At 37.3% G+C, this 144,179-nt stretch overlaps 1 protein-coding gene across 2 annotated transcripts; it reads left to right on the top strand.

Moving 5' to 3' along the window:
- The first annotated feature begins 4,900 nt into the window (after positions 1-4,900).
- WAC (WW domain containing adaptor with coiled-coil) lies at positions 4,901-119,120 on the top strand. Of its 2 annotated transcripts, XM_043966193.1 has the most exons (14): positions 4,901-5,308; positions 5,683-5,719; positions 7,463-7,658; positions 65,669-65,781; positions 69,238-69,353; positions 71,206-71,318; positions 78,290-78,598; positions 105,434-105,679; positions 106,422-106,544; positions 106,923-107,071; positions 109,745-109,863; positions 111,157-111,343; positions 112,845-112,972; positions 117,664-119,120. In XM_043966193.1, exons 1-14 carry the CDS (start codon positions 5,268-5,270, stop codon positions 117,731-117,733), a joined length of 1,947 nt encoding a protein of 648 aa, XP_043822128.1. In that variant the 5' UTR covers positions 4,901-5,267; the 3' UTR covers positions 117,734-119,120. The 2 variants fall into 2 exon arrangements, with proteins under 2 accessions (XP_043822128.1, XP_043822129.1); XM_043966194.1 differs by lacking the exon at positions 78,290-78,598.
- The last annotated feature ends 25,059 nt before the right edge of the window (positions 119,121-144,179 follow it).

Below are 144,179 nucleotides of genomic sequence, written 5' to 3' on the forward strand. Positions count from 1 at the left end.
ACATTTTAGGTACTCAGATAATTGACCAGAGCAAAAGAGGCAATAAGAGCAAAAGGAGGTGGTGGTAGATTGTTGAAACATGAAAGTATTGTGGTTTCAGAAAAAGGTATTTGATTTTTACTTGCAAAGTGATAGACTTAACAAAGCAGTGACATAACCAGAGCAGTGGCAGAGAGGAGCAAGTAGATATGAGAGATGCTGTAGAGGTGGAACCAGTAGGACTTGTTGAGTGCCTGAATATGAGAGGTGGGGGAAGAGTGAAGTCTAACACCAGGGTTTCAAAGATGGGACACAGGTGGTTCTACTGACAGAAATAGTGAAGTCAGAAAGTGGAGTAGGTTTATGTAGAAAGAGAATGATTGTAGACACGGTGAGTGGAGGTGTTGATTGGCTATTTAGATTGAGATGTCCAGTGGGTCTAGAGCTTCAGAACGTAGATCAGGCCTGGAAATGATGGATCTAAGAGTTAAAATGTAGTTGAAGCGATGGGAATGTAAGCCATTGATGAGAGGGCCAAAGACAAATTATTGGGAACACGCACCTTAACTAAGGAAAAAGGGCTAGTAAGTTAGAAAGTGGGGGGTCTCTGTAGCTAGAAGGATAGAAGAAACATCTGGTAAGCAAGCACTGAATCATGAGCAGGGGTCTATAAATGCAAGCAATAAAGGCAGCTCCAGAACTTCTTGAATTTTAAGTAGGGGAATACAACAGAAGGAAGGGCATGCAAGCAAGATAAAGCAAAGACCCATCTATCCCAGGGATCCCCATTAGAAAGAAGGTAAGTTCCTGCAGGGCAGAGATTATGCTTTTAATTTTTACCCCCTTTTAAAAAAGCCAAAACCTCTACTCCTAAGCACAGAGCAAGGTATACAGGTTGTGCACAGTGAAAGGATGCTTAACATTTCAAAAGTGGCAGGGAGATAAAGGATCTAGAGGATTGAAAAAAGGCTTTTGAATTAAGTGATTAATGACTTGCTTATAGGTGATTAGCAAGTCACCGGGAACCCTTGAGAAAGCAACTTTAGTGAGGTAGCTAGTAGGGTTAGAAACCAGATTACAATGAGCAGAGTGAGGAACTGGAGGCATCAACTTGGAGAAAACTTTTGCAAGAAGTTCAGTAGTAAAGGTGGAAAGATGGGATGGGATGGCAAAAAGAAAAGGAAAGGTGTTTTTTTAGTTTGTCTCTTTTTGCATTGCAGAGATCCAGGTATGTTTGTAGATAGACGAGAATGAATGAGAAGATAAAAACAATAGCAACACAGCAAAAATAACTGAATTCTGATCAATGCAATGACCAACCACAATTTCAGAGGACCATGATGAAGTATTCTATCCACTTTGTGACAGGTGGACTGAAGATGCAGATCAGGACATAGATTTTTGGACTTGGCTGATCTGGCAATTTGTTTTGCTTAACTATACATATTTGTTACAAGGTTTTATTTCTCCCCCTCCTCCATCATTGTAGCACTTGCAAAAAACCACACAAAACACCTCATGGGAGAAAAAAGAAAACCCACAGAGAAGGGCGGCTTTGAAAGTTGTGTGCCCAATTTATTATATACTTAAATAATGCAAGATGGACATAAAAGCAGTTTTGTGGACAATCTTTTTTTGTTCTAAATATGTATGTATATGGTCATTAGGTGTTAGGTCCAGACTTTAAAAAAAAAAAAAAGAGGAAGAAAAAATGAGAAGACGACTGATGGAAGCAAGATCCTAGAAGTAGCTAAAAGGAATGGAATCTACAATATAGCATGGGGGCAGCTAGGTGGCACAGTGGATAGAGCACCAGCCCTGGATTCAGAAGGACCTGAGTTCAAATCTGACCTCAGACATTTGGCACTTACTAGCTGTGTGACCCTGGGCAAGTCACTTAACCCAAATTGCCTCATCAAACAAACAAACAACCCCCCCCAAAACAAAATACAATATAGAGTGGATAGTGATACCTCTTCTGAGACCCAAGTAAAGAAAAAAAAAACATATGGAGGAATTTTGAAAAATACAAGAGGGAGGTTACCTTAGATGGACTCAATCTTTCCAGAACATTAGGCGAGTTAGGACCCCTACTGTAATGGAAGTGGGGAAAAGAAGGTAGACCTGGATGGCCTGATCCTAGCCAGATCCACACCAAGGTATCATCCATCTCTATTTTAGAGAAGTCTCCATCATTTGCCCTCAAATCCAGCACTCTTTCCACAACAGGATCTGAAGCTCTTCTGGAGGATTCGGTTTTTTGCAAGCCAAGAATGATTTGCTAAAAAGCAGCATCTTCCTGCTCCTCTTCCTCACAGGCTTCTGTCCTGAAGCTCTGCCTGCTAGATCCTTAATATCACCTAGACTTTGCAGCGGCCATGAACCCGAGCCACCTATACATGCTGGCTTACGATAGATAAGCGAATGAACTCAATCATCTCTAGGTAGTGGAGAGCACGCTGACCAGAGTCAGGAAGACTGGAGTTCAAATATGGCCTCAGACACTCACTAGCAGTGGGACCTTGGGCAAGTCACTTTAACCTGTTTGCCTCAGTTTCCTCATCTGTAAAACGAGGACAATAAGGATTGTTCCAAGGATGGGATGAGATAATATCTGAAAAGTGCTTTGAACAGTACCTAGCACATTGTAGGCAGTATATCAATGTTAGGGATTATTAGTGGTTAGCAGAGGGATTAGCACTTAAAGCTTTACCATTCCATTCCAAAAATTGACCTAAATAAAAGCCAAACATTTTCTTTTGGAGAAAAAGCCGCTGTTCTTTTTAAACTGAGAACATGTAAAATTATTCATGGCAATTATGAACATAGACAACAGGTTCTTATTTATGCAAGATAAGGATCTCTGGGAACAGAAATCCCATGAGCACTGTGCCGTGCAAATCACTGACATATATGCCTTACATATAACTCTTTGTGGTAGGTACAATGGTTATCGTCATTTTACAGGTGAGGAAAATGAGGTCCAGAGGTTACCAATCAGCTTTTCGTTTTTATTTTTCTATCTCCAGCACCTAGCTCAGTGCCTGACACATAGTAGTTGCCCAATAAATGTTGTTTGATTCTCTTGGCTTAGTCGGATTGGATGGATCAAGTAGAAAATGGGCTGAAATAGAGACTAGATACAATTAACTGGAGAATGATAACTTGTGAAAAGCTGAGATTTGCAACCTTCTAAACATGTCCTAATAACTGTCATTAGTAAACCTATGGAAGTCTTTTTTATTGGTACCTAGGCGGCTAAGGTGGCTCACTGGATGGTGCACCTAGTCTGGAGTTCAAATCCTGATCTTGGGCAAGTCATTTAATCTCCAACTGCCCCAGTTTCTCTACTGGGCAAGCAAACCTTAGGGCACTATATAAATCCTAGCTATTATTATTCCCTGGGTTTCTGCCAGGTCCCTATGCAAAACTGTAAAGCAAAATTTCTTTCCCCTTTTATTCTATTTCCTTTCCCAGTCTGTTCCAGTGACCCCCAAACCCTTCCACTCCAGACCTGCTTTACAGAATTAATTTTCAGATTTTTCCAAATCAGGGAAACAAAAAGGCACCCCCCCCAAAGGACAGAAAAACCCAGTTCTTCATCTCAAAAAAGCTCGCAGATTGATTGTGTAACACAATTCTAACATGCTGAACAACTCGCAAACACTACTCCAAATTGGATTTTATTTTTTCGCAAAATAGAAATCTGGAAAAATGGTGGTAAAGAAGGAAGACTAAAGAGCTGGAGAACAGTGGGGAGTATGACTCAGATAGTTCTTAGAAACATAAGGTAAAGGAGACTGTAGGAGGGGGCAGTAGCTTAGAGCCGAGGAGAACAAGCCACGAGGCACCGGTGGGAGAACCGGCGCAGGGCAACCAGGCCCAGCACATGCCTAGCTGCGGTTTACAAAACCCTTTCAATCCCGTACCACGAGCACCCGTCTCTGGGGCCTGAGTGTACGTGCCAGGGGCACCCCTCCTTCCCTGCACCCACATTTACCTGCCTAGGCTTCCCTTCACGCTACTTGGGGCACCCGGCGGCCACGCGCTTCTTCCGCCGCTGGAGGCCGAGGGCCCACGGGGCCCGGTCCCAGGGCGTGCTCGGGGGCAGGCCCGCTCCTGACCTCAAGTTTCTCATTTAAATCCTAGAGCTGGAGGCCGGGGAGGGGCTCTCTAGGGTTTGGGGGACGTGGAGGGGATTTCCTTTGCTCGTAAGAAATACCCTCCTGGCCCTCAGGGTGACCACGGTCCTCACCCCCTCCTCCCGGAAGCAGGCCCGCTCCGGCCCGCCCGCCCGCGCCGAGCCGAGGCACCCACCAGCCCCTCCTCCGAGAGCAGCCGCCTCCAGGGCGGGAAGCCGATGCCGACCTTCGGGGCGCAGCACTTTCCCAGCAGCTCGGGCTTCCTTCGGGCACACACCGAAGCCAGCCTGGGGCCTCGGGCGCGGCCCAAAGAGCCGAGCTGGGGGGGTGAGGAAAGGGAAGGAGGAGGAGAAAACAGAACGTACGCGTGGGGAGGGAGCGGCGGAAGCGGAAGGAGACGACGGGTCGCGAAGAGGCAAGCGAGGTTCCAGAGGAAGAGGAAGGCCGGAAAGAGCCGAAGTGTCCCGAAGCCGGCGTTCGGGAACGGGGGAGGGAGGGAGACGGAGGAAGCGCTAGGGGAGGAGGGGCTCAGCGGAAACTGCCGATGTTTTCCGAAGGCGGTGGCGTCCGAGTTGCCCGGATGTAGTTGGAGGAGCGGCAGCGGCGGCGGCGGCACCAACAGCGGCGGCAGCGGCGGCGGCGGCGGCGGGAGGAGGAGGAGGCAGCGGCGACGGCGACGGCGGGGGGAGGAGGTGGAGGAGGAGGAGGAGGAGGAGGTGGAGGAGGAGGAGGAGGAGGAGGAGGGGGCGGCGGAGGAGGAGCAGGAGGAGGAGAAGGCGGAGGAAGCCGTCGCTCTCCGCTGGGCCGAGCCGGTCGCGTCTTCTTTCTCCCCCCCCCTCCCCCCGGTTCGCCGCTGCCGCGGTGTAGTTGGCGCCGCTGCCCCCGCCGAGAGCGAGCGGGCGAGCGAGGGACGGACGGAGCGAGCGGGCTAGCGAGCGAGCGTGCGAGAGCGAGCGTGTGCGCGGTGCCGGGGGAGGGCCATGGCCCGAGAGCGCCGGCGCCAGTAACGGAGCGGCGCTGAGACCCGCTGAGGGAGTGCTGGCCGCCGCCGCCGCCGCTGCCCGTCCGCCTGCCCGCCCGCCCGCCTCCCGCCTCCCGCGGCCCCTCTCCCCCCCTCCCCGACACACACACACAGGCCGGGCATTGATGGTAATGTATGCGAGGAAACAGCAGAGACTCAGTGATGGGTAAATCCTCTCTCTCTCTCTATGTCTATGTCTCTGGCCGGGCTGGGGCCGGGGCCGGGCCGCGCCGGGGGCGGCGGGCGGGGGGGGGGGGATGTTCCTCCTTATCTAGCTCGGGCTGAGCCGCCATTTTTGTTGTTAACCCCGATCCGGGCCGGCCTGCCAGGAGGCGGCGGGGGCGGCCGCGGCCCGGGCCGGGCCGCCGGGGCCCATCGGCGCCGCCGCCCCGCGGCCGTGCGGGCGGTCCGGGCCCGTGGGCGGCTGGGCTCGGGGAACGGGCGGCGGAGGATCCGGGGGGTGGGGGTGGGGGCAGATTTTTTCCCCTCTCCTCCCTCTCCCGGGGTGCTAATGTCGCTGTCTGTCTTCCTGTTTTTCAGCTGTCACGACCGGAGGGGGGACTCGCAGCCCTACCAGGTACCAGCCGAGCCCTAGGGGAGGGGACAGCAGGGGAAGGCGGAGGGGGCCGGCGGGAGGAGGGAGGGAGGGACGGGCTGCTGCTACTCGAGCTTAGGCTTCAGCCGTCGGCGCAGGCCCTGTGGGGCAACGAACCCGAAAGCAGCCCCCCGGAACCCCACGAAAGCCGGGCTTTGATTCTTGTAACGACCGTCCCCGACCCCGGGGCGGGGGAGCGGGTGGTTGGGGGCGCCTCAGGAAGGGCCCAGGAGGCCGTTCCTGATAATTTCGCGAGGAGGAGTGACTTCGGAGGCCTCGGGAGTTAAAATATTTGGGGAGAGTGTAGTTGTCCGGAATGGCAGCCTGCTGAAATTTTTAAAAAGGCAGCAAGTTGATTCTCTTCCTTAGAATAACGTATCAAAACCCCGGTCCATAGGAACGACTTGATTTCATTGCCCGTTCAGAGTAGGAACCGGATTTGGAAACTTGGGATGTATGTTCTGATATATCTGGTGTTTTTAGGTGCCCTGGTTACTTTCCAGGGCAGCAGTTGACCCGTGTGTCATCAGAAATTATGTAGGAGAGGCCTATTGGTTCTTTTAAACTGATGACTTTTCAAAAACAATCAGAAATGGATGACAGCTGTCAAAGGACACTTTAGGGGTCTAAATGAGAGAGCAGATAGATCCCTCAGCTAGTAATTGTACGTCAAACCAAGTACTCTACAACCCCATCATCGGTAATAAGGCATAGTATTTGTTTTGAAGATGTCAAAGGACAGGTCATGATTCCCTTCATATAATTGTATATTATAATAGCCTGATAGGATCTGCTTAATTCTCTAAGGAGAATGTAAATCTTTGCTTCTGTTTTAAAGGCAGTACTTTTTCAAAGTTATCTGTTGCATTTTAATTTACCTTTAGAATTAAATATTTAGTAACATAGGATCCCAGAGTTAGAAAGGGACCTTAGGTCGTTTAGCTTTAAAAATAAGTATTTAGTAACATTAGGATCCCAGAGTTAGAAATTGACCTTAGGTCATTTAGTCTCCTTCCTTTTTGCATGTACAAAGGTGAAGTCCTGTGGTTAAAGGGCTTCTGTTAAATGAAGTCAATTAGTGTCTGTTTAGACAAATATGTATAATCTTAGGGCAGAAATGAATGACCTAGTTAGTACTCAGCTGTTGATTTCTTATACTTTAACTTTTCCTAAAAGTGGGTAATAGCAACTTAAATAGATGTCAAACTGTTCGGATAATTTGGGGAATGTAGACAAGAGGGAGTCACCATGGAACAGTTGAAAGAATGCTGGATGTGTATAATCAGAAGATTTGGGTTCATATCCCAGTTCTCTTTATTACCTGTGTGGCAGCAGCAGGTCTCTTAAACTCTCCTGAATTTTGTTTCCTCATTTGTAAAATAAAGTGGTGGGATTATATGACCTTTGAGTCCCTTCAGGCTCTAACACTGATATTATAAGGTCATTTTTCTCCCCACTTTATCCTTCCCAAAAAGATTTATTAAGAATTACTTCCCAAGATCTTTTCAAGCAACTACTCTAAAATATTCCATGGAGTGATTCTATATTATCATCTTGAATCATGGCTATTTATAGACACATTGAGTTCTTGAATCATGTTTGACTAAAACTCTGAGTTTTTGTTGATATAAAGTCATGGAACTTAATGAAATAGATTTCATCTTAGTTATAATTAAGGGGTCAAGTTAAAGGTCTACCTGCTTTTCTTTGTATGATATTTTACAGGCTCTTAAATATTCATCAAAGAGTCACCCCAGTAGTGGCGATCACCGACATGAAAAGATGCGAGACACCACAGATCCTTCACCACCAAATAAAATGTTGCGACGATCTGATAGTCCTGAAAACAAATATAGTGACAGCACAGGTCACAGTAAAGCAAAAAGCCTGCATACTCACAGAGTTAGAGAGAGGGATGGTGGTAAGTAGTTTTACTCACAAAAATTTTATGCCTATTGAAGTTTGTCCCATGTGGTCAATCAAAATCAATCTGTGAAATAGATAACAGTTTTTCCTGGTGAACCCTGCCAGTTTATCTCATCGGTGTTTTGTTTTGTTTTTGTCAGAATATTTTGATGCTTTAATTTACCTAGAAGCAAGTTGTACATTTAGAAATTGAAATCTCCTAGATTCCCCAAGAAGTATCATTACTTGGGACATGAGGAGAGGTTAAGGAATTGACTTTCTGGGTGTGTAGACAGAAAAGAGCTATGATTATTCTGAAGTCAGGAAAATATATAGAACCAATCTTTTCACCTTTTTAAAAGTCATAAAAATAATTTGAAGTAGATTATTCGGGTTTTAAAAATTTTGTTCATTTTATTTAAAAGCATTCAAATTCATATCTTTCTGAGGACTCTTAAATCCTCCGAGGCAGTTGAAAACCCAGAGTTTAGTTATCTGTGGCAAATGTAAAAGTTTAGTAATGCTAAAAACATTTCCCAGCCTTATTTTCCATTTTCCTCATGACCCTGGAGATATTTTCATGTTTTTCCACCTTATGATGTACAATTTTTATGTAGTAATATTTCATATTTTAAAGAATGGACACATTCCCTATACTTGCTTATTTGACCTGATTTAAATAATGTTGAACTTTTGATGCAGTATCTTATTTAACAACTTTGCATCAGAGATTCTGCTTAGTTTAGATGGTTCTGTGTATACGTTTGTTATTGTTACTCAGCTGAGTTATCATTAATTTCCAATCTTAATTTTCTTAACATTCAGTTTAAAGTGCTTAAAGTACTCGTTGAGTTAAGTACTAGTTTTTCCATGTGTTGTGGATAACTTGTATTGTTTAATAAAGATAGAAAAGATCATCATATAAGTTAACAAAAAATGATAGGGATAAGGACTAGATCTGTGATTTCATTGGTACCTGAAACTGTCTTTATTGTTGGGTACCTGAAACTATCAATGCAGATCCATACATCCACAATTTACAGTCTTAAGAGTGTTATGTAGGGCACTGGTAGGTGCTAGAGAGACAGTTGGTATACATCAGACCTGGGACTTGAACCTAGGTCTTCCTGGTTCTGGGACATGGTGCCAGACTACCTCACAGGATGCTCTAGAAAATGATTCCTTATAGTGGACATGGTATGGCATATTGCACCTTGATTTACTGTGTCTACCACTAAGTGTCTAATAATTTGTATTCTCCACTTCCTGGTGGACCTGTGATTGCATTAGTGGGGGTATACCCTCTACTTATACAAGTCGAAAACCTTTAATACTTTGCCATCTTAATTGGTTTTCCCTCCATGTTTTCCTCAGAAATCCCTCATAGCTGATCTTCTAGTAGACCAAAGACTTTGGTTTTTTTGTTGTTGGTTTTTTTTTTTTTTTTCAGTTTCCAGGGTGTACCAGTATATATTCAGGCTAATGACAACTGTCACCATCATAGGTTACTGGTCCATTCATTTTTCTGTTTGTGCATGACCTCTAAACAAACAAAAACTGGGTGGGGGTGGGGTGGGGTGAGGGAGGCAGTTTGCTTTAACATTACCTGACAGGGTAGAAATAATGCCTGCTCAGTTGATAGCAAAAGAAACAAGATTGGTTGTCTGTAGGCATATGTTGTGTTGAATAGAAAGATTTGAAATAGACGAATGATTTGTGTTATAATATATTCAAGAAAGAAATTGGGTAATCTGAAGTGTCTTGAGAGAAAGACATTTCCTTCTCTTCCTCTTATAGCACTTCATTTTGATATATATTGGGTGTTATAAGCCTTATCCTACTTTTGGATAGACTATATGAATAACGATTTTGGTTACTTGAAAAGTAGCTCTTTTTAAATATAGAAGGAATTGTGGTAAAACTACATAAGGAGGTTTTGGGGTTTTTTAAATGTAAAAATAGCATTTTCATAGGAATTAAAGTAAAAGTCTAATAGCATAATTTAAACTGACAGTATTTTCATTTTCTGGGTTCACTGTCTAAGCTCTCAGTCAATAAGTCAATTCTTTACAGCCTTTAGAATCTCATCTTCCAGAAAGTAGAGATTCTATTCCATTGGATATATAGTACTTAAAATGTAGTTGGTATTTGGAAAGAAAATGGGGTGCAGTACCTTTGTTCTGTTGATGGTAGGGTCTGTAGTTCATTTTGGTCTTAGTATTCAAGGAACAAAAAAGTAAGACCTTGCTTCTTCTAATTGTAATGTTTTCTGTCTGATCCATTCAAAAGCAACATAGTTACTTCATGTGTGTAAGCAAGCATTCCTATAGTATGAGGGAATTCCAAATTTGAAAGCTATAAAATTAAGGGGGGGGGGGGAAGAGTGCGAGCGCGAGTGTGCGTGTGCGCGCACGTGCGCACACAAAAGCACTTACATTTTTAATTCTCTTGATTTAGCTTTTAGAGCATTAAATAATTTCATCCCCTACCTGTTCTTATCACTTCCTTTAGTATGTAGGCCTTTCCTAAAGTCTCTGACCCTTGGGTGTTAAGGGTCCCTTAGATTAGTCCACCTTTAGTCTCTAGTGGAGCTCTACCTTTGGTCTTTAGAGAATATGTTTTGTTGCTGTTTGGGCCACAGGTAGTTGTTCTTTATTTGCTTCTGATTTAAATTCGGGTTTTGCAGTTATTTGTTTCACTATTTCAACAGGCACTGTTTCTGGGAATCCTATTTTTTCTCACCTACCTATAACTTTAGGTCCTTCCTCTGAGGCTGCTCCTACTTTGTATCAGGGCATCTTGAATTATCAGTAGTCAGTTCTCTTAGTGTTTCCTCTCTTTCTTTCTTTTCCTTTTTTTTTTTTTTAACCACTAAGACTGACCCCCCTCCCTCAAGCACCCTTTAGGTCTGCAAACATCTTTACCATATCTCCCTATATCATCTGTATCTAATATAGCTTATCTCTTTATAGAATTCTCCTTGAGGGGCTCATAATAACACTTTTGCCCAGGGAAGTACACATTGTATCCTTCTAACCATTTAAAGATACTTAAGAAAGGACATTTGCATTTTAACATAGAAAAGTACTGTCTGAGGATCATTTTCTAATTCTCTACTGTTTGGAAATGAGGGAAGTAGGAGGAGAGAAGGCATTTTAACACTGCAACTATCCCTTACATGTATCCATAACTAACTTCAGGTGCAGATTCTTTTTTTTTTTTAATTGCAGTTACTTTAAAAAATTGCCTTTAGTGCTAAAAACTAAAATTTTTGCAAATCTGAAAATGAGGCTTCATTATTTTCTGATGGTTGTTATTTTCATGATTATATTAAAATATAAGAACATAACAGATTCTAAATTGAATTATGGTAAAATTTTTTAACTCAAGTGATTTTTGAATTACCTGTACTCTTTCCTCTATCATGCATAATGGAAAGTTGATTGTTAATTCCATTGCTGCAATTAGTTTATTTTCCCCTGTAAGTCAAAAATAAAAAAATGAAAGATTGCCAAAATTGAAAAAAAATCTTACCCTATTTTTCTATTAATTTCTAGAAACTCAAAAACTACATTCACAACTCTTCATTGCACATTGGAGATACAAAGTAAATGAAACAGATAGGATTTTAGTTTCTTATCTGACCTTTACATTTCCAGATAGTGTAGAGAGATTATTACTCTGTGAAACCTGTGCTAGTTTTTAAAATCAGAATTTGTGTTTGGACCTGGCAGTGATGGATACTAAATAAACATATTAACCATAATTCTTTTAAGAGAGAATTTTCTGTAGTGCCCTAACTTTCCATGTAATCGTTGTAAAACTGCTGTAGAGGTCACATAAAATAGAAATACACCTCTAAGATACCATATTACATCCTTCAATGACATGGCTCTTGGGGTTGAATACAATTTTGACTTGCTGGGTGATGCTGTGCTAGTTGCTTAAATGGCAGAGGGTTTATTTCCTCAGCTGTACAATGAAGGACTTAGAGCAGAGAGGCTCTTTAAGATCCCTTCCATTTCTAACATCTATGCTTTACATGAACATTTATTTATTGTGTTTCATATACAATTTAAAGATACAGGCGACTTTTCACTCTTAGGATTTAGAAGAAACTACTGAGTATTTTATTGAGTTTTGAAGGAACCCTCTATAGTAGTGTATTTGTAAAACAGTCTTAGTGTAGAGCAAGATAAGAAACCATGTGAGGAAAGGGAAACTGCATTGTATCTGCTCTGTCACTTCAGGTCTGTAACCTTGGGCCAGTCACTTGCCCTTTCTGGTTCTCACACACTGTAACTGTAAAAAGGTGGCTTATTAGGTGACCTTTAAAGAACCTTTCTGGCACTAAATCTGTGATTCTATGAAATAAGGTCCATGCACATTTAGGGTTTTTTTTGTTTTTTGTTTGTTTGTTTTTTAGTGAGGCAATTGGGGTTAAGTGACTTGCCCAGGGTCACACAGCTAGTAAGTGTTAAGTGTCTGAGGCTGGAGTTGAACTCAGGTACTCCTGACCACATTTAGTTTTTGTTGTTGTTGTTTGTTTGTTTGTTTTTTTGCTGGGCAATGAGGGTTAAGTGACTTGTCCAGGGTCACACAGCTAGTAAGTGTCAAGTGTCTGAGTCTGGATTTGAACTCGGGTCCTCCTGAATCCAAGGCCAGTGCTTTATCCACTGCACCACCTAGCTGCCCCCCACATTTAGTTTTGTAAAATAACTTGTTATAATAAAACTTCTAACATAGATAACTAACTTTCGTTGGATGTGTTGCACCAAAGATCTTTTGAATTAGAAAGATTTAGGAGTTTGTTTTAGCCTGTTTTACCCACTGTTTAATAATTATAGCTTTTAATTGTGTTTTCCTAAACATCAGTTACCTAAATGAGAAGATCATCACCATGAATGGTACACATTAAATTTGGTGATTTCTAAGGTATTGATTTGTTACTTATGCATTAGTACTTTAAAGGTTCCAAGATATCTTTAGTGCAAGTTCTCTCTCATCAACGCATATTGCATACTCTCTGTGCTGTAGATTGAATGACTGGACAAGCATTTATTAAGCACTTACTATATACTAGAGGCAGCTAGATGGCTCAGCCACAGATACTTAGGAACTGTGTGACCCTGGCCAATTCACTTAACCTCTGTTTGCCTTAATCCACTAGAGAAGGAAATGGCAAACCACTCCAGTATCTTTGCCAAGAAAACCCCATGGAAAATAATGGCATGCCATGGAAGAGTTGAAGACATAACTGAACAGTATACAAAGCACCTTACAGAGCACTGGGGATACAAATAAAAAAGTGGAGACTGTGGCCATTCTCACAGAGTTCACAGTTAGTGGGGGAGAAAACACGCAGGACTTTTCAGTAGAAAGTAAGAAAGTCCCATGGTCTGTAGGGTATGTCAGCAGAACAAATGGTAAGTTACTTTCTCCACTGATGTTGAATTGTTGACAGCATCAAGGACTTTTGGGGCAAGAATATTCTTTTTAAGTCTTGCTACTAAGGAGGCAGGGACCAGAGCATTTGTAGAAGCAGTGTCGGGTCAGATTTCCACAAAGATTGCTTCCTTTGATGATGGCAGTCATCATTTGGTGTTAGGGTTGGCAAAGATGGTAGGACTTGTTCACAGAGGTTGCTCCTGATGATGGCTGCAGGGGCAAGGTGGTTGGTTGTTGGGAGGAGTTTGGTACTGCTATTTTCAGGGCTCTTGAGCCCAGGGTGTTGAGTAATTTCTGTCTAGAGTTGAATGGAGTCGGTGGATGAGCTTATGGTGAGGGGTTGATTTTCCTGGCACATGCTGCCTCCTTTCTCTTCCTTGGGGTGCCTTGCTGTTTCAGCTCGACTGGTTTGCCCATCCCATAGGCGGCAGTTGGTCAGCATTTGATGGGGGTGGCTGGCTTCCTTCCCCATTGAGACAATTTTTGCTGAATGATGGCTCTGGGAGCTGAGCTTAAAGCAGGGCCAGTGGTTTTGGGGCAGCTGCTATTCAGTTTATCAAGGTGGTACTTTATACATATATGTGGCCAAAATAATTGTCATCTGATGGTTAATCTTTTAGTAATGAGCTTACTTGAATTTATTTGACCACTGGCAGACTGTTCTCGTGTCTGTACTCAACATAGAAATTTAGTAAAATCTGCCAGAATTTATGTTCTAAAGATGTTTTCATGAGTGTTCATCATGATGAAGGATTGAAGTAGAACTTTGGATTTGTTAAATTCTGACATCTTTTAGTTTCATTAAATTTTGTAACATTTTATTGTATGTTTATAGGATAGGAGGGAACCATAAGAGGCTATGTAAGTAGTCTTCTTAACTTTAGGCATGGATATAATTCAGACTGTTTTAGAGAGGGAGATTTCATAATTCCTTTCATCTTTGTAAATAACTTTAAAACAATGACTTTTTAAAAAATGTCCTTGGTAGTGAAAATACTTTTGGGTGGCAGCTGGTGGTGCAGTGGATAGAGCACTGGCCCTGGATTCAGGAAGACCTGAGTTCAAATCCAGCCTCAGACACTTGACACTTACTAGCTGTGTGACCCTGGGCAAGTCACTTAACCCTCATTCCCCTGGGGTGAGGGGTGGGGGCAGTACTTTTCGAGAATGGGATTAAGGGTAAGGAAGAAACTATGGGAAAAAGTAGTGAGGAGGGCACACTTAAAAATGGATGTTTTGGTTTCATTAGACATGTTGAATTTTATATTTTAAATAAGCAGGTCTAAGAAGAATGGTTTTATGTTTTAGGACATGAGTCAAAATAAAATTGAGTTTTGTGAACAGTTGACAGAATGTATGTAAAATGTGTTGTAACCCCAAAGCACTCAATATTACTAGGTTAATAATAGAGACTATATGGTCTTCAGAGATACTTATAAGTAGTAATGGGTTGAAATATTACTTCTTTTCACCTTTGGGAACTGTTCAATATGACAATTTATTTTTCTTGGAATAGTTATTTTACTTAGTATTTTAAAGCCTTTAGAACTACTTCTGTGCCTTTCCTCAGGAGTGGACTAGAAAAAATTAATACAGAGAGGGGAAAGGAGGGAGGGAGGGAGAAAGGGAGAGAGAGGTTGGGAGGGAGGGAGGGATTGAGCTCAGTTATCAAAAGGGATTTTGTTTTTTGTTTGTGTACAAGTCTTCTTAACCCCATTTGGTATTTTCTTAGCAAAGATACTGGAGTGGTTTGCCATTTCCTTCTCCAGCTTATTTTTTACAGATGAGGATACTGAGGCAAATAGGGTTAGGTGACTTGCCCAGGGTCTCACACCTTGTAAGTGTTTGAGACCAGATTTGAACTCAGGAAGATGAATCTTCTTGACTCAAGAACTGGCACTCTATCCATCTATCAAAAGGGATTAACCTTTTAGTAATCATACTTCATCCTCTCCCTTTTTACTTCTTTAGCTTCCCATGTGTTTTTCTGTCCATTACTTGCCCATTTTTCCCTCATATTTGAGTTATGAAGCATGTTTGAATAGCCAAATCACCAAATTTAAATTAGAATGCCAGCTAAGTTGTATTGCATTGAATTTGTTGAAGTCAGTCTTAAAAGTTCAAATAAATGAAAAGGCGATAATATGGATATGATTTAAATAAGACTTTACAGGACAAGAAAATGCATGGCTATCTTGATAATAGGATTTTTAATTTATAGTGATTTATATGCTCTTAAGTAATTATATCTGTAATTTGTTACCTATTTGTGCTCATAATGATAAATGCTTATTTAATCAAATACTTAATAGTATTAATTATGTAGAATTTATGTCACCTTTCATAATTATTTTTCATAAGGCTATTGTGATAAGTATTATTTGATCTAGGGGCTGTTTGACTTTGTAAAGAGGAACTGAGTCACATAAAAGCTGAAGCTTAAGGTTTTATCGACATCAGTGGCAGTAGAGTGGATCAGGAGATCATTCTGTTGATGATTTCTGATCAAAACAGTTAGTGCAGTGTCTACACATCACTAAAATTGGGTATTCAGATTGTGTCCCTATATCGATGGACAGATTGTTTAACTGAAAGTTATGCTTGGAATAGTTATTAGAAACATTATGCTACTCTGTGTGGCTATTAACCTATTAGTATTCAGTAAGCTGAATAGGTTAATTGGAGAAAATTTCTGCTAATTGGTTCCTAGCACTGTGATTTGTGCACCTCCTCCCAGTGCTTGCTTTTGGCTTTAATGTAAGTCCATTGAACATAGACTTTTACTAACTACTTGATAATGTGTTGATGAAGAGGCACTTGGTCTATAGTAAATGAACCATAATTATTTTTAATTAGGCCCTTTATAAATACATGAATGAGTGAATATCTCTCTAGGTGTTCTGATAACTATGCAGTTTTATATGTATAACTATTAACTTAGTACTTTTAATCATCAATGAAGAATGCTTTTTTGTAGTTCCGTAAGCCATTTATTTAAAGATTCTTTTAAGCTATGAATGTTAAAGTTCATAGCAGCTTAATGAAGTAGATTAATATTATTTCTTTGTTTACTGAAAAATATAGAGGTCTTTGTAGAAATATGTCTAGTATCAGAACTGTATCTCATTGTAACAAATTAAGAAAAAAATTCCCTTTGAAAAGAAATTCATTCGCTTAGAATGTGTGGTATAAATTGGTTGGTTGGTTGTTTCCCTTGTTCTTGAAGAAGACCAAAATGACATCAGTATGTTAAGAGTCAAGTTACAGTGTGTCTGACTGGCTGATCAGACCAGTACGAGCTCAGAATGTTCCACCACAGGTCGAGCACAAATAATCCATGTGAACATTTGGGTTGGATTCTCCAAATTTGCACATCTCAAGTTTCTTTTGAGCTACTTCACTTCTGCTCTGCTCATAGAACACAGCACTTTCTCTGATGAGGGCATGCTATGCTGGGCGGTCCTGTGCCATGTCATGCAATCAATTCCAAAGTTCTTAAGAAAGACCTCATATGCTTTTTCTGACCACCATGTGAGCACTTGCTCTGTGTGAGTTCTCCATAAAATAGTCTTTTGGGCAAGTGTACATTTGGCATTCGAATTACCATTGGTATCAGTAGTATCAGTTACACTTGCACTTTGAGATGGATGAATGAGAATTTGGAGTGAATTAGTTTTAAATTGAGAAATTGCCTTGCTTATGGAGCCTGTTGAAAGTACTTTGTGCAATTTTGGTACCATTTAAATCTTGAGAGAAAATGGGATAGTTGCATAGAAAAAGAATGGGATAGTTTATATTAACAAAGGAGTTCATAAATGCAAATCTAAACTCAGAGTGAGAATACTTTTAGCTAAGGGCTTTATACTTTTCAAAGTGTTTTCACGTACATTATTGCCTTTATATCCCTATAAGAAATAAATAGGATAAGTAGAATTCTCATTTTACAAAAAAGGAAAATGACTGGCTCAAAGTCACATTTAGTGTACTGTGTAGTACTTCACATCCAGTTTTTTTTTTCCCCCTGGCCTTTCACCAAGTGTTTTTTCCAAAAATATGATTTGTATCTACCCAAAAAAAAATTGGACTGAAAGAAGAATGTTGGAAAATTGGCACAATAAAACTTGTCTTACCTAACCCAAAGGGTTGTGAGGAAAGCATTTTGCAAACCTTATGAATTCTATATAATCAGAGCTATGTTTGCTCTTTGCTTGTGCAGACATGTAAATGTATGCCTTCAGTTACTAGGGGTAGTATACCTAGCAGGTTGCTTTTTCATGCCTAGGGAGAGAATACCATTGAGTAGACTTCCACTTCTTGATGGAGTAACTTTTTTTCACTCGGATTCCAAATTCATTAAAACTTAAACTCTTTCTGACTTCCTACTTCATTATTCTACCAGAAACTACGCTCACCATAGTTACTGATGATCTCTTGATTGCCAGATCCAGTGCCCTTTTCTTAGTTCTCATCCTTGAGCTCTCTGGAGCCCTTACCACTGTTGAACTCCTTTCCTTCTTTGTAATACTTTGTTCTCCCTAGGTTTTGGGGACCATACTCTCCTAGTCCTCCTCTACCTACCTAACTGCTGCTTCTCAGTCTCTTTTGCTAGATCTTCATCCAGGTCACAACTCGGGGTATCCCACAGGACTCTGTCCTGAGCCCCTTTCTCTTCTTCCTCTATACTATGTGACTTGTTGATGTCATCAGCTCTTATGGATTCAATTTTCATCAGTGTGCTTTGATTCTACAATCTGCTCGTCTACCCCTAACTTCTTTGCTGAGCTCCAATCTTTTATCTCCAATTGTTTCTTAGCCATATGAAACTGGATGTCCTTTATAAAGAAATCTTAAACTCAACATGTCCAAAACAACTCATTCTCTCTCCCCTCCCAAACTTTCCCTATAACTATCTAGAGCACTACCCTCCTCCCAGGTTCCCAATATAGGCGTCATCCTAGATTCGTCATTCTCTCACCCCAATCTCTCATCCAATCCATTGCCAAGATCTATTGATTTTTCCTATGAAACATCTCTCAAATATGTGTCATTATGTCTTCTGATACTGCCTCCACCCTCTTGCAGATCCTCATCTCCTCATGCCAGTATTTATTGTAGTAGCCTGCTGGTTTGTTTGTCTGCCTGCCTGCTACAAGTCTTCTCTCCACTCCAATCCATCCCTCCACTAAGCTGACCACATTGCCCCACTCCCCCAATAAACTCCAGTGGCTCTCCATTGCCCTCCAGAATCAAATACAAAAATCTTCTGATATTCAAAACCCTTTTTCAGAATACCATCTCTCTCTTCCCCACCCCCCTGTCTTCTTACACTTTAAGCTCCACTCTCTTCCTCCATCGAATTTTGATCCAGTGACACTGGACTGGGCATTTCACTGGCTGTCTTCCCACATCAGGAAACTCCCTCCTGATACCCTATCTGCTTACTTCTTACAGGTCTCAGCTAAAATCCAGCTCCTACTAGAAACCTTTCCCAGTCCCTCCTTAATTCTTGTGCCTTCCCTCTATTGATTTATCCTGTATATAGCATGTTTGTACATAGTTGCATATTGTCTCCTCCTTTGGATTAAGAGTACCTTGAGGGCAGGAACTGGCTTTTGCTTTTTGTATCCTTAGCACTTAGCTCAGTGCCTGGCACATAGCAGGCATTTAATAATTGGACATGTTGCACCCAAAAATCTTTTGAATCAGAAAGATTAAGGAGTTTGTTTTAGCTCAGCAACTATTTATTTAATAATTATAGCTTAGAACTGTAATTGTTTTTCTAAACATTGGTTACCTCAGTATGAAAATCATCAGCTTGAATTGTTCATATTAAATTAGATGATTTTTTAAAAAGACTTAACAGTTTGTTACTCACGTGTTAGTACTTTAAATATTCTAAGATATCATTACTGCAGAATCTCCCTTCACTGATACATATTACAAATGCTCAATGCTGTAGAATGAACAAGAAAGCATTTATTAAACGTTTACTATGTGCAAAACATAATAAGAGCTGTCAAGCATTTTAAAATTCATAAATTAAAACATGACTTTGTACAACAAAGTTCTATGATGCAAGCATGCAGACTTTTGGAATATAGAAATTGATTAATTAAGAAATGTTGGGGCAGCTAGGTGGTGCAGTGGATAAAAGCACCGGCCTTGGATTCAGGACGACCTGAGTTCAAATCCAGCCTCAGACACTTGACACTTACTAGCTGTGTGACCCTGGACAAGTCACTTAACCCTCATTGCCCTGCAAAAAAAAAAAAAGAAAAGAAATGTTTATTAGGTATCTAATACATTCATGGCATTTGTGTGTTTATGGAGGGAAAGTGGGGATATGAAAAGTGTAAAGTATGCTACCTACTCTTAGGGTATTTATTTGGGAAGAGAAGTTATAATTTAATGATAGAAGAGTTAAATACCAGCACAAGACTAATAATATAGGAGACACTACAAATGTGAGTTTATAGAGGGAAGTAAAAGATCATTGGACTTGGAATATCCTGGAAAAGCTTCATGAAAGAGGAGGAAATAAAGCTAGGTTTTAAAGGGGGTAATGTGTGGATAAGCGGAAAGGATGAAGGAACTGAGAGAATTTGCCTTTTGTCAAGAATGTACTGTTTATATGTGTAGCTATAGATTGCACCTGTGATTTCACTAGTATAAAGAACTATCTACATCTGAATTCCTTTCGCTAATTGGCAACTTCTCTGTAGTTATCTGGGTCAGGGAGAGGTCATGGTAACACAGCTGATAAGTTTTGAAAGAGGCAGAATTTATTTATTTATTTATTTATTTATTTTTGGCGGGGGGCTATGGGGGTTAAGTGACTTGCCCAGGGTCACACAGCTAGTAAGTGTCAAGTGCCTGAGGCCAGATTTGAACTCAGGTACTCCTGAATCCAGGGCCGGTGCTTTATCCACTGTGCCACCTAGCTGCCCTGAAAGAGGCAGAATTTAAAGGAAGGTTTTCCTGACCTCTAGGGTTGCTCTCATTCCTGTATACCAGCTTGACTCTTTATAGTCATTTGATAATAATGAAAACTAACATTGACTATGGTCCGTGAAATAATAAAATCATCAGAAGAAAGTCTCTGGTATATTACTTTTTGAAGGATTTATGGAAAACTTAGACAAATCCTCCATGGACTTAGAGGATATGGGTGAATTGTATTTTGTCCTGGGAGCAGAGAGGTTATGGATCCCTTATAGTAAAGTATATGTTACTGATATGTTTGTTACCTCCTAGGTGTCACAGGGTTTTTGTGTGTTATTTCATTTGCTCTTTTTTGCACGTAGTAGGTATTTTAGCATGTTTATTAAGTAATAGCTAATATGTATCATATCTGGTAAAAGGACTATTTAGTGATAGTATATGAATTCTAAATTAAGACAATGGCAATCTTCAGTGTGAATGTAAAAAAATCAAGCAATATAATTTTGGTGATGCTGTGATCCTAGGTAAAACTGTTGAATAACCCTACATGATTTTTTTCTCCTCCCCTTAAGTGTGGTTTGTACTCTAGTTGTCCCTTTTGTACTATACCCAGACCTCTGTTAACCTTGAAATGGCTAATGTGACAAAAATTACAATCATCTTTTCAGTTTCCCTAACAAAATCAAATCTCCTCTCATTAAAGCAAATGTGTCACATATTAGGACAAAAACCTTCTTTGTAGTGAAGCCCTGAATTCTAAAAGCATTTGTTAGGTATGACGTATAGGGCAAATGTTCTTGGGAACGTGCTAAAATCATATGAAAGAGCTAATTTGGAGGATTTTAAGCTGTGATAGTATTCTATTTAAGTACATTATCAACTTGCCTCTATGAAAGCTTTCCATTGACCTTATTGTTTTAGAATTCTTTATTATTTTACATTACCTGATAGGTGGATTTATTTTAAAATTTTTTTGGGGGGGGTTAGGGAATACCAATTTTTCCTGACATAACAGAAGTCATACCTTTCTTCTCATGTCCTTTAAAACTGATTATAAGAGATAAAAGTATTAGATTTAACAGCTTCGTAGGACTGCTGTTTTAATTAATCTCTTTTATGGGCTGTACTCTACAAAAATTGGCATAGCCATGAAATTTCTGATTATAGAGAGATACTTGATATTGTCTTTGAAATACAGTTCACTGCTCATAGGAACCATCAGGTAAAGGGTTTGTTTTGTCATTTATTTTAAAATAAATTTCATTTCATTTCATCCCTGTAGCTGTACCTATATTTTCATTTGTTTGATAGCTTTCAGAAATAAAATAAACTTGCCTATATGGGAGGGATCCTATCATCTCTTAGGTGAACTTTTATCTCCCCACCCCAACCAATCACAATAAATATTTTGCCTAATATTCCCGATGAATATGGCTGTATAATAGTTTGTGGCTGGTAAAGGGGAATCCAGTGCTTTCCCTTCCCCTTTGCTTCTTGGCTAGGTTGAACTCGAAATAAAAACCTTTTTCATGAAGAGCAGAGGACCAAGGGCCAGTTCCCTCCAGCCTCTCCTGCCAAATTTTGCTTAGAAGTAATGGATTGGTCTGGTTAGAAATAGATAAAACCAGCTATTTTCTGATTTAAATTTTATTTTTTATTTTTTTTGAGGGGCAATGAGGGTTAAGTGACTTGCCTAGGTCACACAGCTAGTGGCAAGTGTCTGAGGCCAGATTTGAACTCAGGTCCTTCTGAATCCAGGGCCGGTGCTTTATCCAACGGCCCACCTAGCTGCCTCCATAAAACCATCTATTTTCCAGTGGACCTTGATTGGGAAGGATAAGGTAGGAACAAATCTAAGGATGAAAAAAATGCAGGGTCAGGAAGAAGAATAGAATTCAGGCCGAGGAAGATGAGTTATTTCTCTGGGTAGTAGAGACTTGGGACTGGAAGGGGTGGTAGGTCATTGTGTAGTAAGTGAGATAAGCCAACATCCCAGAAGGAATAAGGGATGGAAATGGGAATAATCATTGAGATTCAGAAAGAGGTATGCTAGGAGAAAACAATGTCCTAGTCTCTTTTTCCTGTCCATCACACACTTCCCCTATAGAACTAAAAAACAAGCCCAGAAGGGAGGGTTAAATATCGTTTGGATATTGATGTTAATGTTATTTGGTGTAAATGTTGTTTGATTCCTCAGTGATCAGTGCCATTAATGGCATTATTTAGTATATTAATAAACAGTCCAAAATGGACAACGTACTATTGAATCTCCAGGCATATACAAAAACACTAAGCTTTTTTGGATCATAAAATTCCAAGACTCCACAGGTAAATTGCATGGAGGTCTTTTGAGTGTGTAAAAAGAAGTCACAAATCAGCCTTCAAACTGAATAAGGATAAAGGAAAAATAATCCAGATCCAAAGTACAGATAGAAGATGATGTGCTTCCAGCTTCCAGGAAAAGGGACATTAGGGTTGTTGTAACTTGCCTGAAGACATGGTTCCATTTTGTTCCTGTTGTCATAAAGGATAGCAAAACATGTTGGCCATTCTTTTCAGGAGAAAGAGTATTTGCAAGCAAATCAGGAAGCATTTTTGTATCCTTTTAAGAAAGAACTACATATGTTCAGTTCTCATGAAGAATCTGAAGAAAAAATGTTACATAAGCTGAAAAATGTCCAGAGAAAGGGGTGGGTCAGAGCATCTCTAAAGTCCTTTTTAGCTCTAAATCTCTGAACCTATGAAAGGTATGTTACAAAAGTAAAGGGAAAGGAAGCAGCTATCATGAAGATAAAAGAATAAAATTAGGATGTTTAAGTCTGGAAATATGAAGGCTTTGGGGTTGTTGGGGTATTGTTGAAGGTCATACTGTTGAAAAACTTGGTTATTATAAACAAATATTTAGTCAAGTTATTTTTGGTAAACTTTTTAAAAAAATCATTGATAGGTACAAAAAGACCACGTTAGATCAACCCCAGTTAGATTGTAGAATACTAAGTGGTTTAAAAAATATTTTCAGCAGTTTGGCCTTTAATAAAGAGATGCTGCTTTTAAAGTCCAGTCTTATTAAAAAAAATTCTTAAATTAAAGGTGCTTTATTTGTTTTTCAGAGATTGTACTGTGCTCTGAATTTTAGCCATGTAATAATACTGGAAGACTATGGATATCAAAAAGATGGGCTTCTCAGGGAGAAGTTTGGGGTTATTAAAGGAGCTCTGCAGTTTCCCATAGGCAGTCCAACCTGCTTTTTTCCTGTATAATTCTAGTCCCAACTTGTACATTAGCAGTGTTTGTCTGAGGACAAATGTTATAGGTCATTTCTATAAACATCCATGTCATAGTCTGGACAACAGGTATCTTTATCCCTTGAATGGATGGTTAAGCTAAGCATGTCTTGTTCAAGAAGTCTGAGAGGCTTTGCGGCTATTCCAGGTTGTGACTGCAACCAATATAGTGTCATTGGAAAATAGAAGCATCTGAAAGGTCTCACTGTCTATAGAAAATCCCTTTTCAACCTTAGTATCATTCTGAAGGTAGTGGATGTGTATATTGTGATTACAAGGTAGATTGAATCATAAGAAATGTGGATCCATGAAGAACCAGAGAAAAGATTGTCATCAAAGAGATGTATGGTGGACTTGTTACATGAGTTCTACTGGTATCTCTGTGATATACCTCACTGTCTTGAGGTTAAGCTTCTGTGGTGAAATTATGGTAGAACATAGACAAGAATTGCATATGATAGACAGGCATAGATGGGCTGTGATCTACCTTTCTCATAGACTTTCTTCACTAAGCAAATGGTACTGATCTTTGCCAGCCATATACTTCATGTGCATTCTTATGTTTTTTTTTTCTTCTTCTTCTTTTTTTTTTTTAAGTGAGGCAATTGGGGTTAAGTGACTTGCCCAGGGTCACACAGCTGGTAAGTGTTAAGTGTCTGAGGCCGGATTTGAACTCAGGTACTCCTGGTTCCAGGGCCGGTGCTCTATCCACTGCACCACCTAGCTGCCCCCTATTCTTATGTTTTTTAACATATAGCACCTAACTTGCCATATGAAACATCTAAATACAGTGTTCAACAGTGGAAGTTATGAAAGTGATAATTTTCTGATTTAGCTTCAGAGATGAATTCTAATCATTCTGATTGTTGAATTTTATTACTTGATGGTTATATTATGAGTTAGCAATACTAAGAATAAATTTGGAATTCCCGTAGTGACTAGGCTAAAGTTCATGTTTGTGATATTAATGAAAAGGTAAACTAAGTAAGTGAACAGTACTCAATAATTCAAGGAAATTGTTTAAAATAATAGAGTAAATGGTATTCAAGGACCTTTAAACATTTTAGCACCATCATTTTTTTATTATTAATACTTTTTTTTTAGTGAGGCAATTGGGGTTAAGCGACTTGCCCAGGGTCACACAGCTAGTAAGTGTTAAGTGTCTGAGGCTGGATTTGAACTCAGGTCCTCCTGAATCCAGGGCCGGTGCTCTATCCACTGCGCCACTTAGCTGCCCCTGCACCATCATTTAATACATAAGCAGTAAGCTGATTAAAAATCTTTCTTAATATTCAATAAACATACCCTTGAGCACTCAGAGTAGCCTAATGTATTAGTCTTGTTCAGTTTCCTATGAGGCAGTTGTGGTACATACAATTGAGTGGCATTGGTTTATATATAAGTATACGGGATTTTTTTTTTGGTGGGGCAATGAGGGTTAAGTGACTTGCCCAAGGTCACACAGCTAGTACCTGTCAAGTGTCTGAGGTTGGATTTGAACTCAGGCCTTCCTGAATTCAGGGCCAGTGCTTTATCCACTGCACCACCTAGCTGCCCCTGTGGTACAATTGAAAGATCACATGTCTTGGAGTCAAGAAGCTCAAATCCCAACTCTTACACTTAACAGATCAGCAACCCTGGATAAATTATAATCTTTCAAGTCTCAGTTTCTTTGTAAAATGAGGGTAATATTTTTGCTGTAAGAAATGAGAGAAGCATTTAGTAAATGCTTACTATGTGCCAGATACCGTGGTAATTGCTGGGAATACAAATATGAAAGAGAGAGCTCCTGCCTCCAAGGACTTTACTTTCTCCTAAAGGAAGATAACACATTTAAGGAAGTGTGATGTCCAAGGGAGGGGTATTTTGGTTTGGAAAGTCACAGGGGTTGTGAGTTGGAACCATAGGGAAATTAATTTGTCAAGCCCATTCTGGTATCAGTGTCATTATTGATTTGATTACCTGCCCCAGTGTAATTAATTCATTCACCGGTCTGGGCAAAATGGGCCTCACTCCCCTCTAGTTAAAATTTATTTAGTGCCTACTATATACCAGCAGGGGATGAGAAGCTGGTACCACAAACATATCAAATGAAACAGATTTTCCTTGACCTTATGGAGCTTACAGTTCTATAGGGAGAGATGAGTGTCATGTGTGAGGGGGAAAAATGATATAAAATTGTATTGTTATTCATTCACACAATTAGAAAGCTCCTCTTGCTCTATGAAGGAAAGTATCATGATAACTTGTGGGGGAAACGTAATAATTTGATCCCTCTCCTTGTGGTGCTTAATTTACTGGGAAGTGTGTGTGTGTGTGCGTGTGTGTGTGTGTGTGCGTGTGTGTGTGTGTGTGTGTGTGTGTGTGTGTGTGTGTGCGCCGCTCGGTGGTTTGAAGTGAAACGGGATATATATAAATACACACCAGAATATAATTACTGTTCTTCAGAAGAGCATATATGAAGTACTATGTGAAGGAGGAGGAAAGAAAGTTTACTTTACAGAAGAATTAGGAAATGCCTCCTGGAAGAGGTGGCATAGGTATCGTATCCCTTTACGATAGTACCTGTGAGGCAATAGGAGGTTGACTTGAATTGGAAAGGTGTTCAATTCCTGCCTCAAACACATAAACTCATTTGTGTTAAACTGCTTAACCTGAGATCAATGGGATTTCCATTCTGGGAGTTTCTAAACTGAGAAATTTACATTTCTAGACCAAAAGTGCCACATATAAATATTTGAGAGGTAAAATTATTTGATTAAAAACTCTTAAGAATTTTAATAATTTCCTAGTGGTTTTTTATATTACATTTGATTTTATTCCAAAGGGTGTAATAGTGATAACTCAACTTGATATTAAAGCAGATTTATTTTCTTTTTCCAAAATCATGTAGTTTTATAAGTTTTAAATTCATCTAAACTTGATATCTCTGTAGGTTATTTTCTGAGTTATGCAATCTTATGCAACTTAGGCAGTTGCTAAATTTTCCACATTGAGAGACTTAGATTCAACAGCCTAAACTATACTCTAAAAATAATAATAAAAAGTTATTTGAAATAATTATAATTTTGTGTTTACTAAAGATCCTTACTTATGAAAGAAAGTTATAATCAATGCTGTGAGGTGGGTTAATTGAATAAGACTTTATCAAGCATATTACTGTGTAACAGTCACTGTTAGGCCCTTAATGGCTTAACGCTGTGCATAGATAATATTTTTTGATGTGTTGCTGTAACCCTTATTTTTTGTGCTCTTTTTTGAAATTGAGTTTGATTGGGGAGAGCTCTTATACATTGGGTGTTCTGCTAAAAATGTTGATTGTTTTTAGTCAAAATGTGTTTAAAGAAACAGCTATTAAATATGATTTTGATACTTGGGCATGGTTATGATGTTAAGGCTTTTTGGTGAATTTATGAATGACAGTTAAGTATCTGCTAAGAACAGTAGTAATCTATTTATCTTTTAAGGTTGTGGTTTGAGAAAATGGGCAAGAGAATTCTGAATGGATCACAAGTTTGACTTACTTTGGCCCCTGTTTCCATGTAGGAGTTTGGCAATTTCCCATAGGCAGTCCAACCTGCTATTCTCTTTCTGTATGATTAAACTATCTTGGTTTTTAAATTGACTTGGGTCTCAGGGTTTTTGTTTTTACTTTTTTTCACTTTTGAGTTGAATAATTTTTGGTTTTTAAGCCGGTACCTTATGTAATAGCCTAAGGAAATAAGTGCTTTTGCTTGGTAGGAATATTCTAAAATTTTGTAAAGCGACTAAACTCCCATCTTTGAAATCTACAGTGACTTTTAATGATCCCTTACATTACATTGGAAAGTAAAAGGGCTTTTATGAGCCTTTCTGTAGGCCTACTCTAATTTCTTATTATCTGACTTCAACTCAGTGCTTTATAGATAAGGAGAACTTCATAGTTTCCAGTGCTTTCTGCAACTAAGTTTTCACATGTGGCATTCTAGTTTGCTGTCTAACATCCAAGTTTGATTTCACCAGATTAATACTATGTTGTATTTGTCCTTTTCCTAAAAATAAATAGTAGAGGATGCTGTATTTTGTGTGTGTAGTTATCTCTTTGTATTTTAAAAATGTCCTGAAGATCTTAGTTTTATTTATGGAGTATATTCCCTGTGAATAGAAACCATATTTTCTATTTCCTTAAGGGTAGGCATGTTTTTAGCAGATCTAGAGGATGCATACTTTCATACTAAAATTCAGACCAGCTTAGTTTGTATTTGTTTTTGTTTTTGTTTTTTTCTTTTTTGTGGGCCAGTGGAGGTTAAGTGACTTGCCCATGGTCACACAGCTAGTAAGTGTTGTGTCTGAGATCAGCTTTGAACTTGGGTCCTCCTGAATCCAGGGCCAGTGCTTTATCCACTGGGCCACCTAGCTGCCCCCCAGAGCTGCTTAGTTTTTAAAGGTGAGAGCATTTTATTTGAGAACTGGAAAGGACTAAAGCAATAATCTTGTTCACAACTTGAATTTTATAGATGAGAAAACAGTCCTGAAAAGGTGAAATGACTTGCTAATAGATGATGGCTGCTTAGTGATATGTCTCAACACACTGGTGTTGGTTTGGTGGTGGCTTTACAGACTGGGACTATGTGTTTTTCATTGATTGCTTACATCAACGGTTCCCAAATTTTGATTGAGTCCATCAGTATAACTTTTTTTTTTTAGTGAGGCAATTGGGGTTAAGTGACTTGCCCAGGGTCACATAGCTAGTAAGTGTTAAGTGTCTGAGGCCAGATTTGAACTCAGGTCCTCCTGACTCCAGGGCCAGTGCTCTATCCACTGCACCATCTAGCTGCCCTTCAGTATAATATTTTTGTTTGTTTGTTTGTTTTTGGTTTTTTGCAGGGCAATGGGGGTTTTTCTTTTTTGTGGGCCAGTGGAGGTTAAGTGACTTGCCCATGGTCACACAGCTAGTAAGTGTTGTGTCTGAGATCAGCTTTGAACTTGGGTCCTCCTGAATCCAGGGCCAGTGCTTTATCCACTGGGCCACCTAGCTGCCCCCCAGAGCTGCTTAGTTTTTAAAGGTGAGAGCATTTTATTTGAGAACTGGAAAGGACTAAAGCAATAATCTTGTTCACAACTTGAATTTTATAGATGAGAAAACAGTCCTGAAAAGGTGAAATGACTTGCTAATAGATGATGGCTGCTTAGTGATATGTCTCAACACACTGGTGTTGGTTTGGTGGTGGCTTTACAGACTGGGACTATGTGTTTTTCATTGATTGCTTACATCAACGGTTCCCAAATTTTGATTGAGTCCATCAGTATAACTTTTTTTTTTTTTAGTGAGGCAATTGGGGTTAAGTGACTTGCCCAGGGTCACATAGCTAGTAAGTGTTAAGTGTCTGAGGTCAGATTTGAACTCAGGTCCTCCTGAATCCAGGGCCAGTGCTTTATCTACTGCGCCACCTAGCCGCCCCCAGTATAATATTTTTGAGCCCCCAATATGGTGTATTTATTAATTTATTATTTTATTTATTAATTTTTTTTTTAGTGAGGCAATTGGGTTTAAGTGACTTGCCTAGGGTCACACAGCTAGTAAGTGTTAAGTGTCTGAGGCCGGATTTGAACTCAGGTACTCCTGACTCCAGGGCCGGTGCTCTATCCACTGTGCCATCTAGCTGCCCCTTTATTAATTTATAAACTGTGTGTGTGTGCATGCGCACATATATGCTTATTGTTCCCAAGAGCTTAGTTTTAATCTTTAAAGCTTAAAACTGCACTAAGACTTTTGGGGCACCTCTATCCCAAGGTGCTACTGATGCAAATGTTTAATTTGATAGGGAAGCACTGATTTTTTTTTTTTTTTGAGTAAAGGGTATCGCATGGTCAGACATGCCCTTTAAGAAGATAACTGGCAGCCCCACTTTGGAGACGACTAGCCTAGTTAGTTGATTAATGGGAAAATGCTAACTTCTGTCTGAAACCTCAGTTCCTGAATAATCTATGAGCCCACCTCATAGTCTGTACTTGGGCATTTTGTGATGGGTCTTTGGTGCAGGGGAAGGGCTACTGGATTTGGAATCAGGCAGATTGACCAGGCAAGCTCTTCGCTCTAGGCAAATAAGATGATCTTTTAAGATCTTTTCTATCACCAAATCCTTTAAATCTAGGGAACGTCTCTAGTGGGATATTATAGGACTTGTCCTCTGGCAAATCTCTTCAACATTTTTATCAGTGCCCTTTGTGGTTAGAACAAGTCAGGTCCCTCTTCCCCAAAGAGGCCTTCAGATACTTGAAAACAGCTTTAATTTCTCCCCTTTGAGTCATCTCCAGGTGAAACATGGTTTGTTTCTTCAACTGACGATTCTCCTTTGAGATGATCTCCAGGCCTATCCCAGCCTCTCGATCTATATCCAGGCTGGATAACTAGAGTGTTAAAGGACAGAATTAGTACTCAGAAACTTTAATGGGCTACAGCTCAACAGGTGAAATTCTTAAGAGACAATGTAGACTTCATGTTTTTATAAAATAAATTTTTGTGATATCTTTTGTTTTTGTAACACATCAATTTCCCCATTTATCTCTGCATACCTCACTTTAAGAGACACATTGATAAGTTAAAAGAAGATGACCAGGATGGTCTGGGTATTGGAAGCAGTGATTTAGGACAATAATTGAAACTAAGGATGTTGAATCTGGACAAGTATTCTTAGGGAGCATATGATTGTGATTTTCAGATATTTTATGTTTATATGGAAAGAACCCCAGAGGGTCAGAGAAAGCTCTAGTGGGTAAAAGTTTTAAAAGTTTTTTGCTTAGCTCCAGAGTAGATGGAGAAGTTAGAGTAAAATGTATTTTGGCTTATAGTTTTTTTAAAAAGTAGTTTTTCCTAAATGGAAAGGACTATCTTAGAGGTATTGATTTCTTTCTCATGGCAAGTCTTTTAGGCAAAGCCTAGGTAACGTCATGTTCAGAATGATGTGCTTTGATCAAGACCCCTTTTGCTTAGTTTGAGTGCACAATAAATTTGTGAAACTTGGTTCTCAAGACCTTCTGGCTGTTTCCTAAAATCATGTCTATGGAAACATCTTAAAGGTGAAACTTTTTCACCATTGAGGGTATTTAAAATAATACACCACAGGTTCTGAAAGCATTTCTCAAGCGGTAGTAGTAAAAATGTTTTAGACTTTTGCAGCATTGTTAAAATAAGTTTTATGACTGCGAAGGTGTATATTTTGAAGGGTTCAACACTCATTTAGATGGATAAATTTTGGTATGTTTGTTAAAAAATAAAGTCATAATACATCATTGTCAAATCTTGTGTTTCCATTGTGTCAATATAACTTTTTTCTTCCTCAGAATGATTTTATCTATGCATATAATCTCCCAACTGGTTTCTTGTGTAGCTATCTGGATAGTATAGCATGATGTATTTTTCCCTTTCTATTAATGCACAATTAGATTAAAAACACTGTGTATCATATCAGGTTGTCCAAATGATACTTAGGACCTTTGCACTTGCTTGTTGATATGTTAGAATAAATAGAGTGTATCCTAATTCATTTCAAGTGTTAGGTCAATTCTTTGATATTGGTATTGATGCTTTGAAGAAAAGAAGCTTAGAAGGCTGTTTTTTGAGCATTCAGGTTCTTGGTTGCTTTCAGGGCTTATAGCATCAAGATGGAGTCATGTTCATATGTTAAATTCTAGAATTTCTATCATTACACTTTTGTGATGGCATACTGCAAGAGCAAAATTCATCCCTTTCTACTGGTGCAAAGGATGATACTCTAGAGACCCAGGACTACTTCCTCGTGATTGGTGGTTTTACAATTTGTGGTTTAGCATATTTACCGTCTCTTGTCCATACACAGCTTATAGCAACTAAGCTGTCTTCTTTATACTTTATAGTTAGTTGCTCGATGGAGGGCTTCTCTGTACAGTATAGTAAGTATAGATTTCTATATTTGCATACTGCCAGAATTTGCAGATTTTTCTGAAGCTGATCATTGTACAAAGAGTAAAATTGAAGAATACTTAATTGTACATTTAGACAAAGTTTTATAGATTAAAATAACAAATAAAGTTGACCTCTCCCTTTGGAAAAGAAATCAGCTTAGCATAAACTTTATTTCTTAACTACTTGTTGTTGGGCTGTCATTCTTTTGACAAATGCCTTTTTTACCTGTAAGATGGCGATAGGGGTGGAGATAAGGGTTAGACCAGTGAATAATGAACATTGCTCAGAATGTTCCCTTTTAACTTTGGTAGTATAAAGTAAAAAGAACTGTTGAATTTACTAAGTGTTTTGTGGTGATTTTTTTTTAATCAAAAGATTTAAATTTTTATGAATAAGAGAGCCATACACTAGAAATGCATACTAAACTCGTGTCCATGGTGATGTGCTGATTTGCTTGTATTAGTAGTGCTAGTCTCAGAAGAGTTGGTTCTGGTGAATTCTCTACCTAAAGAGCCATGTGGCCTGCTGCAGACTGCCTAACCTCTCTGCCTCTGTTCCTCCACTGTGAGGGAGAATGCGACTAACTTTTTATGCATTTTGACAAGTTAAATATCTTTATAAGTAGCTAGCCTTTTAATGGTAGTTTTTTAAACCCTTAATCTTATTGCGTTGCCCAAGGCAGCATGTAGAGAGCTGGCCCTAATTGGCAAGCACCTGAGTTTGAGCCCAGTCTTTGACATGTCCTGGCTGGGCAACCCTGGCAAGGTACTACGCCTCTCAGGACCTGAGAAAATTTCTGATTAGCATAGCAGGTGATATAAGTTGCATTGAAGGTGCTGACCTGTACTGGTGGAGGAAGTTTCTCATTGGAAGTTCCTTATTTTTCTGAAATCACAGCTGCTGAAAAAACCAGAAGACTGTGAGGGCCAAATTTAATATCTGGAGAGTTAATTGAGTGGCTCACCGTAATACTGGGGTCCTGGAAATAATGAGGGACCTCTAGTTCCAAAGCTCCCGCACCTCCATACTGCCTTTTTAGATATTTCTCCCAGGCCAATAAGAAAGGAGCCTTACACCCTGTTTTCCACAGATGGATCTGATTTTATTAATTGGGAATAAAATAAACAGCAAAGGTGAAATTAATAAAAATCAAAGCTAAGGGAATAGGGAAAAAGAAATACGGGTAATCCTCCTAGCTCTAACCTAAGTCTATACAATCCCCAACTTGCTTCCAGTTAAGCTAATTCAAAAGAAAGCTGGACTTTCATGTTAACTCACCACCTGAGGCATCTACTGCTGCTGCTTGAACCACCAGAAAAAGGGAAACTCTGGAAGAGACTCAGACTCCCCTCAGCAAGTGTTTAATCTTCCTCCCCCAAAATAAAGGGGAGGTCCTTCAAAAACTTCCTGTGGAGAGAGTTTTTCTACTTCTGACATCAGTAGTATATGTCACTTCAGGGCAGGCCAGCTATGGCCCCTCCCAATGAGTCAGCCAAATTCCAATAATCTTACCACAAGGCCAAAACTTTAAAAATTATGAAAACTTTCCTTAAAATGAAGGGAAGGGCAGGTAGGTGGCGCAGTGGATAGAATACTGGCCCTGGATTCAGGAGGACCTGAGTTCAAATCCGACCTCAGACACTTAACACTTACTAGCTGTGTGACCCTGGGCAAGTCACTTAACCCCAATTGCCCCACCAAAAAAAAAAAAATTTCTAAAATGAAGGGAAAAGAAATTACACAGTTTTCTATTTCACCCAAAGGCAGAAGGTTCCTTAATATGCTCATTTAAAACTTTTAAATAATTTATCACAGTTAATGTCTATTTTCAGCAGCATTTCTTAGATAAGAGAAAGTTTATAAAATCTGTGAAATATTATAAAATACTGTGAAATGTTAGTCACATTTTCATTTTAGATATATTAATATTTAACATTAACAATAGGAATAGCTAGTATTTTACAGTTTGCAAAGCACTTTACAAGTGCTTTCTCATTTTATCCTTATAATAGCTCTGGGAAGTAGGTGCTATTATTATCACCCTCATTTTACAGATGAAGAAACTGAGGTTAAGAGAGATTAAATGAATTTCCTAGGATCACAAAGCTATTAAGTACTTGATGTAGGGATTTGCATTCATATTAATAATAAGCCAGAACTAGTTTTTGACTTTTATTTTTTAGAGTACTCTAACAATGGTTAGATTATAATTTGTATCCCTTGCTGAGTCTTAACTATTTAGACAAAAGAAAAAATCTTGGCCTTTTTTTTTTTTTAATTAAAAATTTTTTGCTGGGCAGTGAGGGTAAGTGACGTGCCCAAGGTTATACAACTAGTAAGTGTCATGTGCCTGAGGCAGGATTTGAACTCAGGTCCTCCTCAGTCCAGGGCCAGTGTTTTATCCACTGTGCCACCTACTTGCCCCCATCCTTCTTAATATTTATTAAATTTAGGGACTTGTTTTCTATATCCTCAAATAGGTAATACTAAAAATGTAACATAACAGTTATACATGTGAAATTATGCAAAACAATTCTATATTAGCCAACAAACAAGAATAAAGAAATTAAAAATGTGCTTTATTCTGCACTCAGTTTATCACAGAGGTGGATAGCATTTTCCTTTGGTTCTTTGGAATTGTTTTGGGTCATCGTCTGGATCATAGTAGCTAAGGCCTTCGCAGTTGATCATCCTTACAGTATTGACGTTATTATGTACAGTGTTTTCCTGGTTCTGCTCCTTTGACTTTGCATCAGTTCATTTAAACCTTCCTGGGCTTTTTTTTTTTTAAATACCATTCTGCTTGTCCTTCCTTATGGCACAGTAGTTTTCCATCACAATTATATACTACATCTTGTTCATCTCTTCCCCAGTTGAAATACATCCCCTCTGTTTCCAATTCTCTGCCATCACAAAAAGAAATGCTCTAGATATTTTTCTACAAATAGGTCCTTTTCCCTTTTTTTGGATCTCTTTGGGATACAAACCTAGTAAGTGATATTGCTGGGTCAAAGGGTAGGCATAGTTTTATAGCTCTTTGGGTATAGTTCCTAATTGTTCTCCAGAATGGTGGTTGTTGTTGGTGGTTCATTCATTTCAGTTGCTTCCAACTCTTTGTGGTTTTTTTGGTAAAGATATTGGAGTGGTTTGGCATTTCCTTCTCCAGCTCATTTTACAGATGAGTCAGACAGTTAAGTAAGTTGACTTGAGACTAGACTTGAACTCAAAAAGATGTCTTCCTGACCCAAGGCCCACTGCTATACCAACTGTGCCATCTAGCTGACTCTTAGAATGGTTGGACTAGTTCACAGCTCCACTAAGTGCATTAGTGTCCCGTTTTCCCACAGCCCCATCAACATTTGTCATTTTACTTTTCTGTCATGTTAGTCAGTCTGGTAGGTGTGAGGTGGTATCTCAGAGTTGTTTTAATTTGCATTTCTGTAGTTAGTATTGATTTAGAGCTTTTTTTAATTGCTTTGGTTTCTTCTATTGCCTATTAATATCCTTTGACTGTTTATTAACTGGGGAACAGTTGTAATTTTTATACATTTGGCTCAATTCCCTATATATATGAAATGAGTCCTTTTTCAGAGAACTTGCTGTAAAAATTTTTTTCCAGTTCCTGCTTTCCTTCTAGTTTTTGCTACATTATTTTTGTTTGTGAATAAAACGATTTAATTTCACATAATCAGAATTCATTTTACTTCCTTCCTATGACCCTCTGTCTCGTTTGGTCATAAACTCTTTCCTTAGCCATGCATTTGAGAGGTACGTTTTTTCCATGCTCCCCTAATTTGCTTATATCACCCTTTGTTCCTAAATCATTTATCCAGTTTTTGACCATTGGTACATGGCGAGATGATGATCTGTGCCTAGTTTCCACTAGATTGCTTTCCGATTTTCTTAAGATTTTTTCAGATGGTCACTTCTTACCCTCAAAGTTTGGATCTTTGGGTTTATCAAACACTAGATCGCTGTGGTTATTTACTACTGTGTATTGTGTATATAATCCGCAACTCTATTTCTTAGCCTATATCAGATTGTTTTGATGCTGCTTGCTTTGATATATAGTTTGAAATATGGCCTCCTTTGCACACTTTCAATACTTATATCCTTTCAGGTGTTTCTGATATTCTGAGCAGGATGTAAACAACAAACAAGATCAGATATTAAGCAAAGATGTTCTATTTTCATTTAGCATCTTAAGTATATCTTGTGTAGAACCAACTGAAAAGTTTTTATTGTCGTTTGTGATATGAGGTTAGCTGGTTGTAGAAGACATATCAAATTGATATGTGATTGAAGACTGTGACTAGGGAAGCAACATAGGATGCCATAAAAATGGAGGATTCCAAAGGCCCAGGAGTCAAAACATAAATGTTATGATTATTAGGGTACCCGTTAAAACTGCCTGTTGCATTTCTCACTGCAAGTTTTCTACATTAAATTGCAACCTGGTTCCAGAATCTTGTGGCCCATGATCTGGGTTTTAATAGATATGGATTAATGATCAGCAGTCTTTGTCTTAGTGTCATGTGAAGCTTTTACAAGTAGTAGTTGAGATGGTTCTGTGGGTATGTTTCACCACAAAATAGCTACTTTATGGGAGAAGTGAATTTGTGCTGCAAAAACTTGGTGATGATTTATCTGATGAATCCTGGGTCTTTCAGTTGTCTACAATAAGCACTTCTCTGGTTGCTTGCTCATTTCCCAAACTTTTCATTGCATTGCCTTTTTTAGAAGGTAGCCTGGCTTTTGTCCCAAGCTTTCTCTTTTCCTAGGGCTACCTTGGGCTTATAGGGTAATCCCTTAGCAAAACAGAGGAAGCATATGGGAGTAAGGCTGAGCTAAAGTTCTGAAAGCAAGCAGTAAGATACTGACTCTAATATTGTAATACTTCAAAATGTGTTTTATTGATATTATAGTGGCTTCACCAATAAATTTCCTAGCTCTCAACTTATAAAGATAAGTACAGTTGAAAGAGCACTGAATTTTTAATTAGAAGATCTGGGTTCAAAACCTGCCTTTTCAACTTCCTAGCTGAAACTTAGACAAGTGATTTTTAACATCTCTGGACTTCAGTTTTATCTTTGAAATGGTTTTTTTTTTTTTTTTACTAGACTAGGATTACCTCTAAGATCTCTTTGAGGACGAAATCTGGAATTCTGTGCCTGGTTGACTATTTGGTATGGCCAAAGGTAGTACTTAGTAGACAGGATTCTAGTGATGAGCCTATCTACTTTCAGCTTCTTTAGTCTGTAGATGAAATTAAAATGTGGAAGACAGGAGAAGAATTTCTAGTCCTGGACAGGTCTTTACCTAGCTGGAAATGACCACAACATGCCCTTCAGATTTAACAGGGTTTATAGTGAACCTTTGGTGGTTTGGCTGTAGTTACTCCCATTTCTGTACTACGTGGTCTAGTGGCTATAAGCCACAAGGATGTGAACACACCAAGAAATTATTGCATGAGTTAGAAGTTGTGTTTTATTAGACTTTTTGGTTTGGAATTGGGAGCTGGAGAATGTTAACTCTTTCTGGCTCTTAAGTGGAGATACTTTAGGCCAGGGGTTCTTAATCTTTTTTTATGTCATAGATTATCTTTTATATTATTTGGAAGCCCTTCTCAGAATAGTGTCCTTAAATAGTTGAAGGAAATGCTCAATTTTAGTTACAAGTCAGTGAAAGTAAAGCTATAAATTAATCTACTCTCACCAACCCCATGAAGTCTATCCGTGGACCAAAGTTAATAACCTCTGCTTTAGGCTAATCTCACCTTGCCCCTTTCTTAAAACCACAGAATCAGATGGCATATGCAGTAAGTGATTTGGGGAGTGGGATGGGGTGGGGATGAAAAGGCCTATTTTTTTTCCTTCTGCCTTTGTTTTTTTCCTTTTCTTTTCTTTTCATTGTAAGGTTCTTATGAGAGTCATTGCGAACTACTTCAAATGATTATATGCTTTGTTGTATTAAATTGGTAGACTAGAGATGCTATTCAGCAATTGCTTTAATTTGTATCATCTTAGGTAAAGTGTAGAGTTGTAATGAATGGGTATTAAAAGGACTTTCTGAAGGACACTTACTGGGTTTCAGGTGGAAAATTAAAATTGATGATAGTGTGTGATGATGTCAGTAGTGTTTTGGGTTTATAATAACAAACTTAAGCTGTACCCCTTATTAAAACAATTTCAGTGCTCAGGAAAGATCAAAATGCAGCATAACTTAGTAGGGAAAGTTTGGGACTTGGAGTTTGAAAGATCTGTATAGTCAGATCCTGCCTTCATAGCTCTGTAACGTTGGGCAAGTACCGAACTTCCCTGATTCCCAGCCATTTCTCAAGACTGTGAGTTGTAGATAGTGTGATGTTTAAAATCTAATCTGGAACCTTGCTTCCCTTCCCTCCCCCCAGTCTTTCAGAAAATGAGAATAATGTAGTAACCACTTCACAGGATTGTTGTGGGACTCAAATAATGTATCTACTACCACATTTTACAAACTTAAAGCATTTCAATTATTATCACTGAGTCACTCTCTCCAACAGCACATACTGCAACCCAATCCTGCTCTGTAATCTTATACTAAGTCTTGTCCATTTCTTATTATAAATCTTTCACTGAGGTCAACTTCATATGTTGAGGCCTTACTCTATAATAGAGGTTCATAACCTAGGATCTCTGAATTTTTTTCTTAAATATTTCTGATAATGATTTCAACATAATTTGCCTCCTTTGTAATCCTCTGTGTTTTATTTTAGATACTTAAAACTTTTATTTTGAGAAGGTTTCCATAGTTTTCATTAGACTCTCAGCAGAGGGGTCCATAGCACAAACAATTTTTTAAAACTACCCTGTTCTAGAAGTCTTGAACATTGCGTGGATTTGATTGATGTACATGACTTGGACACCACCAAATTTATTCCCTTGCTCCCTCACTACACTTCCATTTCTGTTCATACTTTGATAGTTTTCACATAAGACTTCTATGTAGTCATTCATTGATCATATGCTTCAGCCTACTCATATAGTTCCACCACACATCTTTCCGTTCCATTTTGAGTAATATACAACTTTAATAATTCTTTAGAAACAGTTATTCTATGTGATTACAATTCACATAAGGATCCTGGGGAAAATTTTTTTCCCAAAAAATTATTGATATATTTTGTTTTTACCTTAATCTACATTTCCTAATATTTACCTATATTCCCAATAAGCTTTCATAGCTTAAAATTAATTACATTGACTTTTGGGATAGCCTATATACTACTACTTCTTTTTTATGGGGGGGGGGTGAGGAAATTGGGGGTTAAGTGACTTGCCCAGGGTCACACAGCTAGTAAGTGTAAAGTGTCTGAGGCTGTATTTGAACTCAGGTCCTCCTGAATCCAAGGCCAGTGCTCTATCAACTGCGCCACCTAGCTGTCCCTAGCCTATATACTTCTTTTCTCCTCTTAAAAAATCCACCCTTGACAGCAAAGAATAGTGGGACACAAAGGGTTTGGGAAAACTAACCAGCATTTTAACAATGTCCGACATAGTATGTATGCAATGTTACATTTCTGCAAAAAAGCAGCAGGGAGGTGCTGCCTTTAAATTTTTTCTCAGGGGCCAGGCTTTGTCATAATAATTTCCTGCCATTCCATTTTGGTTTTTTGAGGATTATTTTGGCTGTTTCTTTCATTTACACATTATATATTATTTCCTGATTCTCCTTTGGGAAAAGCAACCTAGTACAGTGGAAAAGGCATTGGCTCTCAAGTCTGGGGACTTGGGTTCAGATTCTATGTCTGCCACTTATCACCTATGGCAACTTAGGGGTGACTCACTCATTGGACTTATATTTCCTCATCTCTAAAATTAGAGGATTCGACTAAATGGCCTCTTAGTTCTTTCTCGCTCTGTGCTGCTGTGAGTCTGCACGTTGCCTCAGTTCAGGTAAACCATCTCATGCTTCTTGTCATGTTCATTGTTTTATTCATTGTAGTGATATTCTGTTAACGTTGATGTAAACAGTTTGCTTAGCCATTTCCCAGCTGACCATCATCTACCTTGTTTCCTGTGCTTTGCTACCTTGAAAAGTACTGGTCTATATAAAGCTTTACTTTTTGTCATTGACATTTTTATAGTACCTGCTAGCAGTGGAATCTTTGTGTCAGAGGGTATGGACTTTGCTTTCTTCACCTTATTCCAAATTGCTTTCCAGAATAGTTAGACCAGTTCACAGTTCCACCAGCAATGCAGTGTTACTGTCTTTCCATCTTTTCCTCTTTGCTGGATGGGGCAGCTAGGTGGTGAAGTACATAAAGCACCTCAAACACTTTACTAGCTGTGTGACCCATGCCTTAAAAGCATCCAGGGCCATCTCCAGTAGAACTGATGTAATATCTATCCACTGGACCCAGATGACTCTGGAGGAGAGAGTGAGGTAGTGCCTTGCACAGCCCTCCCTCACTTAAATCCAATTCAGTGCAAGTCATGACATCACCCTGATGTCATGGTCCTCTTTGAGAACAAAGGACAAGCAACAACATTTTGCTGGGTGTGAGATTAACCCTTTGAGTTGTTTTTGACTTGCTTTTAAGTGATTTAGTGCATTCTTCCATATAGTTGTTAGTAGGTTGAGGTTTTTCTTACTCTTTGACCAGTGCTTTTTGATCTTATATATTTTTCTAAGTTGCCTATATATTTTGGTTATCATGTATTTGCCAGTGATATTTAATATAAAAAAGAAAAGAAATAATTTACCCTATGTTTAGAGGGTTTTTTTTTTTAAATGAGAGAGAGAGTGAAAAGAGAGCCTGACTTGTGGGATAAACAAAGCTTATCAGAGAAACTTGCTGTAGTTTTTTTCCCCCTAGTTAACTATTTCCCTTCTAATTTTAAATAATTTTGTATTTTGTGCAGATCTTTTAAACTTAATGTAATCAAAATTGTCCCCTTATCTTATGTGATCTTCTCTGTCCTTTGGTCAAACATTCTTCCCCTATCTAAAGTTGTGAAAAGTGTCTTCTAATTTGTCTATGATGTGCCCTTTTATATCTAGGTCATGCATCCATTTGAGCTTATTTTTATATAAGGTGTAAGATGTTGGTGTGAATTTACTAGACTGTTATCTAATTTTCTTAGGAAATCCTTTTCTCCAGTAGTTGGGTTTTGGGTTTACCAAATATTATGTTGGTGTGTCTTTTGGCTTGTGGGTCCTATCCTATCCTGTTAGGCAACTTTTTTTCTTTTCCTTTTTCTAATCCAGCACCAAATTTTTTGTTGTTTTGTAGTATAATTTGAAATCTGGTACTGCTAGACCCCCATACTTCCCTTTTTATTTCATTATTTCCCATAAGAGTTTTTATGTCTATAGATGAATTTTGTAATCACTCTATCTAGTTTTATGCAATAACTCTTTGGAATTTTGATTGGTATCGTATTGAATAAATTAATTTAGTTAGTATTGTCATTTTTATTATATTGGCACAAACTGACCTTGAACAGTTAATATCTTCAGTTACTTAGATCTGCCTTTATTTCTCCCGTTTCATAATTCTTGCATGCGATTTTTAGGCGGACTCCAGAAATATCTTATGCATTCTATAATTAATTTGAATGGAATTTCTCTATCCCTACTCAGTTTTTTGTTAGTATACAGAAAAGCAGATGATTTGTGTTAGTTTATTTTATTTCTTGCTAACTGCAGGCTAGTTGTTTGTTTCAATTAAATTTAGTAGATCATATCTGTGAAAAGTAATTTTGTTTCCTTTATGTTTGTATTTAATCCTTCAATTTCTTTTAAAATTTAATAATGTTAATAATAATGGGCATCATTGTATTACCCTTGATCTTGGAACAGCCACTAATGTTTCTCCATTACAGATAATTTTAACAAGTTAAAATTTATATTAAGGAAAGGTCCATTTTTTCCACTTTTAAAATGTTTTGGGAGTTGTATATTGTCAAAAACATTTTTTGAAATGTTAGACTCCTTTGATTTTTAATTGTACTCTTATTAGTATGGTCAATTAAGTTTAGTTGTCATAGAAGAAAGTGTTCTATTTTTTGCACGCCATTTATCTAATGTTTTATTTTTTAAATGTTAGATATAATTAATTTGTAAAACTATCTGGTCTCAGTTTTTTCTTTTGAGAATTCATTTATAGCTTGTCTATTTTAATTTGAGTATGTTTTGTAACTATTCATGCCATTTTATATAAGTAAACGTTTTGTTGGCATATGATTGGGCAATATAATTTCCAAATATCCTATATTTCCTTTTCATTTATTGTTAAGTTTTTGTTTTCCTTTTTTATATTGGTAACTTGTTTTTTTCTCTCTCAAAAATTGACTTAGCTTGTGGTTGATTTAATTTTTGTTTCAAAAAATCTAGTTTTATTTATCAGTTCTATGGATTTTTCACTTTTGTTTTTGCTTTTAGTTTCAATAGTATTGATTTTTCAGGATCTTGTTTTGTTTTTGCTTGTCTGGTTTTGATTTATTGCTTATAGTTTTTAAATTGTAACCCAAAATTTATTCTGTTCTTTTATCTTTTGTTGATAAAACTTTAGCAACAAATTTTCCGCTAAGAACTACTTCGAATGGGGCGGCTAGGTGGCGCAGTGGATAGAGCACAGGCCCTGGAGTCAGGAGTACCTGAGTTCAAATGTGGCCTCAGACACTTAACACTTACTAGCTGTGTGACCCTGGGCAAGTCACTTAACCCCAATTGCCTCACTTAAAAAAAAAAAAAGAACTACTTCGCATGAACTCAGGGATAGTAATCATAATTTCAGACAAGGCAAAATGGTTGAGAGATTAACAAGGAAACTGTTATGATTAAAGGCACTGCAGACAATAAAATAACAGCAATACCTAATATAAATTTACTTACTGACATAGTGCCCAAGTACTTAAAAGTTAATCAAATTATAGGAAGAAATGGATGGAAAATTATAGATAAGGATCTTATTGTACTCCTGAGAACTTAGATCTAACAAAAAGATAACATGAAAAATATTAAGTACCTTAATAGAACTTTAGAAAAGTGAGATATGTTAGATATCTAGTAACTACATAATGGAAATAGGAAGTAACATGCATATTACTCAACTTCTTATAATACTTTATAAAAATTTACCCTGTGTTAAGGCATAAAAACTTCATAAAATCACAGAAAAGCAGAAATGTTAAACATATTCTTTACTTCATAGAACTATAGAAAAGCTAAGATATTAAACCCATCTTTTCCTGACCAGAATACAAAGAGCCTTTGAAGAATACATTAAAAATTAAATGGACACTTAACATAATTCTAAAGAATTGGTGCAAAAAAGAACAAATTATAGAAATGATAGATGATTTCAAAAAAAGAAAATGACAACAGTGAGACAATATACCAAAGCTTTTGGGATGCATTCAACATATTAATGATCTCATCTTTTTCCACCTTTACATTGTTTGCACAGTGTTAGTGTGTAATGTGTTTTTAATTTGGAAGATCTTGCTGAGTTCAAATAGAATTAAACTATCTCATACTGTGCAACAGTTGCTGATGCACAATCTGCAATTCTTATGGTGAACATTTTGCAAATATTTATTGATGCAGCATTTGAGGTGGCCATGTTTCCTATAACATGTGCTTTTTCTTGCCTTTTGATTACACAATAAAATGTATTCCTTTCTTTGCCCCTTCAAGGTGAGCTATTTTTAATTTATTTTTATCTACAGCTTCCTTGTCTTCTGGCTCTTTTTATCTCATCCATGTTGATAAAATTAAATTTTTGTAGAATTATGTGCACCAATTGTTGTAAGGAGTTCATCTTTAGAATACTGATACCTAAGTTAATGTTTATGGATGGAGTAAAAATAGTGTGATTCATAACACCAGTCCACCTACTTTTCTACTGCTTAGCCATGGTCTCTACAGAAATGGGAAGGACCTGCAAAGTACTTAGGACTGCTTTGTATATTCCTTTGTTCTTCATGTTGTTGATCATCCGTGGCCTGTTGATGCCAAATCTCTCTGTACTTGCAGAGCTGGTCCTCAGAATGGTAATTAAAATGTGCTTTCAGTACCTTTTTTGAAACTACCCTAGCATGGCAGGTCCAGCCAAAGCTCTGTTGGCATAACCTATGAGAACCCAGCTGTCACATACATACCACAACTAGGCAGCCCAGTCAGACTTTGTGTAGGGTCATAAAAATAGTAGCCACTTAAATGATCATTGGATTGAATAGAATTTGAAATCTTAACATTAATCTTGCCAAAAAAAGTTTAGGAAATTCTGTTTTGGAATTACCTTCAGTCAGTAATTGTTTTTATTTCTTTTAAGCATAGGACATATATTCCCTTAGGCCAACACCTTTCTCTTTTTTTCTCTGTCCAGTTTTGCTTTCCCTTTCTTTCCCCTGTTTTCCTATATCAGTCAGCAAGAATTTATTAAGCACCTATTTTATGCCAGGCACTATATGATGGTGATGCAAATACTAATAATTAAACAATCCTCTACTCTCAAGAAACATATTCTAAACAGAGCAGACTCTGGCTGTGTAAGTCAGAGGACTTCCTAGTTTGCTACAAATAAGGGTGTGACAAGAGATGCTTTTCAACATTTTAACTATGATTAAATCATCACCAATCAGTTATTTAACTATTGATTGCTTAATTATTTAATGTTTTATACATGCAGTATATTTAATGCCAGAAAATTTTGCTCTCATGTGGTGTGGAATTTTTTATGATAATTAAGTTGCATGTGTTCCATTGGAATCTCTCTTCATTGGACACAGGTTATAAAAGGAAGCCATTTTTTAACCTTGATGAAGCATGAATACTTTGCCAAGGCAAAGTCCACCTACTTTGGAGAGGGAGGACATAGAAGCAGGATCTAGAAGGACATTCATGGGAAAAAGCAAGTAGACCAGTTTGACTAGAGCATAGAGTATTTTTCAGGTGAGGGATGGAATAATTATGAAAATTAGAGCCGAATAGTGAAGGCCTTTAAAAATGACAGACAATAGAAGAGTTTCACTTTGGTCCTAGAGGCAATAGAGAGCTGCTGAAACTTTTTGAGCAGATGAATGACGTCAGGCCTGAGCTTTGGGAATATTTATTGGCAGCTGTGTGAAGCATTGATCAGAGAGGGGAAGAGACTTAAGGCAGATACCAGTTAGGAGGCTATTGGACTAGTAGTACAAGTGGCAGCTAAGGTGATTGAACTAGGCTTGTGGCTGTATGAATGGAGAGAAAAGATGGGCAATAATAAGTGCCTTGTGTTGAGTGGGTGGGGAACATTTGTGTAATCAACTTAGTCTTGAGCCATATGGTGAGGGTCTTTAAATTGCCAGAGGAGCTCATATTTAACCTAAAGGAAATGAGGAGCCATTGAAATTTATTTTTTGTGCAAAGAAGTAAGCATAGTTATACTTTCGGTTTCGGATTGTTGTTTTGGAAGCTGTGTGGAATATGGGTTGGAGAGACTAGATGATGAGCTATTAAAGAAGTTGTACTTGTCTGGGACAGAGGTAGTTAGGGGCTGAACTAGTCTTGGCTGTGTGAATTGAAATGAGGGCAGGTGTCAGAAGGTTAGTAGTTGGAATCTGTAAGTCTTGGCAACTGATTAGCTGTGCGTTTATCGATTTAATTTTAGATTGCAGGAAGAAAACTTGCCATTTTATTTAGCAATGTAAATATGTTAAAGGCTTAATTTCAACCTTTTCTCAACTATGACTTAAATAAAAGTGCTATTCCATAGATTAATTTTTGGAGTAGAGTGGAGGTAGATCCGATAACAACTGTATCCTTAAAGGGAATTAATACTTGTTAAGAGCATTTATTTCAAGTTAAATAATTTATAGTTAGCCTCTTGTAAGATAAGAAAACATTTTTTTCAATATTTCAGTTATTAGAGAAATGGGGTTTTTGAAAAGAAATATTTTCTAAAAGTAATTTGGCATTTGGATGTTTTTTAAAAATTGACAATATATGAAGTAGAGACATGGTTCAGTGGATAAATTACTGGGCTTGGAGTCAGGAAGAGCTGAGTTCAAATCCTCAGACACTTACCATCTGTGTTACCCTGGGTAAATAACAAATCTCTGCTTGCCTTAATCCACTGGAGAAGGAAATGGCAACCCACTCCAGTATCTTTGACAAGAAAACCCCAATGGACAGTATGGTTCATGGTGTCAGGAAGAGTTGGACAGTAGTGAACAACTAAATTCTATGAAGTAGATATGTTAATTCTTGCTTTCAAGTTCTATTAACGTAGTCAGTCACTTGTTTTTAATTTTTTTTTTAAGTGAGGCAATTGGGGTTAAGTGACTTGCCCAGGGTCACACAGCTAGTAAGTGTTAAGTGTCTGAGGCCGGATTTGAACTCAGGTCCTCCTGACTCCAGGGCTGGTGCTCTATCCACTGTGCCACCTAGCTGCCCCTGTCAGTCACTTGTTTTTAATACATAACTCTAGTTTATTATTATTATTATTTCTTTGTGGGGGAAAGTCTTTTAAACCGTAATATTCAGTTACCTAATGCATTTTTTAGCTTCATTTATTAGGTTAGCATACTCTATTTTAGACTTGAAAATAGGAAACAATTAGGGTTAGGATAAATGTGGATGGATAAGGAATTTGGATAACTTTATCCCTTTTATGTTTAGTATGTTGTCATTATGTCATGTTGTTGAAATCATATTGCTGATTAAGCCACCTCTATAGGGCTTAGGTAGTACCAAAAATAATTTAAGGGAAATAGTAGTCATAGCCTTTAAGAAAAGGAAGTTGTAAGCTGCTCAGTTAATTGAGGCATGTTTAGAGAAAGAGAATAATAAGGCTATGTAAAATGCTATGTTTACATATTATAGCCTCTTTACATATGTTTTTAAAATTTGTTGTCTTAAACCTGCTTGGTTAGATCCAAGAATTTCAGCATATTGAAAGTAAAAAAGACAGAGGAGAACAAGTAAATCTGATCTAAGTTAGCTATTACTAGATTTTAGCTACTGCCTCGTCTTTCCTCCACAGAGACATTTTGTAGTTTTATTTTTAAATTGCAACCCTTTGGAAGAAAAGATCAAAATTCTAAAACACTCAAAAATGCCAGTAATTTGTAACTGTTGGTTTTGATGTTGTTTATGTTTAATATTTTTTCAGTTAATATTTTTCAGAGGGACTATCAATTTATTTAGAATTGACAGCAACATGCTATCAGTAATACATATTCTGTTTTTAGCTTACTATTATGGGGAGAGCTCAATTGAAATTAATGTAGGAAAAAAGCAAAATTTTTATTGCTTTTCCCTTCTACATCACTCAATTGTGGTTTTCCTGTTGATTGACATATGGGGAGGGGACCAGAGAAAGGTATGTTGAAGGTTCCAGTAAGGTGGTTCTTTTTAGTTTTTCCTTAAAAAGTACCTATTCTTGTATTCTTATATTATTCAGGTACTACTCTCCTGCTTTGTTTGTTGTGGGTGTGTGAACTGGGATTCTTTTTTTTATTTGTTTGTTTTGCTTTTTTGGCGAGGCAACTGGGGTTAAGTGACTTGCCCAGGGTCACACAGCTAGTAAGTGTCAAGTGTCTGGAGCGGAATTTGAACTCAGGTCCTCCTGACTCCAGGGCCGGTGCTCTATCCACTGCGCCACCTAGCTGCCCCTGGGATTCTTAAAAGTTGTACAAAACTGGCAGGATCTAGACAGTTGAAAAACTTTTGAGTATAGGTCCAAGACAGGCTTTATTATCTATCCTAAGCTATAGCTTAATTAAGTTTAGAGAGACTAATCACCATAAGATTTGCTATTTTGTGATAATTTTTTTTTCAGATGTGACAAGTTAAGAACCTATTCTGCTAAACTGTAGAGGGGTGGCAGTCTGAACTGTGTTACCCTTTGAAATCATAGCTCCTTGAAACATGGAAGTAAATATTCATTATGGTGGTTGAATGTACTGTTTATTATAACTTCTGTTCTAAAACTGAAAAGTTTTCATATTTTGAAGTGAAGTATTTTGCAGATGAGCTACATTCAAATTAGTACCTTCTTGTATATTTCACTTGTATATTTCACTTCTTTGGCTAGATTGGGCTGAGACTATGAACACTTTTAAAAGAAAATTTCTCCTTAATAAATATTTTCATGGAACTTTAAACTAGAAATAGACTCAGGCACCCAAATAAATGCTTAGCAAATTAAATTATTTTAACATACAATTTGTGGCTTGGCTGTGATGCATTTTTAATATTAAAGCATTCCTTTGCAAACATTGGAAGAGTGATAATTCTGTTTAGTACTATTTGTTTATTACAAGAAACTACATTTAATTTTATTGAGAATTTATGAACAAGAGTGAAAATTAAGGTCTTTTTAAATGATTTTTAAACAGTTGTTTTTTGGGGGAAATTTGGAGCTTCTCATTTGACTAGATTGTAATTAGTCAATCAAAGTATACTGTAAGTTCAAAGGGTAAAAGTTAGACTTTATGATGATAATGATAGGTTTGTGTAATTTTTTTTATTTTAAATTTTATTTTTGTTACATTTTTTTTCGAGCTGACTCCCTCCTTCCCAACCCTGTACTAGAGAAGGCCACAATTTGACACACATACAAACATACGTGTGTGTGTATGTATATATGTAAAACCATACTATACATGTTTGTATTTATGAGTTCTTTCTTTGGTGATGGGTAGCATCTTCCTTCATAGGTCCTTTGTAGTTTGAATATTTATAATAGTGTGCAGAATAACTTGATCATTCACAGTTGTTTTTCAAACAATATTACTATTACTGTATACAGTGTTCTCTTGGTTCTGTTGATTTCACTCTTCATTATTTCATGCAAGTCTTTGCACGTTTTTCTAAAATCAGCCAGCTCATCATTTAACAGCACAGTAGTTTTCCATCACAATCATATACCTCAACTTGTTTAGCCATTTCCCAGTTAATGGGCTTCCCCTCAATTTCCAGTTCTTTGGCTACCCCAAAGAGTTGCTATAAGTTCTTTTACTTTTCCCCTAATCCGTTTCTTTTCAGAAACAACCTACTAATGTGGTATCACTGAGTTAAAGGGTGTACACAGTTTTGTAACTCTTTGGGCATAATTCCAGATTCCTCTCCAAAATGGTTGGATCAATTCACAGTTCCACTAACCGTGTATTAGCATTCTAATTTTTCCATATCCCCCCCCAACAGCTGTCTTTCCCCCTTCTATCATTTTACCCAATCTAATAGGTGTGTGATGATCTCAAAGTTGTTTTTTTAATTGTGCTAATCAATAATGATTTAGAGTATTTTTTTATATGACTACGTATTGTTTTGATTTCTCCATCAAAAAACCTGCCTGTTCATATTCTTTATCAATTTATCAATTGGGGAATAACTCATTCTTTATAAATTTGACAAAATTCTCTATTTGAGATATTTTTTGAATAAAGGTCTCATAAGTTCCCTCCCCACCCAATTTTCATGCTTTCTTTATTTAGAACAAGAGGAAATACTTGTTATTGCCAAAGGGTTTGGACTTATTTATTCCTCTATGGCATAAGCAGGTTGAGTTTATTTAATATGAATTTTCTCATGCCTAACGTTTGCCTTTCCTAGTTTGGTTTGCAGGTAAGCACAAAAGGAAATCTCTAGACTGGACAGGAGAGGCAATTGGCTTACCTCTGATATGAGTAAATGAATGAAAGTTAGAAGCTTGCCTGACACTGCTCCATAGCATGATTTCCCCACTACATATTTTATTATTTATCCTGTGATATTAATGTAGCATTGTCTTATAATACTTAAATATTTTGATTACTCTGTAGTTTCATCGTGTAGCACTCTCCATTGGTTCAGGTAACAAACCAGTGGGCCTTCATACATCTGTAATCCTTGTCCAAAGGAGCTACATAACATGCCAGAGTCATCCCTCTAGCTATTTGTGTAGCACTTGGGCTTTCCCATCTATTGTTTCTTATTTGTATTTGGGGGGGGGGGTGCGAAGGGCAGTGAGGGTTAAGTGACTTGCCCAGGGTCATACAGCTAGTAAGTGTCAAGTGTCTGAGGCCAGATTTCAATCATCTTTTGTTTCTTAATTTTGCTTTGTGATAGGTTCACTTCTTTTCCAGTCTTACTTTACTGGAGTATGGTTTCTTTGCCACTGGTTGTGTGTAATTTATCCTTGGTGATATGCTTGTCTTCCATGTGTCTTTCTTCCTTGATTTTTAGGTTACTTGAAATTTTAATTCTTTGTAGATTTGTCACGTTCCATGTTTCAGCTTTTTAGTATTATTGGGACAATATTGGTGTTAAAAAGTTGGCATTTTATGTCAGGAGCCTGTTATTCTGTAATGCAGGATATGTTGATTCAGTTGACATTCGTTTTATCCCCTAGAGATTTTTAAGCAAAGCTCTTTTGAATGGATCTAATTGAAGTAGCTCTATATTAATATGGGTCTTGGTACAGTCTGCACAGTGTCATCGGCAAACAGAGCATCTAGACATAATTTTTAGGGAATACTTGGACTCTGTATAGGACATACTTGAGGAAAAGAGTGAACACCTTTGGCAAGGATTGGTTCTCCCTGTTTTATAACTCCTTTGGTATTGGTAATTGGCAGATTATTGATAAGACTTGGAAGATTAGATATGCATCGTGAGAAAGGAGGTAGTGCCAGTCATGGAAAGAGAGGAGTGGAGGATGATTCTTACCTTGTGAATATAGGTACCTAGAAGGAATAATGCTGCTTTTGACAGTGCAGTCAGGAAGGAACTATGTGTTTCTGGTGAAAGATAATGATTTGTTTTAGACATAGTGAGTTTGAGATGCCTATAGGACATCTGGTTGTTTAATAGGCACTCAGGAGAGAGAGATTAGGGCTTGGGTATATAGATCTGCTGAAATCAGAAATAAGGATACAAAGAAAAAGCTGACATCTCACTGTGAAGAAAGCATTTTTCAGCAGCACATCACCATGAAATGACCACCTGGCCTTTTCTGATTGACTTGCTAGAAGAAAGTGTCCTCTCTGCCCTTAGCATTTTATTTCTTTCACATAATATACAACATTAAATTGAATTGTTATTGTGCTCTCAGTGTTTTTATATGTAATTTTCCTTTTGGGGAAAGTAAAGATGAATGGGAGGAGTGATAGGAGCCAAAAAAGATGAAAAGCAGAAAGAATAGGGGAGAGTGGGAAAAACAAGATTAGCTATTGCTAAAACAGTCATTAGTGAACAGGTGAGTGATGGACTCTGGTATGATAGTGGAGAAGAAAAGAACTAGCAGCAAGAAAAGAGGAGGTAGAATGGCTCTGTCGGTCTTAAGAGGCCACAATCCCCTTTTGTGATTATTTTGTGATGATTTGGAAGACCCATGTATCTAGAATAATTTATTTGCCAAAGAGGTCAGATGGGGACAAGGGAAAAGTACCTACATTAAGTGCCTACTGTGTACCAGGAATTAAGCTAGGTGCTTATGATATCATTTGGTCCTCACTACAACCTTGAGAGGTAGGGGCTAGTACTCTTCCCATTTTACTGGTTAAGTTACTTGCCTAAGGTCACACAGCTGTTCAATGTTGGAGGCTAAATTTGAACCCAGGTCATCTTGCTTCCAGGCCCAGCATCCTATCCACTGTACCACCTGGCTTTTTCAACTGTTAGTAGTTGCTGATGTTGATACTAAAATCCATTATTGTTGACAATGAATCAATGAATTTCAGGTGTGTACTTTTAGAGACGTTAGGTTGAATAAGGACCAGCTGGGTATGGCTATAAAGGCATCATGTTCATAAGATGAACCTAAAGCATCCTTAGTATTGTGCCCCCAAATGCCATAATTCCCTCCCGACCCCCTTCTATTATGGATCTATTATAGATTCACTTAAGCATTTTTTTTTTCATTTAAAGTTAGGAATTACTTTCAGAATAGCCTATTTAATAATAGCTGGCATTTATAGAAAAAGTTTGTATGCTGTGCTATATACAGTATGTCATTTGATTCTCATAATTCTATGAGGACATGCTGTTATTTATTCTCCCCATTATACAGAATAGGGAACTAAAGTTTAAAGTGGTGAAGTGATTTGCATAGAGAAGTAGGGCTTTTACTCCCTGGTCAGTGTCCTGGGATCTTGTGTTCTGAGAGGTACCACAGAGTGTGATGGATGTTGTGGAGGGGATAGATTTTCCTAGTGGCAAAATGGGATTTGGTTAGAACAGCACTTATAGTAGGGACAAGGTGAGGAGTTTGCACTGCAGTAGGGGGGGAGTAGAATGGGAGAGTGCTAGATTGTAATGGGTAAAGGGTAGATATGGTTAATATGTTGGTTACATTCCCACCCTCTTGATCACATGCCTTTTTGGGTCACACCATCTCTCTCTCTCTCTCTCTCTCTGCTTTTCCCCCCTCCCCTTTGGCTGCAGCTGAACTCACCTATTTTGGAGATTGCTGCTCAATATAATACTGTTTTTCAGGGTTTTGTACTTAATGGGTTTAATGGCTTTTTTGAGTTACTGAAAGAACCACTAGAAGTAATTCCATTTATTGGCTGGATTATTTAAGCAGGATTTATGGAAAAACAGGTTAAGAAAGAAAAGGAAGATTGTACTCTATAGTAGTGAAGAGAAGACTCAGATTAATGAAAATATATGCCTCAAAGTGTTTAAACTCCAATCTGTATGTTAACTGTTTTAGAAGTGAGGTGACTGAACTAAGATGGTATTGGTTTCACTTGAGTCATTGTTACAAAGCAACTTAATTTCCAACTGTTCTATCATATTTTTCCTTATATTCTCTGGTAAATTATACTTTAATGGTAATTTAAGTTGGGTTAGTTGACAGATTTCTTAAATTGCACAGTAATATTCACTGATTAGGATTTTTATGTTTTCTTGTATGTGTGATAATTTAGTTTTAACTTTCATTACTAAGTATAGGTTTTAAGATAATTAAACAAGAGTATAAGAAAACAAGAAAAATGAACATAAAAAGACTTTGACATGTCAACCAACTCGAACTTTATGTTGTCCTTGTTTTTGTGATCCTTTTTGACTTCTTTGTATGTATGTGTATAAAATCATGTCACTTGTTCCTGTCGATAATTATATGGTTGTACTTAGTTTGTGCATTTTTCTTTGGTTCCTCTTTTTTCCTCACTCTACATTATTACATGTAGGGCTTTCAATTTTCATTTGAATTTCTTATTACATAAATAATGTGTTTATACCCTGATTTGTTTGGCCATTTTCCAGTCTTTGAACTTTTTTTTTGTTTCTCTTTTTTGGGGATGGCAGTCTATTCCAAGTCTATTCCTTAGAATATTTATGCCCATACAGATGGGTCTCTTTTTTTTTTTTCTTGTCAATAACCTTGTAGAATTTTCCTATTTAGAGGGAACACTTGGATCAAAGATGGTAACTCTAATTATGTAATTCTGTTATGTTCTCTAAGACAATTTGGACCAATTCATAACATTGACAGCAATATAATAGCATTATTGTTTTACCACTCTTGTTCCATTCATGAGTTTTCATTGCTTTTTACTTTCTTGCTAATATGATAGGTATCAGATATTAGGAGTTGGTTTAATCTGCATTTCTCTGATTAATAGATTTTTCAATATGCCTTGGACCTCTTTGTCTGACTTGTTAATATTTTAAGTTTACCTTTTATTTAGTGTAAACTTTCCCCTGGGTTATCTAGTTCATTTTCTGCCTAGTTTTGAGTGTCTTCATGTAACATTTAGAAATAATTTTACTATGAAAGATAGCTTGTCAAATGCTATAATTATTTTTGGTGCAGAAATGCATTTACTTGGATGTATCTTCAATACTAATTATTATTTTTAGGGAACCTCATTAAGGAACTAAGGATTAACTGGAAATTAATACAATAACCTCTGTAATATAAAAGGAGTGTGCTGCTAAGGTTTACCATGCCCACTATACATAGATTGCCAGTTGTCTAAGAATTCAATTATAATCCTGAATACATCTTAGTATGTCCTTCATTATTGAGAGGGCAATTTGGAATTTTTTTGTGGGTCAAAAGCAGGAGTTTGAACATTGTCATTTTGCTTTATAAATCTGACAAATGTTCATCCTGTGTCTAAGATCTCTATTCTAGCTGTAGACTTTTGTGATTTGATACAAGTTAATTATATTGTTCCAACAAATAGAATGCTAGATAACAAGAAATATTATCTTGGAAAAGATAGCATAGGAAAGGCCAAAAGCTGGATATTAAAAGAAAGATGATGAGTCTATTTGTTTTAGTATCTCTACTTTTCAGTATTTATCACATTTTAAAAAGAAGTAATATAATCCATGACTTGTCATTACTGTGAGACTTTTTTTTTTTTTTTAGTGAGGCAATTGGGGTTAAATGACTTGCCCAGGGTCACACAGCTAGTAAGTGTTAAGTGTCTGAGGCCGGATTTGAACATAAGTACTCCTGACTCCAGGGCTGGTGCTCTATCCACTGCGCTACCTAGCTGCCCCACAGTGAGACTTTTAAAGGATCTTTGCAGAGAATACTTGAAAAATGATTTAATGATGAAACTGTAAAAGGGGTGCTCATTTCTTAAGGTTTAAAATTTTACTATTTGGAATCTAAAAATCACAGAATATTAAGTTCTTGCATTGTAAAATTATTAGGGAAAGTTAAATTGCATATTTTTAACTTACTTGTACAATTTCATTACAAAAATAAGTACAACTTTCTATAATACTTGTCAGAAATGGAAATGCTTGGTGAGAATAATTAAAAATTAGACAGTCATAAGTGTTGAATCATAAGATAAGTTATTGGTCTTAGCATTTTGTACATACTATATACTGCCAACTATCCATGATGAAACTTACCATTTTGCACGGCATGATATTTTTCTTATAGGAAACAATTGCATGCAGTATGAATTCAATTCAGATGTTCTACATTACATTCTTTGATTCCTTAATTCATGATTCTTGAGAAAAAATAATTTCTAATCTTAATAATACGCTACAGATTGTGTTGTGTGTGGCAAACCATTTAGTTTTGAGACACACCTATTAAATTGTAAAAGGAAGGGAGATGCACTAGACCCCTTACATCTCTAACATTCCATGATCTTTGATAAGATTTATTTACTATATTGTGTATTAAACTTAACATAGATTTTATCATCTTAAAATTCAGGAGAAACTCCTGGAAGTTTTATTAAGAGCTTTGAACAATGAATCTGGGGCTGTGATTTGTAAACACTATTTAGAATGAAGCATTCTTAGAATAATGGGCAATGTGATTCAATAGAGATAGAATGCTGAATTTGTAGTTTGAGGGTCTGAATTGCATTCTGCAAACTATGTCTGAGCTGTGCCTGAAACAGGCCAGTCCCCTGCTAATTTAGGTCATTAACAGTTTGCTTAGCTGTAGTATAGATAGGATACTCAAAAAAGATATAGCATTTTTAGGTGTCTGGTTAGCAGGGTAAGGTGTATTGATTCTCTGGTCCTTGAAATATCTGTTAAGTTTGAAGGGCCCAGATTCCATATGAGTGAGCCTTTTTATGCCTTTAGATGACCAAGAAGTCATGTCAGAATGGCCTGAGCTGATGCAACAAAGAGGTGGTTTGAGTCTTAACCCTGTGAGCCAGTCAAGTGTTAGAGAGCTTCCTTGCCTGTTAGGGTGTGGAGAAGTGGGGGACTCCCTCCCCGCTAGATTTTTTTAAAAAATCATATTTTCCTTTAATATTCTCCTTTCAAAAAATGTTTCTAGAAGAGTCAGAAATAAAATCATCTTTATAGAAGTCCACATCATTATTGATTTTTAATACATTATTTTAGGCAAGTCACAATTTTCTGGGCTGTAGGTTCCTCATGTATATGTATATATATATGTATACGTATGCATATATATTCACTTGTGTGTGCATGTGTTAGACTATATGAGTTTTTTCTTTTTTCCTTTTCTTGTAGTGAGGCAATTGGGGTTAAGTGACTTGCCCAGGGTCACACAGCTAGTAAGTGTTAAGTGTATGAGGCCGGATTTGAACTCAGGTACTCCTGACTCCAGGGCCGGTGCTCTATCCACAACTATACGAGCTTTAATGTCACTTCCCTACGTTAGCTATTCCAAACTTTCTCTTCCTAATCCTCTCCAGTCTCTTACTCTTGCTGCTTTAATGAAAAAAAAATTAAGGCTTTTTGATGTTACCTTTCCCCCTAGTCCTCATTTCAAAACCCTTGATCGTGTCTCACTCTTTCCTCCTTTCCTCACATTCCCTGACAAAAAGGTGGACCCTTCTCCTTGCTATGGACAACAACTCTACATGTGCATTTGATCCCATCCCTTCCTGCCTTCTCTAGGGGGGGTGTACTCTCAGTCATCCCATCTCTCTCAAATCTTCAACCTTTCTTTATCAACTGTTTCTTTCCCTGTTACCTTTAAACATGTCCAAATCTTCTCCGTCCTTAAAGAAACCTTCGCTACCTACTTTACGCTATTTAGTATATTTCCCATTTTCTCAGCCAGATGTCTTGAAAAAGTTGTTTACCCTCTGCTTCCACTTGCCTCTTCTCACTTTTTAACCCTTTGTCCTCTAGCTTTCAACATCAACTTCTCAACTGAAACCGTTTTCTCCAAAGTTTTTAGTCATCTTTTAATTGCCAAATCTGATTCTCTTAATTCAGTCCTAATTCCTATTGACCTCACTCTCTCTCCTCTAGGTTTTGGTGACACTTACTCTCCTCTGGTTCAACTCCTACTTGTTTGCTTCTTTTCAGTCTCCTTTACTGTCTCATCATCTGTACTGTGCTCTTTAACTGTGGGTGTTCTTCCCCTCCCCCCCCCAAATTTTTCTCCCTCTCCCCCCCCCTCTAGACAGCAGGTAATCTGATATAGGTTACATATACATACATACACACATATACACATACATACATACATATATACACATATACATATATATATATAAAATAACATTAAACATATTTCTACATTAGTCATGTTATAAGAGAAGAATCAGAGCAAAAAAGGAAAAACCACAAAAAAGAAAAACAATAGTACCAAAAACAAAAGAAATAGTATGGTTCAATCAGCATCCATATTCCACTAACTGTGGGTGTTCTCCAGAGTTCTTTCCTGGGTCCTCTTCTTCTTTGGTAACCTTATCAGTTTTGATTGGTTTAACTGTCCTCCCTGTGCAGATGACTCCTTTTTTTTCTCCTGAGTTTCAGTCTGGCACCACCAATTGCCTATTAGACATTTCATACTGTAGTCCCATCTTAGCATTAAACTTAGCAAAACTAAGATTGAACTCATAATTTCATTATTTTTTCCTCTAAACCCTCTTCTTTTCCAGTCTTCCCTATTTCTGTCTCAGGCACTACCATCTTTCCAGTGTTTCAGGTTTGTAATCTTGGCATTACTCTGAATTCTTTACTTACACCATATATCCATTCAGTTACCAAGTCTTGCCATCTTTACCTACACAGCATAACTTTATTCAACCTCTTTCTCTCTTCTCATATAGCTACCACCTTAATTCATACTTTATCACCTCTAATTATTGCAACAGCAACACTGGTCTCCCTGTCTTGTCTGTCTGATGTCTACTTTAAGTCCATCTTATATGCTGCTGCCAAATCAATTTTCCTTAATCTTAGACTTGATCATGTCATTCTACCATTCAACCAACTCTAGAGGCTTCCTATTACTTCTAGGATCAAATACCCACTCCTGCATTTAGCTTTCTTGCCTGATTGGATTCCTGCACTATGAGGTCCAGACACATTCCTCGGGAGTGGGGGAGTCTCTTTTGCAGCAGTACTCCCATCCTTTTCATAACTTTGCACTGTCATGCACTCCATTCTTATCTTTCTTATAGAGTCCCCTCTCTTCCTTTAAGATGCTGCTCAGGGGTCATCTTCATGAAGCTTTTCCTGATTCCCTCCTCTCCCCAACTGCTAGTGCTCTCCATCTTAAATCACCTTGTATTTAACTATTTTGTGTGTGCTTATTTTTATTTTTATTTTTTTTTAGTGAGGCAGTTGGGGTTAAGTGACTTGCCCAGGGTCACACAGCTAGTAAAGTGTTAAGTGTCTGAGGCCGGATTTGAACTCAGGTCCTTCTGAATCCAGGGCCGGTGCTCTATACACTGTGCCGCCTAGCTGCCCCATGTGTGCTTATTTTTATATTCATGTTATATATGTTATGCATTTGTCTACTCCATTAGAATATAAGCTCATTCATTGAGTGAGGATTTTTTCATTCTTTGTACTTGTATCCTCAGCTCCTAGCACATTGCTGGGACATAGTAGATAGATACTTCATACATCTTGATTTTAGATAGATTCTGTTTCTAAATATATGATCCTTTTATATTGATTTACGATATTTATGTGGGTAGCTGGGTGGCACAGTCAGACATGACTGAAACAATTGAACAACAAAGGTGATTTAAAGGTAGATAGCAACTGGGCTTGGAATCAGGAAAACTACTCTTTATGAGTTCAAAATCCTGCCTCTGACACTCCCTAGTTGTGACCTAGGTCTGGTCAAGTCATATAATAACTGTTTGCCTCAGTTCTTCATTTGTAAAAAGTGTTTGCCAAGAAAATCCCGAAAGGGGTCATGAAAAGTGAGACATGACTGAACAGGTGAAATTATGTTATGCAGTTTAGATGGAGAGTTTACAGTGCTTTTCCACTTGTGTGTGTCCATGCATGTGTATAAATATGTATTTTTGTGTGTATGTATGTATCTAGGACAGACACTGAAGAAGTCCAGTGATTTGGGCTCAGAATTAAACATTGGGAGGCAAGAATTGTCTTTACAGAGTGACTTTAATGACACATTAAACTTGCCACAGAAACTAATATATATCTATTTAATACCAGTATTCTATCGATGATACGTATGACTTTGAGTCATGTAACAGTAAATTCTCTGGAGAAATTAAATATTACAAGATTATAATGGTATGACTGTGAGTTTGTATAGAATGCAAGACATACCAAATAAGGAATTCTGAAGAAAAATAAAGAATTTCATTTAGGAGATATAATGGTATGAAAAAGATAGACTTCTGGGGCAGCTAGGTAGCTCAATGGATAAAGCACCGGCCCTGGATTCAGGAGGACCTGAGTTCAAATCTGGCCTCAGACACTTGACACTTACTAGCTGTGTGACCCTGGGCAAGTCACTTAACCCCCATTGCCCCGCAAAAAAAAAAAAATTTAAAGAAAAAGATAGACTTCTTAGAAGATAAAGGCAAATGCTAACTCTTGAATGAATTCTCATAGTGATTTTGTGTCAAGAGTATACACAGCATAGTGGGTGGACCTCTTGTGACAGATTTGTGGAGGAGGTGGACAACAGTAATTATTTTAGAAGTATTATTTTCAGCTTTAGAAAGCAAATTGTTTCCTTATATATATATATATTTTTTCTTTTTCCACATGTGACTATGTATTTAGGATAAGGGAAGCTGTGACTTGGTGAAAATAGTTTTACATTACATATCTCTGATAAGGGTCTAATATCCATAAACAAACAATTCTTGAAAAAAAAAGAATCACAGGTCATTACAATTATCTAAAAGATTGTTTCAAATCACTAATAATAAAAATGCAAATCAAAGCAACTGACGTTTTACTCATTCCCAGTGAACTGACAAAATGATCTAGCTATTCTGGGAAGCAATTTGGAGTTAGGCTAAGAAATAACATGTCCATACCCATAGTCCCAGAGATCTCTTTGAAAGACATGTACATATACAGGGCAATTCAAAGACTCATTTCATATACATTGAAGATGCATAACATCATTTTTTGTGGTAGCAAAGAAATGAGAAAAGAATGTCTAAACTAAATTGTGGCAAATTAATGTAATATTACTGTACTGTGTGAAACAATGGATATGAAGAATCTAGAGAAGCTTTAGGAGATTTAAGTTCATTCAGAGTGAAGCAATATATACAATGATAACTATAACGTAAATACAAAAACAACAAAAAAGGAAACTGCTGCTTTTATTTATAATGATCAGGCTTCTGCCTAAAGAAGAGATTGAGAATATGCCTCTCTCCCTTCTTTGCAGAGCTTGTACTATCAAACACAGTAACTGGATTGATTGATTAGTTTTTGAACGTTGTTTTTTTTTCCTATTTAACTTTTTTTGGTTAGAAAAGACTATTCATTGTGTTTGGGAGAGGGAGGATGTAGTTAGTAAAGTAAAAATCTGTAAGTAAAAATGAAAAGTTTCATAAAAAATATTTATGTATTCTTGTTTATTTTGATACTGTTCATTGTGTTGAGCCCTTAGTGTATTATTTAGGAGTTTAGAGTTCTGAACTGTTTGCTATGTTACCTATTCAGCCAGTGTTAGCTAAAGGTATTCATGAGAGATTTATTGTATAGTAGGATTTTTTTTTCTTGCATGTTTGTTAACACTTCCCCCCAAGTTATTTTTTCCTTTGTGAGGAAAAGAAAAAAAAATTTTTAAGGTCTTAAAGATATTTTGCCTTTTAACTCTTTTTGGAATGGAATAACAAGATTTCTTTTATTCTTTATTGTTGATGCCTTTTTATATTACTGATATATAAATCATTTCCAGTCATTTTTGAAATAGCCTCTATTCTACTCTAAGAATGACTATGTTTTTGCTTTATGATTGAGTTCAATCAGTAAGCACCTACTATATGCCAGGAACTATGCAAAGTGCAGGAGATACAAAGAAAAGCAGAAGACAGTCCAATACCTCCTGCTCTCATGGAGTTCAATCTAATGGGACAGATAACATGCAAACAACTATATTAAAAAGCTATATACAGGAACACAGTGAGGAAACATGACGATACATATAACACTGTGCTTCTAGTGGCCCCTGCCTTTTAAAAACATTGATCTTTTTTTAAAAATTAATTATTTCTTTTGAATTTAAATACCACAAAAAGATCATTTTGTAGCATACACAAAAGAAAATGTCTTCAATTAATGCAGCTTGCATTTCTTTTCAAAGTATATATTACATTCTACACGTTACTTTTGAAATTGTCCTGCTTGTCTATGCTTCCTTCTGAATGTCTGTGAATTTATTTTTTCTTATTAATTACTATTGTTAATCCCCCTTTCCTGCCTCAACATTCCCTCCACCCCCTGAGTAAAAGCTTTGGAATGTTGTATTATAAGGTTTCATCTCTTGCTAGTAGAAGCTGCCATACCTTGTATGATCTTGACTCTAATCCCTTGAAATGCTTCTTTCTGGAAACCTGCATGAATTTTTTCTTTGTGAAAGCTCTAGATTTTGCTTCTGGCATTCAAAGTACTTTTCTTTTTAGGGTTCCTTTCAGGAATTGTTTGGGGGGGGTCTTTATGGTTACCCTTTGGTTCTAATCAATCTGGGCAGTTTTCATTTATGATTTCTTTTCTTTTTTCCTTTTTTCTTTTTTGGCAGGGCAATGAGGGTTAAGTGACTTGCCCAGGGTCACACAGCTAGTTAAGTGTCAAGTGTCTGAGGCTGGATTTGAACTCAAGTCCTCCTGAATCCAAGGCCTGTGCTTTATCTACTGCACAACCTAGCTGCCCCTCATTTATAATTTCTTGAAAGAGCATCCAAGCTTTAAAAAAAATTGTTTTGAGGTAGTCCAGTGAATCTCTTTGTCTTGTTTTCCAGATAGTTGTTTTTCATATCAGCTTAGATTTTTTTCTATTTAAAAAATATTTTGATTCCAATATTTCTTTCTTTCTCATGTGATCACAAGCTATGTGACACAGTGGATAGAATGCCAGGCTTGGAATCAGACTCATTTTCCTTTGGCTTCAAATTTGGCCTCAGACACTAGCTTTATGACCCTGGGAAAGTCATTTAACCTCTCTCTGGCTTGATTTCCTCATTTGTAAAATGGGGTAGTAATAGTATCTACCTCCTTCAGTTGGTGTAAAGATCAAATGAGATAATATTTGTAAAGCTCATTTAAATATTTTGGTTCCAATATTTCTTTCTCATGTAATCACAGGGTAGCTATGTGACAGTGGATAGAATGCTAGTTATTATTATTTAGTCCTTCTAATTCTTTTTCATTTTATCTCTTACTTCATTCTTTCTAGGTATTCTTGTAGTCTTTACAGAAAATCCACTTTTTCCTTTGAGTTTTAGTTTGCTGTTACTCTTTTTTTTTTTTTTTTTTTGGTGGGGCAATGAGGGTTAAGTGACTTCAGTCACACAGCTAGTAAGTGTCAAGTGTCTGAGGCTGGACCTGAACTCAGGTCCTCCTGAATCCATGGCCAGTGTTTTATCCACTGTACCACCTAGCTGCCCCCTACTCTACTTTTTTAAAAACTATTTTTTGACATGAAATAATTTTTTATATTGGTCTATATTTTTTGGGATGTTTTCTTTTCTTCAGCTTTTATTTCCTGAAAACTGGGGCTTTGTGTCTAGGCCCAGTTCTTAACTCTGTTAAGCTTTTAGGTGGGATGGTTGACTCTGCTTGACCTTGCCCCAGTGGCCCCCCCCCTTTTGTGTAAAACAATATTTGAATGGTTTTTTGTACTAGTTATTAGTCATCTATAGTTTCCCACTGCTCTTAAAATTGATAGATGTCAAATATTATAGTAGGAGACTTTTTTATATGGATGGATTAGATGGCCTTTGAGGTTACTTCAAACTCCCCAAATTCCCTTATTACTGATAGTGTATCATATATAGTCAGCCTCTAAATAACTAAGAGTTGGAAATAATTGTTTTTCTTTCCTCATGTTGGTATTATTAAATTTGTAAATTTAAGGCTTTTTACTGATATTACAGAAGATAATCTTTGAAAAAATAGTATCTTAAACCCAGTATGTGTTACTGCTTGTAAAGTGTCTCAAATAAATCCCTGTTCTGAAATGCTAAGTCATAACATTCAACAGTTTCTGAATTGTACCTCTCAGCTACAATTGGTACAGAATGTCTTTCCTAAAACAAAATAAATGAGTAACTTCGAAAGCTACTGGGGTAAACAGAGTCCTAGTATAGTATGTTAATGTATTTGCATCTTATTTTTTTCTGGCTGTAGCCTTTAGCAATGATGTTTAAAATTTTCTTTAAGAAAAGTTCCTATCAAGGTCAGGAAAATAGAAACTACATTTACTAGGGAAATAACTTGTAAACTGTATTCAACAAATTTTGAAACACTTGGATAAAAGTGATTTTAACTGAATGCTAATGAAACTTAAACTATAATTGGTAGCAAAATTTGAATCAGTTTATCTTATGTATAATAATGTGGTTATTATATTGAACATACCGTATAAGTAGAAGCTCTTTAAATGGTGGTCAGATATTTTTTCGGATTAAGCTGACTTTGGTTTTATTCTTAGGAAGTTGTTTTTTTGAATAGTTATTTTTTAAAAACTTAAGCAGCTGGTGTTTTAGGTTGTTTATTAGTCCTCTACTGTGCCTTGTTTTTGTCTCTGGTTTCTTGAGTTTCCTTCTGAAAACACCCCTGTCCTTCTAAACATTCTCCTCCTAAAAGTATCAGCCTGAAGCCAGAGAAACATTCTGTTTCATTGATTTTAAATCTGTCAATAATCTTAAACTTAAAAGAATGAGCAAAATTTGAAACTACATATTAGCATTGCAGTCCAGATAAGCTGTACAATGTTTAATAAATGCTTGTTAAGTGATTGATATTTACTATTTAGTAATGGACTTTCTAAGGTGAATTTGATCTGATGAATTCATCATTTTTACTTCATAAGCATATATCAGGAATTGGACAGTTATTTTCTAATTCCCAGTCCCTAGCTGCTCTTGGGAACTGAGTGTATTCAGACTAGCCCACTTAGCCTATCATATCTCCTGACTGGTCCCTGTCAACAGAGCATACTTCAGCTTCACATCCCATCTAGCCATTTTACCTGGGCCATGTCAGTCACAACTGCTGGCTGTATTATCTTTCTCTATTAGAAGGTAAACTTGTGGGCAGGAGCTGTTTTTTTGTTTTTGTTTTTTTAATATTTGTATCCTATGCACAGTGCATAGCATGTAAGTGCTTAATAAATGCTTTTTAGTTGATTGATTGATTCATTGTTTACTTTTGCTCCCATTAATAGTCTTCAGTCTGTAAATATCTTTTTAAACCACTTACCAAAATCTGTAATTCGTTGCAGTATGTTAAAATAGATGGTTCATTGAGGATACCACCACCATCAAACTCTGCATTGTGTTATCTCTTACTCTTTCTTGAGGATACATTGTATACCTGTAGATAACAAGCATGAGTGCCATTGTTAAACCTGTATGCTAAATGTTGGTAAAACTAAGCAGTTTTTCTTTTTTGGATCCCAAACCCAAGTTTATATCTTAAGTTCTGATATTTTTCTTCCTACACCCCAGTGGGTAATCATGTGCATACCCTACTTTGGAGACAGATGGCTTAATGGAATTGAAATGAAATTTTTACTTCCCAAATATGAACTTGACGCCATACATTTTTCTTTTAGTCCTGTTATTTCTCCCTTCTTTTCATATACCTTTTAAAACCAGTGTATCAGTTTTTCATAGATGATTACTTTAACTGAATAAATTTTTATATTCATATTTCATCATTTCACACCCGATCATTTGGTTGCTATGTCTAGAATTCTATGATTTTTTTTTTTTTTTTACCTTACCCCTTGATAGTTTTTGAACTAAAGATGGGCACAGCCATGTGGTGGAAAGCACACAAGACTTGGAGACAAATTACCTTGGATTCAAATTCTGGCTCTCCTATTTGCCACCTTAGGCCAAGTTATTTTTCCTTCTTGGGTCCTCAGTTTCCTTATCTCAAAAATGAGATTACTGAAGTAGTAACCTCTAAATTTTTTTTAACTTAAGAAATAATATGACTCAGTATTTTTTTGGGGGGGGCATGGGGATTAAGTGACTTGCCCAGGGTCACACAGCTAGTAAGTGTAAAGTGTCTGAGGCTAGATTTGAACTCAGGTCCTCCTGAATCCAGGGCCAGTACTTTATCTACTGTACCACCTAGATGCCCCCATGACTCAGTATTTGATATTTTTTGAAAGACATTTGGAGCAGCAAGATAAGAGTGATCAGTGTGAACATAAGATTAGTAATTCCTAGAAGTATTTTCAGTTGTAGGAAATAAATAGTACCAAATTAGAGCCATAAGTAGTATGGCTTATTTGGTTTCTCTTTTGTACACTAGTCTTCCTTAAATTAAGTAGCAAGTAGCGAGTTGTTTAGAGAATGAACAAGGCAGGGGTAGCTAACTCAAGGCCCCCTTGTTTGGCTAAGTTCTGGTGAGTCTTGCTACTATGTAGGAAAGGTGGAGCCTATCATTAGCCTTCTGCCTTGTTAACTCCTGCTCTCTTCTAACAATAACAAGAAATGAAAAATCTTACCTATAATATTTCTTTTTAGAAATCTCTGTACTTATTTCTTAATAATTTGTTTAATCAATATATTTAAAATTGCATACAAGTATACAGCTCTAATGTAGTGTATGGTGTTTTGTGTCCTGTTATAAATTTCATAACTCTTAGACATTTGTGTGTATAGACAGTGTTTGGGAGGTGAGGGAAGAACAGATGCCTTACATGTATTCACATGGTTGTTCCATAAACTGATGATGTGCTGAATAGAAGATGCCCATAAAGTTGAGACACCACTATTTGCCAGTTTAGCATAGTTTTCTATATATAGCATGGTAGTATAAATTGGTACCAAAGCTTTAGCATGCTTTTCAGGTTTTTCAAAACAGGTTTCAGTAGGACATGTACCTCTACCCTAAGGGCGAATTTTTGTTTGGTGCTGTCCAGAAATTGCCAGGTATCCAACACCCTTTGCTAGGAATCCATAGATCACCTTATGCTTGGTTCCCTGGAGAAGGTGGTTCTAGGGACATAGTTGGAATGTCTTTGGACACACAGAGACATACATGCACACATACATACACTCTGTCTATCTAACCTTATCTAGGTTTGTTAGAGGTAGCTAGGTGGAACAGTGGATAGAGTGTTGAACTCAGTCAGAAAAACCTAAGTTTAAATCCTCCCTTAGATGCCTAGTTAGCTGTCTGATCTTTGGCAAATTACTTAACCTCTCTGAGCCTCAGTTTCTCCATCTGTAAAATGGGTAAAGTGTCACATTATGCCAAAGCACAATGCTAGCACAGCTACTTAGCTTTAAACTAGATTTCTAGTTAAAAGATGCTTGAAAATTATAGCTGAGATTTTCCCCACAAGTATAATGTATACTTTTGCGTGGTATATATGAGCCAAATACATATTCTTTGTGTATATCACATTTAAAATACTCTCACAAACTCAGTTTATGGGTTTTATTAGGAGCATTTCTATGCATTATTTATGGATAATAAGACTATAAATTTAATTTGCAGATCTTTGAGTCAAAATAAAATATAGAGACAAGTTTCTTATACTTCTTTCCAAATTCATTTTGAAAAATAATTTGTTTTTTAGGGACCAGTTACTCTCCACAAGAAAATTCACATAACCACAGTGCTCTTCATAGTTCAAATTCACATTCTTCTACTCCAAGCAATAATCCAAATCCAAGCAAAACTTCAGACGCAGTAAGTATTTATAGTGTTACCTAGTTAAAAAGTATTCTCTAGTTCTTGGCACTAGAAGAATGAAATCAAGATGACTAGCAAAAGACTTTTAAAAATGGCACTATATGAATTCTTTACTTTTAAAGTAAAGAATTTTTGTTAAATAATTTGTTCAAAATTTGAATTAGGTTTAGCCTAAATGTACCATAATTAGTTGCTGATTCCATTTTGTGAAAAACACATTCTACTGTTAATATTGAGGTGTTTTAGTGGGTGGGCATTGTTTTAATATTCAAGAAGCATTAAACTGAGAGCATATAACAAATTATTTTGATATGTCTTATTCCAACATTTTATCCCAAGAAGTATGCAACTTGAGTCCCACTTCCTTCCAGCTTCTCAGGATTTTGTAAAGCGTTCAGAACAATAAATTGGCTATTCATTGTAGTCATTTTTGAATGCCAAAAAGATTTTAAGGAATAATGGTATAAATCAGTTTTTACCTAAAAGTCTACAAAGGAGATAATCTTAAATCATAGTTTTTTTTGTACTTGCAAATCTTTCCATCTTCAAAACTTGGAAACAACAGATGCTATTTCCTTCTCTGTCTTGGAATTATGTTGAAAGGCATTTATATAGAAGCGAATTGTTCATTTCTATATGATTATTTTATTCCATTATCCCTACCAAAGACCAAACAGCAATTTTCCTAAGAAGATATACCCAGCTTCACAGAAATTATGACCTTTTTCTCTATTAAGTAAAAAAAGAAAAGGTGAGATTACAAAGAGAAGCCTTTTTATTATGTTTTTTGATGGTTGCAAAAGGTTCAAGGCAAGAGGGGAGAGAAGTTGTGAGACTATTCTTTTTGTGAAGTGGGCCAGGGACTTTGATAAAGCCTATTCAGAAGCAATAGGTGGTTGTTCTGTAAATAAATCTTAAGAAATATCTAAATCATGTCCAGCTTTATTCAGCAAATTTCATTAAACTTTAGTTAAAAAAAAAAAAGACGGCAAGATTTTTCAGAGAACAGAGTCCTGGAGTTAGAAATTAGTGGTAAAGCTAATTTATATCTAGAGTATTACTTCTTTTTTCCTTCAAATTGATTTGAGAGATGGCAGGCTATAGCAGAGAAGAATAGGGAATTTGCTTGTATATTATTAAAGGGTAGTATTTGCATTTATGATTTCTTTTTAAGTTGTAGATGTTCAACTTTAAGCTTTAGATTAAAGGGAATCCATAGTGCCTTTAAAAGATGAGGGGTCTGCGTATTAGAAGTTTATTTTATTTTATTTTTTAAGTTCAACCTAAAGATTTGTGGGTTCAAGGAACTAAGAGAAAAAAGCAGGGATAGATATTTGGCAGCTTCTCTAATTCTTTGCCTTTGCAAAGATAAAGTAATTTACAGAAGATTGTAGGAATAGCAGTTGTTGTCCCACTTGGATAAAGAAGTAAATTTTTTTCCTTCTTTTAGTCAGATGCAGAATAGGGGGTAGTGTGGAGGAAAAGACTTTGCTAAATAGGGCCTTTGAGGACATTGGGCATCAACTTATAACTTAAAAGAAAACTCTTTCTTATCATCTTTTCCCTAACCTAATCTGAGAGATGGGTAGGGTAACTAATTAACAATTAAAAAAAAATCTCCAAAAGACTGGGTCAGTTGTGTCTTTGGTCAAGGGAGGCACAGTGACTTAGTGGATCTACTAAGATAATCCTTAAGTCTCATGGAAAGTGGAAGATTTGAAATCAGAATCACCGGGCTCTCTAAATTCTAGCTTTGCTATTAATACCTGTGTGAATTAGGTGGGCTTCTTAATATTCTTTAACCTCCTTGGGCTTTAAATTGATCATTTGTAAAATAAAGAGATTAGTCTAAATAAAATTTGTGTTCCAAATCTTTCATCTTAAACAGTTACATTTTATGAGTATCTGATTCCAAATGAATTCCAATTTTTACCCCCAGTAGAAGTCAGACACTATGGCTCTACCAGAAGAGACATTTTGAATCAAATTCCCAGAGTCATTTCTTTCTTTTTTCTTTTTTTTGGTGAGGCAATTGGGGTTAAGTGACTTGTCTAGGGTCACACAGCTAGTAAGTGTTAAGTGTCTGAGGCCGGATTTGAACTCAGGTCCTCCTGACTCCAGGGCTGGTGCTCTATCCACTGTGCCACCTACCTGCCCCCCAGGGTCATTTCTTGAATTGTTTTATGCTCCTTAGTGTCTCTTGTAGGGGGAGATGACTTGGGACAGAATCAGATTTACAGGTTTACTTCATTCCAGAGCAACAGCAGCCCATGAGCACAATCTAACTTCAAGACCTTTTCCCTTTTTAGTTGGATATATTTTAGTGTAGTCTTTTCAGCTGAATTTACTATTATAAAGAAATGTTAAATCAAAACCTTGCATATAATATTTTAAAACTTTTGTTGTGCCATAATAAAATTAAAGAATCTGTTCTACCAATTTCTATGGCAGTTAATCTAGAATCAGAAATGAAATTAATCTTTTTAATAATTCTATCTTCATGGCACAATCTCATTTTTCAAGAAAATGTTTGTAGAGGGATTAGATAGTGAAATGTGAATGCAGTGTTTTTGATGTGATTGTTACAGTAATCAAAAACCATAGCTTATATAAAAACTGTTGCATAAAGAACATTTGTAATATTTTTGAATTCAGGAAAGTTGTATTTCACCACTTTTTTCTAATAGCCAGTGATTTGAGGTTATTCAGATTTCTCCCTTTGTTCTTTTATCCTCATTTCAAGACCTTAGTCTCTGAAGGTTGAGTTAACCTCCTCTGTCCAGACTCCACCCATGTGGGGGAAAAACATTGTGCTCTACTCAGGTTCGGGTGGGTATAAATTCTTTGAATGGATTGCCCAAAGCTGGGTGTACCTATTCTGTAAATGACAGAATTAAAGTTCAGGTCCAGCCTCTCGTTGTAATATTTATTCTCATTAATTGTTAATCAGTCAGAGTTGATAGTTTCCTTGGGAAACACCCCTCTTCCAATGGGCACATAAGCCTTGAGACTGCAGCCATGATTATTTTTGTCTAAAGAGATGGTCAAATGACCATCCTTTTATTAAAATGCTGGCATTATTAATAGAATGATTAAATTGGGGGCAGCTAGATGGCGCAGTGGACAAAGCACCAGCCCTGGATTTAGGAGGACCTGAGTTGAAATCCAGCCTCTGACCCTTGATACTTACTAGCTGTGTGACCCTGGTCCAGAAATTATGTCTCTCAAACCCTTTTAAACACCATAACCCTGTTTTTTTTGTGGGATTACCTAAGGCAATTATAAATATTTAATAAGCTTAACTTTTAATTCATGGTAGTCTTGTCCCATATATTCCTTATAACCATGTGTTATATTTCTATTTTTCATATAATTGATCTTGCTATTTAATATTAAGATGTTATATAATCTATCCTAACCTTTTAACCACATGGATTTTTTTTGTTTTTTTAGTCTTATGATTCTGCAGATGACTGGTCTGAACACATCAGTTCTTCTGGGAAAAAGTACTACTACAACTGTCGAACAGAAGTTTCACAGTGGGAAAAACCAAAAGAGTGGCTTGAAAGGTATTTCTTTTTAACTTAAAGGATGCACAGATTCCCGCCCATGTCCTTGCCGGTAGATTAAAATCTTATGTTTATGAATACTGTTGTCCTGGTAAATCTGTAATTCCTTAGGCAGACGGCACTTCAAGTAAACAAACATTCTGTCAGTGCAGATGAACATCTGCTTTGCAGCTTACATTTTTAGAAAGGCAGCCTTTGGTTGCATGTAGCCTTTGGAAGCTGTCTCCCAGCAAGGAAATCTGGGACATCCTGACAGTATCATCTTGGGCAGGTTATTTAATTTTTCAATACCGTATGTAACTTCTGATGTAAATTCTGTTGAATTTTTTGGTGGTTCCAATGGATAGTCCTTGGTCATAATTCTTTACAAAGTAAGACTTAATGAAAAGTCTCATAGAGCAGATGTACTTAAAGGCTTCTAGCCTGGAAGCCATTTATTTAATGAAAGGATTTGTTTTGGTACAACATTTGTGCTTTCTGCTATAATGTTATTTGTACTGGGGTCCGATTGAATTTCAAGGAGGAAGACTGAGTACTGTGTAGTGGCAAGACCAATGGAAAATAGTAAGAATTGAGAAAACTAGATCAGAATCCATAAATATAGGCATTGGCACATTTCTTTTCCTACGTGCCTTTATTGGCAACAATGTACCTAATAGGCATGGATACATTTGCTGCTTTAAATAAGCAAATCCTGCCTTTGTTTAAACGAGTCTATTACTACAATAAAAGTAGTTTGAATTTATAGAGAATTTTATTTTTTCTTTAAAATGTGTTTTAAATTAATTATTTTAGTCCCATTTCCCATCTTCCTGTGAATTTTATTTTTTGTTCTCGCCTTCATCCAATCCTAGGATAAAAAAACTTCTCTGTTTAGGTTCACTACAATTCTTTTATAGACATTTCTTGACAGGTATTCCCCTCACCTCCCACTCCACTGGTACAGATGTGAAAAAGAAAAAAATATGATTGTATTTTTTTCAAGGAATTGAAAGAAACATTACTCTCATTCCACGGTAATCTGTAGCATTCATTTTTCCTTCTTTGGGCTACCCTTCATACCCAGCTGGGATATAGCTGAATTGTCTCAGTTTTATTACCCCATTGCAGTGTGCTCTTGGGCAAAGCCATCTTAGTCATTTACTAAGCTTTTTGTATCTGTAAGGTTCCTTTCTGTTCACTTTTTGTTATAAAGCTTAATTGAAATTATTGCTATTGAAATTTTTTTTTTTTTAGTGAGGCAATTGGGGTTAAGTGACTTGCCCAGGGTCACACAGCTAGTAAGTGTTAAGTGTCTGAGGCCGAATTTGAACTCAGGTCCTCCTGAATTCAGGGCCGGTGCTTTATCCACTGCGCCACCTAGCCGCCCCGCTATTGAAATTTAACACCCTCAAATTCAGGATCAGATAGAAGGTGAAAAGGAAAACAGCACCAGTTAACCTAGTAAGATTTCTTATCATTTAATAGCTACGAAAGGCCAGTAATAAACATCTATCATCTAAGATGCAAATGTATGGGTGAACCTCATTAAAACTGGTTGAAATGGAAATGGACTGCTAATGAAAAAGAAGATAGGCTATAGTTTTATAGCAACCTAAAAGTAGAATTTTAGTCAGCTTTTTTTTTCCTGGTTTTTCCCCATCCCAGTTGAACTACAGTCAAATTCTTACCTCTTTATATTTTGTACTTTTCTGTAATAAGTCAGTTTAGACAAATGCCTACATGCCCATTGTTCTGTTTCAGGTCTGTCAAAAGTATTGGATTTATTTAGAATTCATCTGTGATGCATAGACTTCCATATCCTTTATTCAATTTTTACTGGGCATGTGCATGTATTTTTTTTTTCTTTCAGAGAGCAGAGACAAAAAGAAGCAAGTAAAATGGCAGTTAACAGCTTCCCAAAAGATAGGGATTACAGAAGAGAGGTGATGCAAACCACAGCTACCAGTGGGTTTGCAGGTGGAAGTAAGTATTCTTTTTGTTCAAGTGGCTCTAAATAGTTCTGCTTTGCTTATTTATATTGTGAATGCATGTATGTTTACATTTATGTATAAACAACTTACGTATGGTGCCTCTCTTCGTGTAGGGGTGTGTGTACACACATACACGCACACACATGCTCTCTGCTTATCACTGATAGATACCTGAGAGGATAGTGCACATGCACACACACTCCACTACATAACTGATTGCCATTCAAAAACAGAAGATGCTCATTTAAAAATGAATAATGCCATAGCATTCTAGCAATACTAGTTCCTATCTGACAAATCCTTAGAGATACTGGGAAGATCTAAGTGGATTTATGATGGAGCCTAGCAGATTATAGAGGAAAGACGTTTTTATACACGTGCTTCTCAACAGAACCTGGCCCCTAGAGTTGTTGATAATACTTGTTCTGGGAATTTCGTTTTCATGCTAATATAATGTTCTGGGAATTAAATTTCAACCAACAGTGATATTTAAATGCTGTCAGTATCACTTTAACCTTTACCTGTTTCATTAAAATCTTTTTTAAATTTTAGAAAATATGCCTGTTGGAATACTTTTGTTAGATATCATATTTGAGAATAGTGACCTGAGCAGCATTTCATGCTATCTTTGGGCCGGTTTAGTGTTGTATAAAAATTTTGTCAGAATTGGTCAATTCCTTCTAAACATTGCCATAAGTCATATGCAAAAAATGTTTAGTAATAGTTACAGTATAGACTTTTATTATCCATATAGGGGACAATTGAATCTTACTTATGGAAAAAGTACAGATTATTTTTATATCATTAACACTGTTCCACAATTCATTAATCCTTTAAGCTTGAAATGCCACCAAAGGGTTCAGTATTTCATTCAAGGGACATCTTTAATACTTGACCCAATAGAGAATCCACAGTAAGAACATGTGGTTTTTATCAAGTTGAGGGATCAAGGGTAAAGGAAGGCAGTTCTGGAATTTTTTGGGGGGGGGGGCGGGGCAGTGGGGTTAAGTGACTTGCCCAGGGTCACACAGCTAGTAAGCATCAAGTGTCTGAGGCCGGAACTGAACTCAGGTCTTCCTGAATCCAGGGTTGGTGCTTTATCCACTGCACCACCTAGCTGCCCCAATTCTGGAAATTATTAAACATTTACTCTTTTGGTTAATTTTTTTTTAAGAAAAGACAAAAGTATTTAAAGCATTGTATCAATGCTACAAAGTTAGTTTGCTCTTTTTGTTTTGTTTTTAATTGGTTAAAAAAAAAGAAAAGAAAATTGTAAGAGGATCAAAATAGTGTTACTTTTTTTATGGTGATTAGTTTCTTTGCCATAAAAATCTTTTGTAGAACTAAAATTAGTTTTAGCCTCCTGGTAGATTATTGTAAATTTGGGAGGTGAAAAATAAACAAGTAATAGCTTTAGTTTAGCCATATTTACAGAACACATTCACATATATTATACATTTTCCTACTTAGAAAAATCCCATGAGTTAATAAACCTAAAAGTATAGTAAAATGCATTTGTAGGTTTTTACATTCACAGTAGGACTCTGTTCAAGATTACTTATATTTTGAAAGTATGTTCATGCTGAAAGTCAAATTCATCTTTGAATATATCTGGTAGCAAGGTACTTAATAACTGAATTATAACAATTATTATTCATGATTTTTTGTTTTGTGATGAAGAATTTATTTAATATCCTGTGTGAGTCATGCTGCTATTTGACCATTCAATTTCAAAAGCTGGTAGAAATTTGAATTCCAGCTCTATGCATTTGGAAAGGACTTTTGAGATTGCTCAGTTCCCCTTCCCATCCTAGCCCCTCTTATTTTGCAGATGAGAAAACAGACTAGACTACATGGTGTTTTGTTGTATTGTTGTTTAACTTGTAAAGAATCACTTGTGAAGAAATAGGGGTGGCAAAATTCTGTTGCCTAGGTAAAAACTGTATAACTTTATATTAACACTGCTGATTTGAGTTTTTGGCATTAATAGAAACTAAGGTTTATTTTAAACAAAGTTTCTTCTTGTTAAACATTAGTAGGTGTGTTTTATAATTCCTATTTTTGAAAAATCCTTTGTGTTTTCCATCTGATCATTCTTGAACATGCTTGTTTTTTTCAGTGTATGGTAGGTGGGGTGATTTCTTATTAAATTAGAAGTATACCTGGAAAAATGAAAGACAAAAATGTTCTTCAGTTTAAGAGAAAGGAGTGCCCAATTTCTCCCTTAATTCCTTGTTTTGGGATTGTTGATAGTTTTAAAATAGTGAAACCTCATTTTTGTTTGGTTTTTTTGTTTTTAATTTTTTTACATATAAGGTATTTTATTTTTTCCGTTACATGTAAAGATAGTTCTCAACTTTTGTTTATATAAGCTTTACAATTTCAGATTTTTCTCCCTCCCTCCCCCCTCCCCTAGACAGCAGGTAATCTGATATAGGTTATATCTATATATCTATATACATATACATATATAGATATATATACACACATATATATACACATAATAACATTACTCCTATTTCTGCATTAATCCTGTTACAAGAGAAAAAATCAGAGCAGCGATGCAAAACCTCAAAATAGAAAAAAAAAACCAACAGCACCCAAAACAAAAGAAATAGTATGGTTCAATCAGCATCTATACTCCACAGTTCTTTTTTTTTTTTCCCTTGGATTTGGAGATCCTCTTCCATCACGAGTTCCCTGGAACTCTTCTGTACCATTGCGTTGGTGAGAAGAATATAGTCCATCACAGTAGGTCAACACTCAATGTTGATGATACTGTGTACAATGTTCTTCTGGTTCTGCTCATCTCACTCATCATCAGCTCATGTAAGACCCTCCAGGTTTCTCTGAACTCCTCCTGCTCATCATTTCTTACAGCACAATAGTATTCCATTGTATTCATATACCACAACTTGTCCAGCCATTCCCCAATTGATGGGCACCCCCTCAACTTCCAATTCCTTGCTACCACGTAAAGAGCAGCTATAAATATTTTTGTACATGTGGGTCCCTTTCCCCCTTCCATGATTTCTTTGGGCAAAAGACCTAAAAGTGGAATTGCTGGGTCAAAGGGTATGCACAGCTTTATCGCCCTTTGGGCATAATTCCAAATTGCTCTCCAGAATGGTTGGATCAGGTCACAGCTCCACCAACAATGGATTAGTGTTCCAATTTTCCCACAGCTTCTCCAACATTTATTATCTTCCTTTTTTGTCATTTTAGCCAATCTGATAGGTGTCAGGTGGTACCTCAGTTGTTTTAATTTGCATTTCTAATCATTAGAGATTTAGAGCATTTTTTCATATGGGAATAGATAGCTTTGGTTTCTTCGTCAGAGAACTGTCTGTTCATATCCTTTGACCATTTCTCAATTGGGGAATGACTTGGATTCTTATAAATTTGATTTAATTCCCTATATATTTTAGAGATGAGGCCTTTATCAGAAGTACTGGCCTCAAAAATTGTTTCCCAGCTTTCTGCCTCCCTTCTAATTTTGGATGCATCGCTTCTGGTGAAACCTTTTTTTTTTTTTTTTGGTGAGGCAATTGGGGTTAAGTGACTTGCCCAGGGTCACACAGCTAGTAAGTGTCAAGTGTCTGAGGCCGGATTTGAACTCAGGTACTCCTGAATCCAGGGCTGGTGCTTTAACCACTTCGCCATCTAGCTGCCCCGAAACCTCATTTTTAAAAAACTTAGACCTATGTAAAAGATCAAGGGTCTAGGGAGAAGAAGTCTGAGGTCACTTTGCCTTATGCCACAGTTTCCCAAGGTAACCTCTGATACTTTTGTACAATGTTAGTGCAGTAGGAGAGGAAAAAAACCCACTCCTTTTATCTTTTGCTTGCCCTTCATCTGCAAGTATCCCAGCCTGCATGAGCATAATCTTCAGCAGGAGGTCCCTGGTACCTCTTATATATCTCCATACTTGATACTTGAAATTTATGTGCCTCTAAGTATAGAATTATAGGGGTTTTGGCAGAAGGGATACTGGGCTTTCTCTACAACTTGGAGTCTTAGAGAATTTTTAGGAACATTTGAGAGCTTAGTTGATTTGCCCTGGGTCCTACAGCTGCTGTGTCAGAGTCTGTTCTTCCTTTCTTCAAGGACAAATACCATGCCATAGTATTTCTGTTTTTGTTGTTTTTTCCCTCGCATTATTTGGGAGTGAGTGGATGGGTTTCCATAGTATTTCTCTTACACAGAGAATTAGGATATGTTGGGGAGGGGGGTGGAGAGGAGAAATGAGGGTTAAGTGACTTGCCCAAGGTCACACAGCTAGTTAAGTGGGTCCTCCTGAATCCAGGGCAGGTACTTTATCCACTGCGCCACCTTAGCTGCCCAGAGAATTGGGAATTTTAAATCATGTGGGAAATGATAAATGTTTATAATGACATGCCTAATTGAATATCAGAAAAGAGTTTGTATGTGGTAAAAGTTCTGAAACATTTTTTATCATGTGTAATTTTTAGCCAGCAAATGATGTAGCTATAGTATCATTTTTTCCCCCATAAATTTCATTATATCTCATCTGATATGTTCGGTAGAAATCCATTTCTTTATAGGCTATTGAGTCTGTGTGGTGATCATTTTAGGGCTATGAGTGAAATTATGTGGATGAAGTTCACCTATTCACTGCCTAATTCTTGTTTTACCTACATATATTTTTGGAAGGAATATCATATCTTGCAATATCGTATATTGCAAGATTAGAATATGAAAATGTTAACTAGAACATATTTTTACTACTTTTGTATAATTAGTTTGACTGATAGAACTTCAAAGGAATTTTCTTTAGTGGACAGAAATGAATTTTATGTCCAGTTAAGCACAGAGATTGGCCTTAGGAGTTCTTGTTTGGTAGTACAGTAAAAGTTGCAAATCAAGTAGAAAATTGGACAGGGCATTGGGAAAAGTATCCTTGAAATACTGCTTCCCTACTTGCCCAGGCAGGAATTTTCATTTGGTAATCAATGACATTCCTAATGCATTTTACAGGATAGTTACATTTCAGTTTTTAGGATGACAACTACACAATTAAAAGCTAATTATTGCTCATCATTGGGTGGTTTATTCATTTTCTAACTAATAAAAGCCTATTTCTTCCTAGTCAAATATGATATAGTCTTTAAATATAGTCTTTTATCAGTTTACCCTCCTTTCAAATAGTAAATTTTCTTTGATCAGTTAATAGTGTCTGTTTAGTTGGAAGGGTTTTTTGTTGCTCTTGTTGTTGTTATACCAGTTGGTGACTTCATACAAAATTACATGATATTTATTAAAGTGCTTTGGCTGCCCCTTATCTTATGCACATGCTAAGAGGTTATGAGATTGCTGGTTGATGTTCAAGCCGGATGACAAGTGTTGTAAGACCAGAAGATGAATCTTTGTCCTATCATTGTTTGTGGTGGTTTTTGGACATTAGGAGAAGTTGGGGGTGGGTTGGGGTGGGGAGTGCAGAGTAGATAGGATACCATTTAATCTTAAGTCAAGAAAGTTTATTTTATCAAGGAGGATGGCGTTAAGCTAAGTAAGCAAGCTAACACTTAGCATTATAGATAAATGTAGAGAGGTACTTGAAGCATGCCATGTAAAAGGATACCTTTTGTATTTTTGTAAATGTGAATATTTTTATTTCCTGAAATTTACATTCTCGTCGGCACATAAGTGTTTAAGTATAAATTAAATTATATTTGTTATAGTGGTGGATCAAAGTGAAGTTGTGTTCATTTTTCAAACCTAGTTTGGTATGTACAAAAGTCTTATCCTGACTTGAATATTAAGGCATTTGTACTTTCAGTTTTTCCATATTAGCTTCAGAATTAGTGAAACAAACTTCAATTCAGGTTGTTTATGTTGGCATGAGTTTATATATATATATATATATATATATATATATATATATATATATATATATATATATATATATATATATATATATATATATATATATATATATATATATATATATATGCTATTTATCTGCATTGGTAGTAGTAAAATTTATATACAGATTAGTTTTATGTACCTTTTTTTTTTAATTGTAAGAAAGTATTTTTGAACCTAGTGGTATCAACTAGGCTGTGGGGGGGGGGGGGGGCAGTTGGGGTTAAGTGACTTGCCCAGGGTCACACAGCCAGTAAGTATCAAATGTCTGAGGCCGGATTTGAACTCAGGTACTCCTGAATCTAGGGCCGGTGCTCTATCCACTGTACCACCCAGCTGCCCCAACTAGGCTTTTTTTAAAGATTTTGATGCAGATTACTTTTAGGTAGTTTTATTGTGTTCAATGATTTACATTTAACTTTAAAAAAAAATTTATCTTAAGATTCTTGTAATTAGCTTGTTTTAATATAATGTTTATCAGATAGTCAGCTACTTAAATAGTTATCTAACCCTTAGTGTTGGCTAAAATGACATACAGTTGTATAGGACTAGAGAAGTAGAGCTATTAATACAAGTGGTATCACCTATATTCTTTTTTTGTATTGTATTCATTGGTTTGTTTTTTTAATCAGTGATTAGGGTCCAGCTATTTCAAGAAAGCCTTACATATGTTTATATTTTCTTTTAAAACTATTAGAATATTTTGATTTAAAAGGTGCTGTGCTTTTAAAATGTAGAGATAGATATAGTATAATTCATATATATTTTAATAATTTTTGTTGATCACATTTGTCAAAATTCTCAACATAGAAAACTTGTGACTTAAGGCAAACATTTTGACATTTGAGTATAAGTATGAGAGGGGTGTGTTTTATGGTTGAGAGTTACCATTTCCATTTATCTTGGAGAATTTGCATGATGATGATAGAATTTCAGAAGCTAACTAGGGTTGCAGTTTTATAAAAAGAGACTTACTTATTAGCATGTTGCTCAATTAGCCAATGTAAAAGACAGGTTTCTAACGTAATCTTTTTTTTTTCCCCTCATTCCAACATTCCTTTGCGAACTGAACAAAAGTGGAAGACAAGCATTCCAGTGATGCCAGTAGTATGCTCCCACAGAATATTTTGTCTCAAACAAGCAGACACAATGACAGAGACTACAGACTGCCAAGAGCAGAGACTCACAGTAGTTCTACGCCAGTACAGCACCCCATCAAACCAGTGGTTCATCCAACTGCTACCCCAAGCACTCTTCCTTCTAGTCCATTTCCTCTACAATCTGATCACCAGCCAAAGAAATCATTTGATGCTAATGGAGCATCTACTTTATCAAAACTGCCTACACCCACATCTTCCATCCCTGCACAGAAAACAGAAAGAAAAGGTATGCTTGGTATGACCTCTATTGTTAGATGTTGCACGTTGAAGTGGAATTTCTGGTATTAGTGTAAGATTTCCATTTGGTTTAATAATTTAAGAAAAAGAAAAATATTAAGTTCTCTAGAGTGACTTAGTAAACATTCAATTACAGCCTAAGCTGTATGCAATTTTTTAAAAAAACATTGATTTAATTGAACCATTAAAAAAACTTTAAAACTTAATTGATAATGGCTATTACTAATTTAAATGATCTGCTTTAAAAAAAGAATGAACATCCCTTCAGATATTTATAAATTTTCAATTATTTCTAGAATTGCATGAATGTTTCTCATTTCTTAAACTTTCTAGGAATCAGGAATCTTAATAGGTGACATTTATGGCACAATTTCTGAGTACTTTATAAATCACATTTACTTATTAACATATAAGCTTATTCACAATATGTAGGTTAGAAAACAGACATAATGATTTCTTTAACACTATGGTCCCCAAAGTCAATAAGGAGCACTATCTGGATTAAAGTATAAGACATAATAGTAAAGTAAATTAAACTGATAAAGCACACTTAGTCCACAGTCAAGTTGTGGGATAATAGTAACAGTAATAACAACAACAATAACAACAAATAGTATTTCTTCCCTTAAGAAGATAACAATGCTGTCAGGAAAGACATGGCACATATTGTGAATATGAGATTTGGTGTGTGGGGAGGGGGGAATCTCATCATTTCATAGTCAAAGCACATTACATGTAAAACTACTAAAGAATGGCTGTAAACCATTGTACAAAGAAATCTGAGGGTATACACCCAACATTAATACTGAGAGTAATTCTAAATAGAGTGGGACTATGGAATCATTTGTGGAGGGGAGGTAACTATGAGCTTCTGCTTATATATTCATTCCACCTTGACTTTTATATTTTGAATGTATAATTCAACATACAGCATTAATTCCATGTTTATTTTAGATTGCTTTATGAATTTTCTCACCATTTAAGGTGTGCCACATCACTAATTAATAACCCCATGATGAAATATATATAAAATGCAGTGGTATTGATTCTATAAAAATATGTTGTACCAAGTACTTTTTACCGACTAGCAATTATTTTTAGTGTTAATACATTCCTTAATTAAAGTTTTATGCCAGAATTTTCAAGGAAATTTCTAATTTATAGTGCATACACATACAGAGCTCTTTGGAGATGTCTATAAAACTAGATGTACCATTTCTTCCTCTTTTTAAAGTTTCTCTGACTATATTTCTTCCTTAGTTCCAAAATAGTTAATTATTTTTTATTATATTTGAGCTTTTCAAAAGTAAGCTTCATTGTGGCTTGGGGAAATAAACTTGTGATAAGATTTCCATGAGAAAAAGATAATTTTCATAGACAAATGTAGAATTGGTCATAAATCTGATAGTTTTAGTTGAGTTAATAAGCATTGTTTAATTTACTGAAACAAAAATTACTGTTAATTTTTTCATAGTGTAAAAATTTCTTAGATCATTCTCAACTGTATTCACTCACTTTAGAGCTACTGTCTATGCATAAAACATTGATAACATAACTTGCTCTTATCTACTTATTAAAATAGGACTGCCTCTCTGCTCACTGCCCCTCCCCAGCCTCAAAAACACACACACACACACACACACACACACACACACACACACACACACACACACCAACCAACCAAAAACCTCTTTGATATTTTCTTAGCATAGTGATGGCTTTCCCCAAAAGCACTTGAAGGAAGAAACATTTCCTTTCTTTAGGATATAATCTATACTTCAGCTTCATTCAGGATTACATTTATCTCTAGTCCAAATTAATTTAAAAAATTTTCTAAATTATAAAATTGATTTTTCCAGGGATATTTTATCAAAATAGGAATTGCTTTTTAAATGATTAGATTTTGTATTTGCCCACATCTGAAAGACAGTAGCATTCCTTGATTAGATGTCCTATATTCAAATTCAGTTAAGATATATTAAAGGCTTAAAATGTGTTAAGTACTGAAGATACAAAGCATAGATATGACACTAGAATCAAGGGTTTTAAGAAATTTAATAGGAAGTAAAGAGCAATGGATTTGACACTAAAATACCTGGATATAATTTCCTAGGAAATAATTGAGGTTAGTTCTAATGATGTTAAAATGCAGTAATGGGCAAGATGATTGTATCATTAATAGAAAGAATAGAAATAGAGGTAGATAAATGAATTCAATTTTTTAATCGTTATTTTAAGATGCATAAGAAACATTTGAGAGAGATACATTTGATAATTGAAGCCATGGATGTTAATAAAAGCAGAAAGAGAAATTTATAGAGAGGAGGGCCAAACATAGTGTCTTTGAGGAGGTTCAGAAAGATTGAATGTGAGTGCGAATCACAGAAATCAAGTTTTGAGGGTCTCACCATCCTTCCAGTGACCTTGGAGTTATGACACCCTCTTCCCTCTTCCTCTGTGTTAAACCAGTTGCCAAGTCTTGACATGCTTCACATGCCTCTTCTCCATTCAGATGACCACCAGCCTTATTCAGAACTTCATCACTTTTTACCAGGACTATTTCAGTAGCCTCCCAATTGGTTTTCCTGCTGTGCTATAGTGGATAAAATGGTCAACTTGGAGTCAGGAACATGGAGTCAAACTCCATGTCTGACACTTAATTGGCTTGGTGACCTTGGACATATTAATTTCACCTGCTGAGTCTTGTTTTCTCATTTGTAATAAGGGAGTGATATCTGTAGCATATGCCTCATAGGACTGTTGTGAGGATCAAATCATGTCATTCCAACCAAACATTTTGACATTCAGTAGTAATTACTTAATCTCTTCCTCCTTCAATCCATCCTTTACAAAGCCACCAAATTGATATTTCCAAATCACAGATCTTACCATGCTTCTTCAGCTCTAGAAGCTCTAGTGGCTCCCTTTTATTTTTGAGTCAAAATAACAAACCTGATATTTAAACCCTTTCACAGTCTTGCTACAGCTACCACACATTATCCTCCTTCATCCATTCTACATTCCAGCCAAATTGGCCTACCTACTGTTCTTATGTAGTATTTATGTAAGTATTCCATTTTGTTGGCACTCTGTCACCTAGGCTTAAAATGCATGATGTCCTCATCCTCTGTCTTGTATACTCCCTAGCTTTTTTCATTTATCAGCTTATGTGCCCCTTCCTATAGGAGGTTTCTAATTGTCCCATCTTCCCTCTACCTCTCATCTCCACTCATCCCCATTACTTTGTATTTCTATGTGTATAAGTAGTTTTCCCACCTTAGAAGGTAAACTCCTTGAAGGCATGAAAAGGTTTAATTCCCAGTACCTATCATTGTACCTAACTCATAGTAGACACTTAAATAAATGCTTCATGAATGTTGAATGAATGAATGAGTGAGTGAGTGAAGAAAAGAGATTATATCAAGAAGGAACGGAAGTAGTTTCAGATGCTGCGGCTAATCTGCTGTTCATCTGGATGAGGATTGAGGGGAAAGGGTCATTGTGTTTAACAATCCAGAAATGAGTAGATAGCAGTTTCTTTAGAATGGTGAAGATAGAGAGCAGATTGCAAGAGATTTAGTGGTGGTGAAGAAGTAGGGGCAGCAAGCATAACTTTTGTTTGGTGGTGAAGAAGAAAAGACAGTAGTTTGGGAAAGTGGGGTGAGTAATTGAGGTCAGCTATAATTTTAGAATTATTCAGAAGGTGCTAAATGAGAATAATCAGCAAGGAAATTAAGGATTTGGAAAAGGGGAAGAGTATATTCCAGGAATGGGAGAGAAGAAGTACATCCTCTTTTGTGAGGATTAGCAGGTGTCAGTTTGGCTGAAACAGAATGCTGGAATGAAGAAGTATGTGAAAAGACTAGAGAACTAGGAAGGTTCATGTTTGTGAAGAGCTTTAAATACCAGACAAAGGATTTTATTTTGGATCTCTGAGTAAATGAGGAGCCACTCGAATTAATTGAGGAACATATTCAGACCAGGGTTTTAGAAGGGAAAATAACCTTGGCAGTTGTATGGAAGGTGGATTGGAGTAGGGAAAGACTTCAGACATCACCACATGGAATGCAAATAAAATACTGTAGGGTTAGAAAATATCAACTAGTAGTTTTAATACATTTTTTACTTGGCTTTGCTGACAATTTTGTCCTTGAGATTGTAGAGGAATTGCTTGGGGAGGGGGGAGTGCTCTTCCAATAAAGACAGTTTTGTTGATTAGATCCAGTGATATTGTCTTTGAGAGAAACACTTTTATATATAGTTTGTTATAACTGTTTATGGTTATATCAAACATACTCTTATACCCTGTAGGAAAGAATTCAAAAAGCAATCTTTTTGACTCTGCCTCTAAAAAGAGAGGAGAGCTGCCTCAGAGCTAATTTTTATAATTCTTTAAGACGAATGGTTGGATGGTAGGTGAAGTGATGCCATAGAGAGATAATTGACCTTGACCTTGAAGGTGGGGAAACTAGTGGCCAAATCCTGGCTTAGAAATATTTTGGCATTCCTGAACTAGTCAAGTTACTTACCTGCTCAGTGCTCTAGCCAGTAGTGTCAAACTCTTAGAATACCACCGATTAATGTTATCTGTATTGCATTGTATTTTATTTATAATTATTTTTAAAAACATTTCCCATTTATCTTTTTTTTTTTTTTTTTGGTAAGGCAATGAGGGTTAAGTGACTTGCCCAAGGTCACACAGCTAGTAAGTGCCAAGTGTCTGAGGTCGGATTTGAACTCAGGTCCTCCTGAATCCGAGGCCAGTGCTTTATCCACTGCGCCACCTAGCTGCCCCTCTCAGTTATCTTTTACTCAGTTTGGGGCCACTGGGGATTTGACACAAGATCTAAGCAACTCTTAAGTTGAGGAGAGATTGCTTACCTCTGTTATGCCATTCCTTTATTCCCATGGCACTTTAAAAATTATTTCCTACAACACATTGAGATGGACAAGGCAGGAATTATTGGACTCATGTTATACATGGGGAAACTGAGGATAAGTGAATTGTTCAAGATCAGAAAACCAATAACATTTAGAGCCTGATTTAAATTCATAGCATCGTGGATTTAGAGATAAAAGGGACTACAGAGGCTGTCCTCCTTCATTTTACAGATATAGAAACTGAGGCCCAAAGAGGTTAAGTGATTTGTGGAAGGTCACCCAAGGCAGTAAATGTCAGAGGTGGGATTTGAACCAAAGTCCCCTGGATTCTTTCTGCTGTGCTATGCTGCTTCCCATTTTTTTCTTACTTCATATCCAGCACTCTTTCTACTTCTAAAAATCTTCCCCCAAACAAAATTTTGATGCTACGATTTCAAATGATTCCAATGAGAAATTAAACAGTGGCATGTAAAGAGAATAATTGGGAGCCTTCTGAGTTATAGTTGTTCTGTTTTTGCTTAAAGGAAATTGGGGGAAATTTTTTTGGTGAGGCAGTTGCGGTTAAGTGACTTGCCCAGGGTTACACAGCTAGTAAGTGTCAAGTGTGTGAGGCCAGATTTGAACTCAGGTCCTCCTGACTCCAGGACCTGTGTTCTCTCCACTGTGCCACCTAGCTGCCCCATTGGGGTGTTCTTTTTTGTTTGTTTTTGGTTTTGGTTTTTTTGTGGGGCAGTGAGGGTTAAGTGACTTGCCCAAGGTCATAAAGCTAGTGTCTAGTGTCTGAGGCTGGATTTGAACTCAGGTTGTCCTCAATCCAGGGCTAGTGCTTTATCCACTGCTGCCACCTACCTGCCCCCAGGTTGGTACTTTTAAAGATTTGATTGTTTTTTAAGTGAATCCGAGGATAAGAATCTTAAGGAAAGAATGAACAGCACAACAAAAATACTTTATAGGAAAGGATTTGCTTAGCATAGTACCTGGAACAAGAAATACTTAATACTTAATGATGATTGGACTACATGAAATATAATGTTCCTTCTGATGCTGATTCTAATTTTTCAGTCTGAGGAACTTTTACTTTTCAGATAATTTTGTCTGACTAATGGCACAACAGACTTAATCTTTTTGTGATGATGAACTGTTGTCTGTTTCTCTAGCTATATTTTGCATTTTTTATTTATCTTTTTTTAGTTGGTGGAAAGGATCTTAGAGTTCACCCATTATTAGTCCATAAATCATTCAGTTTATATGTATTTTCAAAGTACTTGTGTATTATGGTGATACAAAGACAAAACAAGGAAATCGTTGCTACTCAGCTTTCAGGCTAACAAAGCCATACATACACAATATCAAGCAAATATAGGACAGGTAGGACAGTCATGAAGGGGTTGGGGTGGAAGGGAATCTTTCTCATTTTACATATGTAGAAAATTAAGTTCAGAATGATTAAGTCTTCTGTGCAAGATTACATAATTAGTGGCAGAGACTACTAGAATCCACCTCTCCTGACTCATTGTTTCTACCATTCCATAATTCTGGAATGTGGGGGTAGGGGGATGATTAATTTGATTTTGAAATAAGATAGGTTTTATACTTCCTTACTAAGAATTTTTAGTGAGCTTTTCTACAGGTTTTAATCAAGGGTCCCCCGTCATACCAGCGTACTTGCTGTCCTTCATTTGTCACTTTTCATCTCCCATATTCATTCCTTTGTACTGGCTCTCCCCAGTGTATGGAATGTTCTTCTTCCCAAACTTTTCCTCTTTCTCTGTTTCTAGACTTGGCTCAACTCAGCTTTTGCAGACATCTTTCTTAGCAGCTCTACTTGACCCATGCCCTCTAAATTTACCATTCATTTATGTGGTGTGTACGTGTACACACACAGACAAACACACACAATTATATATTGTACCTATTTATTTACATGTTGTCTCCTCTGTTATTATGTTAATTTATTGAGTACAGGGACTATTTTTAGCTATTTTTCATATTCCTAACCATAGCCCAGGCCCTGGTGCATTGTCACCACCTTTTGTCACCAATAACTTTTTCCTTCCTGATCCACTATGGAATGAACTGATCTCACATCTTTTCTTCTACCTTTGATATTCAGTTCTATGATCCCTTCTCTTTTTTTTTTTCACCCACTTTGTGCCCCGATATATAGGAAACAAGTTAATAATACATTTTCGTTTGAACATGTATAAATTAGGGGCCATGTGTGTTCTGGTGTTGGTATATCTTTTTTTTTTTAAGTCCCAATATATTCCCATTTATAAGTAATCTTCCTAGGGGCAGCTAGATGGCGCAGTGGTTAAAGCACCGGCCCTGGATTCAGGAGTACCTGAGTTCAAATCCGGCCTCAGACACTTGACACTTAACTAGCTGTGTGACCGTGGGCAAGTCACTTAACCCCCATTGCCTAAAAAACAACAAAAAAAAAGTAATATTCCTATTGAGTAAAAATATCTAATTTTGTTTTTTAATTAAGTATTTTGATATTTCAGTGTATATATGGTCTCAGTAGTGTAGGAGGAGTGCCCTTAGTTGCTATAGTTCCCAACCTATTTATATTGATTTATTCTTTGTGATTCTTGTTCATTAAGGATTTACCTGGTACTCTCTTAAAGTCTTCTAATTCTTTTCAATAATTTGTGAATTTTGCAGCATTGAGTTTTGATTGTTTTATTGTTGAATGCTATAAAGTTATAATGACCCGTCTTAGCCCTAAAGAAGAGGCATCAGATGATGACCTCCCCCTTTGTAGAAATGGGATGATAATGGATATGGGATACTGTATATAATCGTAGACTCTTTCTGATTGTTTAGTTTTGAGGAATTTATTTCTTATTACCTTATACATTAAAAAGAATGGCTCCCTGGGAAGGGTTGCAAAGAAGAATTCAGTGGATACTAGTGAACACGTGGACTCCTTTTCCTTTCACAAAATAACTGATCCAACTGCTTTTCCATTTATGCATGTCCTCGGTAATCTTTTATGTTACATTGTTGTTAATATGCTGTAGCCTAATTAGACTCAGTATGTGTCTTTTGCTTATTAGAATTTTTATGCCGCTGAGGTCTTAATGTCCCCTGATTCTATTCAGTGTTAAAAAACAACAAAAATCCATTTTCATACCTGCTATGTAGAAGGCACTGTGCTAATTATTCACAGATACATAATCATTACTGAGAGATTATTAGCATCAAAAAATAAAGATAGACTTACATCATGAATAGCATTTTAGGGTCACTGAAAGTGCAGTTTGCTAATGAAATCCAGCCTGCTCATCACCTGTTCTATTCTGCATACAGCATGAGATCTATTTGTGGTACCTGTGTAAGATCTATGTACAATGGACTGCTCATCTAATAGTTTGATCAACTTGCATTTTTGTTATCTACTTATTTTCCAGTGTGGAACAGCAGAATCAGTCTGTTTTGGATGCTCATAAAGTAGGGCTTAAAATGACCCGCAAATCATGAAAGGATATCCAAATGTCATTATTATTGGGTGTCATATCAAGCTAAGTGAGTTCAACCAAATGTCATCAAATAGAAGCATTCAGTATCTTTAATCCATTCTGAATTTGTGCAAATAGCCAATGAAATTATCCCATAGACCAGCAGTCAGCAAACTGCAGCCTATTTTTGTACAACCCCAGCTAAGAATGTTTTTTACATTTTAAAATAAATTGTATTGTACTTAAAAACATGAAAGTTGTTATTATCTGGGGATACCATATGAGAAAAGGCCCTGAGCTATAGTTTGCCCACCCTGCTCTAGATGATGACATTCTGGTGATCCTCTCTCCTTGGCTAAGCTAGTTATAGAACATGCTAAAAACACGTCCACTCATCCATAGGCACTCTTCCTTTCACTTTATAAGTAATGTGGCCCAGTGGATAAGTTTTGGATTGCAATTTAAGAAACCTAAATATTATTCCTGATTTATACATTCTTTGACCTTGGACAAATCAGTCTTTCTGGAGCTATTTTGTCATTGTTTTACATGATGTCCAAGAACAATAAAAATTAACAAATTTAATTTCATTATTCTATTTGACCATTTAACATTTTTCTTTTTATCATTTCTATGTCTTCAGTGATTCCTTGTGGGTAGTATACATGTCTGATTCTTGAACTAAGGGTTCATTTGAGGCTCAAAAATGTACTTTATGTAACTTTAATGGTATCTAGTCTTGTAATAATTTTTATTAAATTTTTTTAAATTATGGAAGTTGAAATTTAGCCTGGAGCATAGGGATTGTTTCATTCTTTTTTCCCATGCCCAGCAAAGTACCTGACACGTGCTTGTTGATCAACAAATACAAACATTCCAGTATTCAAAAATTAAAAATGAGAATCACATATGAAAGTGAAATTGAGAAATTATATTTAAAAGTGCGTTAAATTTAACAAGTAATAAAATGTTCCATTTCCATCCTCTTCTGAACTTTGTTTTCTTCTATAGAATTTTGTTTTTATTGATGCTTTTTTCATTTGCATTTCTGTAATTTCCTAGTCCATCCCATAATTCCCCTGCACCACGTGCCGCCATGCGCCGAGCGCCCCCCCCCCCCCCCCCCCCCCAAACATTCTGACCTTCTGAGGAAGACCTGGGTCTGGATCATGCATTGGCACTAGCCTCAAGGGCAAGTCATTTGACTGTAATGTACTTCAAGCAAGATCTATCTACCAAGACACAAAGGTTGTAGTCTTGTCTTCCAAGTTCATAACACTGGACTTCTCCAAGATCTTTCTTGTATTTTTTTTTAAACCCCTTCTCTCTTTCCCCCATATAAGAATCCTTTATAGTGAAATTGTGAAACATAGGCACTGGCTTCTGGTTGGCTTGTTGTTTTTAATATTCCATTTTTATTGTGTAAACTTTAATTTATAGTTGTGGTTGTCAAAATTTCATCCTGTAGGGGCAGCTAGGTGGTGCAGTGGATAGAGCACTGGCCCTGGAGTCAGGAGTACCTAAGTTCAAATCCGGCCTCAGACACTTGACACTTAACTAGCTTTGTGACCCTGGGCAAGTCACTTAACCCCAATTGCCCCGAAAAAGAAACTTCACCCTGTAACTGACACTTTTCAACATAAAGGGAAGCCAGGTATTGCCACAGTATGACTGTTTGCATCATTGTTTAGTTCTCTTTTAGTGTCTCAACAAGTTTTACGTGTGGAGAGAAAAGCAAGGCTCTTAATAGGTCGAAGAGATTTTAAGCACCAAAAGGCTCTAAAATATCTGTAGAACTTAACTTTTTACTCCTTAGTGGGTCTTAACCCAGGTTTTAGAAAAATGGATTTACCTATTAAACACTTCTTGACTTTGTAGTTCTTCATAAAGATTGTTAGCTTTGATGGGTAGTTGAGTTAACAGTAGTTATTTTACTATGTTTTGGGTATTTGTAGCATCAGAATTTTTGTTGATAAAGTTTTAGAAGCTTTAGAATTGTTTTATGGCTGTTGTGTAAAACTGATCTTGAGAAATAGTTAATTGAATCATATTAGAAACTTTTTTAAAAAGAATTAGTTTTATTATTGGCTTCCTATGATGTACTAGTGTTTTAAAATAAGAAAATGCTCTTTCCCAACGCAGGTCAGTGGCTGGTGTAGTGAGTTTCTGAGAGTATTTACGAGGTTAAGTGACTCTTGCCAGTGTATCACTTTCAGTATGTGTCAGATTCCTTTGTCGAATCCAACCACTCTCTACTTTTTCCAGAGTGTCTCTCACTTTAAAGGATTATGATACTTTAAAATGTTTAATGCTCAGGGGGCAGCTAGGTGACGCAGTGGATAGAGCACCAGCCCTGGAGTCAGGAGGACCTGAGTTCAAATCTGGCCTCAGACACTTGACACTTAACTAGCTGTGTGACCCTGGGCAAGTCATGTAACCCCAAATGCCTCACGAAAAAAAAAGTTTAATGCTCATGGGACTGTCAGATCAATTAATTTATAATTGAAAAGTTAAATTATAATTTATATATTTTGTTTTTATATCACTTATGTTCATTCCTGACAAATGGGACAAATAATGAAAAAGTGAAAAAAAACCCACACCCCCAACATTTCAGCAAATTTACCAAACACACCAATCAGCAAGCATTTATTAAATGCCTTCTGTATATTAGAGAAAGACATGATGCTAGGTGTTAGGATACAAAAACAAAAAATAAATAATCATTGCATTCTTGGAGGCTTTTATTGGAGATAGCACTATATATGTCAAGAGTTTTTACCCTTTTTTGTGGCATTTACCCCTTTGACAATCTGGTAAACCCCTTCTCAGAATGTTTTTAAATACATAAAGTATATATGATTACAAAGGAAATTAATTACTTTGAAAAAGCTATCAAAATATTAAAATAAGTTCACAGACCCCATAAGAACCCCAGGTTTGTGCAGTATTATTTCTCTAAGGTGATCAAGCATCAAAATGCTTTCATTATTGTAGACCTGGGGATAGGAAACTTAAATTTTAAATAGCAGAAATACAATATAGAACTTAATTGCTTAAACTTCTATAGTTCTAGACCATTTCTGTAAAATACAGCTTAGTCATTTTGATACTAAATGTTTGAGATTGTTAATGGTGCAATTTTGATAAATTCTCATGTCTGAGAATCTAAAATAATTTTTGAGTGATTTTTTGGTAATATGCTCCCCCTAGTGGCAAAACTGAAACATTAGTTGATAGTTGAATAGTTTTATGGTAAGATAATTGGGAAGTAGAAACATCAGTTTTACCTAAAACTAATAAACCTCCAACATTATATTTCCTGAAAAATTCTTTTCATTTTTGTACGTATTGATTAAAGTATTAAAGGTCATTATTTCACTTGATTTTTGTAGCAACTATAAGATTGGGGTGTGGGTGTGTGTATTTAAATGAAAATTTTTATACTTTTTTCCAGTTACATGTAATAATTATTTTTAACATCTATTTTTTAAAGTTTTGAGTTCCAAATGCTCTCCTCCCCCTCCCTCCTCTTTGAGAAGGCAAGCAGTTTGATATAGATTTATATATGTGCAGTCATGCAAAACATATTTCCATATTAGCTGTGTTGCTAAAGAAAACACAGACAAGAAAAATAAAAGTTTTTAAAAGTATACTTCAATTTGTATTCAGACTCCTATCAGTTCTTTCTCTGGAAGTGAATAGCATTTTTCTTCATAAGTCCCTTGGACTTCTTTTGGATCATTATATTGCTGAGAATAGCTAAGTCATTCACAGCTGGATCATCATACAGTATTGCTGTTACTGTGTATAATGTTCTCCTGGTTCTGCTCACTTCACTTTGCATAAGTTCCTTTAAGTCTTACCCAGTATTTCTGAAACCATCCTGCTCGTCATTTCTTATGATTGTATATTTTAAGGAAATATTTATAGTCCCACTTTGATAGAATATCAAGGCTCATGAGCAAGCTTATCACATTGCTGGCTAAAGTCATGCAATTGCTTAGTGGTTGAGCCATGACTTATACTTTGGTCTTCTGACATCTAGTTCACTTTACTTCCATAATGCCATGGCCTCTGAAGATAAATAGTTCAGATTCTGCTTTTAGTTTTGGTTCTTTAAAAAAACTTTATACTAATGAAAGAAAATAATAGAGAAGCAGCATGATATAGTTAATGGCTTTAGAGTCATAGGCATGGAATCAGGAAGAACTAGGTTCAAATCCTTCCTCAGACACTTATTATACCTATGTGACTCTGGGCAGGTCACTTAATCTCTCTTGCCCTTTTTCAGATGAGATTAGTAGGTGGTCTAAAAGGTCCCTTCCATAAATTTATGATCCCCAAGAAGAAGAGGTTCAAACTAGAAAAGATAAAATAAATATATTTTCAGAAGGGATGAAGAGATGGTGAAAGAGCACTTGACCACTTAAAAATGAATTTTTAGGTTTCCCGACCCAGGGTAATCATCCTCTAGAAGACTAAGGAACAAATTCTTAGATATCTAATCATAAGCCACTGTTTGTATTTGAAAGAACATAAGAGAATGGGAGGGTTATGAGAAGATTAGAAACTTGTAAATGTTCAAAAGAGTGAACATTTTGGAGATAAGATCACAGATCTAGAACCAGAAGGAATCTTAAAGGTCATCTATTCCAACTCTCTGAAAAATAAGAGGAAACTGACATCCAGAAAATTAAGTGTCTGAGCCGAGATTTGAACCCAGGTCCTCCTATTTGAAAAGCGGTGTTCTTTTCACAGTTTCCCTCTGGTAGAATGAAGAAGTAGATTATTAGAATTGAGGAGATGCTCCTATGTATGTAGTAGTACTCAGGCAAGACGGTACAGGTATATTTGGATCACCTGAGCTCTGAGGAATGAGCAAGGGTAACTTAGACCAATGTATTATAATCGATGACATGCTGTCAATTCTTTACACATACCACGAATCTCCAGTGACCTTTGAGTGACACATAATTTTGATTCCTCAAAGATTGTGGTTTTCTATGATTTGTAGGAGCATAGTATATATCAAAATACACTGTATTTGGGGTAAACCTTCAGGTCATCAAACGTGCATCCTGCTTTCTTCTTCTTTTTCTTCTTTTATCCTAGTGCATGGTGCCCATCTGCAGTATCAATCTAGCCAGTTTTATGGGTTGTCAATGCACTTAAGTGCATCCGGATCTATATAGTAGATAGCCTTCTTCAACGTATTTTTTCCTGCTTGTTAGGCCAAACTCTTTTGAGTGATTGTGGATTTCTTTTAGGAGGCTCTGCAGTGTTCCAGGGCTTGCTGCAGTCAACGCACTATCATCCACAAACAGGAGCATCTACAAGACCACCATCTCTAAGGAATCCTTCTTCTGTTTGGACTCTGTGCTGGATGTCCTTCATGATGGTGGCAAACTTTGCCAACATACATATATCCTGCTTGCTGTTAATAGAGGAGTGTTAAACAAGGCGAGCATACATATCCTTCTTTTATTCCTTGCTTGACAGTAATCACCAATTGATTTTGAACCAGTTATCTCTATAGTTGTAATTATCTCTATAGCCAAGCCTTGTATCATCTTGATACATGGGAGATACTGTTTTGGCAAAGTGCTTTAAGGCTGCATTTTGACTGAAACAATGTTTTTTAATAGGCAGTATTAGGGTTTGGTATTCCTTGTACCTTTCAGTAAATTGTGTGACTGAAAAAGATATGGTGTATTACATAGTATCACTTCCAAAAGTTACTTGGTCCTCTCTAGTATTTTCCTTATGCATAGTTTGACCTGCGTGTAGATTATTTGCATTAATATTTTATTAAGATGAGAAAATTAGGAATATGGCTCAATAGTGCCTGATTTTCTGTCACTTTTTTTTGGTCATTTTATGCTCTCAGATTTTTCCATATCTTAGGTATGTTCCCTTCCTTCAGATTCTTTCAGAATGGATTCCTCAACACTCTCCCTTATGTTGTTCCCTCCTTCATAAATCTCTATGGTGGATACTTTCCTGGTCTGGCTGCACTTCCCGTCTTTGTTTTGTTTAGTGCTGTAGCTGTATCCTCGTGTAACACATAATGGACTAAAATATTGAGTCCAAGAAGTGTATATTCCCATCTGTGTGTGTGTGTGTGTGTGTGTGTGTGTATGTACACACAGAATAAATATAAAGGTCATACAAAGTAGTTGAACACTAGCAGTTGAGGGGAACAGGAAGCCTGTAATTCTTGAAGGTAATGAAGAGGAGTGTGAGTGTATTCCAAGCATGGAAGATGGCCACTGCAGAGACATGGAGAGGAGTAGTGGATGGTGTGGGTGTGAAACAGAAGAAAGGCTGGTTTGACTGGATCGCAGTGAGGGGGGGCGAGGGGAGGGGGAGAATACTATCCAGTGAGGCTGGAAGGGGTAGGTCAGGAAAATGTTCTTAAGGGCTTTGCAGTTAATTTAAACAAAAGAGTTTATCTTGGATTCTAGTGGTAATAGGGAGACATTTGAGTTGATTTAGTAAGAAAAATACCTGGTCCCATCTATCCTACAGGAAAATGGCTTTGATAGCAGTGTAGACAATGGATTGAAATGGAAGCGATGAAGAAGGGAGACCAATCAGGAGGCTGTTGTCAAATAACATGAGAGAGGTGATGAGTGTCTGAAAATTAAGGTTGTAGGTGTATGACTAGAGAGAAATGGTTAGATGTGGGTGATACTATGATGGTAGAAATGGCAGGTTTTGTCAGTTGATTTGGAAATACGGGGTGAAGGAAAGTGAGGAATTGAAGATGGTGTCAACAGTGACTATACCATGGGAAACTGCACGGATGGGGTGGTGCTTTTAAGAGAAATAGGGAGTTTGAAAGAGATCCTTTGGAGAGGAAAGATTATCAGTTTTGGACATAATGAATTTAATGTCTCTTAGACATCCAGTTTGAAATGCCTGATAGGTAATTAGTGATGTATCCAAATCTGAGGGGAGATACTTGAGCTGGATATATAGATCTATCCGTTATCCTCATGTTGGAACTGGAGAGAGAGAGAGAGAGAGAGTATAGAGAGGAAAAGAGTAGGAAACCTAGGACAGAGCCTTGGGGAATACTCACAGAAAACTTAGGAAATAATGAACCTTCAGGGAGTGTTTAGACAGGTAAACCAGGAGTGAGTACCATCCAAATTGCCCAGAACACGTGGTCATTGGTGTCACTTAGTTATGTGAAGGAAGAGAACTGAAAAAGGACCCTCCAATTTGGCAGCAGGTGACTTGGTAGAGAATTATTTGTAAAGCTGGAATAGAATAAAATCAACACCTGATGATTATGTGTGAGGTTCCATGGGGAGAAGGAAGAGTCATTGATGATCATGGGTTACTGGGGAAATGATAGTGTCCTCAGCAGAAATAGAGAAGCTTGGAAGTTTGGCTTGAAGGGGAAATATATGCCCAAGGCCACCTCCACATTAAGAAAAAACAGCTGAAGGGGGGCAGCTAGGTGGTGCAGTGGGTAAAGCACTGGCCTTGGATTCAGGAGGACCTGAGTTCAAATCCGGCCTCAGATACTTAACACTTACTAGCTATGTGACCCTGGGCAAGTCACTTAGCCCCAATTGCCTCACTAAAAAAAAAAAAGAAAACAAAGAAAGAAAAAGCAGCTGAAGATAACTTTGTTGCATACATGTGCACACATATACTCAAAAAGATGTGTGAGGCTCTCTCAATGCAGGTTGCAAGCCACCTATGCCCATCTGTCCAGTGTACCTCTTGTCCATGGCCTCACATAAATCTGTCATAGGGAAGTTGACCCAATATGTTTGGGACCAGTCATTAATTTTTCCTGCTAACATTCTCAACCCATCCCTTTTCCTTGCTGCTTGTTCAGCCCATTATCATTTCACCGGGGAAGCCAGGTGGGTGCAGTGGAAAGAAGGCCGGGCCTAGAGTTAGAAAGACCTGTGTTAAAATCTGGCCCCAGACATTCACTAGCTATGTGACCTTGGGCAAGTCACTTCACTTCCTATTTGCTTCAGTTTCTTTATCTCTAAATGGGGGTAATAATAGCACCTACCTCCCAGGGTTGTGAGGACCAAAAGAAAGAAAAATCATAAAGGGCTTAGCACAGTGGCTGGCACATAGTAAGAATGATATCAATATCAGGCATTATGGTATCATTGTTATCATTAGGAAGCTGAGCAGTGCAGTGGATAGAGGTTGGGCCTGGAGTCAGGAAGACCTGAGTTCAAATTTGTCTTTAGACTCTTTCTAACTGTGTAAACCAGAGTGAACCCTGTACCATCTGTGTGCTGCAGTCTCCTTATCTATAAGTGAGGAGAATAATAGCTCCTACCTCCCAGGGTGGTTGTGAGGATGGAATGATACAGTACAGAGCACATGCTTTATAGACTCTTTCTCTCCTCTTTCCCTCCTTTCCTCCTCTCTGACATTCTGTAGTTGTTAAATACTGTGGCAGGTTCTCCAAGAACCTGCTCTCTTCTGGCTTTGGATGATGCTCTTCCACCATCTTCCACCGTCCTTCTTTGTAAGATTTTGGCGTATTTATTTTCCAAACTATTATGTTCTGAACTATATTCTCTTGACCATCTCCCTTGCTTTGGCAAGTAGCTCATGAATTTGCTAAGTGAGGTACCCTTGCTTTCATTCATGGCTTCTTTTGTGGTGGGAGTTGATTTGCATTGGTTAAATGTCTGGATTTTCTTATCTCCTTTCAGTTGTCCATTGCCTGTTTTTCGTTACCCAGTGATGTTTTTGAATAGGTCAAGATTGAGGTGCATCAATTGCCTACCATTTTCCCCTTTTATGTTCTTTTTTTTTTTTTTTTTTTTTTTTTTGGTGAGGCAGTTGGGGTTAAGTGACTTGCCCAGGGTCACACGGCTAGTAAGTGTTAAGTGTTTGAGGCTGGATTTGAACTCGGGTCCTCCTGAATCCAGGGCCTATCCACTGCGCCACCTAGCTTCCCCTTATGTTTATTCTTTTAGCTTTCTACCAATTTAGATCTTTGCTCTAACAAATTGTCAAGTGCAGTTGTGCACTTAAGTTTATGCATGTATTTCTAGACCTCTGGTTTTCTTGATATAGGGAACTCCAGGTGAAGAAACTTCCTCTACCTGTGCAAATATTTTCTAACTTAGTTTAGTTGTCTGGGACACCCAGAGATTTTAAATAGAAAGATATTTATTGTTGAGGAGAGAGTTGAAACTTCTTCAAATCATCCCTGCAGCCCCCTGCTCTGTTGCCAAGTAGTTTTTATTCCATGGGGATTCCTCCCTTTCTTATTTTCTGCTTTGGGACATTGTTAGACAAAGTATACTCAGAGGTGAGAGTGAGAATGGATCCTGGGACTCTTCTTGTACCTAACAGTTCTTTCTGGTATTTGAAAAATGTGTGAATTTTGCAGGAAAAGGACATGCCCTCTTCTAACTCTGTCTTTCTGTGTATGTCTATTGTCTCTGCTGCTGCTGGTGGTGTGTGTGTGTGTGTACATGTGTGCGTGCAAGCGCACTGTGTTTTTGTATCTTCATAAGGCACTCAGGGCAGGGATTCAGGCAATTACTGGAAACATACTATTCGTTCAAAGCACTCAGCCTCCTTTACCTTGTAGATCCTACTGACACTTGGTGTGACACACATACACACAGCATATCTTGTGTGTGAGTGCAAAATGCACTGCTAACTGCTTCTGCTATTTTTTTTTTTTTTTGGCAGAGCAATGGGGGGTTAAGTGACTTGCCCAGGGTCTGCTGCTATTGAAGAGACCAACAAGGCTTAAATTATATCTGTGGTACTAGGAACTCTAATTATATGGTATCTTTGGCATTATGTAAATCATATTGGTCAGAATGATCATTAGTGTTTTGGGATCAATACAGATGTTGTTTTTAGCCCAATCTAGATATGAGTGGTCATCTTACTGTTATTTTGCTAGATAACTGAAAGCATTTATTTACAATTATCCTTACACTACCATACCATCATTTCACGATTGTTATAAGAATTTTGGCTGCCAGATGATCTTTTTTTTTTTTTTTTAACCGTAACTGCTTATGAATGCTCTCTGCTAATAGTTATGGTCTACATGGAGCATATACCCATATAAATGATGTTATGTATCTCTGAATGATTTTCCTTTTGCTTTCTCTTGTAATTATAGATATTATATTCCCAAGGCCCAAAATTCCATTATGATGTTCCTTGACATATACATAAAAAAGACTGGCTTATAACTATTAGACATCTAAATTTATAAAAGAAAATTAGAAGAAAGGCAGAAAACTTAGATTTTCACATTTGATTTAAATATTTGTAATAAATATTTCTTTAGGAAATGGTAATGAATAGTGAAGAAGCTTTTACTGAATGTATTAGTTGTTTCTGATTTTTTTTTAATCACATTTAGTATAATGTTAAAATTACTGGAGAGGTGACCATTACAGATGAGGATGAGTCAGTTAAATATCCTGATGTTTTGAAGAAAATAATCAAAGGTAGATAAACTAATCAGCAAATTTTTACTGTGGATGGAGCAAGCTTTTTCTAGAACTTCTGAGACAGAAAAAATTTAACCTAGATTTTAAATTGTATTAGGATCACGCATTACTTTTATTGTGTAGTAATGCAGAAGATTTTTCTTTTTTCTTTTCTGGGGCAATGAGGGTTAAGTGACTTGCCCAACGTCACACAGCCAGTAAGTATCAAGTGTCTGAGGCTAGATTTGAACTCAGGTCCTCCTGAATTCAGAGCTGGTGCTTTATCCCCTGCACCGCCTAGTTGCCCCCCAGAAAATTTTAAATTAAAACTGATTGGTCTTGAAATATTGCACATCTATCACTTCCAGTTCTTTGGTAGTCAGATAAGAAAGCATGGATGACTAAAATGGTTTTTGAAGACTGTTTTTTAAGTTTTTCAGCAGCCCAGCTGTTGAAAAATATTGCAAGGATAACAATATCATGTTTAAGGCATTACTGATTTTGGATAATGTCCTGGCAATTCATCCAGTTACACTGGATTTATTTTTTGAAAATCTGAGCATGTAAATTTTCAAAGATTTAAACAAAGAAAATGAATCCAGGTATGCTGCTAAAAATCTCAAACAGCATTAATATTTTTTCATATCCCTGTAAACTTATTTTCGGTATTCAGCCAGTTAAAATTTTTGTTTTCTATATCTACTCTTACTTTATAATAAACTTGAACTAGAATGATTTTCTTTACTTGCTACTATATTAAACATAATTGTAACTTCCAATAGTGTGAATTCAAATAATTTGACAATTTCACAAGATTAGTCATTTGCATTATACTATTATACTAACTACATACTAACCGTAGTAGTTGTGCTAGTAACTAAATGTTCATAATAAAAATTTACATCTTGGGGGCAGCTAGATGGTGCAGTGGTTAAAGCGCTGGCCCTGGATTCAGGAGTACCTGAGTTCAAATCCAGCCTCAGACACTTAACACTTACTAGCTGTGTGACCCTGGGCAAGTCACTTAACCCCCATTGCCGCCCCCCCTCCCCCCAATTTACATCTTACTATAGAAAAAGTATCTTAATGTTTATTTTAAAATGGAATGTCTTTGTAGTAATAATAAAATCACATTTATAGAGCATTCTAAGTTTCCCAAAGCATTATTTACTCTTGTTTACCCAGGTTCAAATATATATATTTTTTAAATGTCAAGAATCAAACCCAGGTCCTTTGCCTCCAGATATCTTGCTCTTTCCATTGTTGTGTGTTATATCTCCATGTTTAGCATTTTGTGGGAGCCATTAAAGACCTCCATCAGTTTTCCCTCATCCTTACTGCATGACCACCAGTTTACTCCTTTTCTCATTCTGTGTTTCCTAGATAATATCCTTTGTTTCAAGTCACTGTTGGTAATCTACTGCAGCCTGCTTATACTTATCATGTATCTTCTCTGTTGCCATTTCATCCCCTGAAGTTTTTTTTTTTCCCCAGAGATTGTGGTAGTAATGATAATGAATACTCATAGTTGACATGTTGACATTCATATATCCTTTTAAAGTTTATAAAATCCTTTCCACCTAGTAGCCATGTGAAGTAAATAAGTAATTATTCTTGTTTTTCACATGTGTAAAAGTGAGGCATATATGTTCCTTTATGACCCAGTGAACCACACAGAATGAGTAAATATTGGACTTGAAAATGCATACCTTTCTTTTTCTTCCATTTCACCTTCCCTCTCTTAATTTTTAGTCATTCTCAGATGAATATCGATGCTAAAAAAGACAGGGTTTTGTTTCAGCAAGCAGCTTTGGATAATTTAAAGATAGTCTGCAATTTCTCAAATAATATCCAACATACTTCTAGTCTTTTGCCTCTTCAAAAAATTCAAATGGGATGCCCATCCAATTACAATCTGTAATCTGGGCAATATGTATCCTTCATTGGCTTGTTTTTTCCTGTATGAATTGATAGATCCATCTCTTTTGAGTAATGGTGAATCTCTTTTTTAGAGGCCCTCTTGTGTTCAAGCATAGTACTATCAAACAGCATTCAGAGAATGCCATTTTCAGGGAGTCTCTTCCATTTGGATCCTGTATTAGATATTTTCCCTAACTGTGACAGACATGTAACATATATCTTTAAATTTTATGCCTTGTTTATTATTAATAATTAGAAGATGGTTTATCAGTAAAGAAATCTTAATACACATGCATGAAAAACAACTTGTAAGAAAGCCTTGATTTTTCTTTATCTGAGTTACATGCTTTTAAATAGAGATATTCCATTCTCAGCACAATTCAGGCAACTGTCACAAAAGACAATAGTCTGCTATAGGAAGGCATATGTGAAAGCCTTCCTTTGCTTTTCCCTTATATTCAAAAAAGGAAAGAAAGAAGGGATGGGGGGAATGGGGGAAGAAAGCATTTATTAAATACTTACTAGAAGGGACAGCTAGGTGGCACAGTGGATAAAGCACTGGCCCTGGATTCAGGAGTACCTGAGTTCAAATCCGGCCTCAGACACTTGACACTTACTAGCTATGTGACCCTGGGCAAGTCACTTAACCCTCATTGCCCTGACAAAACAAAAAAACAAATAAATACTTACTACATACTGTTGACATGCATAATGAATTCATAAAACATTCTTGATTATCCATAAAGTTTTCGTGAAAATAGGACCATAAATAAGTAATTATTGATTCCTTCTCATTGCCTCTTTAGGGTAATTATCTATGAATTTTCCCATCCTTTTGAAATTTTCCTATCCCTCTATTTTAAAAATCAATGCCGGGGCAGCTAGGTGGCACAGTGGATAGAGCACTGGCCCTGGATTCAGGAGGACCTGAGTTCAAATCTGGCCTCAGACACTTAACTCTTACTAGCTGTGTGACCCTGGGCAAGTCACTTAACCCCAATTGACTCACCAAAAAAAAAAAAATAATAATAATCAATGCCAAGAGTACCTTTTAAAACATTTTGTATCTAGCACCACCTGTGCCTACTGTTTATATTTGATATAATCTAACCATTCTTTCATATTTCACTTTTTGAGTGCCATTTAAAATTTTTCATATGGAACATTGTATAAGGAGATGCATCCATATATGATTGTTACTCTATCATTAGTGATGGACAAAAAAGATTATCACATACTTAACAGTTCTTTAGCTTTTCTTCTGATGGCTTTGATGTGTCTAAGTATGCCCCTCCTCTATCCAAAGAGCTATCTCTTATAGCAAATAAAAAAGAAAAAGAAAAGGTCATTTCAGGGAAACCAACCAGCACGTCAAACACATATGACAGTAATATACCGTTCCACTGTCATAGTCTCCTTCTTCTAAACGGAGTAAGATAGAGAGAAAGAGAGGGATCAGATATGATGTTCAAAAGAAATAGCTTATAAGTTGAATAGAAAATAGACTTTAAACCTGGTATTTCAGAAGCTTTAATTCCTCCAGCAAGGTTACGAAGAATATACACAGAACAAATGAGGAAGGGTCTAGCTCACAAATCAGAAAATGAAATTAACAATCAATAGGAATAGAAGAGAAATTATGAGGGCATAGCAAGGAGAAACTTCTTTTATAGTTGCAGTTAAATTGAAATGACTAAAAGCCAGAGGTAGAAGGAGAATCTTGTAAAATGCAAAAAAACCTGAACACCTGTATAATTGAGTGGGGAAATAGAAAGGGAAAGGGGACAAAAATAAAAGTACACATACACACAAAAAATGAACTTAGGAAAAAGTAGGTGAATGAGTTCAGCAGAAGAAGGTAGAGTGTATAGGAATCGACTGGTATCAAAATTCTTTAAGGAAGTAATCACAGAGACAAATTGCTGACTTAAAGAATAAGAGTATTTCAAAAATACTAAAAATATAAATGGAAGAAAACATCATCCTAAAAATAACTCTTAAATAGTTCATATTTGTATACAAGACCCATAAATAAAAAGTGAAGACCTACACAGAATGAAAAAGAGGTTAGAAAGCAAAATTTACTTTGTATTATGTAAATAAAAAAAAAAGCTGAAGTTGCATTTATGGAATCAAAGCAAAAATAAAAATCTGTGATATCAATAGAGATAAAAAGGAAAACTATATGATGTTTAAAGGAACCATAATGATCTAATAGCATTACTAATCATATGTACCAAATGACATTGCTTCTAAATTCATAAGGAGAAGTTAATTGGTTTGCAGTACACACAGAGGGAACCCAACCTGGCGCCCCCCCCCCCCCCCCCGCAACACACTAATAGTTGTTTTCCATTCTTTTTTTATTTTTATTTTTTTGTGGGGCAATGAGGGTTAAGTGACTTGCCCAGGGTCCCACAGCTAGTAAGTGTCAAGTGTCTGAGGCCGGATTTGAACTCAGGAACTCCTGAATCCAGGGCCGGTGCTTTATCCACTGCACCACCTAGCTGCCCCCCACAGCTATTCTTTATTCTGCCTGGATTTCTCTCTGTTTTCTGACTTGGTTAGAGCTCTTTCCAAACTTTTGGAAGACTTATTTTCCCCTCCATTACTTTAGTACTTTTTTTGAAGTAATAGTTTGAATATTTGATGTAATATTTCTTTTTCCTCTTGTTTTGCTTGTTCTCTAAATAAATAAGGGTATTGTCGCCTGCTGTGTTTCTCTTCCTTTCCGGGAGATCAAGTATTTCATATGGCTGGGCTGGTGTCTACATTCATTTAACCTCTTCCCCTTTTTTGTTTTTTCAAATCTGTTGAACCTTGAAAAATTCTGATAATCACAGTTATAGGGTCATAGATTTACAGAAGGAAGGCCTCCTTGGTTTATCTGTGGTAATAACCCTCATTTTACAGATGAGGAAACTGAGATTCAGTGACTTGCACAAGGGGAACACAGGTAGTATATTCAGTGCCCTAAATCCGTAATAATACCCATCACACTGCACTTTTTCCTTTTTTTTTTTTCCCCTCCAGATGGAAGGTATGGGTTTAAGTTGTTGTGATTGCCCTTTTTCATCTTAATGGATTTCCTAGTGGAGTTAATCTTTAGTTTGTCTTAAGGGTACCCAGGTAGAAATTTGGAAATGATTCCTATGTTGATAAATTTTTTTCTCCTTAATATTTTGTAATCAGGTTTGTTTCTTGCTATGTCTGTTATTCTTTGCCTCTTCAGCTGATGAAAATTGTCGTTCAATCATAAACACAAATTTTCCGCTATTTATAAACCCTTTACATTTTTTATTAATTAATCTCACTATATTTTCCGATATATCTTACCATTCTTTTCTGTGGAAGTCATTACAAGTGTTGATTTAGATAGATCAAAGAATCTCGTCGAGTTTACCCTTTCTCTCTGTCATCTACAACAGAAGTTAATCCTTGAATTCTAGTTATCTTTAAGGGCTAGATGTTTGCTTGTTTTATTGGTTGTAAAAGTGACATTTATTTAGGCATGGGTTGAGCTGAGTGATCACTAAAGTTTTTTGTTTTTTGCAGTTCTTATTCAGGTCTTTTTTTGCTTTTGCTCATATGCACTGATGGTGCATGCAATGACCATGGAGCGCATGAAATAGTTCTTGTTGCAACTGAGCACACAACTGATTTTACCAACTTTCTCATTTCACTCTGAGGCAAATTTATGGGACTTCCTTCAAAACTTTTAAAAATGATTTTTGGTTTCCTTTTAGTGAGGATATTGATAGTTTTATTGCATTGAGAAAAGTTTTATAATAAACAAAACAACTGATAGAACATCATCAAACACAGGCCTACATATCTCATTTCTCTTTTATATAAACATTTTTTATTAGGATGATGTACAAGCCACAGTATTAGTGAGTAGGCAATTATCATTATTGAATAGGCAATACTGCAATTGGTAGTCTACAGTATTATTGCAAAAGTGATAGAAACATGGAGAGAACAGAAAATCACAGTGCTTTTGTTGATTCTAAAAGGCCAGTGATAGAATTGGTAGAACGAAATGCTGGCTTAATGACGCTTTTCTAACAAGGGGTGGGGGTGTGTGTGTGTGTGTGTGTGTGTGTGTGTGTTGTTTTTTTTTTTTCCTCAAACTAGAGATCATTCAATATTCCTCAAAATATATAAGAACAGAGATTACTCTTTTCAACCTGTTGATTGAAGACACAGGGAGATAAATGCTTATCAAGAATGCTTGCCAGTGTAATGGAGATCTGCTGTAGAGTCCAAATTGAAGGGAGATTTCCAATAGATCTGCTACTGTTGTCAAAGAACATGTTGGTTGTATTAGGCCCTAGAACATTGCTGAGTTCCCTGTATGAGCCAAGTAAAAGTTTGCCCAAATAATCCACATAGTAAAAATAAAGTGTATGCTCATTATCTGAACAATAGAATACAGTTAGATGGACAATATAAGTATCTCATATATGGGAAATTGCTAGTCTTCTTTAATGACTCTAAATTTCTTTATGAACTGATGGCCCCTTCAATCCAATGACAGATTTCTGTAATGGGATTGTATGTCTGTTATACAAACTATACATTCTCTGAAGATTTAATCAGAATAGTAAAGACTCCCATGGTGGATGAGAGATGGCTTCAACAAATAACAGCTAGGTAACTTCAACGAAGGAGCAGCCAGGTGGTGCAGTGGATAGAGTATCAGGCCTGGAATCAGGAAGACTTACCTTTCTGAGTTCAAATTTTGCCTCAGACACCTACTGTGACTCCTCAGTTTTTTCATCCATAAAATGAGCTGGAGAAGGAAACGTCAATACACTCTAATATCTTTGCCAAGAAAACCGCAAATGGGGTCATGAAAAGTCTGAAGCAACTGAACAAAAACAAATTTCAAAGAAAAACTGGTTGTTATAAAAGTTTTGTGTATCATTGCGAAATAAAAGTTGTTTGTACAACTAAATCAGTAGAAAACTGTTGGAAGGTATCCCCCAAAGTAGGTAGGCAGACTTAGTGGGTAGAACTTGGGGAGTTAGAGTTTTATCACCTGGGGCAGGTGTGAACAATGTTGGATCAGCATTAGATGGAATGTCCACATCAGTGAAATCACAGATGTATTTGAGTATTCAAAATCAATTTCAGTGGTAGAGAACCTGAATAAGTGGCTCTTTTTAAATTTTAAGAATTAATTTAAATACAAATACCATTGCTTTCTTCATTAGGTTGCCAACAGTTTTCTTTTTCCTCAATGCACTCCCCTTCTCTTTTTTTTTTTTTTAAGCTGGGCCTCTAAGCTTTGCTTTTATTTTTTTATTTAATGTTTTTGTGTGGGGGGCAATGACGGTTAAGTGACTTGCCCAAGGTCACACAGCTAGTACACGTCAAGTGTCTGAGGCTGCACATGAACTCAGGTCCTCCTGAATCCAAGGCTGGTGCTTTTATGTACTGTACTACCTAGCTGCCCCCACTCCCCCTCTTTTTATTCTCTTTTAATGGAGCTAGAACCATTTGATTTTAGAATAGGAACCAACCATAGAAATTCCTTTCTCATTCTTTCTCTTCCTATTCTCCCTCTCCTTGGATACTTAATTCAAATCTCATTTAGTTTTCAGACTAAAATTTAAGAGCAGATTTATTTTCTAAGTGGATTCAAGGGATTTTTACCAGCCTTATTTTTTTGGGTTTTTTTTTTGTTAAAAGAATTGATAGATTAGGAATTTGAAGGCTCATGAATTTAAATGCATGACATTTTTAAAATATGGAAATGATGCATAAGATGACTATACCTTTTTTAGTTCCTGCAAATCAGATGTTAATAATTATGGAAAACCTTTAGTGTATTTAATGTCCTGTTAGCATGCATGCATACACACACACACACACACACACACACACATACACACACACACACACGATTTTTTTTCTCAAACTAGAGATCATTCAATATTCCTCGAAATATATAAGAACAGAGATTACCCTTTTCAACCTGTTGATTGAAGACACAGGGAGACAAATGCTTATTCAGTGCATGAAAAATGGCATAATAACTTTATATTTAAAGGAATTTTTTTTCCCTATCTCTTGTTCTCTCTCTGCATTCAGAATCTGTATCAGGAGATAAATCTGTATCCCATTCTTGCACAACTCCTTCCACGTCATCTGCCTCTGGGCTAAATCCCACTTCTGCACCTCCAACATCTGCTTCAACAGTCCCTGTTTCACCTGTTCCACAGTCACCAATACCTCCATTACTTCAGGACCCAAATCTTCTTCGACAGCTGCTTCCTGCTTTGCAAGCCACCTTGCAGCTTAATAATTCTAATGTGGACATATCTAAAATAAATGAAGGTAAGATTTTCAACAACATTTTATGCAAAAAAAAAAATTGCACAAAATAAAGTGATTCAGTTTAGGCAGTCTGATACAGTGCTCCGAATATGGCCCAACCAGAGCAAGGTGCCTAAAGCCCATCACTATTCAAGTCCTACATGCTACTACCTTGGGGTAATCTCTCATTATTAGCTTTTGTGGCTGCTTCATCGCATTGTTGATTTATCAAGCTTTCAGTCTACTAAAATCAATTTAAGTATCTTGTTTGCAAAGCTGATTTTTTTAAAAACCAAAGTTGAAAACTTAATTTTTATTTTATTAGGCTCAGTTCAGAATTTTAACATCTGTCTTGTCTCTTGGTTTTTCCATGCTGCTAGAAGTTAACCTTTCTAGCTTTGTATAATCTGTAAATTTGATAAGCATGACATCTTTTTGTTTTCTATATCTGTAGTTAAAATGTTAAAACTGCTTAGGGCCAAGTATAGATCTGTGGGAAACTCCCATCAGAGACCTATTCCAGTTTGACATTGGACCATTAATGGTTGTTTTTTGGGTCCAGGTTTTCATCTGGTTCGGAATCTAATTAACAGTGCTTCTATATCCAGTCCTCAACTTTGTCTTGTCCATCAAAATAGCAATTACCCAATTTTTGTGTATCTGTTGAAACCTGTTATTTCAGTGAAATGAATTTTATCAGTTATTTTGCGTACTCTTTTTGGTATCTTAGCTTTGGGAATAATAATGAGTTGGATGTTTTCAGTTCTTACAGCAGCTGTGACACAAGCTTCACTGCAATCTATACTCCATAAGATTCTTACTGCTGGACCATCTGCTTTCAATATAACTTCTTTGATTTCTCAAGCTGCACAGCTTTCTACACAAGGTATTTAAGGTCTTATCATTGGTAACGTTGCTTTCCTGGTTGTGTCCTAAAATTCATTATTATGTTGTGTGACATAGAAGTTTAAATTATGAATATGAAGTCGCTCTAACTTGTAACATGGCCTTCTAAAGTTGTATTTGGATAACTAGCCTCTTTGAGTATATTTATTAGCTAAAGTAATCTTTTGCTTTTCATTTACTTCTCTTTCCGTATTCCTCTTTATGTGCAATATGCATATATAAAGCTCCTGCTGATTTAAATCTTGTATAGGAAATGAATTGTTTTAGATGTGTCACTCACAATATAAATTTTAAAATATTAAATGAGTACATCGACTTTTTGTATGTGTTTATAGTAAATACTTTTCTTTTATTGCAGCTCAGCCATCTAATCAGTCTCCCATGTCTCTAACATCTGATGCCTCGTCCCCAAGGTCATACGTATCCCCAAGGATAAGCACGCCTCAGACTAACACAGTTCCTATTAAACCTTTGATAAATACACCTCCTGTATCGTCACAGCCAAAGGTATGCTGTTTAAAATATATGTTTATATGGTTGTGATTTATTTTCTGATTGGTGCCTTGGAGAAAAATAACATTATTTCTTAGAACTTAATTTATGCATTTTTAATTTCTGGGTTTAGGAAGATGGCCTCTATAAAATGAAATTTGGTAGAATAGTACCTTTGAGCCTGAGGGAAATGGCATCAAGTTCAAAGTGGTGTTGTTATTGTGGGCAGATGAGAAAACACTGGAAGGTCCCTAGAGCTCTACTGATCTTTTGGGACGATAACTGTAGAATCAGGAAGCAATGGATCTTCTGACTCTGTTGGGCTATATCATATTCCCATTACCTTCAGAATTCCTTTCCTCATAGAATTGTGTGGGGGGAACATGTAATTTCATGAGAGAAGGAATGTAAGAACAGACCTAGTGAACTTCAGAACTCAAAGGGTAGCCTAACACAGGAGAAGGGACACTGAATCGGTATGCAAGGAGTGGGATTACTTGTCTCAGGCTTTCCGTTGACGGTGTGATCTTGAGCACCTTAACTCTTTCTGGACCTCATTTTCCTTTTCTGTAAAATGAAAGGAGTTTGAACCAGTGAGCTTTAAACTCCCAGCTCTAAATCATGATCCTTCTGGTTCATTGGTCTCTTTGATTATTGAAGAGACTGAATTATAAAGTTTATGTGATTTTTGTGTCGTCATACAGCTAGATAGTGACAAAATCTTGATTAAAACCCAGGTGGTTTTTAATTGCTATTCATTTATTTTTCTGTGACGGTATGCATTTTGAAATGGTTATTTTTTTCCTCAGTGAACTTTCGTTTATAAATAAGTCCTAGTCACAGTCATTCTTGATTTGTTGACCAAGACATGTCATTATTGAAATTTTGTTGGTTTTGATAAGTTATAAAGCCTAAATGCATTTATGTCACTTACAGTTCTATCAGATTCTGAATCTGCCCCTGAATAGACTTGAAGCCTACTGGTCTGCCAGGAGGCAGCTAGGTGGTGCAGTGGATAAAGCACTGACCCTGGATTCAGGAGGACCTGAGTTCAAATTTGATCTCAGACGCTTGACACTTATTAGCTGTGAGACCCTGGGCAAATCACTTAACCCTCATTCTCCCCCCTCCCTCCCCCCCAAAAAAAGGAAGAAAAGGGGGGGAGAAAGAAAAATATTTACCAAAGAAGAGCACATTCAAGTTCTTGAAGTCACAAAGCTCAATTCTGTTAGGAAACCTTGACTTGAACTCATATAACAAAGTACAAAGGAGAAAAAAACAAGATTATCCAGATTAAAATTTTTCAAAGCCTGGGAATTCTGTAGGTTCCCCCCTCTCCCCCTTTAAACTCAGCAGTTAGTTTATCTATGAATCATCATTTTGAATAATTTAAGTTCCCTTATGCAACATCCACTGAAACTTTTTATCTGAAAAAGCATAATTTTGTTGGTTCTTGCGTCTCGAGGTTGTAAAAAAAATAAGCACTTGACCTAAAAGAGACGGTTGGTTTCATGTTTAAAAGAATTAATTTATAGGATCTTAGATTTAGAACTGAGAAGATCTCATTTTACAAATGTGGAAACTTGAGACCCAGAGAGATTAAATGTTTTGTACCAAGTAGTAAGTGGCAGGCCTGAGATTGAGTCCAGCTCTTTGAATACACAAAATACATTAAAGGAAATTTAGGATTAGGAGCAAGTATAGGTGGTCATGTGGAGTAATTATTTTTTTCCCCTGGGAAATTAATTAACCTCTCTGAGCCTCAATATCTTCAACTACAAAATTAAGTGTCTGGACTAGATTATCTCTAAATTGCCTTCCATTTCTTAGAATGTAGTTTTTCTTAGATGAAACATGTGCCTCTATATTACGTTATTTCATAGTTGGGTCCCACATACTTCTTAATGTTTTTCAGTGTTTATTATATTACAATTACTGGTATCTATGAAAACTGATTACTTTATTCCCTAGAATAATGCAGTTTCAGAGTTGAAAGTTATCTAAAAAAGCATTAATTCAGTACTTTTAAAAAAAAAATATAAACCGAAACCCAGAATGGTTGTTTTTGCCCCAAGATCATATAGCTTTTTAGTGGCAGAGCCAGAATTAAATTTCACTTCTCCTGTTACTGAATCCACTTTTATAACACATTCCTATAAAGTGTTTAAAAATGTACAAATAGGAGGCACTACACACAATGGAAGGACAATCACTGTGTATAATGAGATATTTATTATGTGATGTTTCCAAAAATCTTTAACACACATGAAGAACTGCGTTTACAAGGCTTGTATAAAATGATGGTAATTGTACACTTCGTGATGTTTAGATCATAGGATAAGACCAAATGAGGTATGATCAGAATTTTTTTTTAGTTTGCATAATGATAATGTTGTGGCCACATTCCTGCCTCTCCTCAAATCAGTCATAAACATTCTTGAGGATAAATGGAAAAGCAATGGCACAATGCTGTAAAATGGGGGTGACAGCAGCGCTCACATTCCAGGGTTGTTGTGAGAATCCAATGAGATGATCCTTGTACCGTGCTGAGCATCACACCCTGTAGCAGGACAATGTAGATGGCAGTGATTGTCACCACCATCACCCATTCTTAATTTTCTGTCCTTAACTGACATTTCTGTGGCCTGTCAAGCTGTGGTGTGCGCTAACCCTGTTTTTGAACTTTAGGTTAGTACTCCAGGTGTTAAGCAAGGACCAGTCTCACAGTCAGCCTCTCAGCAGCCAGTAACTGCTGACAAGCAACAAGGTCATGAACCAGCCTCCCCTAGGAGTCTTCAACGATCCAGGTATATATTTCCAATCTGTCCCACTGTCCTTCTGTATAAGAAATAATAAGTATTTTCTCTGCAGTGTATCATGTTACAGTATCTTATGAATATATCTAAAATATTTTAAGCTAATTAAATGTCATGACAGTTATAGATCACTTACATTTTTGTAATATGCTTTATAGTGCTTTGTAGCTTACAGAGTACTTTTGTGGCAAAAACCCTGTGAAGGTAAATAGCTTATTTCTATCATTTGAATTTTATAGTTGAGGAAAAAAGGAAGTTCTAAAGGATTTTTTACTGTGGTCACTAGGATAGCGAGTGGGAGAGCCACCTGGACTTGCACCAGATCTCAGCATCCTTCCCACTACCCATTGATTATAGAAATTATGTGAGTCTATTGCTGTGATTTATAAAATAGGTAGCATTTATTAACACCTACTATCTGTTAACACCTATACTGTATTAAGCCCTTGGATACTCTGTATGTGTACACGTGTTATGTACACAGATATGCACATATACATTTATACTTTTTAGGGGTAGAAACAGAAGGAAGGCACTAACATTAAGGCAGACTAGGAAGACTTTCTTCCCAAAGTCAGGACTTTAGTTGAAATTTGAAGAAAACCAGGCAAGTTAGGAGGTAGAAATGAGAGAGAGCCTTCCATGCATGGGGGAAAGCTAGAGAAAACACCTAGATCCAGAAGAGCTCTCCCAGGTTCATCTTCCTGAGTTCAAATGTGACCTCAGATGCATACTAATGATGTGACCCTGAGCAAGTCACTTAGCCCTTTTTGCCTCAGTTCCTCATCTGTAAAAGGAGCTGAAGAAGGAAATGGCAAACTACTCCAGCACCTTTGCCAAGACAAGCCCAAATGGAGTCAATAAGGGTCAGACATACAAGAAAATGACTAAACAACAAGAAAATATTCTGATTTTAACTTGATCTTGCCACTGTTGCACTACACTGTCATAGGAAGTCTGGATTTATGCCATATGAAAAATGTTCTACTGAAGGAATTCGAGGTCCAACCAAATTGAGATTTGGCTAAGGCACTTTTTTTTTTTTTTTTTGGGTGCAGATGCCGGGGATCGAACCCGGGGCCTCATACAAGCAAGGCACTATTTTTAAAGGAGACTGTAGAGGATATAGACATTTTTAAAAAGTAGCACAATGGTCTGAATCCACATTTTTGTCTAAAATGTTTTATGTGTAAATTACTTATTTTTCTTGGACCTGAAATATGATCTTTTTTTTATGTATTTTATTATGACACTTGACAGCCATTTATTCTTTCTATATTGCAGTAGTCAGAGAAGTCCATCTCCTGGTCCGAATCATACTTCTAGTAGTAATGCATCTAATGCAACAGCTGTACCACAGAATTCATCTACACGACCTACATGCTCGTTAACCCCTACCCTAGCAGCACACTTCAATGAAAGTCTTATAAAGCACGTTCAAGGGTGGCCTGCAGATCATGCAGAAAAGCAGGTATGTACATGTGTCAATAAAAACAAGGCTCTTTATAGAAACAGATGTCTAAGTATTGCTTCATGGCTGATATTTTTTTCAAGCTATATTTAATGTAATTGAAATCTATTTTTAAAAAATAATAGAGGCTCTGACCTGCATTGAGTACAGGTTTCTAAATTCATTGTTAGCTGGGGACAAAAATAAATCTATGTCGGTATTTTAAAGGAAGCTGTGTATTACTGAGAATCAGACAATCTAGGTCCTACTTGCTTACAGTCTAGTATTAGGTATATGACACATACAAATAACTTAATATGGGGTTACATAAGAACAATGATAGCCAAGTGCTTGAATTCAAAATAGGGGAAAATCGTTGCTGAGGTGGGAGTTTCAAGAAAGAGCTCATAAAAAAAAAAGTGATGGTATTTGAATTGTGCTACGAAGAATGGTGGAGCAGATAGAGATATTTCTAGCATCTGCGTGGCAGGAAAATATGGGTCATGTAAGGAGTACAGTGTCCAGTTGTACTAGAGACTAGTACAGTGGTCTGGAGTGTAAAATGTGTAGAAGGAAAGTAGTAGGGAATAAGATTAGAAAGATAGAGTGCCATTAGATTATTGAGGGCCGTGAATATTAAGCTAAGGAATTTGTTAAACCAAGTGCTTGTTAAATAAAAGAATGAACTTTCCTTGATCAAAAAATAAGGTTCTGTTTCAGGGTTTTGAGCAGAGGTTTGATAATATTTGTGTAATGAAGATTGGTCTCTTTAATTGGGGAGGTGGAAAGACCTGTTAGGAGGCTATTGAAATATTTGGATGGTTTAAAAACCCTCTCTGGGATTATGGGAGTGAAAATAAAAGTGGATGGTACAAATGTAAAAGTTCTTACAGAGTTGGAATCAACAGGATTTATGAATAATTAAGAGTCAAAAGGCAACTGATTTTATTTGTATTAAAATGTAGTAGTAGTTTTGAAAGGAGGAAGGAATCCTCAAAACAGGTTGAAGGAAATATGTATATGTATATCATAAGGGCTTATGAAGTTGTTGAATGTACCAAGATGCCATTTATCTCCTCCCCTTATCTCAGCCTCCCTGTGTTACTCTCTAGTTGCTTGATGATAGCTTTTATGTTTATAGTAAGCACCCTTGTCGTATGCCTCCCCTAACACCACTGAAGACAGCCTTTACTTTCTTTACTGTGCAAGTCTTTAATTTATATTTCCTTGAGTTGTAATCTTTCCTTCTTAAAATCTTATCTGTTATACTTTGCAGGGCAGGGAGAGTAGATAGAAATTTAAAAATGTCAGCTCCTTCCTTCACATACAAATGATTAACATTGAAATCTCTTAGTAAACTTTTACCTTCTCTTCTGATGTTGTTTTGTTTAGCCTAATCCTTTTTCGTCTTATTATTTTCTAGTCCCATGCTACACATTACTACTAACTCAGAAATCCCATAAATACTTTTCAATAAAAGAACATTTTCCTAATATTAAAAATAATTTTTGTGTACATTTAGGCATCAAGATTACGTGAAGAAGCTCATAACATGGGGAGTGTTCATATGTCTGAAATTTGTACTGAATTAAAAAACTTAAGATCTTTAGTCCGAGTATGTGAAATTCAAGCAACTTTGCGTGAGCAAAGGTAAGATTTTGCTTAGTATTTGTCTTTAAAAAAAAATACTGTACTTTGTTTTCAATTAAGTTGTTGGCCATAATCATAAATTACTAATTCTCCTAATTTCCATTGACATATTTTGACCATGTTCCAATTATTAAATAACCTTCCAATTGATAAGTTATCTTTATACGGCTTTTTAGTTATAAAATGGTGTGTGTGACTTGGGGCAAATAATAATTTTGTCATTTAGTGACAGCAGTGGTCATGAATGTGTACTTCTATTGATACTAGGTTGACTCAGAACATCTCTCATTGATCACCTGAAATCAGATTGAGCTGGTTTCTCCACCATTTGTTAGTTGTCTCAGTTGAGTGCTGAATTTCCTACAATACACATGTTTCATTGCTCTCTTGTTGTGTTTTTAATTCTGTGGTTTTTAAGAATGGATATTACTCCAAGGAAACATGCAAAAATTATAGCTCTTAAAGAGCACACTTCAATGACTGTTAGATATTGCAGCTGCTATTGATGTGGGGAAGTCAGTGATCATTCAAGTCTACAATGAAACAGAATCAGTTACATCAAAGCACAAAGGAAAGTGCCAAGAACTGACAACCTGTTGCTGAAAAACAATCTGATCAATTCTCAGAAAACAAGTAAAAATCTTCAGAGGAACATGGCAACTGGAAGGGCTGTTCTTGATACCTCTGCAGTGCAGCATATAAACTTCTTGAAGCTGGAAGAATGGCAAGAAGATCAGTTTTTTTTTAAAAATCACCTATTACTTATTGCAATGAAGGAAAAAACAAACCTTGTCACAGGCAAAACAGTATAAAGACTAGAGAGAGAACTGAAGGTTGGGAAAAGATTGGAAATGTTTAATGATGAAACTCACATTTTCATTCAAGCCTATGCCAGAACTCTGTCAGAAGACATCCAGACAAGTTTATAAGATCAGGGAATCTTTGTCAGACTATAAAATATCCACCCCAAAAAAAAGTTTGGGGGATTTTTTCTTTCCAGTGCTCCTGGAAGTCTTGCTACCATTGAGAGAATGAGGAAGTCTGATAGATATGTTCATATATTGAGAAGCAGAATTACAATAATAATTCCCAAATGGAGATGGAATATTGCAACGTGGCCTTTCATCATGCCAAGAGACGGAGATGAACATGCTTCAGTGGCCTGGGAACTTGCCTGATTTAAACCCATTGAAAACTTATGGGCTATATATATAATCAAGGCTAGACTTGGAAAAATGGACTGTTCATCAAAGGTATGCTTAATATCCAATGTGATAAAAGTGTCATTTCATGATGAAGAATTAAGGAGTATGTCAAAATCTTTTGAATCCAATGCCCACTCATATACATAATTGTGGCAAATTAGGACATTTTGCATATTATAGTTTTACATATAAAGATGTAAAAAGTTGTAAGGTGTATTGTATAAGCCAATAAATTTAATTACTTTACTCTGTCCCTGCTAATTTGTACATTATTGTACTGCTATGCCACTAAGACTATTGCCTTCTTTATATTTATGTAACAACACAAAATAAACATTTCATTAAGCATGTTGTCTGTCTTGCACAGCAACTTTATGAAATTTTTCAAGGTAAGTACACGTTTTCATTATTGGATGAGGGAACATGGATAATGCTAATTTCAAACTTCCTGCCTATTTTAGGGATGAGGAGAGCCCATGTAACACTTTACTCCATTTCATATATATATATATAATTTGGCTGCAGCTACTTTGTAGAGATTTGTTTCAGGTTGTTTGGAATAGAAAACTTTTGAAAGATTCTTTTCAAATGCAAGATCTAATAATTCTACAATTAAGATCACTATTCACACTGCTTTTGATTAAAACCTTGAAAATTTTAGCATCTTGTAATTTAGTGACATATATTCTTACCCTCTTCAAGTTCCCAAAGAATGTTAGGTAATGTCGTACAATAAAGTTTTGTTCATTTGAAAAAATGCTTATAGTAAAACAAAGGTAGACTTGACTTTTTTCATTTGCTGTGTTCATGTATTGCTTTAAGTCCATGAAACAGTCTGGACGAGTTCCATCTTCTAATGGAACACTGAGGAAGCATGTTGCAGAAACTCCTGTGCTATTTCTGTTAGAATAGGGAAGGAGGAGATTTCGTCCTAAGCACTAAAATACCTGGGTACACTTTTGGGCAGGGAGTTTGTCCATTCTGGTAGACTGTGAAATCAGTCTTAATTTACATTATTAGTTTTCATTTTCATTAAACAGGGATAGAAAGAATATGCCAGCTCCTAATTTGTAGTCATTACACTGTAAAACCTCAATTAACTAGAAATCTTTCATTGAAATAGTTATACTGTTTTCCAGATAGAACTAAATTTCTCTTAAGGTCATTTCATTTGATTCAGAAATTTTTTGAACATGTAGTATTTATCACATCATTTCAGGGCACTGAGGGTAATTTTCAAAGGAGTGTTACATGACCCCTTCTTTTATTAAGCTTTGTGGAGATAAGATATATCTATATATAGATATATACATACATACATACATATACATATACATATATATACATATATATATATATATGAAACAAATAACAGTACTGTCCAATGTATAAATGCCAAAATGAGTGTTTACAGATGATAAATGTCACAGGAACTAAAAGAAGGGAGAGGTCAGTATTCGCCAAAGTTCCAAGGTGGTGGGAATTGTTAAAGTACTGTTAGATCATAGGGACATTCAGTTTGTATATACTCACTCAGGGCAATGTCTTCTTGGTCAGTGCCATGGCTTCTCCTCTATGCAGAGTCCTCTCTATAGCATCCACTGCTGAACTGTTTCCAATAGCCAAGAGCACAGGGCTGTACGTCCTATAACACCCAGCCCATCTTTAAAAAGTTGCCAGCACTTGCACTGATCTGAGTGCACTTGCACTCCCAAGAAAAGGTGTTTGGAATCACAGTCACCTTCTAGTACTAGACACTGCTGAACCAGGTTGTCTTCCTTGGGAAAGTGGGCCCAGAGGGAAGGGGCAGAAGAGGATGTTGCTTTGTTTTGTCATTTTTGTTGACTAAATTCAGAACTTAAAGGTAATAATTTCCTTCCCTCTTCCTACCCATAGAACCATTTGTTGTAACAGAATAGTAAAAAGAGGGAAAGCTGGACAGCTGCTCTTTGTTTTTTGTTTTTGTTTCTGTCATCTTTGGAAAGAACGTCTCACAATTAAACCTGCCTGTTACACCTCTATTACCCACATCTCTTCCTTCTTCCAAATATGAGGGCATTGGATTACAGAGGAGTTTCCTCTTTTAGTTAGTTCTATATGAATAAGAAAATAAAGGCAACTCTAGGTAATTAAAAGTGTTGAAACACTCTTAGTGAAGACTGAAATGCCATTGAGCATAAATGTTTGCCTGTGGATTGCAGCCCAAGAAAAGACTTTTTGTGTCATGGATTCCTCTGGCAATCTGATAAAATTTATTGACCCTTTGCATAATTTTTAAATTATTGAAAGAAATGCTAAATTTCAGTTAGAGATTAGTGAAAATAAAGATAGAATTAGTTTTTCTCCTTAACAAGGAGAAAATCAAGGATTCCCTGAAATCTATATCCATGGGTCCAAGGTTAAGAATGTCTCGTTAGACTCAAACCTTTTAATAAAAAGGAATAGCCTTCTTTTGAGAGAAATTCAAACCTATTAAGGGATTTTCAGGGGTACATTTGACCACAGTAGATTTTTTTTTCCTCTCTTTAACACCACTTCTTAAAGCCTAAACATTGCGTAACATGGAACAGTAGCAGTCTTTGTTTGGGGCTCTCTCTATTACATAATGAATTTCCTTTTTGGGGGGGCGGGGCAATGAGGGATAAGTGACTTGCCCAGGGTCACACAGCTAGTAAGCATCAAACATCTGAGGCCAAATTGAACTCAGGTCCTCCTGAATCCAGAGCCTGTGCTTTATCCACTCTGCCACCTAGCTGCCCCCCATAATTGAATTTCCAAAGGAAGGATCCTTATTTACTGTAAGGAGCCCAATATTTTAAAAATTATTTAATTTATATCAATTATCTTATATTTAAGGTAGTTGAGGAGACTGATAATTTTTAGACTCAACAGAAAGAGTTGGGGAGAAAGGGAAAGAAAGACAGGTTCTAGTTAACAGTGAGTTGATGGACAGATGTGATTTATTAACAATAACCCATTCCTTGAGCACTCCAGTTTCATAGTTGCTTAAGTCATCTTATTTTACTGTTTCTGTAATAATTCTATATAATTATAATATGGTATATTGATTTATTCTAGATTTTATGTTTCTAAGGGGTTGAAGTTTAATTGCTGTATTATTACCCTCAAAGTATTCCCATTATATTCTTATTTTCTATGGTATTACATATTTGCATATTGAATATTTCTATTCATTTTAAAGAAAAGTGATAATCTTGGTACTAACTTGTCTTCAACACTGAAATATTGTATGGAGCAGCTATCAAATTGTCTTTATACTGTAAAGGACTTATCAGGCAGTTAATTACATAATTACATTTAAATTTTGTTACCTCGCTATACATTGATTGGCTGCCAGGTTTTGTCTGATGTTAGTGTATGGAGTGTGTATATTAACCGATAAACTTTATTTATAATTTAATAGATGTAGCTAATTTAGTTGCTATCATTTGGGAAATAAGTTTAATTGTTTATTTTATTTTTCAGGATACTATTTCTGAGACAACAAATTAAAGAACTTGAAAAGCTAAAGAATCAGAATTCCTTCATGGTGTGAAGATGTGAATAATTGCACATGGTTTTGAGTACAGGAACTGGTTGCCCAATCTTAACAATTTTGAGCTGCATATGAGTAGACTTTGGACCGTTAAGCTGGGCAATGGAAATGACAAGGGGATGGGGACATGAAAGTCAATTCAGGGGAAGCTACAAGATTGATTTGTAATACCCCTGAAATGTAGATTTCTTGTAGATGTATTCTTCACGTTGTAAATATGTTTTGTAGAGTGAAGCCATGGGAAGCCATGTGTATCAGAGCTTAGACATCCAAAACTAATCAATGCTGAGGTGGCTAAATACCTAGCCTTTTACATGTAAACCTGTCTGCAAAATTAGCTTTTTTTTTTTTTTTTAAATTTTGGGGGTTAATTTATCATTCAGAAATCTTGCATTTCCGAAAATTCAGTGCAGGCGCCAGGCGATCTGTGTCTAAGGCTGCAACAATTTGGAACAGTTTGGGCAGTGTACAAAATATCATGAAACAACTGTTTCCACACTTGCACCCAATCAAGAGCAGTGCTTCTCCATTTCTGTTTTTGCAGAGAACCGTTTTTCATTTTCTGTGTTCCATTTCCCCTCTGAAATCCTAGATCTGATTTTATCCATTTTTTAATGCTTCTAATTTTCTCTTTTCTTAAGGCACTGTTGCTATGGCACTTTTTCTATAATCTTTTCATTCCTGTGTACAGTAGCTTAAAATTGCAGTGATTGAGCATAACCCACTTGTTTGTATAAATTATTGAAATGTATTTCCATTTGCACCCTGTAAGAATGGACTTCTAGTACTGCTGGGCATGTGTGCTGAAAGTACATTGATTGCTCAAATATAAGGAAATAGCCCAATGAACATGGTTGTGGGAGGGGAAAGAGGAAAAAAAACCTAGTCAGATGTGAATTGTATCTGTTGTAATAAACATGTTAAAACAAAAACAAAAAATGGTTACTTTTCATTTCCTTCGGTCAGTGCATATTAGAATTTGACTACTTGGGGATTCTTTATCAGAACTATTCTTGTTGAACATTTGTACTTAATTGAAATAACCCCTAAAGAAATTTTGTTTAAAGCTTGTAAACAAAAAATTCTGTATAAAATATTTAATGAAATATGACATTCAACAAGAATGATCAAAACATCCCCAAGGGTTGTCATATGTTAAACCCTGGTTTACCTGTCTTGCTATTATGACATTTCATTTGGAAGGATGTTTGTGTTGTAGCTAACTGTTCAAGTCTGGTGCTGACTGCTGTTCTTAGCCATCACAAAACGCTAAATTTGTGTAATTGGAGCATCCCACTGTTATCTGGAAATGGTGGAAAGCTCAGCTTTGTATATTGTTTCCTAAAGTATATTAAAAATAAAAAAAGAAACTATTGCTACTACAAAATCAACTTGGCTTTTTTTTCTTTTGCTAAAATCTTCATTATTCTTCACGTGGCATTAGCATGACACTGCCAGATATGTATAAATCTCAATAGTTTTTGTATGCAGTAAAATCTTTTTAATTTCAAAATCTTGACTTGAAATACTTTTCTCCATAGAGAGATTTCTTCTGTTGGGGCATACACTCATGTGCTTTCACAACTGCCAGCACCAAGGGCTTATTTTAATATCTTAGACACTAATGTATTATACTTACATTATGGGATACTGACTTAGAGTACCAGAGTCACTTGTTCCTGATACATTAAGTTGTTTCTATATCAAGTGTCTCTGAGAGTTTTATGGTTCAGTCTTTTTTTTTTTTTTAATTTTAAAATGTAAGATACATTGGGTATTCACAAAAATGCAACAAAATCCTAGTGCAATTAAAAGAAATTCAGAATTTGTATTTAATCTCTAGAGAATTGTTTGCTATTTGAGCACAAAGTAGCATTTATGTTTTTCCCCCTTCTAAGATTATTCAGAATGTAACAGAAAAGGTAAATGTCACAAGAAATGTTCATACTTTTGAGACTGGTACTATATGCTAGACATGGAAATAGTTCATTCAAATGTAACTTTTAAGAGCTGTGTTTATCTAGACCTGTTACTTCTTACTACTTCAGCACTGTGCCTTTCCTAGGAAGAAGTAGGTAATTTATTTTGTGATGTAGTGGGCGAATGTTCATAGAAGTGTATGGTGATTTTTCTTGTGATTTAAGCTAAAATTGACTACAGTTTGCAAATGTGAAACATTTATTGATTTATGCCACTTTGTACCTCCCCATTAAAATATGTGTGTATCTATGTATACATACATATATATATATTTATGTTCATGCCTCTAAATGAAGTAACCACACCTTATAAAAAGCTAACCTAAAGTTTCATAAATGGTGTATTTATTGAAAAAATTAATTTCTAAGGTGGAATATTTTTCCAATTTATTTGATTTGTCCCATAATTTTTATAAATAATCTTAATACAGCTCTGAACCTTTGTTTAAAACATGGTGTCCAGCTGTTGACCTTTTTTGAAGCAACCTGGGAATATCTGAGTGCTATTAAAATAGACAAAGTATCCCATTTTATATTTAGTTCGTCTGTCTGTTGGCATGTGTAGCATCACCATCATTTTATTTCTTCTCTGGGTGGTTGAATAGTCCACAGTCTTGGATTTACACACTAGTGCCATTAGTGTCTCATTTTGGTGGGCACCATTATTGACAGTTCAAAATGAAAATTACCAAGTGTCCCTTGGGAACTTTTTTTTCTTTTAAATTAATAGAACTTGAATAATAAATACTTAAAGACTGAAAGCAGTGTTCTAGGTGATACTGGAACCAAGTGAATTTTGTGGAGATTTACTGTTTTAATTCTTTGAAGACCTTTCCATGGAAGGTTTCTTGAGAAATTTCTTCATCCTTTTTCTTTTAAGTGATGGAACATTTTGTTTTCTACATTACTCCATTTTTTTTTTTAAGATTCGAAACTCGCAGACTGTACTGGATTAATCTTTAGTAATAAATTCTGGAGTACATAATTTTTATGACTGCCCAAGAACTGAAAACTATATGTCAAGCTATAACTGTAGAGATTTTTTTTTTTTAACATTTTGCTGGAGGGTTGGGGGAGGGAGAGGGAGGCAGGGGAATTGAAATAGGGTGATTTTTTTTTTCTTGATTTTAAATCTAATATTTGTGCCCCAGAAATTTTTGTTACCAATGAAATTCAGCTGTTTTTGACATTTTGCCACTAAAGTTTAAAACTTCCTCCTTAAGAAGGAAGTGATTTGTGAAGAGTTAGAGCATTTAAAAAGGAAATCAGTTCTTGTTCTACTGCTAAGCCTAACCCTAATGTTGAAGGAACTATTTTCTAAGGGGAAGAAGTAATTCACTCTGCATACCACAACAATTGTAGTTTAGGACTTAAAACTATTGTTTTTAGATGTGGGGTTTGAAAATGCTGATTTATTTTCAATTACCTGTAAATATGGCTATATTCTTGTATCTGTAATGGAGTGTATAAAATTACACTAAAAAGTAATAAATATGTTTTGACTATGTTGTGCGATTATTTCAGTACACTTTGACTATGAAATAGTATTAAAATTTATATTTTTTCTTTTGTATTTGTCCTTTGCCATAGATAATTTCAGATTATTCAGTTATAGCTTGAGATGCCATATGGCAGTGTGGGTCAGAAAACAAAACAGGGCAGCTAGGTGGCGCAGTGGATAAAGCACAGGCCCTGGTTTCAGGAGGACCTGAGTTCAAATCTGGCCTCAGACACTTGACACTTACTAGCTGTGTGACCCTGGGCAAGTCACTTAACCCTCATTGCCCCGCCCCCCAAAAAATTTAAAAAAAAAAGACAAAAATAACTTACTAGCTTAGCTATAGTTTTAATTACATTTTTTGCTCCCAACTCAGAATTTCTTTAGTGCTGGAATAGTTTTTTCTATATACCTTCAAGCTATGGAACTACAACTAGAACATTTCACTTGGATTTATAAATAGCTACAATTCCACATTTCCCAGTGTATCTCCAATATGATATTTTTTGAAGCAACTTGATTTTTCTAATTTTTAAATTTAAACTGGGAATAGAGGAAAGAGCTACTGTCTAAGCAAAATGACATAACAATCTGCTTCCCCTAGGACTTTTCCATTTATAAACCCTGGGATAAATGCACAGTTCTTCAAAGTTAAGATAAAGAGACCTAAGTTTACCAGGGTTCAAACATTTGGAAATTTTTATATAAATGTGTTTTAGCTGGGAAATCTGCAGTCTCTCCTGTTTTCTTTTTATTAGACACTTTGGTGTCCTCTATCCTGAGTTAGCCATCTGCTAGATGGCTCAGTGGATAGATAGAGCACTGGCCTTAGGCGTCAAGAACACCTGAGTTCCATTCTCACCTCAGACACTTACTAGTTGTATGACCCTGGACAAGTCACTTAACCCTACTTGCCTTAAACATCTGGGCTCATCTCCAGTTGTCCTGATATGTATCTTGCCACTGGACCCAGGTGCCTCTGGAAGAGAATGAGGTTGGTGACTTTACACAGCTGTTCCTCACTTAAATCCAATTCACTGCAAGTCATGACATCACTTCCTGATGTCATGATCCTCTTTGAGAATGAAGGACCAACAACAACAAGATCCAAAGTTTTGTAGAAAATGTCTTTGATTCTTAATGATCACTCAAATAACTGACATTCTTTTAATAGGCCTAACATTACACGCTGTTTTGCTTTTTAAGGGCAAAGTTCCGACAGGATTCTGAAGACAGATTAAGTGAAAGGAACATTTGTTTTCCATAGAAGTTTATTCCTTTCTTAGAGAGAGGCACCATATTTGAAAATAGGAGATTAAACAATTGGGCTCCTTGGAGAAGTTATTTTTAAAACAATGCATGAGTTAAATTTGTTAAAAGGACTTGATAGAGTACCCCAAATTAAAGTATGAAAGAAACAAAGGTGCTTGTGAGCAAAGTAATTTAATGCTTGTTACTACATGGAAATGACATTATTCAAAGAACCATCAATTAGATTTCAGACATAGTATGAAAAAAATTACATGATCACAATGTATTTAGACTTTAAAAGGAATAAAACCGTACATATGTACACTTAATACTATCTGAATGGTCAGTTTGCATAAAATTGGACCAAGAGGTTTCCAATACTTGGATTTTATGAACTTTCTAAGCCCTTAAAAATAATAATACTCTAGGAAACACAGTCTTACAAAGGCACCAGGAAGCAGACTAGTTACTTTGCATGAATTGTCAAATTCAATTTCTGTTAAGATAGGAAACTTGAAAGCTGGATTTATTCAATGGCAAATATTCTAAGTAATTGGAAAAATCAAGTGACTTTCCTGGAGAAAGCGCATTAAAATTGCTTATTAAGGTCTACCTGTTTTGTGTGTGTTGGAAAATTGACTGCACTTTGGGGGAAGGAAGCTCAGGAATTAATGAACTAGAACTAGCTAAAATTAAACAATTGAATGAATTTGACCCCAGCTCTTGGGACTATCAACTATACACATTGACAGGTGTATCAATTTAACAGGGAAGATGCTTTTACCTTCATTAATTCTGGAACCTAATTTATTCAAATGGGCATTACAGATTTTGGCCTCCCATCTCATTAAAATAATCTAATTCTTTATCTGTTCATTGGCTTGGTCTGTGGTGCTGGGCAAACCACATAGTTGTTAAAGTATCTCTTAATGCTTGCTGTTGTATCAAACTATTTGTCATTGCATCTCCACCTCTGTCACCTGCACCCTGCCTATCCTATTTCCTCTCTAAATATATGACTGTAGTTGTAGTCATGTTCTCATCTGTTCTTGCAACCAGAAAGATTTAAACCAGTTTGTATCCTACAAATGTTGGAGAATAGTAGAGTCAAGATATTCTGGGGATTGGTTATTAGGGTATTGGAAGGTGAAGCCACAAAGTTATGACACAAATTTTGCTTGAGAAATTTGAGATCCATAAGGCACAGAGATTATAAGAAAAAATTGTAGCTCGATAACAAATGTAAATGTCAAAAAGAATAAGCTGAGGCCCAACAAGGTGAACTAGTGTAAGACAACTGCAAAAATCTATCAAATTATTCCTGTTTACTGAAAATAGAATAACCCCAATATTTCTGGAAAGAAAGTAAAGGATCAACAAATGATCCCTGTCCGATTCCCCAGGACTGTTGGACTTCATAACTGGGGGTGTGGGGATGAGAAACAAGAGACCGAAGGAAAGGACCTAGAGATTATTCCTTTCCCTGTCAACAGAATAGCTTTCTCTCCACCTCTGCTCACAAAGAAGTCTAGGAAAACAAAACCAAAGAAGTCAAGGAGTCACTGTGCTCCCTACTATTCCATGACAAAAGGAGAAAGGACGGAAGGAAAATCCCACTCCCCTTCCCAACCAGAGCAAAAAGCAAGACTAGAGTAGAACAAAGAGGCTGCTGTCCTTGACTTGAAGAGACTTTAGCTACACCCACCACTGCTATTCAAGTTAGGTCATTCCTTCTGAGTGGGATAAAACCAAAGCAAGTCCATCAGAAGTTGAGCAAGATCTTTGACCTTCTATATTACAAGCAAGTGGAAGGGGATCCTGCTTCATTAATAGTTTTTCATTCCAAAAATACTTTATTAATTAAAAAAAATTAAATTTAAAAAAAAAGTGTGGTGACATCAAAAGTAAGTCATGACAATTTAACCTATTTTTTTTTTTGGACAGGGTTACCAGACTGGTGGAACAGAAATGCTGTAGATATAATTTCTCTAGGTTTTGTCAAAGCATTTTACAATGCTTCTCAGTAATTGTGTAAAAGATGGAGCTATGGGAGCTAGACAATAATAAAAAAAATTTTAAAGTATTAAAAAAAAAAACAAAAAAATAGTTTCATTCCAAGTCCATATAATTCTTTGCTTTTGGATTAAGGGGATTCTGGTTTATTCAGAAAGCCACATCCTTAATCCATGAACAAACAACGATCTCACGTACTGGCTGAAGACAAGTGGGTTATTGATGCTTCTCGTTACCAACTGTCCCATTCAGACCTCTAGAAGGCATCAATTAACTATGATATTGTCAAGGATATTGAGTATGCCTGATAACACTGTTGCAGGGTTGATGATGCTGGTCAGCATGCCCACTATGTCATAACAACAAGCAAACATCTAACATACTAGCAGACAGTCTGCTCACATCAGTCCTATTTTCTTTTTCTTTTTTTTGTTGTTTTTTGGTTTTTGCGGGGCAGTGGGGGTTAAGTGACTTGCCCAGGGTCACACAGCTAGTAAGTGTCAAGTGTCTGAGGCCAAATTTGAACTCAGGTCCTCCTGAATCCAGGGCCAGTGCTTTATCCAATCCGCCACCCAGCTGCCCCATCAGTCCTATTTTCTAAAGTTATGTGGTCTAGGTCCCATTCTTTTTTGACCATTCAGCCTGTTTTACTCTCCATCTTGGATGTTTTTCAGTCTCTTCAGTACGTTCATCCTAACTTTCTTAAACGTGCTCACTCATCACCCTATGTTATTTTCAAAGCTAAACTTTTCAAATGGTCTGTACCCACTCACGGTTTTATTAACTAAGTTCCTCACAACTTTACTAAATTCTCAAAATCTGATTTCCATTTGCACCATTCCATAGAAATTGTGCTAGGATTGCCAAGGACTTACTCTTAATTTAAATACTTTTCTCAGTTCTGATTTTGTTATCCTCTCCACTACATTCAACATCATAAACTCTCAATGTGATCTTTGTTCCCCGACCCTCCTATAAACTATGAATTGTTGGACTATTAAAGTCTATCCCAGCCTGGACCCAACCTACCTCTCCTGCCTCCTTCCTTTACTCAAATAGTTTAGCCACCTGCCCTCTCTTTATCCTCCAAAGCCATTCCTTGAGAGTTTCCCATGACTGGAATGCATTCCTTTCTCACCTCTACCCCAACAGCCTCTCTCTTCAACTCTGGCTCAAGCACCATCTCAAACGAAGCCTTTTCTCTATCATTCCTTTTATTCATTTTGTATTTATTCTGTAAATCTCAAGATATGGCTATCCCTGAGAGAAGGGACTATTTAATTTTTATCTTTTTTTCTTTAGCAGCTAGCACAGTGCCTGGTACATGGGAATTTAATAAATGCTTATTGATTAATTGGCTGATTGATCCAATAGGCACATTACTAAGTACCTAGAGTTTAGGAACTCTCAAACATTCAGGGAAAGTTCATTCTCAGGAACTAGATTCCCTGGCCTGTGCTCAGAAAAGGAAATGGGAATTGGGGGTCCATGAAGCCTCCCCTCCCCTCAGATTTTGTCCTACCCTTCTCTGGAAAGCTAGTGTTACTTTTCCTTGAAAAGGATTGAAGAGGGGCATCCTCTTCATGGCTGTACCCTGGTCTGGAAGCCCAAGGGAGAATAAATTCTAGAAAGGAAAAGGGACAAATCATTTCAAGCTTACTATTCTAGATCAGTGGCTTCCAAAGGAAGGTGCTTAAACCCTTGTGGCACAGAAGAGAATCTAATGTAGCTGAAGAAAATAGTATAATTTCCATTTATGTTTTAAGCACAAAAATCAAAGTAATAAATTGTATTAATATGTAATGTGTAAATGGACACACTCTCCTTCAGTGCAGATGTCAGGCATGTGCTGGAGTAGCTCCAGCAGACTGGAGAGCTGATTGTCAAATTTCCAGTGTGAGCATTAATGCCTCAGAATTTGCAAATGCAACTAATCAGGGCTCGATGGTCTTGTTGATTTTCTAGACCAGGTCTTCTTAAACTTTTCCCACTGGCGACCCCTATTTGCTGGAGAAAATTTTCCACCACCCTGGGTACATAAGTATATAAAATAGGTATACATAACCGTTTACCGTTGCCAAATTTTTCATGACCCCACATTCAGTTACATGATGGGGTCACAACCCACAGTTTAAGAAGCTAGGATCTAGACTGAAGAAAGTGATAACTAAGCATGTTAATTAATGCAAATCAAACTTAGAAGTGTGTCCTGTGTACATCTCCCTACCCCCACTCAGAGCCTGTTGTTAGACATTTACCCACACACCACTGATTATGCGTCCCATTAGCCCTCCATACCCTCCCTGTGACTGAAAACAAAGAAACGCTGCTACAGTTCCTTGGTAACTTACTGTGGTATGGAGCATGCACAGACACTGGGATGGGTTTGCCTCCTTTCTCCCTCCTTCACTCTACCCACTATATAGAAGCAGTGGACAGAGCACTGAACCTGGAGTCAGGAAGATCTGAGTTCAAATCCAGCCTCAGATACTTACTTGCTGTGTGACCCTGAGCAAGTCACTTAAACTCTATTTGCCTCAGTTTCCTCATTTGTATAACAGGGATAATAATAATATGTACCCTATAGGATTGTGATGAGGACCACATGAAATAATAATTGTAAAGCACTTAGCACAGTGCCTGGCACATAGTAAATGATTATTAAATCCCAAGGTTGTCAATGGGGCATTTGGATACCATGTGTCTCATCCCTCAGGAAAAAAAATAGACACTTTAGTTACTTGTCTAGCATCATTTCAAATTGTTTTCCACAATGGGTAGAAACAATTCACAGTTCCACTAACAATGTATTAGCACGCCTGTAAAAAGCATAATTAGAGTGTGGGTCAAGTATGCAAGCACAATCAACTTGTGTCCTCTACACACCTCTTGAAGAACCTCCGACAAACTATTTCCATCTGTCATCATGTTTACCAATTTTCTATGTGTGAGGTAAAATGCCAGAATTGTTTGATTCGTGTTTCTCTAGTGATTTCAAGCCATCTATCATCCGGTCATTCATAGTTTACAACCCTTTTTTGGAGAACTGTTTCCCAGGAAATGGTTTGTGGTCTTACCTATTTATGTCAGTTCCCTACGTATCCTGTACATGAAACCCTCATTGAAGATAAGTAATGCAAAGAGTTTTCCTACTTGATAGCTTTGTTTCTATTTGCATTGCTAACTTTTCCTGTAAAAGCTTTTTAATTTCACATAATTTAAATTGTCTTGTGTGTGTGTGTGATCACTACTAACCTTTGTATAGTTATAGTTAAGCAATTTCTCCTTACCTGAGACTGTGAAAAGTACCTAATGATATTCTCTTCAATTTTTTTTTCTTAGCCCCTTTATTTATTTGTTTGTTTTTAAAAAACTATTACCCCTGAGTGTATATGTCCCAAATCTGGTAAATAACTAATAAGCACTTGCTAATGACTAAAGGTTCAATTGATTGTTTGCTTTCATCATAAGCTTAGTTCACCAATCAGAACCTAGATGGAGCTTGTTACTACCCTTAGCCGGAACCAATAAACCCATCAGAGGCCCCAGCCATCAGCCTGTTCCTGGTTCACTAGGACATCCCTTGCATGCCCTGCACTTGGAAATTTAAGCATCCCATGTTTGCTTGAGGGCAAGGCTAATTGATGGAAGTCTTGCTGGAACACCACCTCAGAGTGAAACATGATCTGTGACTGGGGAGAGAGGTAATTGTCCTGGACACCAGAATAAAATGCTTACTGTGACCTTTAGGAATCAGGTTAGTGCTTTGTTCCTAGAGGAGTTGATATTTGCATTGTTGGATTACATGGAATAAATTAATAAAGTTTGATTTCATGCATTGATCAGTCTGAATTAGTGTTTCTTTTGTACTCGCCAGTATACAAAATGATAAATTGTTTGGGTGAGTGCATTGTGGATTACAGATAATTCCACCCCTAAGTCATGCTTCCATTATGAGTCCCATGAGGGATGAACGCCCTAGGTTCAAGGTTATAGGCTTATACTCCTAAAACTATAGCTCATGAAACATCTTGAGTGCATCGAATAGTCAGCAAGACATGATTAGCTAAAAGCAAGGCAATTGCCAAGATGGCATCAAAGAACAATGATAAGAAAACATTTTCTCTATAATCATAGAGTATACTCACCTACAACTATTCCTAAAGGCAGTGGGAAGAGTAGCCAAACAGAGAGAGAATCCATGTGGCCCAGACAACACATACTTCCCACATTGTTCCTTCTCATAATGAGCTCATGCTTCTACCCCTGAGCATAGCATCTCTTCTGGGCAGGTCACTCAGCAACCTGGACCTGGCTCAATTAATCAATTAACAAGCATTTATTAAGCATCGACTGTGTATGCATCAGGCACTGGGAGAGGTGCTAGGAATGCAAAAAGTAGAAAGAAACAATCTATGCAGAACAAGTTTACATTTGAATGGAGGAAACAATAAGCAGATATATAATTATGTATAGAACAAATATAAAGAGAATAAACAGCAATAAATACAAAGTAGTTTAGAGGTAGGGCACTAAAAGTTGTAGGGAATGAGCAAAAACTTCAAGTAGAAGATGGTGCTTGTTTTGTATCTTTTTTATGGTGTTTTAAAATTTTTTTGGTACTTGAAGATGTAGCCCTTCTTGCCAAAGCAAGTGATCCCATTCCATCCTGTCTTATCCAGTAGAATGCCCCCTCTATCATCCGCATTCTCTCACTAATCTTCAATCTTTTGCTGTTTCCCTACTGCATACAAATATGCCCCTATCTCCCCCATCCTCCGAAAAAACAATTAAAAATAAAACCACCTTACCTGATCTTCCTCATTCACTATCATCCCATACCTCTCCTCCCTTTTGTTAGTAAACTCCTTACGAACAGTAGTCTGTAATTAGTGCCTTGGCTTCCTTTCCCCTTGCCATCTTTTTTTTTTTTTTGGTGGGGCAATGGGGGTTAAGTGACTTGCCCAGGGTCTTCCAGCTAGTAAGTGTCAAGTGTCTGAGGCCGGATTTGAACTCAGGTCCTCCTGAATCCAGGGCCGGTGCTTTATCCACTGTGCCACCTAGCTGTCCCTCCCCTTGCCATCTTAACCCTCTGCAGTCTGGCTTCCTACTTCCTCATTCAACTTAAAACTACTCTCTCCAAAGGTACCAATGACTTCTTATATTTTTTTTTAGTGAGGCAATTGGGGTTAAGTGACTTGCCCAGGGTCACACAGCTAGTAAGTGTCAAGTGTTTGAGGCCGGATTTGAACTCAGGTCCTCCTGAATCCAGGGCCAGCGCTTTATCTACTGTGCCACCTAGCTGCCCCCTATCCTATAGACATATTCAGTTCAACATGTCCAAAGTGGAACTCTTTCCCCCGAAATCCTCCCCTCTTCTTAACCTCCTCATTACTGTTGAGGGTACCACTTTCTTCTCAGTCACTCAGATTTCTACTTTCATAACATCTCATATATGCCCCCTTCTGAGCTTTGACACTGCCACCACCCAGCTACAGGCCCTTCATCACCTCTGATTAGTCTCCCTGCCTCAAGTCTCTCCAATCTATCCTCCACTCCGCTGTCAAATTCATCTTTCTAAATTGATTCTTCTAAAATCTTTCTAAAAGGTGTTTGAGGGCAGCTTGGTGGCGCCAGAGTGCACAGAATGCTTGCCCTGGATTCAGGAAGACTTCATCTTCTTGAAGTCAAATCTGGCCTCGGACACATACTAGCTTAGCCCTATTTGCCTCAGTTTCCTCATCTGTAAAATGAGCTGGAGGAGGAAATGCCAAGAAAATCCCCTAAATGGACGTCACGAGTGAACAATAAAAGGCTGCCACACATCTCCCTCCCCCCATTCTGTAGTCTTATCTCCAGGATAAAATATTAAATCCCATTTTGCCATTTCTAACCTAACTCCCTCCTACTTTCCAGGTTTCTCTTACCTTTCTCACAATGACACTGGCTTCTCTGCCCTTCCTCTTGAGAGGGAAATGCCCCTCTCAGCCTAGTGATCTGATTTCAAGGTCTTAGAAGCCCTTCTCTCTCTGTCTCTCTGTCTCTAGAGCTTGAAAAGAACAGGAAGCTACTATCCCCCTGCTAAATATAGGCATATCAGCTTGAAAGTTGCCTCATAGGGTCTGCACAAAGACATTATGCATACGTGACAGAATGTTTGCTGAAACAGGAAATTTAGGATAAGTTGCAAAATAACCTATGTCTGGACCCCTAAGGTCACAGAGCACTCTGACTTAGGAGAACGATTTATTGCTGAACATATAGTTTTAAGCTAATTGCCACATCCTGCTTAAAATAGATGTCTGTAAAGGGTATAAAAACTGCTTGATTCTTTTTTTTTTTTTTTTTGTGAGGCAATTGGGGTTAAGTGACTTGCCCAGGGTCACACAGCTAGTAAATGTTAAGTGTCTGAGGATGGATTTGAACTCAGGTCCTCCTGAATCCAGGGCCAATGCTTTATCCACTGTGCCATCTAGCTGCCCCTGCTTGATTCTTTATCTCTGTGTGTCACACCTCCTGGTTGCCCCAGTGAGTGTAAGTGCACCTTTCTTTCGAAAGAAATAAAATCAGTGCTTTGACCTCCTTTCTCCTCGAGTCTTGATTATCGGGTCGGTGGGTGTATTTCCCATCCCACTCACTTTCACCAGACACTCCACCTCCTAACACAGTGCATTTCCATTGGCTGTGTCTATACCCGGACTTGACTTTTTTTTAACTCAAGTATAATACTTTAAGTTATTTTTATTGAGTTTGATTTTAATAGATTTGGTCCCATGTACTAGCCTGTTGAGATCATTCTGTATCCTGTCAACCCACATGTTATCACTCCAAGCTTCCTGTTAGCCGAAAATGAAGGCGTCGATAAAAATCCTAAACAGACTAGTAAGTGGCAAGAGCCCAGAACTCTTCACTCCAGTTTCTTGGGGTTGTTTTTTTTTTCTCCCCACTGTGTTAAAAATCTCTCTTGTCCTGCTTCTGAATAATTCTCTAATTTGGTATCATCTCTCTAGCCCTATGGGATCATATCTCCCCAGTCTTCCTCTTGCTGACTTCTTCCTTGGATGAGAGGTCAATGGATGATATGGAGCTTGTCTCCATTTATTATGAGGCACTGCTTTTCTTTCCTGAAACCAGATAGATTTCATATCTAGAATCCAGAAGTTGGTTCTATTGCAGTAGACTATTGTGGTCACTAGGTGGCACTACCGGGTTATAGATTAAGCAGGTAAGAGGAGCCTTCTGCAAACTCTGGTTAAAGGGATGGGGGCAAGGTGGCCTTAAGTGGTCAGAGGAAAAGTTAGAAATTCAGCGGGACTGATGGAAAGTTAAGAGATAAGAAGATACAAAATAAACAGAGACCAGGAGACTTTGCCTTACAAAACAGGCTATTGACTCTTACCACTTTCCTGCTATGTCCTTGATCTTTTCTCATTTAGTGTTTATTGCAGGGACAGTGAACTCGTTTTCTGGATGGGTGAAAAATTCTTGGGTTATACTGGAGACCAAATGAATTGGGGCAAAAAGGAAGGAAAACATTTGAAGGAAGAATTCTAGCCCTTCCCTAGCTCAACTTTCACATGAGGACCATCATTAGGTCTCATTGGTCCATCTGTCATTGTGATACTAGTATCTTAGACTGAGAACCCGAGGGAGGCAGCACTATTGGAGACTAGAGAGTCAAGTCAAGTAAGCAAGCATTTATTAAGTACCTACTGTGCACGTCCTAAGCAATCCGTTAGGCACTGGGCGTTACAAAGAAAGGCAAAAACAGTCTTCGCCCTCAAAAAGCTCACGATCTAATAGTGGGGACAGCAAACATGCAAACAACTAGGAATAAACAAGATGTATATGTGAGAAACTGGAGAAAATCTTGGAGAGGAAGCACTAATATTAAGGAAAGACTTCTTGCAGAAGAAGGGATTTTAGCTGAGCCTGAGCTAGACTGAGGAGAGGATGATATTTTCTGAAGCACAGTGAGTGGAGCCCCTTAAAGTATAGTGGGAGGTGTCCTCTCCCCTCCTCGCCACACCTTCCTTGTTGGATAGCCCCAGAGAAGTCACAATTCATCTAGCACTTGGAAGCCCCTTGCCATTTTTTTTTTTGGTTGGGCAATGGGGATTAAGTAACTTGCCGAAGGTCACACAGCTAGTAAGTGTCAAGTGTCTGAGACTGGATTTGAACTCAGGTCCTCCTGAATCCAGGGCTGGTGCTCTATCCACTTCAACACCCAGCTGCCCCTCTTGATGTCTTTTTTTTTTTAATGAGGCAATTGGGGTTAAGTGACTTGCCCAGGGTCACACAGCTAGTAAGTGTTAAGTGTCTGAGGCTGGATTTGAACTCAGGTACTCCTGACTCCAGGGCCAATGCTCTATCCACTGTGCCACCTAGCTGCCCCTCTTGATGTCTTTTTAATGAAGGCGGCGATTCATTCATCAATCCAAGTGTAATTAGTCCTAACGTTTCTTGCTGGCAGCGCCCTCTTGTTTGACAATTATGTGCTGGTTTCTCTGTCCTTGAAGTTTCAGCTTTTGGCTCCTGTTCGGGTCCTTCTCCACCATCTTGAGCCCCTCCAGGGTTTGCAGGAAGAATCCTCCAGGCAATGTTCTTTGGAGCCTCTGCTAAAGTGACTGGGCATTTTTTTCTCCATTTTTTTCTGGCACCCACCATAGATCTTGGTCATGGATCCCACACCCGCACCACCTGGGAGGGACCAATAGTAGGTTGTAGAAACAGCTTGGATGTAGAACCAGTTCTCATAATAGGATGCCAGCTCCTTACGTTTAGTCAGTTTTATCATGTCTACCCCTTCAGGAATTTTCTGCTTCCCTGACTTTTTTTTTTTTTTTGCTGGGCCATAGGGGTTAAGTGACTTGCCCAGGGTCACACAGCTAGTAAGTGTCAAGTGTCTGAGGATGGATTTGAACTCAGGTCCTCCTGAATCCAGGGCCAGTGCTTTATCCACTGTGCCACCTAGCTGCCCCACTTCCCTGACTTCTTGAGGAAGGTAGCCAAGACCCTGACAAGCTCTTGCTGTTTTACGTCCTTCACTCCAGACATTCTTTGGATCTATGGAGCTAGCCAGGAAAAATGAGATAGCTTTTTATTTTTTCATAGCCTTCGGTTCCCCACATAACCCTTTCCCCCTAATCCCACACCCAGAAAGCCAAACCCTGAAGCAAAGAACAAAAAAGAGGGAAGAAAAAGCAGTTCAGCAAAACTAACCAGCATATCACAAAAGCCTGGTACTTTATGTGGTATTCCTCTCTCTGTCCTTCTCTCCCTACAAAAAAAGGTGAGGGAGGGGCAGGAGGTCACTTCCTCCATCTCTTCTTTAGGGGCCAGGGTGGTTCTTATCATTTTGCAGTATCCAGTTCCACTTGGTTGTTCTGTACATTTACATCCTTATTTATAGTCATTGCGTATGTTGTTTTCTTTGTTCTGTTTACCTCATTTTGAGACAGTTCCCATAAGTCAATCCACACGTCATCTTCATTATTTTTATGGCACAGTGATATTCATTAGGTTCACATACCACAACTTATTTAGTCATTCCCCAACTGATGGAGAAGCTCTTATTTGTTAATGATAAATTTTAGCTCTATTAATGCAAGAAATTGTCTTTCTAGGCTTAAATTGGGAAGCATTTCAGTGCCTGTGATCTGAAAACTGATCAGGTAGTAAAAGAGGAATGAAACTAGAAAATGACCACTCAATTTGGAATTAGATAGGAGCTATATTTTCTTAATATCTAATATTTAATAATACCTAATATTTCTTAATGTCTAATATTTAATATCTAATTTTCTTAATATCTTCTTTTTTTTTTTTTTTTTTTTTTTTTTTAGTGAGGCAATTGGGGTTAAGTGACTTGCCCAGGGTCACACAGCTAGTAAGTGTTATGTGTCTGAGGCTGCATTTGAACTCAGGTACTCCTGACTCCAGAGCCGGTGCTCTATCCACTGCACCACCTAGCTGCCCCTTCTTAATATCTTCTTAAAACATCACATTCCCTTTTCCATATGTTTCTTCCCCTCCTCCACTCAGAGTCTTACCTTGTGAATAGAATTTTTAATGTAATAATAAGAGCCTGAGCCATGTGACTTATTTAATGTCATATCCTTGCCCTGACTCCCATCCTCACCCCAGTGCCTTGCGTTGCCTCCTATGCAGTATGGGATTGGTAAATATTTGATGAATGAATGAAGTTGAAATGACCAGGATCATGAGTTCAATGGTTTCATTGCATGATTTCATTGGCTTCTGTCTGGTTTGTGGCCAAGGAATGCATCCAATCCAATCAAGTGTTTCTATTCCTACCAGGCCAGTCTTGGAGACGAGAAGATCTACGCCTAAGTCCCGCTTCTTACTTGACACACAGTGGCTTCGTGACCACAGATTAAATCATCTAGACTTACATTGCCCAGGCAACTCACCAAGTCCCTAAAAATTTTAGGAGTTGCTATTATGCACTGGTGGAGAAAGTTCCTCACACTGGGAATCCCCTACATCAGTGATACTTTAGGTCAAGAAATACTCCTCCCTCCCTCCCAAAGCAAAACAAAACAAAACACCTAAAAGGTATTGTGCTAGGCAAGGGGAATACAGAGACAAAACAAATAATAGTTTCTGCCCTCAAGGAGTTTACATGCTATGGTGATGTGTACATGGATAAATATATACAGGATAATTTTAATTAGGAGAGGACATTAATAACTAGGGGGATCAGGAGAGGCTCCCCAAAGAACAAAGCAAATGACCTGTGCCTTGAAGGAAGGGAGGGAGTCTCAGAAGTAGAGAAGAGGAGGAAGGACAATGAAGGCATGAGAGATCGATCATATACAGTCATGGAGAGGGAAGATGGAAAATCAAGTTAAGGAAACAGTGAGTAGGATGGTTAGGTTGGGACACAGAATGTGTGAAGAGGAGTTCTGCATAAATCTGTAAAGGCGGCTGCAGATGATGGGGGAGGTCTTTTTTTTTTTTTTTTTTTTGCGGGGCAATGGGGGTTAAGTGACTTGCCCAGGGTCACACAGCTAGTAAGTGTCAAATGTCTGAGACCGGATTTGAACTCAGGTACTCCTGAATCCAGGCTTGGTGCTCTATCCACTGCGCCACCTAGCTGCCCCTGGGAAGGTCTTTAAATGCCAGTGTTAAGAGTTCATATCTTATCCTGGAGGCAACAGGCAGCCAGTTCAGATTCTTGAAGAGTTGAATCTCATGACAAGATTTGTGTTTTAGGAAAATTATTTTGGCAGCTGTTTAGAGGGTGGACTGGAGAGGGGTAAGACTGGAGAGAGGAAGATCTATTTAGGAGGCTGTCACAGTAGTCCAGGTAGGAGATAATGAAAGGGAATAGAGAATCCTTTGAATGAAGGGGAAGAGGGGGAGGAAAGCATTTATATAGCCAAGCCCTCCTTGCCCTCCTTACAATCCCCCCTCCCATCCCCACCCCCTTTTCAGCCCTCTAAAAAACCCAGTTAACCTGGACAGGCTATAGTCCTTTCCAGGGTTAGGCTGATGTTATTTCTACTGAATTTTCAATTCCTACATGATTAAGCATATATGTTTCTCTTCTCTCTCTCTCTCTCTCTCTCTCTCTCTCTCTCTCTCTCTCTCTCTCTCTCTCTCTCTCTCTCTCTGCCCATCTATCTATCTGTCTGTCTGTATTGTTAACCTTACTTAGCTAATGACTGTTTAAGTTTTCTCTCGTCCCTTTCTTCTTCCTCCTTGGTAGGTAGAAAAAGGCAAAGGAAGTCCAATAAGTATCTGAAGTTCAGTATGTCAGTCATTAGTATTAATTATCAATTCATGTTCAGTCATTCCAGTTGTGCTCCACTCTTTGTGATCCCATTTAGGGTTTTCTTGGGAGAGATGCTGGAGTGATTTGCCATTACCTTCTATAGCTCATTTTACATATTCTGAAACTGAAACAAACAGCATAAAGTGACTTGCCCAGAGTCACACAGTTAGTAAGTGTCTGAGGTCACATTTGAACTCAGGACAATGAGTCTTCCTAACTCCAGGCCCAGTGCTCTATCCCCTGTGCTACCTAGCTTGCCCTTATCAACAACTAAACATCCCTTTTAACAAGCACTTCACTCTACACCTGCAACTCGAGGATAATTGATGTTCATCATTGATGGAATCCTGGATGAAATACAAAAACGATGCCTCTGAGATACTATAAGACAACGTTATTGTGCATTGAGGATCATAGCTGTAGAGCTGTAAGAGCTCTCAGGGGCCATCTATCTCCCACCCACCCCCTTTACCCACCCTCCCTGGGGAGATAAAATGACTTGTCCCAGGTTACAGCTGGTGAGCGAGAGAGTTGGGATTCAAACTCAGGTCATTTGACTCTAAATTCAGTGCTCTGTGTAAGGCCCTGGGCTAGACCCTGTAGGAGGATGTGATGAAGCATGCATAATTCCTCATCACAAGGAGTCTATGGTCCTGTTTGGTGAATCCAAAAGTGTCTTCTAATCGTCAAAAAAAAAAAAAAAAAGATGATCAAATCAAGTTCCATAGCTTTTCTGTTTCCTTCATTGTATTGTCTCAATTCTTTGAAAAACTTATTAATCCATCCGAGGACAGCTAGAATTTATATAACCTTGTAAGGTTTGCAAAGTGCTTTGCAAATATTATCTTATTTGATTTTCTTAAGAACCCTGTGTTAGGGGCAGCTAGGTGGCGCAGTGGATAGAGCACCGGCCTTGGAGTCAGGAGTACCTGAGTTCAAATCCGGCCTCAGACACATAACACTTACTAGCTGTGTGACCCTGGGCAAGTCACTTAACCCCAATTGCCTCACTAAAAAAAAAAAAAAAAGAACCATGTGTTAGAGAATTACAACCAGGTTCTATTATTGTCCCTTTTCCAGATGAATAAATGAAGGCAGATGATGGTCGAGTGACTTGCTTATGGTCATGCAGCTAATATGTATTGGAGTTGGGATTTGAACTCAGGTTTTCTTGACTTTGTGTTCAGTGTTCTATCCACTGCACTACCTAGCATCCTCTTGTATGCTGTATTTGGCAGTTCTAAAGGAGACAGAATAGCCCATTCCTCAACTTTACAAGATAATAGAGACCTTACTGATCTGTGGTTTCAGTGACTTAATACTTATTCAAATGCAGCTTCTTCCCAGAGTCTTTTTTTTTTTAAGTGAGGCAATTGGGGTTAAGTGACTTGCCCAGGGTCACACAGCTAGTAAGTGTTAAGTGTCTGAGGCTGGATTTGAACTCAGGTACTCCTGACTCCAGGGCCAGTGCTCTATCCACTGCGCCACCTAGCTGCCCCTCCAGAGTCTTTTATTTTACTTTCCAAGGAGTTAGCTTTGTAGCTTTGCAAGTAGGGCCAAGCACACAGGAACCCACATATGTGCATGAGCATGTGGACACACACAGATCTGGAATTATGGTGAATAATATGCTGTCACCAAATATATGCTTGCTGAAAATCTAATCCTGCTGGTGGCATCTGTAAAGAGGTCCTGAGTATAGTAATTGTGAAGTTTATTGGTCCCATTTGCAAAATAGTGACTTAAGAAGTATATTTTATTATAATAAAGATGGAGAGCAAAGAGCTGGAAGGTGGCAAAATTCAGTGAAAGGAAGAATCTAAACTCAGCTACCACACATCCTCTCCTTATGTTTCTGTCCCTTTTCCAACTCTGGATCAAAATCTGGGTCACTAAAACTAAGGTCAGGGAGGTGTTGATTTGTTAAGAGCAATTAACACCATGGTGTGAAAAGCTTTCCCACCCTAGGGGGCATTGGTAAGAGTCATTTGTCAACCCAAATGAACTTCTAATGAGGGGCACATATGTGGGAGTTTTGAACAGGGGGCTTTCTTAAGCTTTTGGGCTTTTCCAAGAGGAAGAACTAGCCGCTCTGACCACCCTTGTACTTACAACCCTTCCCCTTGACTTGTCTGCTAGAAAAGAAAATAGATGTGGGGGGGAGAGCTAGGTGGTGTGGTGGATAAAGCACCATCCCTGGATTCTGGAGAACCTGAGTTCAAATCTGACCTCAAGCACTTGACATTCACCAACTGTGTGACCCTGGGCAAGTCACTTAAACCTCATTGCCCTGCCAAAAACCCAGATCTCTGGGGGACTCTACTAGAGACCTCCTTCCAGCCATTCTGATTTGGGGAATGGAGGTGATAAGGGGAAGTGCAGTGGTGAAGCAGGAAAAATTCCGGTTTTGTTTCAAAAACATCAGGAAAGAAAACTCATTTTGTTGTTGGAAGATGAGAAGAGACATTATCTTTCAATTAAAGAGCCATCATGGTACAATGGAAGGATCCCTGACTCTGAGGTCAGAGTGGACCTCAGTTCAAGCCCTGGACCTGATTCTTTACAGCCTCTATCACTTAGGCCACATCATTGCATCTTCCTAGGACTCAATGAGGATGTTGAACTCAATGAAAAATAGTAGAGGTTGTAAAATGAAGAGGTTGAACTCTATGGCTTCTAAGGTCTCTTTGAGCTCTAAGATCTATGATCCGATGACTGATTGTGTCATAATATTCGAGCACTGAAGTCTTCTGTCCTAAACCTAGGGTTGTGCTTTCCAGAGAGAAGTTAGAAATGTCTCTTTTACACGCATTTTGTAGTTATTCCTAGTTGTTGCAATTGAATCCTTCATGAGGAAAACTTAGATCTGTTGGTGAACCTTGGTTTTCTTCTGAAGGCACATGTACCCCCATTTCACTGGGCTGCCCACACCTGATCAAATACTTGCTGAGGATGAAGTTCTGAAGCCTTTGCTTTGGCAAATCTCCCATTGACGTCAAAGGGAGGTTTACTTGAGTGAGGAGTAGAAGATCAGGCCTTGGGAGGATTTATTTATCTAGAAAGCTGAATCAGGATTTGGAGCTAATGCCAAAAGACTCTTAGAAGTCAAGACCAAAGCTATGGGGAGAAAAGTCTTCCAGTCACCAATGTCAGTAATCATTACTATTATTATTATTACCATCACAGGGACACTATGGAGTCTGCTTGTCCAGTGTTTATTTGGATTGACTTTTAAGGTTGTAAGATTTTGCAAAAACTTGTATATGCGGCTCCTTTCTTATTTATGCAAGGGTGTTCTACCAATTCCTTAGAAATGTATATCACTGTCAGTCTGTATCTTCTATTCCAATCCATTTGCCACTGTTATAAATTCTACAGCAAGTTTTAGCCTCTTAAGATGTAGGCTTCTTTATGCAGTTTGATCCTTAGGAAAGGGTCTGGCTCTTCAGCTATTCTTTCAAATGGGAGTCAAAGTTGGCTTTCATTTTCCTTGGACCTAGTTTAAAAAAAAATCCAACTTATGCACATTTGTTTAAGGAAAGAGTTTACTTTTTGAGAAATTTAAATGAATGAAAGAGTGAATGAATGAATGAATGAGGGAAAAAAGCATTTGCAATATGCCAAGCACTAGACAAAGTGCTGGAGATATAAATACAAACAAACAAGAAAGTCCCTGCTCTCAGAGAGCTTACATTCTAGTGAGGAAAGACAACATCTAAAGTGAATTTGGAAGTTAGGCAGGGGGAGATGGGTAAGACGGTAGACTCATGAGTAGCATGGCTTGGAAATGCCTGGGAGGTGACATGGAAGCCTAGTTTCCAGGCAAATTAAGGTGAAAGTTGACCTATCAGAGCCCAGGATCCCAGGGCAGAATCTAGAATCTAGGGAGAAGGGAATGAGAACATAATCTGAGTACCTTCAGGTGGGAGTGGTGAGGGTGGGATGTGGTTTGGAAATGGCCAGAAAGTTTAATTATTCTGATACCTGATGTGGACTTTGTTCACCTGTTCTTAAATACAGGCAGCATGGTCTTTCTTACAACTATATCCCCCAGAAGCCTATGTTCGCTTCAGCAGGATGGAGAGATACTAGACACTGCTACTAATGCTGCCACTGTAGGAAGGCTAACAGTACTAGTGAGTAATTCTTGATAATGCTAGTAGATGAAAGGCAGGCTAGAGATAAAAATGGGATAGAGAGAAGAGACGAGAGAGAGAAAGAAAAGAGAGAGAAAAGAGAAGAGAAAGGAGAGAAACAGAGACAGAGAGACAGAAAAAGACAGAGACAGAGACAGAGAGAGTCAGAGACAGAGACAGAGAGAAAGCGTGCTTTATCTAGTTCATATTAATGCTAGCAGCTGAAGGATTTCTCCTTCAGGGAAAACAGTGAGTGCTGTTGCTAAAACTCCAGATCAATGCAGTAGCGAGAGGTAGAGGTTTGAACATGCCCTCAAGGTCCTGCTGTGCTGTTCTTAAATGTAATGAGCAGAGATAAGTGGAGCTGAAGCCTTCAGTCCCTAGAGATTTAGGGAATAGTAATTTGGGGAGACAAAGTGCACGATGGGGTTTTACTCTTTGATTTAACTTTGTTATTTACTATTTTAAAGCAAATATCCTTTGCCTCATGGGATTTTATATATATATATATTTATGTTTCATTCTGACTTGGTCTGGGAAATTAATCGGATAGAAGGTGTTTATAAACTATGGATTAAGAGAGTAAACTCCGGAGCAGCTAGCTGGCGCAGTGGATAGAGCACCAGCCCTGGATTCAGGAGAACCTGAGTTCAAATCCGGCCTCAGAATTTAACACTTACTAGTGTGACCCTGGGCAAGTCACTTAACCCCAATTGCCTCACCAAAAAAAAATAAAAAATGGGGGAGTAGCCTTCAAGGAGCTTCCATTCCACTAGGGGGCAAGGGGAGGCAACATGTACACAGATGAACAATTATTAAAAAATGAGGAGGATGAATACAAAGGAATTTGGGAGTAGATGGGTAACTAACAACTGGGGGAATCTGAAAAGTCTCTTGCCAGGGGTGGCAAGAGGTGGCATCTCAGGGTGAAGAGGGGAAGCATTTCAGGAAAGGCCCATGGCCTTTGCAAAGGCACGGAAGTGCTGTTGTATAGGGGCGACATCAAATAAGCCAGAGCAGAGTCTAGATTCCCCAAGAATCCAAACCCAAGACCCGAGGCTGGATTCTTCACACACTCCACCTTCGAGTCCCCCTCCCCTCTTCCTTTTACCGTTGGGGAAACAATGGCCATGTTCTACAAGCCTAAAAAATAACAAGAGAAAACTAAGAGACTTAGCAATTTGTATCACTCTCTTCTAGAGACAGCAGAAGGGGGAGGGACTTGAATGAATGGACTATATAGCATGAAGCTGCAGTGAGGCACTAGGACTTAATTCAATATAGTGTTTGCCTACCACGTGCCTAGCACCAAGCGGATGACTGCAGAAGACACAAAAGAAGTGTCAAATCTGCTACAAGTGTCTATACAGAGCCAGGCACTGTGCTAAGGATTGTGGTGGTGGTTGTTATTTGTCCTTTGCAGTCATCCATCTCACTTTCTCCTCCAGAGCCATCTGGGTCCAGTAGCAAATATAGAAATCAGGACAACTGGAAAAGGCCCTGGATGTTTAAGGCAATTTCGGTTGAGTGACTTGCCCAGGGTCACACAGCTAGTGTCTGAGGTCAGATTTGAACTCGTTTTCCCAACTCAGGGTCAGTGCTCTATCCATTGTGCTACCCTAAGCTAGGTGTGTTAAGGACTGAGGACACACATACATAAAGCACAGAACAGTTCTTGCTTTCAAGGAGCTAACAATCTAACAGGAGAGGACAGAACATAAAAAGAAACTGAAAGGGGGCCAGGGGAGGGAACTAGGCTCAGGGACATGATAAAGTCTGGCAGCCAGCGTTGGAAATGATGTGAGAAAGTGTGAGTTAACAGGATTCATTTCATCTTGAATAATGATGCCTTGGGGCAGCCAGGGTACACAGTGGATAAAGCACTGGCCCTGGATTCAGGAGGACCTGAGTTCAAATGTGGCTTCAGACACTTGACACTTATTAGCTGTGTGACCCTGGGCAAGTCACTTAACCCTCATTGCCCCACCAAAAAATAAAAAAGTAAATGAATGAATGAATAACTAACTAACTAAATAATGGTGCCTTTCTGCAGACCAGAAAACCCAAGAGAGCTGCTGAGTGGGAAATAATGAGACATATTCTCTGGGTGCCCACCCCCCACCTTAAAAGGTGTAGCAGATGTTTGTAAAATGCTTTTTCATCCCTGTGTGGAGCTATTCAGAAGTCCTGACAAGGGGATACAGGTTAGTGAGATATAGAGGAGTAGAGAGAGCTTTAGTTGTGTTTTTTGTTTGTTTGTTTGTTTGCAGGGCAATGAGGGTTAAGTGACTTGCCCAGGGTCACACAGCTAGTAAGTGTCAAGTGTCTGACGATGGATTTGAACTCAGGTCCTCCTGAATCCAGGGTCAGTGCTTTATCCACTGTGCCACCTAGCTGCCCCAAGAAAGCTTTAGTTGTTCATCCTTCATTTTCGAAGAGGACCAGTGACATTAGGAGTGCTGTACTCACTTGCCTGTAATTGGATTTAAGTGAGGCAGGAATTGCATAGTCAGAAGGCTTACTTTCTCTTCCATCAAAGACCACTGGCAAGACAAAAGTCAAGATGACTGGTGAAGGCCTGGGATGAAGTGGGTGATCTTGGCATCTTCGATGTCTGAACAAGCTCTAAGCACTCCATGGCACTGAGCCCTTTTTAATTTTTTTTATTTATTAATTTTTTTTTTTTTTGTGGAGCAATGTGGGTTAGGTGACTTGCTCAGGGTCACACAGCTAGTAAGTGTCAAGTGTCTGAGGCCAGATTTGAACTCAGGTCCTCCTGAATCCAGGGCCGGTGCTTTATCTACTATGCCACCTAGCTGCCCCAAGACTAACCCATGTTAATGGTGAGACAGACCATCAAGCAGAGGCAAAGACAGAGACCAAAGAGGATTGGACTGGTAGCTGCTACTGTTGAGATTGGACTGGGGGAACAATTCCATTCCACGGGGCTTCATTTTCATTTCTCTGTTGTTGCAGAGATGATCCTGGAGTGTTCCAAAAAAAAAAAATAGTCAGTTCCTTTATCCTTTCTCAACTTGAAGATTGAGGTTGGGAGGAGGTCTGGGAGGACTTTTGGACAAAGCACTCATGAGAAGGGAGTGCTTGAGAATTACTCAGATATCCTACCTTACTATGTAAGTCATCTGGCCAAAATATGAATGATCTCCTTGACATATATATAGAAAGCAGGGGTTCTTAATTTTCTGTGTGTATGTCATGGGCCTCTCTGGAGGTTTGGTGAAGTCTATGGTCCTTTTCTCAGAATGTTTTTGAATAATGGAAGGAAATACTAAATTTCAGCTAAAGGTTCATAAAAATAAAGATGTCGTTTGTCTCCTTTCAAGTTCACCAACCCCCTGAAATCTAATCAAATTGAAGGACATTTCTCAGGCACCAGGTGGGAATGAATCAATGGCAACCTCCACAATTCTCATAACTTATAGTGATAATCTGTTTTCTTTATCATAGCCTGAGATGATACTTAATAAAGGCCCGGGCTGACAATGTCAAAGAATCATGAGTTTGGGAAAATGGTAGGAAGTAGTCTAAGAATTTGTAGAGAAGTACCCTCTGGTGGACAGTTATGATACTGCAGTGATACCTCACTGGTGCACTCGATGCCCTCCAGTGAAACCACTTGGCTGGTGGCTTGAGTGTAGTGCCATCTGGTGGACAAAATATATATTATTGTGGTTATTTGGTTGGTGGTTGGTTTTTCCATAGACTTGCAAGAAGCGTGGCACAAACCAAAGGCAGGCTATTGTTGCAG

Source organism: Dromiciops gliroides, chromosome 5 (assembly GCF_019393635.1).
Source record: "Dromiciops gliroides isolate mDroGli1 chromosome 5, mDroGli1.pri, whole genome shotgun sequence".
Lineage (NCBI taxonomy): Eukaryota > Metazoa > Chordata > Mammalia > Microbiotheria > Microbiotheriidae > Dromiciops > Dromiciops gliroides.

Excerpts from the sequence above, each read along its gene's own strand:
- WAC (XM_043966193.1), top strand. The coding sequence starts at position 5,268 with ATGGTAATGTATGCGAGGAAACAGCAGAGACTCAGTGATGG. Across the intron at positions 105,680-106,421 it reads CATATCTAAAATAAATGAAG|TTCTTACAGCAGCTGTGACA; the intron begins GTAAGATTTTCA and ends GGATGTTTTCAG. Across the intron at positions 106,545-106,922 it reads TGCACAGCTTTCTACACAAG|CTCAGCCATCTAATCAGTCT; the intron begins GTATTTAAGGTC and ends CTTTTATTGCAG.